This window comes from Pleurodeles waltl, chromosome 3_1 (genome assembly GCF_031143425.1).
Source record: "Pleurodeles waltl isolate 20211129_DDA chromosome 3_1, aPleWal1.hap1.20221129, whole genome shotgun sequence".
In the NCBI taxonomy this organism is placed as follows: domain Eukaryota; kingdom Metazoa; phylum Chordata; class Amphibia; order Caudata; family Salamandridae; genus Pleurodeles; species Pleurodeles waltl.
Genome location: NC_090440.1, coordinates 662574365 through 662718543, shown reverse-complemented (window position 1 = coordinate 662718543; position 144179 = coordinate 662574365). Strand labels below are relative to the sequence as shown.

Here is a 144179-nt window from a genome sequence, read left to right as displayed (position 1 = left end):
TGCTGCATTGGAACCACTGGCAAAGTTAGAGCTTCTTTCTCTAATATACTGTTGTATTATAGCCTAGGCTCCAGAGTGTTATACAGGCTTACTCCTTTAGTTCCACTGCGCTCAATAGCACCCAACAGGGTGTAGGGGCCTTCCCCCTGGTTCTTGCATAACCATAAAATCTTATTTTCAATAAGAAGCTGCTGCCTGCACTGCTTCCCAGGACATCTCTCTACATTGTACTTTTGCAGCACATAGAAGCACACACGCTTACCACCTTATAGCAGTAGCATGTCACAACCACTTACAGTCAGCTACACAGAAGAACAAATATCAATATTACTAGACAACCCCTTCCTCCTAAGTGACAGCAATGTATTGGTCACTAATACCAAAATAGACAAAATTGAAAAGCTTAAAAGATTCAAGAAGCAAGTTAGGACCCACCTGCATGCACAAGTCTTACTTGAACATTTAAAAAACCACCATTCCGTGGGGCCTACAAGTTGGGAATATGCCAGTAATTTTTATAGACAGTAAGAACTACTTTACACATAGCGGCATAGGAACTAAGGACCAGATGTATGTCCATTTCATTTTGCGAGTCTCTTCATCAATATTCATGAGGTAGGTCACGATTTGCGACCCCATTGGGAATGGCCACACTCACAGGGATGGTGGCTGGCTGGGGACAGCAGACCACCATGTCTGTGACTGCTGTTAAATAAAGCAGCTTTTATTTTTATTTTTAAATGCAATCTGTTTTTCTTAAAGGAAAACGGGATGCATTTCAAACAAAAAAATGAAACGTTTTCTTTTCATTTTTTCAGAGTAGGCAGTGGTCTGTCAGACCACTACCTGCTCTCGAAAAATATTTACACTTCCATTCACAAAGGTGAAGGAGTCCCTTGGGACTCCTTCCCGTTTGTGAATGGGTTACCGCCAACTTGAAGTTGGTGGTAACTGCAAATGTTTTGCAACTGCATTCATGGTTGCAAAACGTTCCTACATGCCAATGTGATCCGGTATTAGGAAAGGGATGCCCTAAACACGTCCCTTCCTAATATCACATCGCAAAAGCAAAATGTGATTCAGTAAACAAGTTACTGAGTTGCATTTTGCTTTGGTACATAGAAAAAAGCATTTTTCTGGTCGCGAATGGACTGATGGACTGTTGGCGACCGGAAAAATGCTTCATACATCTGGCCATTAGTGTTCCAGAGACTGACTAGCCCTATTGATAGAAACTGACCTTAAAAGAAGTGAGCAAGAGCTGAAAGAAATAGTGGAACTTGAAAAAGAGATCTTAAGGGACACAACAGTCAGTGACACTAAAAAACATCTAGACACAGTTAATAAACAGATTGTTGAGTTTAAGGTTTACACCATTAACCAAAAAACTAATAAAGTAGTGAAAGACATAAAAAATTATAGTATTGAAGTCATCTACCCATATCTTAAGAAAGACTTATTTAAAGACAACACCTTTAACAATCCAAATACCCCAAACTACGGAAGATCTCAAAAGCGTTATCACTTTTTCAATAACCTCTTCAGACTTTCTCTGAGTCGCAACAATCAACCCCCTCACACCAAGAACAGGGTCCCTTTTTAGCCAGAGGAAGCGACAACAGAGGCAGATTCAGAGGCAGAGGAAGTGCCAAACATCATGGGGAATGACAAACACGCAAAAAAACCTACAGATGGTAGCCCAAACTGAAATCCCTGTCTTCAGTCTTACATCTCTCACTCATAGAAGCTGAAAAATCTCTTCTCAAAAAAGGATTGTCGTTCGTTCCTGCTAGCACCGAAGACCCCATACATTCCAAAATAGAGGTCTTTCAATTCCTCAGACAAATACGCTTACAGGTGTACTTTGCAAATAAGGCATTTTCCAGTGAATAAAGCATTACTGGCTTGAAGAACAAATTAAGGTTTTGTCCCCCCACCACAGAGATGCCACCTCAAATAGCTTTTGAGTAAACCATCCTCCGTGAAATAGACTTACTACATCGAAAACATTCATTTGTACCTAGAAATCTTCCATATGAAGAGTTACAAGCATTAAAGTCCCTTTCACAAAATCCTAAAATCATAGTGAAACCTGCTGACAAAGGCAGAGGAATTGTAGTGCTTGATATTGAACAATACGACAAGGAGGTGTTATGTGGTTCCTACTGTGGTAATAGAACTGCATGTTTAGATCAGAAGCACCACTGAGTGTGGGAGGCGGAGTTTGACCCACACTTTTAGGAGATGTAGGCCTAACTCTTAGAAATATCACAGTGCCTCACCCAAACCTCTATAATTGTTGGGGTAAAATGAGACTACGGCAACCTGAATATGACATTCTGACTCCTCAGGAAAGTTGTCGAAACAGACTGAACCCCTTTCGCTCAGTCACTCACGCATGCTAACGCAAGACACAAAGACGTACGATGAGTTTTCAATATATTTATTAAAACAGTCACAATCTGCTATAAAAAGAATATGCTGCGATAATTAGGCAGATGAAACAAAGCAAGGTAACCAATATTACGATCAGGGTGAAGAACATAAACAACTCCACCATATTGTGTGTGGTTCTAGAGGTTCTATGGATTCTAAAGATTCCTACCTAAACCTATATCTTCAACTGAGAGCATAGTGGTTGTACCTTTCTGCCTGGTCCGATATAAGGGATCAGCCCCAACCCCATACCGGGATACAGTATCAGTAATCGGCCTATTGCGTAGATGGCAAATCTCTCTGGAAGCTGGAAGATCAGTTAAACTGAGTTGTGCAGTACTCGTCCCAAGACGGTCATGGCCAGAATGCCCTCTACCCTACTAGGGCAGGTGCACAGTTTACATACTAAACCATACTACACTAGAAGTGCATTTCTCATGTAATGCAGTGCCTTTGTGATAGAAGCTGGCTCCTAAAATGGACAATACCGGGTAGCATATTGTGTATTGTGTACCATGCATAACATCCTTGGACAAGTAATACAGATTATGTGTGGTACAAAGGGCTGATTAAGTGAACAGTGTATTCCTTGCCTTCCTAGAATAAAACTACTGATAAAATGTGTAGGTAAAGCCATCGCAAAAAGCAGCTTTGCCTGCCTAAATAAAATGTGAATATACATGAATAATAATTCTAGGATAAAAATAGAGGTGACTAGCGTGGGTCCTAAAAGGGTCTTCATAACTCCCTCCCCCTGGCTCAAGTGGAACACAGATTCTAAAACCCAACTAAAAAAGTAAAATTAAAATCTAAAAGTCCATAGAAATGTCTGCCTTGACAAAGGGAGATTGCCCAAAAAAAGTGCAGCTAATCAAAACTTCAGAATTTAAAAAAGGACCGAATTAAAAGTCACTGGTGTCCACCATCAGAGAATCAATAACATCAGTTGAGTTGGAATCCAAGAGACCCTCTCCTTCTGCAGACCATATTAGCAACCAAGCCTCAACCAAAAGGTCAAAGCAACGTACATTATTCGAGGCCTCAGCTGCATCTGAGGAGGCAGCATTCCATGCCACACCCGAAGGAAGGACTACTGGAGCCGAAGTATCCTTGTCTGTATAGGGGGGGCTCATAGAAGGTGCCACAAAGCAACCATATTGACATAGGACAACTCCAGGAAATAACCCTCAAATGAACATCAGCAGATTCATGTCTATAGAAAGTACAAGTCACTGGACCAAACACTTTCAGTGCACTCTTTAAAGGGGACGATAAGCAACAGAAAACAGTCTGCACACTTCAGAATACTGGTTGATAAGACAGTGACCAGTCTTTATTCAGTCCTTCCAACTGTGATATTCGAAAGAGCTACATCAAGTGATTATGGAACAGCCGGGTCGGTGGTAGCTCCATTACACTTTGGCTCTGAGATGGGCATCCACTGCGGAGCAGGAAGAAAAATAGCAAGATACTGCCAATTAATGCCAGCAAGAGTTATCCCTCAAAAAAAACTGGAAAGCAGAGAGTGAGTGATAAAACATGCATAACAACCGTTCGCATCCACTGGCCACAATAACCACCTGTCGGGACCTGAAAGTGTAAAATTAAATGTAACATTCTTAACCATACCATTTAGCTGTTCTTCTGTAAAATTCACAACATATTGCCAATTTTCTAACTTTGAAATTGAGGGAATAATGGGCACATTAATCGCTTTCATTTTTGCTATGTCAAGACAAGTTGCTTGCTTAACCATTCTGTTTAGAAAGATAATTTGCAACATTATTAAACATGCTCTGATTAAGGCATATATGCCTTGCACTTGCCAATCTTTCATTCCCCATACACATTTTAACTAAATTTTCTTCCACTATTCATAGCCTTGTATTGCCAATTATGAAACAAATGAATTTGAATACATCAATTTAGTATCTGTGAGTAAGATTTTTCTTGCTTTTACTACTGGCAATTTAAAATAATATGACTCCGGATTGGTAACATCATGCTCAGGGAAAAGTAAGTGAATTTTCTACATATATCTTGGAACTCCCTATAGGCGGAGTTGTACAATGAGCATGGGGTACTAGGTCTGTTGTGTAGGTAATGGTGTCCATAATAATGGCAATAGAACATTTCACCATAGTTTGCAGAATTTGCATACATCTTCAATTTCAAATACAGTATAATATTCATGCTCAAGGAGCACAGAAGAACAAGTTACTAACCTTTGGTAATGCCTTTTCTGGTAAAGACATTCTAGTTGTAGATTCCTCATCTTAGAATTTCCCCCAGGAGCCCGTCTGGATCCAGAGATTTTTCTCGAGCACTACCCTTGTGTGCTGTCAGGTAGCATTAGTGGACTCTGCATCCGTCAGCATCATGCAAGCCGGATATGATGTTGTGGGACCTATATAGGTGCCACACCCTGGCGCAATGACGTCAGTCTCTTTACACGACTTTTCACACCAGAAGCTCAGAGCCATGAAAAATATTGACCACTGGTGCACCAAAACTAGGGCTCTGAAAGTGAAGTCCTTGTCCCTAGAAATCAGGTTGCAGAGCAGAGAGGATGGGTGAGTCGGTAAGGAATCTTCAACTAGAATATGTCTCTACCGGATAAGATGTTACCGGAGGTAAGTCACTTGTTCATCTGATAGAGACTTCTAATTGCAGAAGCTTCACCTTAAAACAGATACCCAAGCAATCCATTCACGGAGGTGGGTCTGAGAACCAAGATCATACTAGGAAGTCCTGCAGGACCGAACCGGCAAAGTATCTGCCCCCTGGGTCTGGCTGTCAAAGCAGTAGTGTTTGATAAACGTGTGCAGTGATGCCCACGTTGCTGCCTGACAGATGTCCAGGACTGGAACTCCACGTGCTAACGCAGTGGGTGCAGCTGTCGCTCTGGTAGAGGGAGCATGCAACCCCTCCAGGAGGTGCTTTTTAGCCAATGCGTAGCACATTTTAATGCAGAGAACGACCTATCTAGAGATGGCTCTATTCTGCAATGTCTGACCTTTCTCTGCGCCCACATACCCAACAAAGAGTTGATCATGCACCAGTAAGTCTTTGGTACGATTAAGGTAAAACGCCAATGCTCTTTTTGGGTCCAGGTGGTGGAGTCTCTTCTCTTCCTTAGAAGGATAAGAAGGTGCATAAAAAGTAGTCAAGGTGATGGATTGGCCTGCATGAGAGGGCGTGACCACTTTTGGCAAAAAGGAAGTCCTGGTGCCAAGCACCACTTCAACAGGATAGATGGAAAGGTAGGTGGCTTAGATGACAATGCCTGCAGCTCACTCACCCTGCAGGCAGATGTTATGGCCACAAGAAAGGCTTTTTTAAATGTTAGAAGCCTGAGAGGACAGACAACTGTGAAGAGGTTCAAAGGACGCACACATGAGGAATGTCAGATCCAGATTCAAATCCCATTGGGGCACGATGAATGGGAATAGAGGAAACATATGGGTAAGACCTTTAAGGAACCTATTAACTGTAGGAGTCTTAAACAAAGAGGGCTAGTCAGGTAAGCTCTGGAAATGCAGAGATAGCAGACAAATAACCAAAGCAGAGCCCTGCTGGTCCAAAGAAAGTACAAACAAGAGGACTTCAGAAAGAGGGGCAGAGAGGGGGTCAACAGACTTGCCACAAATTTGTTCCATCGACAATCTTATACTGTTTTGGTAGAGGGACACCTGCCTTTCAAGATAACGTTACAGACTTTAGGCAGAAGGTAAAGAGCTGTCAACTGCTGCTGCTCAATCTCCACGCAAGAAGGCGGAGGGCTCGGGTGGAGAACCCTCCCCTGCTGCATCAACAGAAGATTTTCCCCCAAGCAGCAGTCTGATTGGAGGATCGATGGCCATGCTCAATAGCTCGGGATACCAGACTTTGTGCCCAGTTCAGAGCTACAAGGTTACTTGTGTCCAGTTGTTCTTAAACTTATTGAGAACTCTGGACAGAAGTGGTATGGGTGGAAAGGAAAAATGTACAGGAGGCCTGAGCATCACTTGTGACCAAAAGAGTCACCAAGTGAGTGCAGCCTTGGAAACTCCCAACGCGCTAAACTGCTGACACTGCACGTTCTCTGCAAAGGCAAACAGATCTAACCAAGGCTCTCCTCACTGCTGAGAGACCTTGCACCACCTCCAGATGGAGATGCCATTCATGATCAACCAGGCATGGTCAGCTGAGTTTGCCCGCTCTGGCGTTCAGAGAACTGCCATGTGTTGAACCACCAGGTAAATGCCCTAATGTTCCAGCCATGTCCAGAGGAAGCAAGACTCCTAACAAAGGGTCCATGACCCCCAACCCGCCCTGCTTGTTGCAGTGGTGTTGGTTTGGTCTGTGAACACCTGCACTACTTTCCCTTTGAGAGAGCGAAGGAACTAATCACCCTGAGCTCCAAAAGACTGATGTAGAGTCCGGACTCCGCAGGAGACCAGACGTCTCTGATCTCTGCCTCTCCCATGTTGCCGCCCTATCCCAGGAGTGACACTTCTGTCCCTACTGTCAGATCTGACTGGAAAAGGGAGAGGGATCTGCCTCTAACCCAACTGCAGTTCAGGAGCCACCACTGCAGATCTCATGCAGTTCCCTCTGAGACCTGGAGCATGTCAGAGAGATTACCCTGAATATTCACGCTCTGAAACTTCAGGTGCCACTGCAGAGCCCACGTATGTCATCGTGCATGTGTCACCAACAGGATGCAGGAGGCCATGGCCCAGCAGCCTCAGTCATTCTCACCGAAATCCAGGCTAGAGGCTGAAACATTGGTATCATAGCCTGAATATCCTAGACTCACCGCTCGGGAGGATAAGCGTAAAACTGCACCCTGTCCAGAACAGCTCAGATGAAAGGGAGCATCTGAGAGGGAGTTAGGTGTGACTTTGGCATGTTTATTGTGAGCCCCACCGAATGCAGAAGAGCCATCGTAGTCTAGAGTTGGGAGGCAACAGCTTGAGCAAGCCCGCCTTCAACAGCCAGTCGTTGAGGTAGGGGAAGACTGAAACCCCTGCACTGCGCAGATGAGCTGCGATCATGCTATCATCTTAGTGAACACTCGAGAGGAGCTGGTAAGGCCAAAGGGGAGCACAGTGAACTAAAAATGCTCGTGGCCACCATGAACCGCAAGTAACATCTGTGGCAGGCAGGATGGGAATATGGAAATAGGCGTCCTGCAAGTCCAACATTACCATCCAGTCTCCTGGGTCCAGGGCACACAGGAAATGAGCCAGAGTGAGCATTTTGAACATCTTCCTGAGGAATAGATTGAAGGACCAAAGGTCTTGGATAGGGCAGAGGCCTTTGTCCTTTTTGGGCAGTAGAAAGTAGCAGAAGTAACAACTATGACCTACTTCTGGCACAGGAACCCTCTCTATGGCTCCCCTGGCCAAGAAGTGCCAGGTGATCCCCCATCATCCGATCGTAGGATGGTTGCAAGGATGGAGGGATAGTCTCGAAGGGAAGGGAGTAGTCTTTTTGGACTATTTGCAAAACCCACCTGTCTGACGTGATGGACTGCCAGCAGGGCAGGTGATGGCGAACTCTGCCTCCGACTGGTCCACAGTGTGGAAGCATCATACTAGGAAGGACTAGGAAGGTTTGGAGGCTTCTGCAGAGGGGGAGCAGTGGACTGGCTATACCGATGGCTCCCTGAACCACAAGTATGTTGGATACCACGTCCCTGGCCACACAGAGGCTCGGCAGCTTGCACTGAAGTGGTTGGAGGGGACCGGACATGGTGGGCACCCCCTTCTGTAGTCATGAAAGGGGTGAAAAGCAGACTGAAGGGGCAAGGAGCATCTGAGAGGCCCAATGACCTGGCCGTAGCCAGGACCCCTTAAAAGTGCTTGAGCGCAGAGTATTCTTTGCCTCCATCAAAAGGCTCGTCCATAAGGGTGGATTGGACATCCCCTGAAAAGCCAGACATCCTCAACTAAGCAGGCGCCTTAAGGCCATCGCCGATGCAACTGATCTGCCAAGCGAGTCTGTCCTATGTAGCCCACGCTGTATTGTGAACTTCGCTGCATCTCTCCCGGTCAGCAACAGCTTGTGAGAGAATGGCTCGGGCTCCTCTGGGACCTGTGGCAACACCTGTGCTACTGTGTCCCATAGAGTATAGGCATAACAGCTCAAAAGGCATGCGGTGTTCACCGACTGCAATGCCAGGCTGAAGGAAGAAAGCACCTTTCCAAGCTGATCCAGCCTCTTGGATTCCCTATCTGAAGGTGCGGAAGGGAATGCACCCAGGGACATGGAGGCTCTTAGTAACAAGTTCACAGGGGTTGGGTGTTACATTAGGTCAGTGGGTCCCAACCTTTTGATTTATGTGGACCCCCATTTTAACATTAATGGAACCCAGGGACCCCCACTGAATCACCATTGGGATCTGGGGACCCCCGCCTGAGTCATTACTGGAAGCTGGGGAACTAATTTGTCAATATTTGTTACTATTTTTTAATTTTCTAAGCAGTCGCGGACCCCCTGAGAAGGTTTCGCAGACCCCCAGGGGTCCCCGGACCACAGGTTGGGAACCACTGCATTAGGTCATTTAGGTCAGGTCTATGGTGGTAGGCAATAGACTTGTTCACAGGAGACCCTGTGCTGGGTTTGGACCAGGTGCCCAGCAGGACATCAGTGAGGGCTTCATTAAAGGGAAAAAGAGGTACAGAAGTGAAAGCCCCAGGCTGTAGCACCTCTTTCAGGAGGTTAGTCCTGACTGCCACGTAAGGCAGTTCGATCCCCAGGACTCTCACCAGCACGGAGTAGGATGCTCCCCCCTCCATAGCCACAGTAGGGGGAGAAACATGCCAATGTCAGGAAAAGTGCCTAGACCACTGGTTTCATCCAGTTCTAGCCACCAGTCCAAGGGATCTTCGAGCTGGTATTCCAAAGGGTCCAGTGACCCCTCCCAATTATCATCATACCCCAACCCAAGCGAATAAGGGTCAGAATCCAACCTAGGGAGCAAGGTCCCTGTCGAAGTCATAATCTGTGTCGCACAGCATCGGTCCGACTCCGTGTCAGAGTCAGCAATCAAGATGGGGTTGATGCTGAACAGAGGCACAGACTGAGTCAGGAGCTTCGATGTCTGAACTGTCGTTGGGGGAAGGTTGGGATGGTATGACGGGTGTCGGTTTGGATCCAAGAACGGATCCATGGGTGCCCCACGGAGCCAAAGCTGTCGGTGCGGAACCCGAATTCCGCAGGGCCCGAAGGCACTCCAGTAGAGTTGGACTGCCCAAATATGAAGCACATGGTCTCATAACAGAGGTCACTCCGACTTCCAGGAACTCAATGAGGAGCGAAGTCGGCCTAAACACAGGCTCTGAGGATGGAGGCTTGAAACGACAATGCTCCTTTTTCCTCATTCCGTCAGTTACCGGACGGGATAAAGTCGATGAACGCTTGTTGTTCTTCGACTTTTTTGTGCCTCACCTACACCCAACCACCCTGAGGACCTGGAGTGGGATGATGAAGAATGGGGAATCGGCGAACGTTCGAGACCTTCCTCTCATCAGAGATCAGGAGCGATGCGGAGCCGAGCGCTCCGCTGCAATGAGCTTTAGGGACTACTCCTTCAAAGCTTTTGTGTTCATGTCCTAAGCACCTGGATCATGTCTTCTGGTCGTGGTCGCAGTTCAGACACTACAAGCACACGAGGTGCGGATCTGCCATGGACAACACCCGATGATAGGATCCGCAGGGCTTGAACCCAGTCTTGTGTGACAACATACTTGACGCACCAGGAGTGTCAACACTCAAAATCTTCAACAAAATGTTAAAAAAGATCAGTCAAAAACTGAGGAGTATCTATTCGTCAGATCTGCACTGGCTTGCAGCTAAAGAAAGGCGCCTACATAGGTCTTGCGAAATCATATCCGGTGTGCAGGATGCAGACAACAGACGCAGAGCTGACACACGCCACCTGAGAGTGCACAGGGGGCACTGCTTGAGAAAAATCTCCAGATCCAGAATTATGCCTGGGTTAAATTCTAAGGTGGCAATCTTCAACTAGAAGACTATCAGATCGAACTGTTTTTACATCCCAGTCATCAGACACAATACCGAGTATAATGATATCATTCATGGACATTTTTAAGTAAGTACAAATACATCAGATAGTACTTTATCCAAAACAATCAAATCAGGAACTGGAACAGCAGATATGTTTAAAAGGGACAAGTCTCTTAGCACTTTGTGGGAAGATAAATAGGGTTTTATAACCTCATCTACCAGTTCAACAGCAGAGAGTTCAAAGAGATAATGCCTATGTATAAGCAAAAATAAGACAGTAACAAATCCAATCCACAGGGTAGCAGTGCCAATGTAATCCACAGGTAGGACCATAGAAGGATCAAATAAGTGTGTTTAAGCCAATTGAAAAGCTTACGTATACCGTGTAGAGATGGTGCTGTTGAATTGGAAGAGAAGTTATCTGTGTCCACAAAGTATCCAGAAGCAGTATGTGCAAAAACTAGAGCCGGTGCAGGTGAAGGACTGGTAGATGCTTCTAAGGGTGATTCATCATAAACAACTCTGTTAATTTGGGATGTAGTAGATGGTTGCAGATTTATGTCCGGGCCATTTCTTGTAGCAGTCACTGGAATCAACAAAAGGTCATTCTCCACCTTCCCAATCCTAGGGGAAACAATGTCAGCATTTTTAAATTCTCAAAGAGGTACCTCTTGTATGGTAGCAAGAGGGGATAGTGGACTACCCAGGAATACTTTAGGTCTACTGTGTAGGATCAGCCACATGATGCAGCTTTACTTGAATAATGGAGAAAAAACCTTTGTCATTGGTAGAATCACTGTTCTGGCACCTTGTATCCCAAAAACCAGCACCGGTACTCGGTATGATGGGCTGAACTCCTATTTCACAGCAGTCTTTTCATGAACCAGATCCCCCAATTTTTGGAATCCAGCCTGTAGATGTCATTGAATCCCTCATTCCCAAAGTGTTGGGATGTTTAGTATAACATTAATTTCAGAACTGATGTAATTCCTGTAAGATAGTGAGATGTTCATTTATGCCAAAAGGGGTTTCTGCTGCTGCTGCGCCAGGACCATCAAGATCTGGGACGAACATTGGCAAGTCAAACAGGACTTCATATGGGTTACGGCCTCCCAAAAATCTTCTAGACAGATTTAATAATGCTCTCTGGACCCCATAGAGGTGATGGGTCCAACTACAACCTGAACCTAATTCTCCTGTGAAGGATTGCTTTAAGTCTTGGTTTTTCCTTTCCACTTTTGAATTTTCCTTTGGATGACAGAGGGAAGAATAATGCACAGCTACACCCAATGTTCCCATGGTCTGCATATAAGCCTTTGAGGCAAAAACTGGGCCTTGGTCCAAACGGAATGCAGCAACTGCATATGCCCTGATGAAGACTTACAAATCTTTAAAAACATTGGCAGTTCAGCTGATTGTTGTGGCTATAATGAAAGGAATCTGGAGCAAGAATGTATCTGTATTCACCATCAGCACTTAAGGTCCCAGTACACTCACTGCATAGGCTTGTTTGAAACTAAGAGGGGTGTCTGCGATGGGTGCTTGACGGTGGAATCTTTAATTTGTTGGCAGATGTCACAACTAAGGACATACTGCTTCGTCTGTTTATACAGGCCATGCCACCAGTAGCTTTTTTGTAATAGTGATATTGTAGTTGCCACAACAGCACGGGCAACACCGTCAAGAGCTGCTTTCATTAGTTCTAGCCTATGATCTTCATTTGAGATAATTCAATCACCTCCCCCTGGAATTGTTGCAAGGGTAATGTTTTGAGCACTTAACTGGTTGGAATATTTGGCTGGATATTCTTTTGGTAAGCGGGTGCCATCAGCCGAGGCTTCCATGTGAACCAGAATTTCATCATCATCATCATTAGAACGAGTTATCGCAGCCACAGTTGCTGTAACAAAAGCATATTTGGCAGCTAAATCGGCCAGTGAATTACATATAATGTGCATTCCAACACGTTGATAGCCCTGTGTATATATATAACACTAGTCCATGGCAGTTTGTCTTTACACTCTCCCACGTTCCCCCAGAGCATTTTATGCTTGATGGTGTTTCCTCTGGAATCTATGAATCCATTAAAGCACCAGTAGTGCAAGCTTTCATTGAAAGAATGAACACAGTAATATGAATCACACACAATCAGTGTGGGGAATTCAGGATTTGTATTTTTCATTGCCAAAATCAATGCTTTCAGTTCGGCAAGTTGTACAGTACAATCCCAAAGGGAACGTGTAAACGTTTGAGTGTGGAATACACCATCCCTCAAAGCTGCAAACAGTTGCACAAACTTGGGGATTACTGGTGTTTGGTACCTACAGCTGGTTGTGCTGAACCATCAGTATATATTTATACTGGTCTACAGGCATAATGTTTGTGGGCATGGGATACACCGGTTCACATTGGAGAAATTCTTGAGTCTGAAATTTGGGGTCAAACACATAATCAACACCTCTGACAGTTAAGAAAGTGGCCCATTGAATCCACCGTGGTCGTAGTGTTTTTTCGTTTGGAACGCTAGCTTTTGTAACAGTCTCTAGGGCTGGCACTGGGATGAAAACAATATTGGGTTTTCCCTGGGCTAGTAGTCTTTCCTTAATAACAGCCATCTGAACTGTAGTCAGTACTTTTTCAGTAAATGCAAAACGCATTCTGCATTGGAATATAAATGGGATTTATAAGCAATTGGTACTGTGTCACCTTTGTTGAATGTGACATTTGTAAAGCTAATAGCAGCCGGAATTATACAAATGACCAGATCTGTTTTGTTTTCACGTGTGTAAATGTTTTGCTTCTAGCATGTCAGTCTGTAATGAGCTGAGTGTTTGTGTATGTTGTGGTGTCCAGTGTTTGCTCGTAAAATATGGACATATCAAGTCATAAAGAGGTTTTAAGCATTGCACATAATTTGGTATGTATGTTCTGCCAAAGTTAAAGAACCCTTACAAGGATTGCAACTTTCTGATGGCATTTGGTGGTTGTAGTTGTACACACTTCTCAAGGACGTGTGATGCCAGGCTCTTCCCTTCGTTAGAAAGCTTGTATCCCACAACAGGCACGGAGGAATGCAATTTATGTTTTCTTAAAGTTGAATCTGTAGCCATGTTTGTGTGTGTTTAGGTCATCGCCCGTCAGATAGATGTCATATACATTGGACAATTGCTTAGAATTAATAATCGAGGAATATTGATTTTACCTGGGCAGAGAACAGTCCCTCACTCTTATTATAACCTTGGGGAAAGTCGACAAAATCGGAGCTGAGAACCGAGCATGGAAAAAGCAGTTAGATCCCTGCTTTCAGGTACTATGTTTTGGCAGAAAATAAAGTTGGAGATCCAAGGTTGTTTTGTATTTCTTATGGACAATGTTGTTCATTGGTGCTGTACTGTGTGAATTTTGAATTGCAAATGTGCCTGTATGATTGTTTAAGTGTCTGTAATCTAAAAGTGTTCTACAGGAATGATATGGCTTAGCTACGGGGACCAAAGGGTTGTTCAGTCGGGACACACAGGGTTCAATTACTCCCTGGTATTGAAATTGTGAGAGAATCTCCCTCACAGGGGCTTTTGCATCATATTTTAAAGGCTACTGTGGTTGCACTTGTGGGCTAGACCTTATAGATATATCATGTACAAGGATAATCCCTGTCCCATCCAACGTGGTTGCGGTACAGCACTGGTGCCCGTGCTACAGCCCAAGGGCTCCTTTTACTTGTTCTGGAATTAGGACTGAAAAGATGGTAAAATTACATCTCCTTGTGGTAGAGTTCTGACAAACTCTGGTAGCCACTCATTTTCTGCCAAGAGAATGTCAAAGCTGAGCATTAATCTGTCCCAGAAAATTACTTTAATAGTGTGCACTGCCCTTCAATTCGAATGTATAATTTATAAATGCGGTCAGGAGGGGTGACTCACATGTCTGGGGTTTCGACTTCTGAACAGTCATAAGTTGCTCTCACATCCAGAAACTCTTAAAATCCAGCGAACTATCTTGACCTCTGCTGCACGTCTAGAAGAGTCACTGCCCAGGTCCTGTTCCTAAGTAGCGTTCTCAATGTGCATGGCATATTTCGACAAAATTCCTGCAACCACCTACTTTTTGAATTAGGGTTTTTGCTGAGGAAGTTTCTCTTCCTTTTTAAGGTTGTGCGTAAGCGTTCAACTGCTTGTATACTTTTAGTATACTTCTTATGGTTCAAAGTGAATTCATTTGTTGGTTGCAGTATCCTTTAAAAGATCCTGGTTGCTAGTGGTCAGTTCTGCCTTTTTCTCCCTACTTTTTCAGTTTCAGAGCAGTGACCAACTATTGTATTTTTTCACTTTCGTTCCTTTATCTGTTGATGTGATGGACTACTTTTGTTATTTCCTTGTTGCTCCCTTTTCACTGTGGGTGTTTTAAGCTGGTAGCTGCCACGTTTTATTGCAGTATTCCATTCCCCCCCATGTCGCTGACATTTGTTTTGGCTTTAGTCCGGTGCTGTCCTCGTTTACCTCTGGCTCCTGGAACATTTGTTCCAACATTAAATCTTTAATGAAAGGTAGCTCCTAGGCTTAATTTTTTTAATGTTATTTTACCAGTGTCTGTTGATTAATGTTCTTTCAGTACAGCCCTTCCGGTACACGTTGATTTAATCTTGCAGTAAGCTTATTTTTTCAAGAGAAGTTCTTTGGTGCTTAAGCACATTAATTTCTCAGTAGGTGTTTTGTGAGTGTTTATGTAACATTAAAAAAGCTCTTTTTTTTTTTTTTTAAACAAAAGAAACACCCGGTGCTTAAATGTTTAGCTCACTGCTCATGAAAGCCACAATATGCCCTTTCTCATAGAATGTAGCTAAACCTAGAAGCAATGATGTGAAACTTGCTGAGCCACGCACCTGGAGTCTCTCTCCAAGGCCCCTCCCTGCCATCCCTCAGACATCTGCACACAGGGCATAGCTTATCTCCTTTAATGGGGCCATAAATCTTCTCAGGCTGCAACTTCATTAGAGCTTTGTTGAAATGTGAGGCAAAAACACTTGCAGGACTTTTCATTCTGTTGACATAGAAAGAAAATACTTTTCCTGCCTTATTTTCCAATTTCCGTTCAGACATTTACACAACTCGAGGTACTGCAGTCATCTTCTCGTCTCTCCTCTAGGACTTGTGACTTCTGTCTTCAGTAGCCGCCAGTGACCACCAAAACATGGCAGGAAAAGACAAAATTATGAGGCAGGGCTGACCAATTTATGTGGCAAGGAATGTCCAGTTTCCGAATTTACAATGTAAATAGCTGCAAGTTAAGAAAAATCAAGATCTTTTGCATTGCAAATGCTTGTTGTTGTTATGTCAGATGAGCCCTTCTTTGGTGCACATACTTTTCTGTTCTGCATTCTGAGCACCCACCTCTCAGTCCATTTGTTGGAAGAGTCCTGAAAGGAACGAGAAGGACGTGTACCAGTATACAGATACCTTTGTTTCAAATTATTACGGTTACGTAGATTGTAATATTTCTCAGAGGTCTCTAAATGCAGAGATTCTCACTGTCACTTAATTTTATCTTTATTCGATGTTTGTTTATCCCAGCATTTTTTAGAAGACTCCAGCACATGCTTGGTGTTATCCTTTTCGGAATTACCTTTAAGCTGTGGTGTATTTGGACTGGCCCCCAAGTTACCCCAACATATACTAGTAGAAGTATTGGAAATAATTTTTCGTAACTCGTGTTCCTGATCTATTGGAGGAACCTGCGTGAGCCATTGGCATAATGCCAATGCTGCTGCTTCCCCTTGAATATTTCCTATGATGATTGAGGATACTGTGGCAAATTTGTCTAATAATTTCATCCCCATGTCCAGGGTAGCAGTAGCCTGTTTCAACACCTCTGGGAGAACCGAAAGAGATGATATACCATGCGTCATGGTATAAATTGCAGCAAATACTGTGTCCCAAGTGGCATCATCATCTATGGAGGGAACAATCCCAAATGGCAAGCACGTTGTGAGAATTCTGTTTATCTTGAGGTCCCTATGGGGAAACAATGCTTCTAACTGGCTTTTTGAGAAATCCAGAATGGAAGTTCTTCTCGTTTGGTGGGCACCTCATCCATAATTGCATTATTTCTTCCTGGGTTTATTCCTGGTGTAGCCAATTGTTGTTGGACAGCTGGAGCACCCCTTGCTGGGGCAGTATTCAATGTTCACATTACAAATTGTATTCAGGATCTATATAATCTTACTAGGTTATAATATAATGGGCACAGATCTGCAGCCTGTAAAGTCTGTACATTAGGAAAAGGGGTATAGAGAGCGAAGACTGGCTATGAGGCCCCATCACTACTGAGGGGACCCAGTCTTATGTTTTCAACAACGTACGGAAGGGCATCTTGGAACCAATTTTGATGTTCCTGGTATGTTAATGGAATTTCTAAGTAATTATTTGCTCCTTATTGTTGTGGAATGTTTGCTACTGTGTATGTATGAAATGTATTTGTATTAGCATTGTCTGCAGGAAAATGAACCCATGAATAAAATGTCTCTGTTCTGTACGCTTTGTGTGCCTCAACCACAAACGTAACATTTTCACCCCAATTGGGTAGCCCATTTGCAAGTAAATGTTGTGTGACACATTTACAATTTAGTGGAATAAACTGGATTTGCCATTTTGTAAAACACAAATCAGAGATCTGAAACACTAAGTGGGGTATACTTTTCAGAGTTCGCGCTTGAACAGCCTACAGACCAATATATGGGTGCTACCTATATAGCTGAGGAGGATATTTCCGTTGGTGGCGCCTTGTTATGCAGCTATTACTTTGGTAATAGGCCTGCATGTTTAGGACGGAAGCACCACACAGGGTGGAAGACTGTGTTCGACCCACACCCTTAGGAGCTGTCAGCCTACCCTCTGCCTAGCTCACAGTGCCTGACCCAAACCTCCAAACCAGTCGGGTAAAATGTGACCATGGCAACCTGAACATGACACTCTGACTCTGCAGAGAAGTCGTGGAAACAGATCGTACCCCTTTAGCTCAGTCACTTGCACATGCTAAGGTGAGATACAAAGATGTGAGATCATTTTTCAATGCATTTATTGAAACAATCACAATCTGGTAGAAAAAGCATGTGCTGTGATAATTAGGCAGATGAAACAAAGCAAGGTAACTAACATTATGATCAGGGTGAAGAAGATAACCCTATCATGTTATGTGTGGTTCTAGAGGGTCTATGGATGCTATAGATCCCTATCTAAACCTATGTCTTAACTGAGAGCATAGTGGTTGTACCCCTGTGCCTGGTCTGATATAAGGGATCAGCCCCAACCCCACACCTTGATAGAGTATCAGTAATCGGCCTGTTGTGTAGATGGCAAATCTCTCTGGAAGATCAGCAAAACTACAAGTTGTGCAGTATGTGTCCCAGGATGGTCATGACCAGAATGCCCTCTACCCTACTTGGGCAGGTGCACAGTTTATATACTAAACCATATTACATTAGAAGTACAATTCTGATGTAATGTAATGTCTTGGTGATAGGAGCTGGCGCTTAAAAGGGACAACACCGTGTACCTTGTGTAACAGCCTGATTAAGTGTGGTACAATGGGCTGATTAAGCGGGCATCATGTTCCTTGCCTTCCTAGAACAGAACTACTGATAAAATGAGTAAGAAAAGCCATTGCTAAAAGCAGCCTCACCTGCCTGAATAAAATGTGAATATACATGAATAATATAACAGGGTTGACCAATGTGGGTCCTAAAAGGGTTTTCATGACAGGTGTACTCCGACAGCTCATCAATCAGGAACATTACCACCTTCTAACTCTGAATCCTACCGCAGTACTGAAACATCAAAATATGTCCATTACAGAGGAGGCCCATACTAAAAACTGGATAAGTAATAATGAATTTGACTTACCAATCAAAAAACATCCAGGAATGCCAGGAATATATGTATTACCCCAGGTCCACAAAAACCCACAAAACCCTCCAGGATCAGCAATCGTTTCAGGGTGTGGATCTTTACTTGAATCCATTGCTCAATACTATTTTCTCAAACTCACAGCATGTGAAACCAAATCATATATGTGTGACTCTATGGACTTCATCAAGGCATGTTGTTTGAAACCGACACAGACTGGTATCAATGGACATCGAGTAAACAATAGACCCCAACTTATCATAGTCCCTACAAAATTTCTAATAGATCTCACCACGTTATGTTTGAAGAAAAATATCTTCACCTTTAGGAATGACCTGTACCTCCAAGTGAAAGGAGTAGCGATGGGCTGCTCTTTTGCTCCAGAGAAAGCCAATATCTTTATGGTTTATTTTGAAGGGAAATGGATCTATGGCAATGATAATATATGCCCTGGCAATATTCAAACCCAACACCAATATGTAGATGACGTCTTCTTGGTGTGGGAAGGGCATGAAGATCATCACACACAGTTTCACAGCTCGTTGAACAATACGTCCCTGATCTCAAGTTTACAACGTCTAAAGGGAATGTGAGACTCAATTTTTTGATCTATGGGTGCCAACAGACAACGGCCAGATAAACATCCATCTGTATTCCAAAGCCACCAACCACAACATCCTTCTTCACTACACAAGAAGTCATCTGTAATCATTGAAAGACAACATCCCACACAGCCAATTTCTGCACATCCGCAGAAAATGCAGCTAGAAGGGAGATTGCGTCCATAAGGGTGAAATTATGAGCAACAAGCTTATCAGCAGAGGCTACCCTCAAAAAGTAGTCATTGAAAAGGGCCTGGTTCACACCTAGAGAGAGCCTCCTGGCACCGAAGACCAGCAATGATTCTATTCCCCTTACATGTGTCCTGACTTATTCAACCATTGGCAACAATATCTAAAAGGTCATTGAAAGAAACTGGAAATTTATGGCACCATTACAGGTCCCCAACACTCTATTCATGTTTAAGTGGGGCAAAAACCTACACCACGTGGTCAAGGCTGCACACAAAATAGAATCCAAAGGCCTGGCTGGACTTCTCAGACCTTCCACTGGTTACAGGCAACCACAAATACAGACAATGCACGGCCTGTAATTTTACTTCCGACTCAAATTAAGTTATCATCAATGCAGCCAAACATATACAACATGCATTTTCCAACTGTAACACCAAAAATGTTGTTTATTGCATATGGTGTCCTTGTGAAAAATACTACATAGGCCAAAACCCAAACAGTAAAAAGCAGAATTCTGCAAAACATATGTAGGATCTGTTGCAAAACAACTGGTGCCTCACTCATAGAACATTTTGAGGCAGCACAGCACTCCAAGATCGATATTAAATGGTCTGTACTTTATGCCGCAAGCCCTGATGGGAGAGGGTGATGGCTAGAATCTTTTACAGCAGGCTGAGGCCAAATACAGACATTAGACACCCACAATAAAGGTCTGAATGAACATGAGAAACTATGGCCATCAATTAAAACATAAGCACACACTATGTGATAATTACTTATATTTCCTGGACTACCATAACTTGTCATCTGTGACCATACCGTTTGAGTGTAACTGTGTGTCTCCATGAATATTGACATATGTGATCAATGTAATTGTTGTTCCTTTATACTGCATAGGTTCATGATCATATTCTGGCAAGCCACTTCATTCTATGACATTTTTATTGGTTGCACCAGAACGATGGTTTGAGCGTTCAACTAGTGCTACGGTATTAGTATACACGTGCCCATATACATATGGTATTTATCATCCACATTTGGGATGCAGTTTAATCATTCTCAATATACCTTTCTATATAGGCACACTGGGACACTTGAGCACCCTTTTAAATCAAGTATTTTCTTTTTCTTCACTAATAATCTAATTTACTAACTTTGAGGTCTAACACAGTAGCATACCCATGAGGCAGTCAATAGTCTGTTTTGTCATTTAGCTTCCCTGTTGAGATATCAATAGGCATTTATACTAGTTTTCTGCAATTTGTATTAGTTTGCATAGTCTTTAAATGACAGCATGCTGATGCTCTGAATAGGACAAGATGGCGATCGCCAGTACAGAGTTTTTCCACTTGCGAGCCTTGCTGTGCCCACCCCGTACGTTACAGTTAGTTGGTGTGGAGTCCCCCTTGCCCTTTAAAGATGACCGAATACTTATTTGAGGCCATGTCCATGTGGGTCACTGAGTTTCAACACCGTAGCCTACTCATGAGCCTAGGTTTAGCTCTTTTTTGTTATTCAGCTCTTTTGCTGTGATAATAAAAGGCACTGGTACTCTTTTTTTCAAACCCCAAATTACCTTTGCACAGTCCTTTAATGCCAAATTGTTGGTTCTTTTAACGTGGCAAGAGGGCTGCTGCCAACAAAGAACTTTTACACAGGGTGAACCTTGACACTCACACCATGTTTATTTCAGCCAGCCAATGCAGCTTCTGACTATATGCAAATCTTTCTTACCATGGTCTTTGTTACACTATATGTGTGGCCCTTACACAGAGGGACCACTAACCTGTTGTCTCTTTTTCTCTTCACCCGAAATGCAAGCAGGAAGAGGAGGATACAGATGAAGACAGGTGTAGTATATGTAAAGTAATATCATGTATTGTTTTGACTAACGTGACCTTTCTCCTTATCAGGTAAAAGGGATTGCTTGCACACGTTGTCAAGTTTGTTACCTGCAACTTACGATCAAAGAGGTCTTCGTGAAAGGTGACGACTGTCTGTATCTGAACCAAACATGAATTGCAGACAAAGAGGAGAAAAAAAAAAAATGTGTGGCCCTCTCCTCCTTGACTCATGACCCCCGACCAACGCTACTTCGCCCGGCAGGTTCATTAAAGGTTTGGGAGCGTGATCAGAGTTTCCCCCGAGCTGCATCAAGCGGCGAGGGGACTGCACAAGATCTTAACCAATTACAAGTAAGTCTTTCAGCGACCAGTGGGAAGCTGCTTCATTTCTGCTTCTCGTTTAAGTGCAACACGTTGATCGTCTTCTACTCAATTTGTTCCAGACAGTGTTTATTTTCTTGCATTTACCTTTTTGCCGTGTGGCATTGTTTGCAAGCTGCTTGTCAATATATTTTGCAGTTCCTGCTGCCAATGGTAAGTGTTAGTTTCAAACCTTCCATAGTGCATCACTCTGGCCTAGATGTGCTTTAAAACGCATGGGTAGTCACGCCCACAACATCTTTTTGCTACTTAGGGTTTATCATGCTATGCAGTGTCTATGAGAACTCTCATGTGGGGTCACTATTTAACTCTGCCAGTCATAAAGCATCCCCTATTTTTAACTCTTTGTACAGAACACAGCTTCTTTTAAACAACTCATTTGAAAACGCTACTGCATGACATTTTCATACATTTGCTTCGCTAATTCCCTTTTTAGACTACACACAGATTTATTTTCATGTAAATATGGGTCCACAAGACCCTTTGATTGTTGTCTCTCCTTCAATTTTTCCTTTAAAGCATTGCAACATGCCCTTGCCTACAGTCCTAAAGAGGCCTAGAGTCAATGGCCAAAACACATCGACCCTCTACCCCAGGAGCTCGACTCACATGATTTACAAATCAAAATTAAAAAATAATTCTCTAGAGATGACTGCTCAAACTTTATAGCAACTTTTGATCCATCAATCTATAAGCGGGTCAAACTTGTTTCTCTCATTGTAGGTGACATACCTGGAGACAGTACTCCTATTCCCAACAATGGATTCAACTGTCCACTCACATACACTGTACATCCAGCAAGGATTGTGCTTGACATACATACGTATTAAAAACATGCCACCATAAAATGTTTTTTGCACATGCTATATATGTATCCTTTTCTACTAAAATACAGTTAAAAACATGTTTCACCTGGTTGCCTATGTTACTTGTTTTGCTCTGGATACTAGTGGTGTCCTCATCAATATCATTAAAACATTCATATGTCTATATATGCAAAACCAATTTAAGTAACCAGTTAAAGTTTTATTTCACCAATAACAATTTTACATTTATTGTGTGACTATTTTGATGAATCCATCCTGCTAGAGCTTGTTTCTCTAACATACCGTTGTATTAAAGCCTAGGCTCTAGAGGGTTATATAGGCGTACCCCTTTAGTTATAGCACGCCTTCGAAACTCCATTGTGCACAAATCCTGACAATGTACGTTCTCGGCAGTAGCAAACAGATCTAACCAAGACTCTTGCCAATCTTGTAAAAGACCTTCCACCACCTTCGGGTGAAGACGCCATTCGTGATCTGCTAGGCATTGACAGCTGAGTTTGTCTGCTCTGGTGTTCACAGAGCCTTCCAGATGTTCAATCAATCAATCAATATATTTATAAAGCGCACTACGTACCAGTTAGGGTTTCAAGGCGCTAAGGGGGAGGAGGGAGCGCAGCTACTGGTCGAAGAGCCAGGTCTTGAGGAGTCTCCTGAAGGTGAGTAGGTCCTGGGTCAGTCGTAGGTTGGTAGGGAGGGTATTCCATGTCTTGGCGGCGAGGTAGGAGAAGGATCTGCATCCGGATGTCTTTCGGTGGATGCGGGGGACGGTGGCGAGTGGCGCCTCTTGCACCCCCAACGACTGGCTCCCCCCCTCTCCTGGGCCTTCCCCCTCCTCCCCAGCTGGTCCCCCCCCCTCCCCTCGGTGTGTGTCCGCCGGAGCCGCCTCAGCTCCTATTTCACTCTTTCTTCTCTATGTCTTCTCTATGTCTCTTGTTTCTTGAATAATATCACACATGTCGAATATACCTCGAGTGTGAGTGCGCAACTCGCAGGGCCCAATCCGGGTAATGGTGCACTCGCACGGGACTTGCGATATGTACATACGTAAAAATTATATGTATAATGTACGATGAAACATAATGTAACCTTTTGTATCTCGTTTAAAATGTTGCCACTTGGCTGATAAAACAATAAAAACATATTTAAAAAAAAAAAAGAAAGTGATCATCTTGTCAATGGGGAGCCAGTGGAGTTTTCTCAGGTGGGGAGTGATGTGGTTGCGGCGAGGTACGTTGAGAATCAGTCGGGCGGATGCGTTTTGGATGCGTTGGAGGCGTCGTAGGTGTTTTGTCAGGATGCCTGTGTACAGAGCGTTGCCGTGGTCTAGCCTGCTGCTGACGAGGGCCTGGGTTACTGTTTTTCTTGTGTCTGTTGGGATCCACTTGTAGATCCTGCGGAGCGTGCGGAGTGTTGTAGAAGGAGGAGGAGACTGCGTTGACCTGTTTTGACATGGAGAGGGAGGAGTCGAGTATGAAGCCCAGATTGCATGCGTGGTCGGTCGGTGTAGGTGGTGTTCCTAGATATGTTGGCCACCAGGAGTCGTCCCAGGCAGAGGGGTTGGGTCCGAGGATGAGGACCTACGTCTTGTCTGAGTTCAGTTTCAGGTGGCTGTTTCTCATCCATTCGTCAATGGCCCGCATTCCCTCGTGGAGGTTGGACTTTGCGGTGTGTGGGTCCTTGGTGAGGGAGAGGATGAGCTGGGGGTCGTCGGCGTAGGAGATGATGTTGAGGTTGTATCGGCGGGCTACTTGGGAGAGTGGTGCCATGCAGATGTTGAATAGTGTTGGGCTGAGAGATAAGCCCTGGGGTACGCCGCAGATGATTTTGGTGGCTCTGGAGCGGAAGGGTGGGGAGGCGGACTCTCTGGGTTCTGTCGGAGAGGAAGGATGTAGTCCATTTGAGGGCTTTCTCTTGTATTCCGGCTTCGAGGAGGCGGGTTCTCAGAGTGTGATGGCATACCGTGTCGAAGGCGGCTGATAGGTCCAGGAGGATGAGGGCTGATGTTTCACCGTTGTCCATTTGGCGTCTGATGTCGTCTGTTGCGGCGAGGAATGCGGCCTCGGTGCTGTGATTTTGTCGGAAGTCAGATTGGGAGGGATCCAGGATGATGTTCTCTTCGAGATGGCGAGTCAGTTGTGCATTGACGATTTTTTCTATGACCTTCGCAGGGAATGGGAGTAGGGAGATGGGTCTGAAGTTCTTTAGGTCTTGGGGGTCTGCTTTGGGTTTCTTAAGGAGGGGGTTGATTTTGGCGTGTTTCCCGCTTTCAGGGAATGTTGCTGTTTCGAAGGAGATGTTGATGATCTTCCGTAGTTGGGGAGCGATGGCTGCGTCTGCTTTGTTGTACACGTGGTGAGGGCATGGGTCTGATGGTGATCCGGAGTGTATGGAGTTCATGATTTTGCATGTCTCGGTGTCGCTGACGTCGGTCCAGGCGGTTAGGCGATTGCCGCGGGTGGTGTTAGCCGGGGTGGTGTCTGGCGTGGTGGGGGCGGCTGTGGTGTCAAAGCTGTTGTGGATGTCGGTAATCTTTTGGTGGAAGTAGGTGGCAAGAGAGTCGCAGAGTTCTTGTGAGGGTGGAATGTCGTTGATGGTGGCGCTGGGGTTGGCAAGTTCCTTCACGATGCTGAAGAGCTCTTTGCTTTCGTGTGCGTTGTTATCTAGGCGGTCTTTGAAGGAGGATCTTTTGGCTAGTCTGATTAGTTGGTGGTGTCTGCGGGTGGCGTCTTTGTGGGCCGTGAGGCTGTCAGGTGTGTGTTCGGCGAGCCATTTATTCTTGAGTTTCCGGCAGATATGCTTGGAGGTCTGGAGCTCTTCGGTGAACCAGGTGGCTTTCTTGGTGACTTGGTTGTGGGTGGACTTCTTGAGTGGTGCGAGGGAGTTGACGCAGTCGTTGATCCACTGTCTGAGGTTGTGGGCGGTGGTGTCTGGGTCGGCGGGGTCGTTAGGCGGCTTCTGGGCAAGGGCGTTGGTCAGCTGGTCTTGGGTGACTTTGCTCCAGTGGCGGCCGGGTGGCTGTAGGGTACGATGGTGTTTGACCTTTTTCTGGAAGGTGAAGTGGATGCAGTGGTGGTCAGTCCAGTGGAGTTTGGAGGTGTGGTCGAAGGTGATGTGGGTGCCTGTGGAGAAGATGGGGTCAAGCGTGTGGCCTGCTGCGTGGGTGGGGGTGGTGACGAGTTGTCTGAGGCCGAGGTTGGCGATCAGGGTGGTGGAGTTGACGTCGTTGTTGTTGTTCTCGAGGTGGAAGTTCAGGTCCCCGAGGAGGATGTAGTCTGTAGAGGCAAGTGCGTGGGTGCTGGCAAAGTCTGACATGGAGTCGCTGAAGGGTGCACGTGGTCCAGGGGGTCTGTAGACGAGTGTTCCTCTGAGGGTGGTGTTGGGGTCGGTCTTGAGGGTGTCGTCGGTGTGGGTGAGGACCTTGTGGTGGCTTTGTGGGCGATGGCTATTCCTCCTCCGATTCCATTTGTGTGATCCCTGCGGGTGATTTTGTAGCCCTCTGGGATGGCTATGGCGATGTCTGGTGCCGAGGAGTCGTCCCACCAGGTTTCGGTAAGGAAGGCCACGTCCGGGGCTGAGGTGTCGAGCAGGTCCCAGAGTTCGATGGCGTGCTTGCGTGCGGAGCGGGTGTTTAGGAGTATGCAGTGGAGGTGGTTGGTTCTGGTTGTTGGAGGTTTGGTGGTTCTGTTGCAGGTGAATCTGCAGTCGCGACAGGTTTAGGGGCCGTGGCTATTTCTTGGTGAGGACTGGAAGCATGCTTTGGAGCAGCCAGGGTTGAGTGCGTTGAGGTCGCTGGCAGTGTAGTGGTGTCTGGGGGTGCGGGTTTACGAGGACCAGGGGGGTGGCGCTGGGCGCGGTCCAGGCGCAGACGGGCTTGCCTCTGGTGCGCCAGCGGCGCAGTCGCGCAGTGACCACCATTAAGAAGGTAGGGGGGAGGGAGGAGCAGCTGGGAGGCGTGGACGAATGGGGGCTCGAGGGGGGTGGGGCTGCAGGGACGCAGCGGCAGGAAAAGGAGACAGCTCGGGGGAGCCGAGGCACTGGGGGGGGGCAGGGGGTCACACGGGGCAGCAGACAAAAGTAAAAAAACTTAACAGGCTAAGAGAAGGCAAAATACGGAGAAATAGACAGGCTTTGAAGGCTACAAAGAGCTAAGACAAGGCAAGGCACACGGGGAGACAGACAGGTTAAGACACGGCACAATACAAGGAGCTGATACGAGGCAAAGGCACACGGAGAGAAAGACTGGCTAAGGCCAGGCAAAACACGGAGGAAACAGACCGGTGAGACAAGGGAAACCACGGAGAGAGAAAACAGCTGAGACATGATAACTCTAACAAGGTAAACACACACAGTGGATACAGTATGGCACTTACCACTAGACACCAGGGATGGCCAGTAGGGAGTAGCAAGGGCAGGGGGGGAGGACACGGGGACAGCTGGGTGTCGCTGTTCGTGCGGGGAGTGATCCAGTGGCCACAGAGATGTTGAATCCCAGGAATATGTACTGACATTATAGCCATGTCCACAGATGCACAGCCTCTTGACAAAAGGCCAACGACCCCACACCGTCCTGTCTGTTGCAATACCACATGACTGTGGTGTTGTCTGTCAACATCTAAACTAGCCTTGTCTTGATGGAAGGAAGAAAAGGCTTTTAATGCCACTCAAACCGCTCTCCGTTCAAACAGCTTGATGTGGAGCTCAGACTCCGCCAGAGACCAGGGGCCTCTGATCTCCACCTTTCGCAGGTGGCCGTCCCAACCTAGAAGTGGCACATTTGTCACCACTGTGAGCCTTGGTTGAGAAAGAGAGAGAGAGGCCTACCTGCTAACTCACAGTTTGAGAGCCACCTCTGGATCAGGTTGGAGAGATTTCCCTGATGCTGTGCTCACTGGGTCTTCAAATCCCACTGCATACCCCACATATGCCAACGGGTATGTTTGTAGCAACAGGATAAAGCAGGTGATGAGACCCAGCAGCCTCAGAGTCATTCTCACTGAAATACAGGAAAGAGGTTGAAACATCGGTATCATAGCCTGAATATCCTGGACTCGCCTCTCAGGAGGATAAACTTGAAACTGCATTGTGTCCAGAACAGCTCTGATGAAAGGGAGCATCTGAAAAGGAGTCAGGTGTGACTTTGGCATGGTAATTAGTGAACTCCAGCAAATGCATGAGGTGTGCCCTAGTCTAAAAGTGGGAGACAACACCCTGAGTCGAGATTGCCTTCAACAGCCAATGGTCGAGGTTGGTGAACACTGGAACTTGACCTCTGCAATGTGATGCAACCACTACCATCATCTTGGTGAACACCTGAGGGCCACTGATAAGGCTGAAGGGAACTACAGTGAACTGATAATGCTCCTGCCCCACCATGAACGGCAGGTAGCATCTATGGGCAGGCAGAACGGGAATGTTGAAATACAACGTTCTACAAATCCAACGCTATCATCCAAGCTCCATGGTAGAGGGCAGATAATACCTGAGACAGGGTGAACTTAATGAATTTCTCCTTTTTTAAAAATTATTAATTAAGGTGTTGATCGAAGATAAGAGAGGTCTCCATCCTTTGGCACCAGAAAGTAGCAAAAACAGCAACCACAGCCTACTTCTGATGCTGGCATCCTCTTGATGGCTCATTTGGTCAGACGGGCCAGTACTTCCTGCCACAAGAGGGCAAGGTGATCCTCGTTAGCCAATCAGGGGACAGATGAAGCAGCAATGGGGTTTGTTGAAAGGGGAGGTCATGACCTTGTTGGACAATCTGGAGCATCCATTTGTCTGTTGTGATCTTTTGCCATGGGAGCAGATGATGCTGGATTCTGCCGCCAACCGGATGCTCACAGTGGATTATGGACATACTAAAGAGGCTTTGACTGTGCGACAGCAGAGGAGTGAGCAGGTCAAGCGGATCTCTAGCTTTGGGCCACACATGTCTTGTGAGAGCCACATCCACAGGCACAAAAGGACTGAGCCTGCTGGTCTTGGTGGCTAGGTGGAAATGGACATGGCTGAAAGCCTGTACCATAGCTAAGGAAGGGGTGTAAGGCAGAATGCAGCTGTTTGGTCACAGAGAGCGCCAACGACCTAGCGGTGGCTCTAATGTCCTTGAATGTCTCCAAGGCTGAATTGTCTTGTCTCCAAAGAGGTGAGTCCCATCAAAAGGTATGTCCATAAGCGAGGCTTCAACATCTCTTGAAAAAACAGTATTCCTCAACCAGGTGTGACGTCATAGTACCACCACAGAAGCTATAGTTGTGCCCAGTGAGTCGGTCAAATCCAAACCGCTTAGTGTGTAAACTTTACTGCATCACACCCACAGCAATGGCTTTGGAGAGTAATGTCTGGGCCTCATTTGGAACCATAGGAGGCGCTTGCGCAACCGTATCCCACAGAGTATGCAAATAATGGCCCAATAAGCAGACGGTGCTCACAGACCACAGTGCCAAGATGGCAGAAGAGAAAATTCTCTTACTGACTGTATCCAAGCCTATGTGGCCAGTGGTGTGCCAGGGAACATGCTGGGATTGATCCGGCAAGGTGAGGTCTGGTCCAACATGCTCCAAGGGGTGGGGTGCTGGGAGATGAAGGCTGGGATCCTGAGAGTGGGGTGATGGCGGTGGGCAATGGTTCTATGCACAGAAGTGCTTGTCCAGGCCCTAAGCAGACCTGTCCAGGCCCTGAGCAGGGCATCAGTAAGGGATTTGTTAAAGTGCAGTAAAGGTTCTGATAGAGATAGCACTGGCTGAAGCACCTCTGCCAAGACATTGGACTTGAATTGAACCGTGGGAGGCTTCTGGTCCAGGACCTCAGCTACTCTCCTGAACCATCAAAAAATAGATGCCTTCCTCCTTAGCCACTGTGGAGAGAGGAGTCCAGTGTCTGGTGATGTGTCCACAACACTGGCATCTGTCATTTCCTCATACGAGTTGTCATCATCCATGGACTCTGCTACAGGGTCACTGTAAGTATAGGGATCCTCTCCATTTGTGTTCCTCAGTGGGCCCTTCTGGAAACTAGGGCTCCATCTCCAATTCAGTCCTTGTGGACCTGGCCAGTGCTGAAACCAATGTCATATGGTCCAGCTGCATATCGGAGTCTGGTATCACGGCGGGGTCAGCGGTACCAGGAACAGCGCCTCACGAATGGTCCCCGGAGGAGGTCACAAAGCCTCAGTTGAGACTGGTCTGGATTCACCAATGGAACCTGAGGGGTCCACTGGTACACAGGGCAGACCCACCAGCGGAGCCCCTGTTGAAGACTCTCCCAATCCCATGGAACTCAAAGGGGTTCAGCCACCCAAAAATGAGGTTCCTGGCCTCATAAACCTCTTGGAGTTGGCCAGCGGTCACTATGGCTTCAGAAAACTCAAGGAAGCGCGGAGCGGACCAAGTTCCCAACGTCGGCTGCACAGGAACCACCTGGGAGTGAGGTCAGGATTTATGGTGTCGCTACCCCGTGTCGTCTGAGAAATAGGAGCGATGCAGAGAACACTCTGACTTCTTGGAGTTCATCTTGTGGTACTTACCTGAAGTAGTCCAGAAGTGCAGCGAGGCCCAATATAAGCGCCTCTGGGAGAGGTCCCAAGACCTCCCAGGCAGAATCTGAAGCAGCAAAGAATCTCATTGCGAGCAGCCAGGAGCTTCATGGCCCACTTGCAGATGGCCTTGAGGTTTATGGTCCTGTACTCTGTACACAAGGCAGAGTCATAGTCTCTCTCCAGCTACCACAGACATACCAAGAAGGCGTCCATCACTGAGATCTGTTGATGACAGGCTCTGAAGGGTTTCTTCAGGGACATCTAAACATTGAAAAAAGGCACACAAGCCATTTACAAAACGTTGAACTAATTCAGTCAAAAAGTGACTAAGGGAAGCGCATTCCATATCAGAGCTGATGGCGCAGAGAAATGAAGGTACTGAGGTCAGCTGGGCTGGTGCCTATATAGGCACCATGTGGATCAATTCCAGTGTGGATGATGCCAGAGGGAGCCGAATAACACTACGTACCAGCTCATAAAGCGATTGCTCATTAATTTCCATATCCAGTCTGACGCCTGGGGAATATTCTAAGGTAAGGAATCTGCAGCTAGAAGTCTCTATCAGATATTACATTTACATCTCTATAGAGTATTGCTTGATATAGCGCATTAAGACAGTGGGCGCAGATTACAAAGCGTTTAATAAAACAGAACAGTAATACAAGTGGAGATAATGCAATGAATAATATCAAAAAGATTTGCAGTAATATAGTAAAGGAGGCAAAGGCATTCAGGAAATACTTAGATAACAAGGTTCAGGCGGTGGATGCAGGTCCTTAAGAAATATAGCCAAGTGAAACATGTTTAAATAAAGTGTCGGGGAAGTGCTCATTATATACTATTTTTGCAACTTCGTGTAGGAAGGAAAGACGTACAGTACTTTTGTCCCAGCATTACCTAGTATCAAAGGGTTTTCCTATGTTCTAAGTGGTGTACAAAGAGACACGGAAGGCCTCACGTTTCAAAATGATGTTGCTGTGTAATAAAACAGGAGATCATCTCATCACTGGCTGTCTGAGGCTAAGTTGATGTGAACTCTTGACGGTCCATATGATAATATACAACTAAGGCTGTGAATATACTTTCAGGCACGGACTTCTTGTGTATGTTTACATGCTCTACGTTGCCTACAGTTACGTTTTAAAGATGGCTAAGGTATCATTATTGAAACCACAACTCTATTGTTGTAATCTCATGAAATAACACACTGTCCACACCAAACATGGGTATAATGCATTCTATTCCTTTTACATAACTGTTACCAGTTCAGGTCAAAACTCTGCTTGACCTGTTCAAAATATTAATTATTGCGGTTTGAGCAAGTAAGCTTGTAGAGCAAGACTATATTTCACTTTTATTTTGTCTCTCGACAGTCCAAAGCACTCAGTGCGTGTACAACTCCTACCCACTCATCTGTTAAATTCAATACGGAACCTGGAAAACGTGAGCAATGCATTACTAAACGGAATAAATACATCTATCTTATTTAGTTCAATATGAGAATCCTTCACAACAACATTATTTTCATTTAACCAAAGGACTTGAGCGTGCATATTCTGCGACTAAAAGACTTCCATGGCTGGGAGTATTCTTTCATTAATATACGGTAACTTTCTCTACTGGCTCCAGTAGATATTCTAAGTACCATTCGAACACTCAACAGACATCCTGTCCACTCTATTTACATCACACTTTCTCGCCTTCATACCAGCATGTCTTCATTTCCAGCTAGGAAACAGTCTCCGTCCTGCAGTGCTGCCAAAATACGGAAACCTGGTCGTTCTCAAGGGAACTGGTTACCACAGGGTCCATTTCTCAATTCACAACTCTAAAACGAGGAAGTTGGCCTCATCGAACACCTTTTATGGTTGTGGCGCTTTGGATCTCTCTCAGGATAAATCCGAGAGGGGCCAGGCTTAGCTCTCCAAAAGCTGTGAGCGATCGTATGGTCTTCTTCAGGGACACTGAAAAGTATTCATCACTGGGCCTTGACCACTGTGCTGGAAAAACAAATCTACATCTGCATTTTGGTCTCCCAGCACAAATCCAATCTGACTCACTTCCGAAATAACTAAACCAGTTGATAACAAAAGCAGTGGACTTGCACAAAGCCTGCTACACACACGTGTGCCTATATACTCACATGATTTATCAACATTATGGGTGCTACAAACATTTCATGGCAAAATGTTTCTCCTGGATAAAAAAGGACTCGAAAACTATTTTTGAAAGCAGCTAATTCACTCAATTTAAGGCATTCAGATTTTCCACATAGCTCTAATCTTAGGGAAAACAGACTCGTTATATATATATATATTTATTCATTCTCTCTCTCCTCTCTCCTCTCTCCTCTCTCTCTCTCTCTCTCTCCTCTCTCTCTCTCTCTCTCTCCTCTCTCTCTCTCTCTCCAGGACTCCGTCTTTGAGCTTCCCACAGACATCCGCAGCCCATCTTTTTATATACTAAAACAGGGGTGTGGAATTTATTAAAATATCTACTTGTCCAGGGGACAGGTTGCTTCTCAAATCTACTTGTCCTGTAAAATGATCTACTTGTCCCTTTGGTGCCATGTAGTGTGGCGACAAGTTATGGCAGCAATTAATAGCCTCTCTGATTATGCCAGGGCTACTACCATAGTAGGGCTTGAATATTTGGAGTTTCAATCCCTACTGTAGCAATTTCCTTATTTTGCCACCTTTCTGCAGATCTGCATACTGGGGCTGGAGGAAGCAGTAAGCAATAGTTCCAGGGCTGGAATGCCTTTGAGTCTGCAAACCTACTAACCTGCATGTTTTAAAGATTTTTACCAGCTTCTCTCTAATATTTTCCCATAATAAGAAAGGTTGGACATTTACTCCTGACAATGGCAGAATTAGAACTTCTTCCAGGGTTGGGAAGAAAGTGGCTGGAGGGAAAATGAACTTGCAAATGCTCAATAGATTTTCACATGAGCAAATCTACACATCGTATTTACCCATGCTAAAATACAGTTCACAAATATTTTATTGGGGTATGACATATACCATGGGTGCACTTTTGTGACTTTCTTTAAGAATTTGGGGCCACAAGTAGGTAGGTTCAGATTTGTGACTTGCAAATTGCGAGTCGCAAATCCGAATGTAGGATGGTGTCCTTGACACCATCTGTGATTCGCAAGGGCTTCGCAAATACCCACATCATGAATAATCATGAGGTGGGTCGCAATTTGCGACCCCCTCGCGAATGGTGGCCTGCTGGAGACAGCAGACCACCATGTCTGTGACTGCTTTTCAATAAAGCAGGTTTTTTTGTTTTTTTTTGTAATGCAGCCCGTTTTCATTAAAGGAAAACGAGATGCATAACAAAAATGAAACGTTTTCGTTTCATTTTTTCAGAGCAGGCAGTGGTCCACAGGACCACTGCCTGCTCTGAAAAAATGTTTACAGTGACATTCACAATGGGGGAAGGGGTCCCATTGGGATCCCTTCCCTTTTGCGAAAGTGTTAGCACCCATTTGAAATGGGTGCAAACTGCGATTAGTTTGCGCCCGCGTTCGCAGTCACAAAACAATCCTACATTGCACTGCGAGTTGCAATTAGGAAGGGAACACCCCTTACTAATTGCGAGTCGCAAACCCGTTTTGTGATTCGGTAACCAGGTTACTGAATCGCAAAACTGGGTTTGTGCATCGCAATGTGCTTTTTGCACGCCGCAAACAGCGAAAGTCGCTGTTTGCGACATGCAAAAAGCTACCTACATGTGGGTCTTGGTCCCTAATTAGGTCTGGTGTTAACAAAGACATTTTGTTTTTATTAAACTTCTATTTCTCTCTCTTTCGGCTGGCTTTACTGTGAGTGATCGCATTCTGCTCTTCCACAAGGAGCATATTTCCACACAAAGTAGTTTTGTTCAGTGTCAGGAACTACAGTGGCAATCAGTGACGTAACGAAACTGGGGGGTGCCCCTTTGCAAAGAACATGGAGGAGCCCCCTCTCCAGACTCACTCAGGGCAGGTGCTGTGCAGAAGGGCCCCCCTGGAGGGCGGCTGCAGGGCCTTTGTTATGCCGCTGGTGGCAACGTGTGCTTTAAGAGTTCAAAAACTTTTTGTGGGGGTTTTGCCAATGTTTGTTACAATGTTGAGGGCCTGGTAGCTCCCACAACAATAAAGTGTTACAAAAGCCATGTCAAAACATGACACGCATTGATGAAACTAAAAGACTTATAAAAATATGTCAGATCAATTGGCTTTGTCAGTGTTTGTTTATTTTCATGCTTCCCATAATCGTGTTGCAAATGGTTACACTGATTTTCCATTAGTAATATTTTTGGGAAATACTAGCATGCATCAACACATTTTACTAAATGACACTTCATTTGCATATAATCAGAGAGCATTCTGGGAGCATTATACTTAGCCTCTTAGCCTAAACTTTTCAAACATGTGTGTACACGTTTTTTTTTTTTGTACTGGAACCAACGTCAGTAGTGAAGTGTGACCTTAAAACATTTATTTACAGCACGCACCCTAATAATGAAGGCTTTCAAATAATGAACCATAAATACAAGTTCGAACAGCATTATCTTTTGGAAACACATTACCTCAGCTGCAGAGAGTTCCACTCTTTGTAAACAGGCAGCCAAAGGGTTTGTGCTGCAGGGGGTTGGGCCTACTTGTCCCAAGGACAAAGTAAACATAAAAACTTGTTGCCCTTGACCCCAAACAAAATGTCCCGGGCGTCCGGGCGATAGGAATTCCACATCCCTGACTAAAAGTTGGCTTACACAACATCATGGTACCTTCCTGCACCTGGGATTCTCATGACGTTATCAGTGTTTTTGCTACACCACAACACTTGCTGTCACTAGTACCCATCAATCATCCACCCATGGCCTTCAAACCAACTCCCAGGCTTGTTCAGGATCAGTACAACCTCACCCATAGGTCTCCGATAAGCCACATGACTCGGCCTGGTACAATGAACACAGGACCTTAGCAGAGAGTTGAGAAATATGTGCACTCTATTTGATATCACCGGTTTCAAGCAAATTGCAATCAGGACCAAGCTATACACACCTAAATATCAACAGCTAGTACCTGGATGAGACGGACTAACAATAAAAGTGTACTCTGCCAGGTTTTGCACCCCTAAATATCACCTGGTAATAGCTGGATGAAACTGTTTGGCAATAACATGGTGTGCTAATATGCCAATTACAAGGACAATGACAAACCATTATTCATTTGCATAGGGGAAAAATCACATAGAGGATGCTAAAGCTCCTAAATCCAATGATGTTTGATACCCTTCAATATGACTTTCATTGGATCTCAGATTCTAGGTTAATCTAACATATTATCTGCAGTTTGATCGATTGTAATAGACATAGGCCTGAAGAGGGAGCACTTGCATAAAAAATTATCAGACTTTATTTTCTGCTCTGTAAGTAAATCTTTGTAGTTTTTGAGGGTTAATGGATAGGAAGGAAAAAAGGTGTACATAAAGTATTTGAATGAGTTAATTCAAGAAGCTTCTCTCACGGAGTAAAACTGAAGCCAAAGACTTGGTATATGTTAAGCTTTCTCCTAGATTGAAGAGATCTCACTTGGGTGCTTCCGTCTGTACAAATTTGATGGGCCTTAAGAGGCAGAATGGAAGATCTAGTACAACCCTCCACATCTGTTGGGGAATATATGATCTGGGGACAATCTGTTTATAAATGATTTTGCCTCGACTGTTCAATGGAGGTAAAGTGAGGAGTAAATTCACATAATGTAGATTCCACATGTTAACGTCACAAAGCCACAGGTATGCATCCTACAGTGTCTTTGGGTAAGGGGATCTTCAAAGAGCATGCTCTTGATCAAACTTTAACAGCCCACTTTCTACTTCAGTACTCATTTTGCTTGTGTTGCAATTCAGACTTGACATTCTCTGGCAAGTAAATTAGGTGTATCACAAAAAAGTAGGAAGCCCAATGGCATTAAACCTAACAATGTTTTAAGATGACAAATCAGACAAAAGTGCTGGTTCGACAATCAAGATATTCAAGTTGAAAGAAACAGTATCTAGTTATTGACAGATCTCATCACTGGTTATTTGGTGGAGGCATCCAGAAAGTGAGGACAAATTACTCTAAACAGGCAACTGTGGATTACTTGAGGGTGGCAAGGGAAGTTGTGTGTGCACTGATATATAGTTGTTTAAGGAGGGAGGAGGTGAAAATAAATGTCTTTCTCTATAGGTAAACATTTAGTGAATACTCATGGATCTCATGTTAAGGTTAAAGCAAAAGACCAAAAATTAATTGGTAACATCCATACACGTTCCGTGACTGCAAATTTCTGTCTATCACGAACTGTAATGTGAAAAATAAGTATCCTGTAAATATATATCCGTTTTCAACGTTTCCTATTGAAAGTCTCTTCTGAAATATACATTTTCAGGATTCACTACCAATAAATCTAGATCGAACTTGAGAATTCATCTTTCCTTCCAACACGGGGGGGGGATTGAATGGGAAGATACTAAGTCAGGCTTGCTTTTATTAACGTCGGGTAGCCTTCTCCCATTTGCCCAGTTCTTGGGAGGGATCACTAACCTCTTTAATAAGCATGGGGCTTTGTAACTGAACTAGATTCAGGGCTGGCTTGTTTATACAGAGGCTAAACCTTTATTTTCATGTTAATCTTACGTTTGCATTAGTGAAACAAGGGAATGGATGTTTCATAATAATGACCTTGTCCTATCTATACCCACGTTTACAAACTGGTGTGCTTCATCAGTTTGACTACCAAATAGGTTTGTGCCCACTCCGGCCAAATCCCTTACTTTTTCATGGACTGCAAGTCTGAACGTGCAGGAGTTGGGCCTGTACCCTTATAACAGATCAATCAACATTTGCTTGAAGCCAGGGTCCACAACTTCTAGTGAAGATTTGACAACTTGGTTCGAATTAACTCATGAATGTGCCGAACTGCAACTCCCTAATAAATTGGTTGTCCTGTTTTTTCCCGGGTGTTTCTGTCACGTGACGGAAGTGCTGGTGAATTTGTAGTTAATAGACAAACGTATTCTTCATGGCATTCACAGCCCTGGTCGCCCGATTGATTCAGCTTCTCATGGCTGTCGGATAAATGGATCAGGCTTGGAGTGGGCTTATTGTACTGGGCTTGGAGGTCTGTCTACGGCAGCAAACCAGCAGTTCATTACTTATTGTATGGCACTGATGGCATTTGTGAATAACGTTATCTTAAAATTGAAGATGTGCCAACAGAAGCAAGTACCATCTTTCGAGTCTGGTCAAAAAGTAGTTTTACTTGATGCACTCCATCCACTGCTTTGGTTTCATCTGCCACCACTGAGAACATCCGGCCAAGTCTCTCTCACTGGACAGCTCATAGTTGGAGACAGGTAACATCAAGGTTCTATACTTAGCAGAAGTGGGCCCCACACACATCTTTTTAAATAACAAAACAAATGATAAAGAAATAACATTTAGAAATAAATACCAAGTAAATCACAATTGATTAAATAACTCAACGTGTAAGGAGGGAAGGTGAAAGAAGGCACAGCTAAGAAAAACATTTCTTAATTCATCAGAATACACATTATGAGACTTAATATTTTAAATATGTTGGTTTCCTCATTACCTGCTTTTCCCGAAATTTATGCTAAGTTGACTCTTCAGCAGTGTCGACCATCACTTTCTCCCGCACATCAAAAGACCATCAAACAAAGCAAATATACTAATATTTCATATTATCTTGCAACTTCACAGCATTATGAAACAATTTTACCACTAACATAGACCAGATACATTTTGACCACTTCTCTGTCCCTACTGGAGCATGTATCTTCATTAAATCTTCATACACCACACCATCACATACTCTTCCTTTGATCCTAACAAAGCTTCCTTCTCATCTTTAATTTTGACTCTCTACTTCTCCACACATCCCCAAACATATCACTCTATCCTTTTGTCCACTCAATACATCCTGGACCTAACCTACTGTTTGGTTTCCTTCCTCCGATGAACTCAAAAGGCATTTTACTGGTAGTTTGTTGAGGAGGTACTCTTTAAGCCAACAGAAGCTCGGGTAATGTTTTCTTCTAGGCTAGGACCTTTGCCAACTGAATATTCGCCTTTGTATGTCATACATACAAACTTAAATGAGCATATTGTGTAAATTCTTCTGAGTCCGTATGTAGCCTCATCTGGTGATACGCCAACTATAGGATAATAAAACATTTGGCTCCAGACAGCATCTATAACATCTCAGTGATGTTTGGAAGTGGAAAGCTATCTACTATGATTTCTTTATTGAGTGTTTTGGGATATTCAGACAACCTAACCTCTCCACTGGTCATCTTCTTTCCCACTATAGAGGCTAATCACTTTGTTGCTTTTACTGGAAAAATCACTCCCATACGACACTACCTTTGAAATTTTGTTTCCATAGGTGTGAACCTATGGAAACAAAATGTCAAAGGTGAACATAGCAATTGGTAGTTTTCCAACTTCAAATTAAGTTTAAGCTTTGTCTTATAACACACATCCAGAAGACAATCCAAATCCTTGCTAAAAAAAAAAACACACAAAGGGAAATGCTCTTATCAAATTCCATTTGCTCTTCATTCACCAAATGAACTTCTCTGTTACCTCTTTCTCTCAAGCAGATTACAGGCATAACATCAGGACCTAGGAAAACTTCAACTTCGTTTTGAAGGTCCAACTCAAGATTTCCTCTCCCTTTATAGCACAAACATTTTTCTAACAATCAGCCTTCTGCTAAACTCAATCATTCCTTGGAAGTACCCTGACATTTCTTTCTTTTGACCGTATATCCACCTGGAAAGACATCCATTTTTGACAACTTAAAATTTGGGAAGAAGAAGTGTATACATACCTTATTCAAGCTCATTGTAAATTTTGAATCAAACATCATGGTAATGTCCAACACCACTAAATCCCAAATGCAGTACAATTTCCCACACAAAAGTCTGATATTCCTTTGCTTATTAAAACAGCAATTCTAATAATACAGCACTCTCCCACCCTTCTAACAAAATGCTTTCAATGCTGTACATTCCTTGCTATTGGCCACATGACCAACCAAAGGTATAGCATCACCCTTTCAATTTCACAAACTCATCATTTTTACTGTCGTAGTTTGGACTCTTGCTCTAGGCAAGACTGCTGGTTTAAGGATGACAGTACTTATGTTTGTAAGCGACCCAACCATTTCGGCTCACTAGCAGCACCTCACCAAAAACCCAAATAGTAAGAGGTGATTTGTGGCAGCCTTTACGCATGGACTCAAGAGTATGACATCTCAGGGAGTGTCGTGGTTAAACGGAGACTACCCCTTTCTCACAGATATATCATGTCTCATCCAAACACAGGCAATAACAAAGTAAAAGTTTAAATGGTTTTTATTTAACACAACTGCAATTTGCGATAACTTGCATGGGCTGCAATGATTAGGATAATGATCAGTGCAAGAAACAGAATTGTAAAGACAAAAGTCATTATTACAAAGACCCCCACCATCTTGCAATAACATGAAAAGACAAAGTGTGTAATATGTCCTAATACCCTATCATGATAGGCCTAACCTCCTACCTAAAGGAGAGCTGGGTATGTTAAACCTAATCTGCCAATGCCATGTCCATGAGAGGAGCCCCCAAGCCTTGTTACCTTGGAATGAGGTCTCTATCTCAGACTCCGTAGGGACACGAATACTGGTCAGCGTCAAGACAACATGCAGCATCGATATCAGCGATGCCCTCTGGTCGGAATCCCTCTGATTTTCTGTCTAGAGTGTGATGTATTTATACAGATCTACTTGGACCCCTGATGTAGGTGTGTTTCCAAACAATAGATAACAGGCATGCTTGGTGCAGCAATTAATATAAACAATTCCCTTGAAAGCATAGAAAGGGAAAGTCCCTAAGTGTGTACACCTACTGTTTGTTTGTCTTTGTCACTTGATCTTGATGCCTTAACGCGGTGGCACTGATAATGCAAAGCATAACAAGTGGCCTAACTATAAACAAGGCAGCCATCTTAGAGGAATTCAATAATTAAATGGGCTAAGACAGAGCAAGCTACGTAGATTAAAAATCACTAGGTGACGGGGGAACGAGTCTGCAATCAGAAGGCTAAGCTAACTCCTGTTATCCCATTAAAACAAACTAGGATTCACTACATTACCCTGAGACTATGGCTTTCACATTACTAGTCACTGTTTCTCTTCATCACCTTCACACACACTTGCATTTGTTCAATTATTATAGACATTATTAATATCTCCCCTAGGCTTGGTTCATCTTTCAACCACAATTCTTCTCAGATTTTCTCTGAATGGCAATGAAGAAGAAATGTGACTCCTGGTTCTTTCCTCAATTTATAGTCTGAACTTCTGACTTGAGGCCAACTTCCTCAAGGCCATTACCTACTTCTCAATAGATCATTCCATCTTATTGAACTCCATGGTCAAAATATAATGTTCCATTATGGTGGAAACAGTAGGCAAGTAATGACTGTCCAGTTTCAATAAACATTCTTCTAGTTCATTTAATCATCTTATAGACTCTGTCTAAGTCAGGTTTTTCTCCTAAACTTTATTGACCTTCTGCACCCAAACAGTGTTACAGAAGAGCTATTTTTATTTCAGTTTTTGCACTAACCCCTCAAACATGAACATAGGTGATGAATAAGTTTTTCCTCTTACTTCATTTTATAACTCCATTTTATGAATTAAAAAATGAAGTTAATGTTCTGCATAACTTCTACTTCAATCATTATAATCTACAGATTAAACTATTGTGCACAGAATCAATTAGACTTGTATATCAAATGTAATATTTCACAAAATAATTTTCCCATGACAAAGGAAAGCTACAAAAACATTTCCGAACTTCCTTTAAATAGAAGATCTGCACAACTGTCTAGAAACAAGTATTTACCAAAGTGTGCTAAACCCCTGTTAATCCTTCAGTTTTAAGGCTGGCAAAATACAAATATATGGTGTGCGTATCACCAAATATTAGAATAATTTCAAAGAATGCACTTTTCTAATTTTGTTCCTATGATCGTTTCCTTTTTGTTCTGTGTTCCTTTAGTTCCAAACAAGTAGTGTGCTTTTTTTTCAAAAAACAAAATACACCAAAAGTTATGTTCACCTCTTACCTCTATTTCCCGTTCAATTCTGGCAACACTATATAAAGGTTTGTTGTTCTCATGTGCATGATAAACAGTTGAATGTGATGTGTCACAATGACTTCTGCTATAACCGTTGAGGTAATGCATTGAACTTTATATTCTGCTGTCTTTTTTGTAATGAGGTACATACATACTGTTCTGTAGTCTAATTTCAAATCCACTTCGACACAGCTTATAGTTAACATTACTGTGTACACATCATGCTGCATTACACTTCCGCTTGTTGCATCCTCACATGTTATAATGATGCACTCTCATACAACAAAGGAGCTGCAAATCCTTTGGATTGTTTATTTTTATATGTTGCACACTTTTTATTTTTTTATTGCGCTCTACCCCTACAACTTTACTGAGAAAGCAAATTGTTTCAATTGGTTTAAACTGTTCAGTAGCTTTTGAGATATTAGCACGTGAAGACAGGTTTGATTGGGCATCAAAGAGTTAACATTTTTAAATATCTTTGGCATTTAAACTTGTTAGTTAATAACTCATGAACTCTGTCAATCGCATTAGACTTTTTAAAGACTGACTTAAAATCTTAAATACATTTTTTTCACCATCTTGAAGTTTCTAAATTATACAACATTTGCAAATTCCACGCCACAGGTAAAAGAAAAATCAGAGACAAAAAGGGGTATGACAACTGGATCTATACACCAAAAAAGAATAGCTGTAATTACAGAAGAATGGAAAAATTGTAAGAAAAACTGTAAAAATGTGAACATGCAGCAACCATTTCGTATTTAGAAGTGGGCCCTATTTTAGCTAATTTGTGAGTTCCAAAGAATCTAAGGATTTCATAATTCATGAATTACATGAAATTCACATGTTTTTACCAGATGATCAAAGTCATTAACGCAATGGTAGACTTCCCTACCAGTGCGTTAATGACTTTGGCCATCTGTTAAAAACACATGAATTTCATGTAGTTCATGAATTCTGAAATCCATAGATTCTTTAGAACTCACAAAATAGCTTCACGTGCTAGTACCTCAAAACCTGCTGAATGGACACAAAGGTGGATGACTGTGGGACAGGCCTAGCAACCAACCAGCACTGTGCACAGCCAAAGGCCTTGACTATCACAGTAAGTGAAAGCAGTATAGCATAAGAAGTTCTGAAATTCACTTAAATACACAGTTTAAAGTTAGCTTACGGTTCAATAAATGAATAATTACATATTTTTAAAAACCCTGAAACTCATTAGTTACAACACAGACCATAACTCACCTCATGTTTACTAGATCCCTTTGCTGAAGGCATTATGGAAAAAAGGTGGTCTAGCAATAGCAACAACAAAAAAAAAAAAACGATATCAAGTTTGGGTGCTTTTATTGCACATGATTACACATTTCGTACGGACTTGTGAAACCTGTAAAACATTTCCATGGTTCTTTATGAATTATGGAAAATATTTCAAAGGTGCTTCTGAAATATAATTATCAATGATTTCAAAATGTGTTCAATGTTAGCTGGCTAATGCTGAGATCTACTCCAAGAATTTCTTACTTGCATGGAAAGAATATATATTTTTTTAGACAAAGTAAAGCTTTTTTTCTAAAACTCTGCAGTCTTCATAGCACAATTAAATTTTTCCTCTTTTATTCTACAGACAACCTAACCGTATATTCTACTATTTCAATTAAGCTTTCCAATAAACATTTCCCTGTTTGAAAAAAGAACACATCTTCCATACCAGCAGGAGAAATTATCAACTTATCCCTATCCACACATGAATTGCCATTCCACTCATGCCTCTTTTTGCATGTTCACCCCCACATTTTTAGGTCGAGTGCGCAAGCGCTTTGACCTGCTGTTAGTATTGTCTGCTTTTAACCACGCCTGCCACACGTCCATCACTTTCAATCGTTTGTGGGCTTGACTTTTAAAAAAACCTTTTTAATCATTGGTAAATGTTTACATTTGTCCCACCTTGGGGAGGTTTTGTTATACCTTGCAGACTGACCCTATTACATGGATAATTGCATGACTGCTGATATGTTTGACTGTGAGCAAACTTTTTTCCTTTTGTGTCTCTCCTTCGCTCTCATGGCAGACATGGCGCTTTGAATAGGCTTGCCCACATCAATTGTTTTACTTTTAATTTTTAATTTATGTAGCAAGTAAAGTCCAGTTAGGAATTTACAACGCCAATAGCTCTAACTCATTTTTAGATAGCAGCTGAAAAGGGAAAGACGCCATATGTTAAATAAATGCTGAGAGCTGGTGCAAATGAGGACATTCTTTGTGCACTTAAGCACACTGAGATGATTCCACCTGTCCTATTTTTTTAATTTTATGTGACATGTTTACATCTCACTTCCTCTCCTGGTTTTTAGGAACTGCTCTGACAGTTATGTCTGTTTGTACAATGTCAGTGTTCAAGAGTACAGTGTAAGATAACACCGCCTAAGCTTCCATATCTGAGGTTATCTTGAGTGGCCATTTGTTTAGCATCTAAAACAAAGTACAAAGAGCCGTGACCAATCAAAAGAAATCTATACAATCTATACATTTAAAACAGCTGTAAAGGGACATAAAACAGGCAAAATGCACTCAAATTCCTGTGCTATATTTAGCCTAATGCTATGTTTAGGATTTCACCTATAGCAACACAGACAACATCAAAAATTGCATCATCAACAACATAATGAAGGGGACAAGTCGTATTTACTCACATCTTTGCTGGTGGGGAAACACCATTTCTGTTCTATGCAATATCTGTGAAAACTACAGCTATGAACAGGAGAACCAGTACTAGATGTATGCAACTTGTCAGGCTTTAGTAAGGGGAGCCATTCACCAATTAATAGGAGTAAGAGGTAATGCCGCCCATCAGAAGGCAATTCTATTTCCCACCTCTAACCTGCAAAGCCCCCTTTATGTTACAATTTAATGGAGATCCGAACTTTACATAATGTGGTGGAGAAAAGGTTGGTTATGTGATGGGGTAGGTGAAATAAAGAGGTGAACCAAACTAGTGGAACAATGGTCAGCCATAACAGGGACGCAACAACCAGCCTCTTGCACATGGGCAGGAACACTCAGCCCAGAGAACTCCAAGTGGAATACCTAAGCAAAGTTCCATAAAGAGACTGAAGTACTATGTGAGCTACACATCTCCACCTTGAATACAAATAATGAAAACTTGTGACACAAAGGAAACAATAGCTATAAATCATATACAATATGTACAACATAAGAGCAAGCCATAAAAATGAACATTATAATATAAACCTCGTGGCATGAGCTATAATATGCTGAAATAACTCCAACCTAAATGTACTGAAGGGAATAAACTTCTTTCCATGTAGGTCTTATCCACACTCTTGCAGTGGAACTTCTCAAATCCCCGTTTAGATTTACTGCCTCTTTTGTTCCAACGCAACTCATGTGCTCTCTTTTGTTTAAACACTCTTGTACTTTCACAATTTGTTTCTGATTGCACACATTACTCAGAAACAGGCACACGTTACTCAGAAACAGCATAATCTTATTATCTCTGAATGTGGAGTAGGTCAAAGAAACACAACTACTTTTTCCCGACCTTCCAATCTTTCTTCACTCAAATTCAGACATCAACTTGAAAAGCCACACAAGAGGCAGCATATATCTCACTCCTGGATAAACCCTCTACACTCTTTCTTCCTGCAAAGGCCTCACTGTCTTTATTCATACATCTTGAACATAACTGGTTTGCTGGGTTCATACCCAGCATCATTTCTCCTCAACTTTTTTCCACATTCTTAACCAGAGTGGTGCTGTAAGCCCACAAGAGGGTTATAACAGAAATCCCCAAGTCAGTCCTTTTGCAGTGGGCTGATTGTAAACTTCCTTCTACACTTTGTTCCATCCCTTGACACTTCCTTTACTTTAGGGGAAATAAAGATAGGATCTAATATGTTCAGCACCCCTCTAAGATATTCCTTAACTTCTTTGGAAACTAGTTGTACCCCGGTGTCTGTTACTAAAATGTAAATGACTATCTTGGCAGTAACCGAGTAACACATTTTTACCGCTGCCCAATGAGAGTAATTCATCAGTTTAGATAAGCCATACAAATATAACACTCCCAGTGTGCTACTTTGTCTCCTCACACGTTATGTCACCAAATAAATCACTAATTACATCCCTGGCAACATAAAATGTCACATCACGAGTGACATTGTTTATCCAAAATTCATATTACATTCAACATCACACAACAAATTGATATACTGGTAATGTCATACTGTGTCACTGGTATTGGCTTCTTCGCTATCACTCTACATTAACACTTTAATGTGTTATATGCTTTCTTTCCTGGGCTTGCCTTTAAAAAATTACTTGATGTCATTGGTAAATGCTTTACGTTTGTCCCACCTTTAAGGCTGTTTTTGCCAAGCCGCTGTTACATGGATTATTGCACAACTGCCAATTTATTTCATCGTGGGCAAACTTTGTTCAACTTTTGTCTCTCCCCTGCGTGCTGCATGGCAGCGATGGCGCTCACAGAGCAAACAGGCAGAACAGCATAAACTCGATCAGCGGTAAAGGGGCCCTGGCCACATTGTTCACAGTTACCCAATCAGTCATTTCTTGTGTCTCTCTACTTAAAACACTTGAAACTGGTAAATGCTTACATAAAACAGAAATCCTCAAAGTGAAAGCAGCTTTTGCGGTATAGTGGGAGACGATACAATATTCACTGCACTCGGGAAACTCGCCCCAAAATGCTTTGCAGGGCATTACTTTTAGAAAATATTTTTGCTCATAACTCAGCCTGTGGTGGTCCTAGGACAATGGGGCCAGAACCGAAACGTTCAGCACAACACACTCTTTCTGTCTAGGTCATCGCTAGGTCCCCACAAAAGGTTAGTGGGGACCCCAAAATAGTAACCCCTTCCACCATTCAGTATCATTTTAAGCATTCTCATGCTTACAGCTGGGAATAGCTTGTGTTTTGAGGGCCTTGTTTGTAATATCATTGCTACAGGCCTATTACCCCTGAAAATATGTAATGCACTACGCCCTCTAGGGGATAAATATATGGTTACATTACATTATTTATTGGCATTGTTTCTTTGTGTGGTTATGCCCTACAGGGGCTAACTATATAGTTACATGACCATGTTTTTCACAAATGCTATGATTGTGGTGTCCTCTAGGGGTTGTTCTTAGTATTACAGTCATATCAACATACTAAAATATTTGTGGCACAGAAACTTGCCCTATAACGCTTTGCAGGGCATTTTTTTCCAAAACATTTCCACTCATATCTGAGCCTGTGGTGGTCCTAGGACAATGAGGCCACCTTCAAAACATTGACCACAATGTGCTCTTTCTATCTACATCATCTCTGGGTCTCCACACTATGTTAGTGGGGACTCCAAAATAATGACCCCTACCACAATTCATTATTTTGTTTAAGCTCTCTCATGGTTGAAACTTTTCTTTTATAGCTGAGAGAAGTTATGTTTTATGGGCCTTGTTTGTAATATCATTGCAATAGGTCTGCTAGCTCTTAAAATGTTTTATAGGTGTTAAGCATAGGGTTACACTGCATTACTATCTCTTCTTTTTTATTTCATAGGGTTACGGTCTCTAACCATGCTTCTTACATATGATATTTGTTACAGTGCTTTCTAGGGGCTGTTTTAAGCACTGCTCTAATGTCATACGTTTATTTCTGATAAAGGTTTATATGATGGTTTTATATGTTTTAATAATCTCTCCTTATTACAAGTATGACCATGATTCAGGCCAACTTAACATCCTTATTACACTATGACTGTTTGAACACTCTTGATATGTTTGAGTGACCCTTTAGTTCATTTCTCCTCTGTGGCTCTCTTGTGTCTTTTTTTGGGGCATTGTGTTAGCCAGCCAGCAACTCTGATGGTGGGGTGGTGAAAATGGTATTCTACTGGAATTCGCATGGCAGGTTTAAATTAGGATGCTAAATGGCAACATTTTCAGTTGTTGCTGCAGATAGAGGAACACGCTAAATGGAAGTGCTTTAGTTATATGCAGGGCAACTAGAATTATATGGCAGGAAAAGGGTAGGGTTGACCAATTTATGTGGCAAGAAAAGTTACATTATGAATTTACAATGCCAATATCTCTAACTCAAGCAAATGCAAGACCTATGGCATTGCAAATGTTTGTTGGACTTGATGCTGCTGGTTTTTCAACTTTAAAGACCGCTAACCAGACCTCAATGCTAGTGTTCTGACTCTATACACATAGTATTGAATTGGATATGCATAATTGACAAGGTCTGACTTACACAAATCCCCCATATATGGCACAAAGGGCAAGTAGGGCAGAGTGTCCACTCAGGGATGCAGCAGGGTTTGTGCCACTCTTGTGTGGAAAAGTATAGGATGGACCCCAGCCTGCCACTGAAGACTTGAAGGACAGTGTTTTCACTGCCAGTTCGACTTTGCCGTTCACATCAACAACAAAGCTACCCTATCCCTTATCATTATATGTAAGTCTCCCCTAATGAAGGCCTTTGGGGTCTTGTGGCAGGGGGCTGTATTTTGTTAAGTAAGACATATATTGTAGCCATGTTTTAACAGCAAAACTTCTAAATTGTTCTTTTGATGTGGATAAATTTAGTAGCCCCATTGGCTAACACATGATTGCCAGTTGGCATCCAACCCAGCTAACACCTGAATGGGACTACCTTATGAAAAAGTTACTTACCTTCGGGAACGCCTTTTCTGGTTGAGATATATTCTAGTTGTAGATTCCTTACGTGAATTTATTCAGTCCAAGGTGTCAGTCTGGATCTGGAGATTTATCTCGCGCAGTACTTCTGTGCGCCGTTAGGTGGTGTCGGTCAGCTCGGCATCCGTTTTTGGCGCCGTGTATGTCAGACATGACGTCACGTGTCCTATATAGGCGCCACCCTGGTGCGCTGTCAGTTTCTTTTTATGACATTCCATGCCAGAAGCGCAAAGCCATGAAGAACACTGGCCACTGGTGCAACAAAACTAGTACCCTTAATGGAAAGTCCATGTCCCTAGAAATCAGTTTGCATAGTGGATAGGATGGGTGGGTGGGTAAGGAATCTGCAATTAGAATATTTCTCTACCAGATACGGAGTTACCAAAGGTGAGTAACGTGTCCATCCGATAAGAGACTTCTAGTTGCAGATTCCTTACCTTAGAATAGATACCCAAACAATACCACCCTCAGAGGTGGATCTACGAACCAAGATCATACTAGGAAGCCCTGCAGGACCGAACAGGCAAAGTACCCATCCCTTCGGACCGGGCTGTCCAGGCAGTAGTTATTTGGTGAACGTGTGCAAGGATGCCCACGTTGCCACCTGAAAGATGTCCAGACTTAGAAATCCGCATGGTAGCGCAGTGGTTGCTGCTATCACTCTGTAGAATCAGCGCACAAACCCTCTGTGGGTTGCTTTATAGCAATGCATAGCACATTTTTATGTAGCGAACGACCCATCTGGAGATGGTTCTCTTCTGCACTGCCCGACAGTTCTTCACACCCACATAACCAATAAACAGTTGATCATACACCCGGAACTCTTCGGTACGATCAAGGAGGAACGCCAAAACTCTTTTTGGGGTTTGGAATCTGTTCTCTTCCTTAGAAGGATGTGGGTGTGTGTAAAATTTAGACAAGGTAATGGATTGGCCTACACGAAAGGGCGTGGCCACTATTGACAAAAAGGAAGCCCACCACTTTGTCAGGACACATAGAAAGGTAGGGCGGCTTAGATGGTAATGCCTGCAGCTCACTCACCCTGTGAACAGGGGTAATACAATAAAGGAAGGCTGTTTTTAATGTCAGAAGCCTGAGAGGATAATTAAGGAGAGGCTCAAAAGGAGCACTCATTAGGGAAGTCCGAACAAAATTCAAATCCCATTAGAGCATGATAAATGGGGATGGAGGAAACATGTGGGTAAGACCCTTAAGAAAATGCAGAGATAGCAGAAAAACAATTTTTTAGGGTGCCCAAAACAGAACCCTTCTGGACCAACGAGAGTATGAACAAGAAGACCTCTGAAAGAGGGGCAGAAAGGGTGTCAAAAGACTTGGTCTGTGCACCATACCACAAATTGAAACCTTGCACCATCTCACGGATGGAGACATCATTCCTGATTGACCAGGCATTGTGAGCGGAGTTTGCCCACTCTGGCGTACAGAGTGTCCCGCAGGTATTGAACCACCTGGGAAATGCCCTGAGGTTTCAGCCATGTCCAGAGGTGCAAAGCCTCATGACAAAGGGTCCGTGACCCCAACCCACCCTGCTCGTTGCAGTGCCACATAGTGGTGGTGTTGTCTGTGAACACCTGCACTACTTTTGAGAGAGGGAAGAAATGCTTTTAATACCAGTCTTATCACCTGGAGCTCCAGTGGGTTGATGTGGAGTCCGTACTCCTCCTGAGCCTTTGATCTCCGCCTCTCCCAGGTGGCCACCCCATCCCAGGAGTGACACATCTGTCACTACTATCAGATCTGGATGAGGAAGGGAGAGGGATCTGCCTCTAACCCAATTGTGGTTCAAGAGCCACCACCGCAGATCTTGTGCAGATCCCACCAAGATCTGCGTTATGTCGAAGAGATTTCCCTGATGCTGAATCCACTGGAACTTCAAATCCCACTGCAGAGCCCCCATATGCCTTCCAGCATGATTCACCAACAGGATGCAGGAGGTCATGAGGCCCAGCAGTCTCACTGTCATTCTTACCGAAATCCAGGATAGAGACTGAAATATAGGTGTTGTAACCTAAATATCCTGAACCCGCCGCTTGGGAGGATAAACCCAAAACTGCACTTTGTCCAGAACAGCTCCGATGAAAGGGGGTGTCTGAAAGGGAGTGAGGTGTGACTTTAGCACGGTTATAATGAACCCCAGTGAATGCAGGGAATCACCTTAATCTGAAGGAGGGAGACAACACCCTTGGCCGAGCCCAGCTTCAACAGCCAGCCGTCAAGGTAGGGGAAGACTGAAACCCCTAACCAGCGTAGATGAGCTGCAACCACGGCCATCGCCTTGGTGAACACCACAGGGGCACCGGTGAGGCCAAAGGGGCACATAGTGAACTGAAAGTGCTCGTGGCCTACCGTGAACCACAAGTAATATCTATGGGCAGGCGAGACAGGGATGTGAAAATAAGCATCCTGCTACTCCAACGCTACCATCCAGTCTCCTGGGTACAGGCCAGGTAAGACCTGAGCCAGAGTGATCATTTTGAGCTTCTTTGAGGAAGAAATTGAGGGACCGAAGGTGTAGGATTGGGCACAGGCCCTTGTCCTTTTTGGGTGCCAGAAAGTAGCGGGATTAACAACCACTACTTCTGGCACAGGGACCCTCTCTATGGCTCCCTTGGCCAAGAGAGCCTTAACCTCCTTGTGGAGAAGTGCCAAGTGATCCTCCGTCATCCGATCGTAGGATGGTGGCATGGATGGAGGGATAGTTTTGAATAGGAGGGAGTAGCCCCATTGGACTATTTGCAAAACCCACCTGTCTGACGTGATGGACCACCAGTGGACCCACCTGCCTGACGATGGCAGATCCTGCCTCCGACTGTCCCTGGTGGGGAATCGTCAGACTAGGAAGGTTTGGAGGCAGATGCAAGGGGGGGGGGGTGGGGCGGGGGGGTGGAGCTGGGTTGCCAGACCACTGGCTCCCTGATCCATAAGAACAGTGGATCCCATGTCCCAGACCATGCAGAGGCTGGACAGCATGCGCAGCACAGTGGCTGGAGGGAGAACGGATGTAGTGGGACACCAAAAAAGGGGCAAAAAGCAGACTGAAGGGGGCGAGAGGCAGCTGTGAGGCCCAAGGAGCTCGTCATAGCACGAGAATCCTTGAAGCGCTTGAGCACCAAGTCTGCTTTGTCTCCTAAGAGACCTACCATACTGTTAATGTGTTCACTTACTGAACAAAACCAGTACAGCCACCCTAGACAGATTTCTGACCTCATGAGGTGAGCTAGCACTCTTGGTGGCCAGGAACAAAAGCCTGCTCTGGGCAGAGGTGTTATCTCTTCCAGGCAGGGTGGACATTCCATGGTGGGAAGCTTCAAAGGCCAAGCCACCTTTATAATGCAACCCAGGTGTCTTATCCAGGTGGCTGGTTGACACCTGTTCAGTATAAGTCAATAAGGACGCTCAATGAAGGACCACACGCCAATTATGAATACAATTTAGCTTTACTATAATTTCAGGTAAATGCAGGCATTTAGCACATTAACAATAGTGGAATAAGAATAGAAATGAAAAGCATCTATTCATATATATGTACACTACAGAGAGTATCTATGTATACATATGAGCAAAGAGTTCATTGACAGAGTAAGAATAGCAATAAATAAAAAGAAAAGCATCTATGTGTGTGTATATATATATATATATATATATGTATATATATATATATACACACTACAAAGAGCATCTATGTATACATCTGAGCGAAGAGTTCATTTACAGATATAAACTTGGAATAACTGTATACCAAAATGTAATACACTACGATGTTCAGGGAGCAGAATATTAACCAGTTGAATACTTCAGATAAGCTTTGATTTACTGCACACTAAAATGCATATTTTAATTACTGTGGCAGACTCACACTACGATGTTCAGTAAGGCAGAAAAACTATAAACAAGCTGAATTTCTCAGATTATAAACACAGTGCAAGCATAGTAATCAATCATAATAATAGGGCAGAGAAACAAAAAACCTTTCATCCCTGGGTGGAACTTAACTTAGTCCACGAATGCTGGGAAGCCCTCTACCCCCCGCTTGGACCTCTCTCCCCCTCTAGCGTCACGTCTTGGAACAGCAAAACAGGGAGGCAGCTATGGGTCTGAAGATGACAGTTTCATAACTCCATCTGCGAGCTTCAAAATTCCCTCACCCACTTTTCAGTGTTTAAATAACCTGAAGCTTGGATTCTACCCCCTTCCAGTATTTTCTAGCTATGTTATCAGTATATGTCTCTTGGCTGCCTTGCCATTCCCTGGCCATTGTTTTCATTCCATCTTTTACTGTGGTCTCGTTCTCAAGGTTGAGACTGAATCTCCTTCACAGCCTGTTTCTCACACATGCAGCTGCGAATAAGTTTATTTACGGAATGTCAAAAGAAAACAAGCTTGAAAGCGAACATCGTAAATTTCTTCCACGTTGCTCTGGCTTCGGCAGGCATCACGCTCATCTACACTGTTCAAGCTAATTAACCCTTCGCGTCACAATGTCTTCCGCACCTTTCCCTATACTGATCACCAGGTCTCTTCAGATGGCGGAGATGACCAACCCCTGGTCCTAACCCCATTTTTTGGTGTGGCGGCAAGAGAGGTGGGAAAATTAGTAAGGTTAGGAGGTATGCCCAACTCATGCCAGTCCCACCCCAAGGTGGACCAGCTGATGTGGTAACCACTTTTTAAATCCCTCCATCTTGTTTTGGATGGAATTAGTATTCAAGGGTCAGAGTTATGCCCACTTCCCAGCGGAAGTGGTCATACAGAGGGTGTTAGCCACCCTACAGGTAGGCAACGGATTGGCTGCTGCCTGTCACAGTCTGTAACGCCCCTAAATTGAGTATTCAGGTGGAATCCAAGAACTCAGATTCAAAAGATAAAGAGAAGAAGTACAAAGAAGAGCTGCTGCCTGGTGAGAAAAGCAAAAGAGGTGTGGACATTTTAACGCCAAACCCTACCTGCCCACACCTCTCTCAACAATCGCAACAGAGTGATTCGTCCTGCCAGCTGGGAAACTACCAAAACCCCGAGTAGCCTGCCAGCACTTCAACCACAACCAGTCTCCCTTAGAGTAGAGGAGCTACCTCCCTGCAGCCACAGGCACCAAACAGCAGAGTCTGGTCAACCACCTTGAAGCTCCCCAGCTCCGACTGATGGTGCAGACAACCATGAGGACATCCCCGTGCTCCCCATGAAGTGTGAGGACAGCAGGACCCACCAGAGCCGTGCAGCACCAATCCCTGGGGTACCAGACGCCCTACACCACGCATCAATAGTGAGAATCCAGGTGGGATTCTCACTGCGCCAGGACCAAGCAGCTGTTGAGGGATGTCAGCAATACAGAGACACACCTTGTGAGTGGCCCAGCTGCCCAGATTTTGCTCCTGCCAGCTAGTTGACCCGGACCACGAGGAGCTTTTTTGCGCAGAGCCCAGCTGCCCTATCCACACTGCATCCGAGCTGATCGGCCCAACTCCTGAAGAACCAGCTGTGCTCCCTTGCTCTCAGAACCCTTGCAACCCAAGCCACAGTTTAGGAGCTCAAAAGACTTGACCCCAAGTCCCCCTGTGCAGCCTGTTTTAGGTGCCCCCGCCACCCTGTTTTCCCAGCTATAGCCACACCAGCACCCTGCTCCTGGTGGAATTCTGGGAGCTCTCAAAGAACGGATGGGTATACTTTAGACCTTAAGCCCCTACATCTCTAAACCCAGATGGTGAACCACTAACCAACTTGACTTTTATCTCCATAGCAATGCATTGTGCGTAAAGGCGCACAGGTTTGAACTCTTTAATTACCGGTTACTTTTAAACATGAAACCAGTACTTACTCTTTTACAAAGTTCTTGGTTTTAAAATATATATAAAGAGAAGTGTTATTTTTCTAAATTGGTCTCGGATTTATTCAATGTATGTGTGTCTCGTTTATTGTAATGTAATGTAATGTAATTCGAGATTTATAAAGCGCGTTCCTACTCACAGAGCATCGAAGGACTGGGAAGAAAGCACATAGTAAAAAATAGACTGAGGATAAGAAAAATAACTGAAATAATGAAGCTAGACATCCAATAGAGGAAACTGAAACAAACTGAATCAAAGACCCTGATCTTGATGTACCAAAAAATTAACGAGGAAAGAGCCAAGTTTTCACCATTTTCCTAAATTTCATATAACCTGATTCTTGCCTAATATTCTGTGGGAGAGAGTTCTATCCTCTGGCTGCAGCTACTGTAAAAGCTTTGTCTCCCCATTTGGCTTTATGTGTGCGAAGGACCTGAATCACGTGAGCTTGAGAAGACCTCAAGCTTCTTTTAGGTACATGCAGGAGGAGTCTGGAAGTCGGGTACCGTGGACCTATTCCATGAACTGCCTTAAAAGTAAGACAGGTCGACTTAAACTGGATATGCTGCGCCACTGGTAACCAATGTAATTTCCTGAGACTCTCTCTAACTGATATATCGTGGGAGATTAAAAACCGCTCTGACAGCGGAATTCTGAACTAATTGGAGTCTTTTTATCAGCCCCTTATCCAGATTAAGGAACAATGCATTACAGTAGTCTATTGTAAGGAAATGCCTCCTTGGCATGGTTGCCCCCTGACTTTTTGCCTTTGCTGATGCTATGTTTACAATTGAAAGTGTGCTGAGGCCTGCTAACCAGGCCCCAGCACCAGTGTTCTTTCCCTAACCTGTACTTTTGTATCCACAATTGGCAGACCCTGGCATCCAGATAAGTCCCTTGTAACTGGTACTTCTAGTACCAAGGGCCCTGATGCCAAGGAAGGTCTCTAAGGGCTGCAGCATGTCTTGTGCCACCCTGGAGACCTCTCACTCAGCACAGACACACTGCTTGCCAGCTTGTGTGTGCTAGTGAGGACAAAACGAGTAAGTCGACATGGCACTCCCCTCAGGGTGCCATGCCAGCCTCTCACTGCCTATGCAGTATAGGTAAGACACCCCTCTAGCAGGCCTTACAGCCCTAAGGCAGGGTGCACTATACCATAGGTGAGGGTACCAGTGCATGAGCATGGTACCCCTACAGTGTCTAAACAAAACCTTAGACATTGTAAGTGCAGGGTAGCCATAAGAGTATATGGTCTGGGAGTCTGTCAAACACGAACTCCACAGCACCATAATGGCTACACTGAAAACTGGGAAGTTTGGTATCAAACTTCTCAGCACAATAAATGCACACTGATGCCAGTGTACATTTTATTGTAAAATACACCACAGAGGGCACCTTAGAGGTGCCCCCTGAAACTTAACCGACTGTCTGTGTAGGCTGACTAGTTCCAGCAGCCTGCCACACCAGAGACATGTTGCTGGCCCCATGGGGAGAGTGCCTTTGTCACTCTGAGGCCAGTAACAAAGCCTGCACTGGGTGGAGATGCTAACACCTCCCCCAGGCAGGAGCTGTAACACCTGGCGGTGAGCCTCAAAGGCTCACCCCTTTGTCACAGCCCAGCAGGGCACTCCAGCTTAGTGGAGTTGCCCGCCCCCTCCGGCCACGGCCCCCACTTTTGGCGGCAAGGCTGGAGGGAACAAAGAAAGCAACAAGGAGGAGTCACTGGCCAGTCAGGACAGCCCCTAAGGTGTCCTGAGCTGAGGTGACTCTGACTTTTAGAAATCCTCCATCTTGCAGATGGAGGATTCCCCCAATAGGGTTAGGATTGTGACCCCCTCCCCTTGGGAGGAGGCACAAAGAGGGTGTACCCACCCTCAGGGCTAGTAGCCATTGGCTACTAACCCCCCAGACCTAAACACGCCCTTAAATTTAGTATTTAAGGGCTACCCTGAACCCTAGAAAATTAGATTCCTGCAACTACAAGAAGAAGGACTGCCTAGCTGAAAACCCCTGCAGAGGAAGACCAGAAGACGACAACTGCCTTGGCTCCAGAAACTCACCGGCCTGTCTCCTGCCTTCCAAAGATCCTGCTCCAGCGACGCCTTCCAAAGGGACCAGCGACCTCGACATCCTCTGAGGACTGCCCCTGCTTCGAAAAGACAAGAAACTCCTGAGGACAGCGGACCTGCTCCAAGAAAAGCTGCAACTTTGTTTCCAGCAGCTTTAAAGAACCCTGCAAGCTCCCCGCAAGAAGCGTGAGACTTGCAACACTGCACCCGGCGACCCCGACTCGGCTGGTGGCGATCCAACACCTCAGGAGGGACCCCAGGACTACTCTAAGACTGTGAGTACAAAAACCTGTCCCCCCTGAGCCCCCACAGCGCCGCCTGCAGAGGGAATCCCGAGGCTTCCCCTGACCGCGACTCTTTGAATCCTAAGTCCCGACACCTGGGAGAGACCCTGCACCCGCAGCCCCCAGGACCTGAAGGACCGGACTTTCACTGGAGGAGTGACCCCCAGGAGTCCCTCTCCCTTGACCAAGTGGAGGTTTCCCAGAGGAACCCCCCCCTTGCCTGCCTGCAGCGCTGAAGAGATCCCTAGATCTCCCATTGACTTCCATTACAAACCCGACGCTTGTTTCTACACTGCACCCGGCCGCCCCCGCGCTGCTGAGGGTGAAATTTCTGTGTGGGCTTGTGTCCCCCCCGGTGCCCTACAAAACCCCCCTGGTCTGCCCTCCGAAGACGCGGGTACTTACCTGCAAGCAGACCGGAACCGGGACAGCCCCTTCTCTCCATTCTAGCCTATGTGTTTTGGGCACCACTTTGAACTCTGCACCTGACCGGCCCTGAGCTGCTGGTGTGGTGACTTTGGGGTTGCTCTGAACCCCCAACGGTGGGCTACCTTGGACCAAGAACTAAGCCCTGTAAGTGTCTCACTTACCTGGTTAACCTAACAAATACTTACCTCCCCTAGGAACTGTGAAAATTGCACTAAGTGTCCACTTTTAAAACAGCTATTTGTGAATAACTTGAAAAGTATACATGCAATTTTGATGATTTGAAGTTCCTAAAGTACTTACCTGCAATACCTTTCGAATGAGATATTACATGTAGAATTTGAACCTGTGGTTCTTAAAATAAACTAAGAAAAGATATTTTTCAATATAAAAACCTATTGGCTGGATTTGTCTCTGAGTGTGTGTACCTCATTTATTGTCTATGTGTATGTACAACAAATGCTTAACACTACTCCTTGGATAAGCCTACTGCTCGACCACACTACCACAAAATAGAGCATTAGTATTATCTCTTTTTACCACTATTTTACCTCTAAGGGGAACCCTTGGACTCTGTGCATGCTATTCCTTACTTTGAAATAGCACATACAGAGCCAACTTCCTACATTGGTGGATCAGCGGTGGGGTACAAGACTTTGCATTTGCTGGACTACTCAGCCAATACCTGATCACACGACAAATTCCAAAATTGTCATTAGAAATTCATTTTTGCAATTTGAAATTTTTCTAAATTCTTAAAAGTCCTGCTAGGGCCTTGTGTGTTAAGTCCCTGTTTAGCATTGTCTTTTAGAGTTTAAAAGTTTGTTAAAAGTTTGAAATTAGATTCTAGAAACAGTTTTAGATTCTTTAAAAAGTATTCCAACTCTTAGCAGAATAATGTCTGATACAGAGATGCAGGTGGTGGAACTCGACACCACACCTTACCTCCATCTTAAGATGAGGGAGCTAAGGTCTCTCTGTAATATAAAGAAAATAACCATTGGCTCCAGACCTACCAAAATTCAGCTCCAGGAGCTGTTGGCAGAGTTTGAAAAAGCCAACCCCTCTGATGATGACATCACAGAGGAAGAAATTAGTGACTTGGAGGCCAATGTCCCTCCTCCAGTCCTAAATAGGGAGAACAGGACCCCTCAAGTCCTGTCTCCAACTGTGTTAGTCAGAAATAGTGAGTCCCTCACAGGAGGGTCCCACATTTCTGAAATCACTGAGGATGCTCTCAGTGAAGATGACCTCCTGTTAGCCAGGATGGCCAAAAGATTGGCTTTAGAGAGACAGCTCCTAGCCATAGAAAGGGAAAGACAAGAGATGGGCCTAGGACCCATCAATGGTGGCAGCAATATAAATAGGGTCAGAGATTCTCCTGACATGTTAAAAATCCCCAAAGGGATTGTGACAAAATATGAAGATGGTGATGACATCACCAAATGGTTCACAGCTTTTGAGAGGGCTTGTGTAACCAGAAAAGTGAACAGATCTCACTGGGGTGCTCTCCTTTGGGAAATGTTCACTGGAAAGTGTAGGGATAGACTCCTCACACTCTCTGGAAAAGATGCAGAATCTTATGACCTCATGAAGGGTACCCTGATTGAGGGCTTTGGATTCTCCACTGAGGAGTACAGGATTAGGTTCAGGGGGGCTCAAAAATCCTCGAGCCAGACCTGGGTTGACTTTGTTGACTACTCAGTGAAAACACTAGATGGTTGGATTCAAGGCAGTGGTGTAAGTAATTATGATGGGCTGTACAATTTATTTGTGAAAGAACACCTGTTAAGTAATTGTTTCAATGATAAACTGCATCAGCATCTGGTAGACCTAGGACCAATTTCTCCCCAAGAATTGGGAGAGAAGGCGGACCATTGGGTCAAGACAAGGGTGTCCAAGACTTCAACAGGGGGTGACCAAAAGAAAGGGGTCACAAAGACTCCCCAGGGGAAGGGTGATGAGACAACCAAAACTAAAAATAGTAAAGAGTCTTCTACAGGCCCCCAAAAACCTGCACAGGAGGGTGGGCCCAGAGCCTCTTCACAAAACAATGGGTACAAGGGTAAAAACTTTGATCCCAAAAAGGCCTGGTGTCATAGCTGTAAACAGCATGGACACCAAACTGGAGACAAGGCCTGTCCCAAGAAAGGTTCCACTCCAAACTCCCATCCAGGTAACACTGGTATGGCTAGTCTCCAAGTGGGATCAACAGTGTGCCCAGAGCAAATCAGGGTCCACACTGAAGCTACTCTAGTTTCTGAGGGTGGGGTGGATTTAGCCACACTAGCTGTCTGGCCGCCTAACATGCAAAAATACAGACAGCAACTCTTAATTAATGGGACTAGAATAGAGGGCCTGAGGGATACAGGTGCCAGTGTCACCATGGTGACAGAGAAACTGGTTTCCCCTGGCCAATACCTGACTGGAAAAACTTACACAGTCACCAACGCTGACAATCAGAGAAAAGTACATCCCATGGCAATGGTTACTTTAGAATGGGGAGGGGTCAATGGCCTGAAACAGGTGGTGGTCTCCTCAAACATCCCAGTAGACTGTCTGCTTGGAAATGACCTGGAGTCCTCAGCATGGGCTGAGGTAGAACTAAAAACCCATGCAGCAATGCTGGGTATCCCTGAACTGGTGTGTGTGAAAACCAGAGCACAATGCAAGGCACAGGGTGAACAAGTAGAGCTGGAGTCTGGAAGAATGGCCCAGCCTACCAAGAGGAAAGGAAAGTCAGTTGGGAAACCAACTGCAACACAGCAAAAGAAAGGGAACCTCTCTTCTCAGGAAGAAGTTCTGCCCTCTGAGGGAACTGAGCCTTTGGAGCTTGAACCTTATCAGGTTGAGCTCTTAGGCCCAGGGGGACCCTCAAGGGAGGAGCTGTGTAAGGGACAAGAAACCTGTCCCTCTCTTGAAGGCCTTAGGCAGCAAGCTGCTGAAGAGTCCAAAGGCAAGAAAAATGGAACGCATAGGGTCTATTGGGAAGATGGACTCCTGTACACTGAGGCCAGAGACCCCAAACCTGGTGCCACTAGGAGAGTGGTAGTGCCTCAGCTGTTCAGAGAGTTCATCCTAACATTGGCCCATGACATTCCCCTTGCTGGACATTTGGGACAAACCAAGACGTGGGAGAGGTTAGTCAACCACTTCTACTGGCCCAATATGTCCAACATGGTTAAGGAGTTTTGCCTCTCCTGCCCCACCTGTCAAGCCAGTGGTAAGACAGGTGGGCATCCAAAGGCCCCCCTCATTCCACTTCCAGTGGTGGGGGTTCCCTTTGAAACAGTGGATGTGGACATAGTTGGTCCACTAGAACCTCCCACAGCCTCAGGAAATATGTATATCCTGGTAGTAGTGGATCATGCTACCAGGTATCCTGAAGCTATTCCCCTTAGGTCGACAACTGCCCCTGCAGTAGCCAAGGCCCTCATTGGTATCTTTACCAGAGTGGGTTTCCCTAAGGAGGTGGTGTCTGACAGAGGTACCAACTTCATGTCAGCATACCTAAAGCACATGTGGAATGAGTGTGGAGTGACTTATAAATTCACTACACCATACCATCCACAAACTAATGGCTTGGTTGAGAGATTCAACAAGACATTAAAAGGCATGATCATGGGGCTCCCAGAAAAACTCAAAAGGAGATGGGATGTCCTCTTGCCATGTCTGCTTTTCGCTTACAGAGAGGTGCCACAGAAGGGAGTAGGATTCTCACCCTTTGAACTTCTGTTTGGTCATCCTGTAAGGGGACCACTTGCCCTTGTTAAAGAAGGCTGGGAGAGACCTCTCCATGAGCCTAAACAGGACATAGTGGACTATGTACTTGGCCTTCGCTCTAGGATGGCAGAGTACATGGAAAAGGCAACCAAAAACCTTGAGGCCAGCCAACAGCTCCAGAAGTTTTGGTATGACCAAAAGGCTGCACTGGTTGAGTTCCAACCAGGGCAGAAAGTCTGGGTTCTGGAGCCTGTGGCTCCCAGGGCACTCCAGGACAAATGGAGTGGCCCTTACCCAGTGCTAGAAAGGAAGAGTCAGGTCACCTACTTGGTGGACCTGGGCACAAGCAGGAGCCCCAAGAGGGTGATCCATGTGAACCGCCTTAAGCTCTTCCATGACAGGGCCGATGTGAATCTGTTGATGGTAACAGATGAGGATCAGGAGGCAGAGAGTGAACCTCTCCCTGATCTTCTGTCATCAGACCCAAAAGATGGCACAGTAGATGGAGTGATCTACTCAGACACCCTCTCTGGCCAACAGCAAGCTGATTGTAGGAGAGTCCTACAACAGTTTCCTGAACTCTTCTCCTTAACCCCTGGTCAGACACACCTGTGTACCCATGATGTGGACACAGGAGACAGCATGCCTGTCAAAAACAAAATCTTTAGACAGTCTGACCATGTTAAGGAAAGCATCAAGGTGGAAGTCCACAAGATGCTGGAATTGGGAGTAATTGAGCGCTCTGACAGCCCCTGGGCTAGCCCAGTGGTCTTAGTCCCCAAACCTCACACCAAAGATGGAAAGAAAGAGATGAGGTTTTGTGTGGACTACAGAGGGCTCAATTCTGTCACCAAGACAGATGCTCATCCAATTCCAAGAGCTGATGAGCTCATAGACAAATTAGGTGCTGCCAAATTCTTAAGTACCTTTGACTTGACAGCAGGGTACTGGCAAATAAAAATGGCACCTGGAGCAAAAGAGAAAACAGCATTCTCCACACCTGATGGGCATTATCAGTTTACTGTTATGCCCTTTGGTTTAAAGAATGCCCCTGCCACCTTCCAAAGGTTGGTGAATCAAGTCCTTGCTGGCTTGGAGTCCTTTAGCACAGCTTATCTTGATGATATTGCTGTCTTTAGCTCCACCTGGCAGGATCACCTGGTCCACCTGAAGAAGGTTTTGAAGGCTCTGCAATCTGCAGGCCTCTCTATCAAGGCATCCAAATGCCAGATAGGGCAGGGAACTGTGGTTTACTTGGGCCACCTTGTAGGTGGAGGCCAAGTTCAGCCACTCCAACCCAAGATCCAGACTATTCTGGACTGGGTAGCTCCAAAAACCCAGACTCAAGTCAGGGCATTCCTTGGCTTGACTGGGTATTACAGGAGGTTTGTGAAGGGATATGGATCCATTGTGACAGCCCTCACTGAACTCACCTCCAAGAAAATGCCCAAGAAAGTGAACTGGACTGTGGAATGCCAACAGGCCTTTGACACCCTGAAACAGGCAATGTGCTCAGCACCAGTTCTAAAAGCTCCAGATTATTCTAAGCAGTTCATTGTGCAGACTGATGCCTCTGAACATGGGATAGGGGCAGTTTTGTCCCAAACAAATGATGATGGCCTTGACCAGCCTGTTGCTTTCATTAGCAGGAGGTTACTCCCCAGGGAGCAGCGTTGGAGTGCCATTGAGAGGGAGGCCTTTGCTGTGGTTTGGTCCCTGAAGAAGCTGAGACCATACCTCTTTGGGACTCACTTCCTAGTTCAAACTGACCACAGACCTCTCAAATGGCTGATGCAAATGAAAGGTGAAAATCCTAAACTGTTGAGGTGGTCCATCTCCCTACAGGGAATGGACTTTATAGTGGAACACAGACCTGGGACTGCCCATGCCAATGCAGATGGCCTTTCCAGGTTCTTCCACTTAGAAAATGAAGACTCTCTTGGGAAAGGTTAGTCTCATCCTCTTTCGTTTGGGGGGGGGGGGTTGTGTAAGGAAATGCCTCCTTGGCATGGTTGCCCCCTGACTTTTTGCCTTTGCTGATGCTATGTTTACAATTGAAAGTGTGCTGAGGCCTGCTAACCAGGCCCCAGCACCAGTGTTCTTTCCCTAACCTGTACTTTTGTATCCACAATTGGCAGACCCTGGCATCCAGATAAGTCCCTTGTAACTGGTACTTCTAGTACCAAGGGCCCTGATGCCAAGGAAGGTCTCTAAGGGCTGCAGCATGTCTTGTGCCACCCTGGAGACCTCTCACTCAGCACAGACACACTGCTTGCCAGCTTGTGTGTGCTAGTGAGGACAAAACGAGTAAGTCGACATGGCACTCCCCTCAGGGTGCCATGCCAGCCTCTCACTGCCTATGCAGTATAGGTAAGACACCCCTCTAGCAGGCCTTACAGCCCTAAGGCAGGGTGCACTATACCATAGGTGAGGGTACCAGTGCATGAGCATGGTACCCCTACAGTGTCTAAACAAAACCTTAGACATTGTAAGTGCAGGGTAGCCATAAGAGTATATGGTCTGGGAGTCTGTCAAACACGAACTCCACAGCACCATAATGGCTACACTGAAAACTGGGAAGTTTGGTATCAAACTTCTCAGCACAATAAATGCACACTGATGCCAGTGTACATTTTATTGTAAAATACACCACAGAGGGCACCTTAGAGGTGCCCCCTGAAACTTAACCGACTGTCTGTGTAGGCTGACTAGTTCCAGCAGCCTGCCACACCAGAGACATGTTGCTGGCCCCATGGGGAGAGTGCCTTTGTCACTCTGAGGCCAGTAACAAAGCCTGCACTGGGTGGAGATGCTAACACCTCCCCCAGGCAGGAGCTGTAACACCTGGCGGTGAGCCTCAAAGGCTCACCCCTTTGTCACAGCCCAGCAGGGCACTCCAGCTTAGTGGAGTTGCCCGCCCCCTCCGGCCACGGCCCCCACTTTTGGCGGCAAGGCTGGAGGGAACAAAGAAAGCAACAAGGAGGAGTCACTGGCCAGTCAGGACAGCCCCTAAGGTGTCCTGAGCTGAGGTGACTCTGACTTTTAGAAATCCTCCATCTTGCAGATGGAGGATTCCCCCAATAGGGTTAGGATTGTGACCCCCTCCCCTTGGGAGGAGGCACAAAGAGGGTGTACCCACCCTCAGGGCTAGTAGCCATTGGCTACTAACCCCCCAGACCTAAACACGCCCTTAAATTTAGTATTTAAGGGCTACCCTGAACCCTAGAAAATTAGATTCCTGCAACTACAAGAAGAAGGACTGCCTAGCTGAAAACCCCTGCAGAGGAAGACCAGAAGACGACAACTGCCTTGGCTCCAGAAACTCACCGGCCTGTCTCCTGCCTTCCAAAGATCCTGCTCCAGCGACGCCTTCCAAAGGGACCAGCGACCTCGACATCCTCTGAGGACTGCCCCTGCTTCGAAAAGACAAGAAACTCCCGAGGACAGCGGACCTGCTCCAAGAAAAGCTGCAACTTTGTTTCCAGCAGCTTTAAAGAACCCTGCAAGCTCCCCGCAAGAAGCGTGAGACTTGCAACACTGCACCCGGCGACCCCGACTCGGCTGGTGGCGATCCAACACCTCAGGAGGGACCCCAGGACTACTCTAAGACTGTGAGTACAAAAACCTGTCCCCCCTGAGCCCCCACAGCGCCGCCTGCAGAGGGAATCCCGAGGCTTCCCCTGACCGCGACTCTTTGAATCCTAAGTCCCGACACCTGGGAGAGACCCTGCACCCGCAGCCCCCAGGACCTGAAGGACCGGACTTTCACTGGAGGAGTGACCCCCAGGAGTCCCTCTCCCTTCACCAAGTGGAGGTTTCCCCGAGGAACCCCCCCTTGCCTGCCTGCAGCGCTGAAGAGATCCCTAGATCTCCCATTGACTTCCATTACAAACCCGACGCTTGTTTCTACACTGCACCCGGCCGCCCCCGCGCTGCTGAGGGTGAAATTTCTGTGTGGGCTTGTGTCCCCCCCGGTGCCCTACAAAACCCCCCTGGTCTGCCCTCCGAAGACGCGGGTACTTACCTGCAAGCAGACCGGAACCGGGACACCCCTTCTCTCCATTCTAGCCTATGTGTTTTGGGCACCACTTTGAACTCTGCACCTGACCGGCCCTGAGCTGCTGGTGTGGTGACTTTGGGGTTGCTCTGAACCCCCAACGGTGGGCTACCTTGGACCAAGAACTAAGCCCTGTAAGTGTCTCACTTACCTGGTTAACCTAACAAATACTTACCTCCCCTAGGAACTGTGAAAATTGCACTAAGTGTCCACTTTTAAAACAGCTATTTGTGAATAACTTGAAAAGTATACATGCAATTTTGATGATTTGAAGTTCCTAAAGTACTTACCTGCAATACCTTTCGAATGAGATATTACATGTAGAATTTGAACCTGTGGTTCTTAAAATAAACTAAGAAAAGATATTTTTCTATATAAAAACCTATTGTCTGGATTTGTCTGAGTGTGTGTACCTCATTTATTGTCTATGTGTATGTACAACAAATGCTTAACACTACTCCTTGGATAAGCCTACTGCTCGACCACACTACCACAAAATAGAGCATTAGTATTATCTCTTTTTACCACTATTTTACCTCTAAGGGGAACCCTTGGACTCTGTGCATGCTATTCCTTACTTTGAAATAGCACATACAGAGCCAACTTCCTACATCTATTTTAGAGATTACCAATGCCAGGATAGCAGATACTCTCCATTCATGTAACAGATAGGGGAAGATTTTTCTGAGCCTTTTAATTGACCATAAACTCATGTTTACCACATGATTAATCTGTTTTTTAAAAGACAGATGTTCGTCGAACAAGATGCCTAGGTTTCTAGTAACAGTAGTGGGCACAGGGCAGTTACCACATTCAGAGGGCCACCACCGTGAGTTCCATAAATTCTTTCCAGGTCCAAAACATAAAACTTCAGTTTTGGTGGCATTCATTTTTAGCCAATTGGTCTTCATCCGTTTACTCACTTCCACCATACAATTACTAAACCGATCTGCAACCTCCTCCCATGGCTGATTAATAGGAATAATAAGCTGGGAGTCATCAGCATAGGATGATGGAATAATGAAATACTGTGAGTAGACCAAATGTTTAGCACGACCCTCTGATAAGCCTAATTGCTCGCCCACACTACCACAAAAGAGAGCGTTAGTGTTATCTACTTTTGCCTCTGTCAATCAATTAGGGATCCAATGGACTCTGCACAGTGTACTTCTTTTTAGTGCACTATAGTCAGCTTCCTACACTGCCCATACCGAGGACTTAGAGTGGGACGATGATGAATGGGGGCTCTAAAACCATTCTTGGGACCTCTCTCTGCCGAACCACACTGGGAGTGCAACAGTGCCGTGCGCCGGGTAGCAATGAGCACTCAAAATTTTCAAATTCATGGCCCGGCCCTAGGAGCACGACTTTGGGTTGTGGACCAGACACCACAAGCACACAAGGTGCGGATCAGTCATGGATATCGCCCAGTGACAGGATCCATAGGGTTTGTACCTGGTCTTATGTGAAGACTCAAAAATCTTCAACAAAAAGTTTAAAAAAAGATCAGTCAAAAACTGACTTGGTGAATGTATAACAACCTGAACTTAAGATGCTAAGAAATATTCTCAAAGTCAACTTCTCAAAAACTGAAATACTCACATTGGAATCCTGGAAAAACCTCACTCTGGGATAGCCTTCAACAATATATAGTGACAAACCGAGGTGAGATCATGGACTTCAACCTCTCATTCCAATCCCAAATCAACAAGAGACTCATTCTGTAATATGAGAATACTTTTACATACCTTCACGTACATGGGCTTCGAATGCAGGATTCAGAATTCCCAAGCCCTGTTGATATCCCATTTAGAATATGCAAATAGGCTCTACATTGGAAACTCTATTCAATCTACCAGCAAGCTACATAGAATTAAGAATGCAGCAGCCATACAGGTCGTTAATCTTAACAGGCAGGCCAACATCAACCCATCATTACCTGTGGCAAGAAGAATATCTTTAAAAGCTCCTTTCATTGCAGACTGTGTGATTCACGGAATGAGACCAACCATCCTACAACACAAACTGGGGTTATAAAACAAAAGTTAAAACTTCAGATCAAGGATGCTCCCCCCCCACCCACTGGGAATCCTACCTTATCAAAAATTCATAAATAGATAAATGAAAACACCTGGTTGGAAACTCCTTCTCAATACCGACATGCAAGGTTTGGAATAAGAGGATAAGAAGTTTCATAACCATGTAGAAGTCAGAAACAAAACAAAAAAAAACGGCTACGAGGCCACAACATGTGCCGCTTGTGATCTTATCCATGAACTCTTTTGCTTTCAAAGGAGCGTACATGCTGCCAAGCCAAGACTGGAACACATTTTACTGACTAGACACAAGACAACAAAATTCAACACTAATGAATATAAGTTTCACCAACACCTTTCTCCTATAAACAAACTAGTAGGAGCATCCCGACAATGCTTTGGAGTCTCAGCAAAAGGAAGAAAAGAGCTATAAAAATACCTACAATAAAGTCAAAAGGACAATACATAGAGTAAACACCTCTACTAAACAAAGAGTTGCTGGAGACCCTTTTGATTTTGGGGGATGGATGAGGAATACTAGAATGGGGCTTTTACGAGGGCAGGTGTACCTATGAAGGTACTATAGAAATAGTAGTTTACACATGTTTGTCAATGGCCTGCCTGATGAAGTACGTGTACAAAAAAGCTGCAATCCAAAGAGTCAGGGTAATCTGCATGCATGTTTAGTCTGTCATTAAAAAATAAACAAATTCAAGCAGACGTGGACTGCAAAATTAAGGTCTCAATCTATTAGGGACATCTGCTTCGCAACAGAGGGACATTCTAGCATATCTGTGATACTATAAAAGATCTCCGGCTATAGAAGCTGCTGCCACAAGTAGCCCCAAATCCTAGTCATACCGGAGTAGCTATCAGCATTTTATTCATTCACAGTCTCTTCTTTGTGCAAAAATGAAAGATAATGATTCAAATGAGTAGCCACTTAATTAGTACAGTTAATTTATTTTGTTTAATACCTTTCTTTTTCCTAAAACAAAATGAAAACATAACCAGGACGTACAGAGAAACAGTGACTCCAGCTAGGTTATTACCTTGACTATGACTTGTGTGCCATCCCCTGATTCCTTTCAATAACAGAACTTTAAACAGTTACTACTGTCTTGTGAAGTTTACCCTTTAAATGGAAGAATATGGGCCCTAGACTGGGAGCATCTCTGTGAAAAGACAGCAAGGACCACCCAAAAACACTTGGCTAGGGCCACCTGAACAGGCAAAGCACACACTACTATCCAGCATGCCAAAGTCATTTAGGGTGAGTCCTCTTCCTCCGTGGCAGATATCCTGGCTCGGATGTTCTTCTTTATCCTCTTTTTGTTGCAATGGAATCCAAGTTCCGGGCTAGACCTTTTCTCCAGGTCACTGTCAGCACCAGACACATTGAGGTCCTTCCCATCTTCCAGCTTCACTTTGAGGTTACCAGGGCTCACCTTTTCCAATTCCGCTTCTTCATCCTCCCCCCACTCAGCAGCTATTTTGGCCATCTCCAGCCCCAAGACAGGTTTGTACGTTTTCTGGTCTTTTTGCCCCTCGTCACTGCTTTTCTTATGGCTCTCGCTTTTAATAGGCTTGGCAAATACGATTCTTCCAGCTCCACTGCTGGAAGTATCCTGGTTGAAAGCTGGGGTGAAGCTGACTGGTGCAACTGGGCCCTTCTCTGTTACCTTTCTTCTTCGCATGTCCTCAATAAAGTTTTCAGCTACCAAGGAGTTAGTCTTGTCGCTGGACTCTGCTACCTCCTCAAGACTGTATTTGGTCCATCGCTCAGGGTGAGCCACGTAATCTGGAACACAGCTCCTTAGTCTGGCTTGCTGGGCAGTGACACTACCTGGGCTCTGGGGAGAAAGACCAGAAGCCAGCGGGCGCTTGAAGTTCCACTCAGGAACTGTGTCTTTAAATGACTGAGCCTTATTTGCTGTTCCTTCCAAGCTATCAAAGATGCTCTGGCTGCGCATGTTGAATGTTGAGGTCACACCCTTCAGGTGAAAGGGTTGGACAGGAGGAGTCTTCTGCCTGCTACTCAAAACACTGTGAGGCTTCACACCATCTAGTAAAAGTGGCTCAGCTGCTTCATCCTCTGTGGAGAGTGTGTTCACTTCAGCACAATCAGCTAAGCATGTATCTGGGTCAGGGTCTGAATCACTGAGGGAATCTGCATCTGCAGAAAGTGTGGTCACATAATCAGTGGCCCTCCCTGCCATGATATCCTGCATGGAATCACTATCACCCTTTTCATCCATCTTCACTTGTCGGTGGTATCAGCAACAGCACAGAACAGAGACTTCCAGATGTCTAGGGAGTTCAAGGCCTGAGGATAGAAAAAGGAAAGAAGGCCATTTGACAATGAATCAAAACCACACCGGCAAAAGCAGCCATGAAAGCAAAACACTGTTTAAATACAGAGATGAAATGCAAGACCAAACCAAGGCATTCACTGCCACCTCTTTCTAGAATTCTAGAACCTTCAACAAGATAACTTGTAGTTTTAGGGCTTGAACTGCAGAACATGTTAAATGCCATACAATGGTAAAGATCTGCATACTGCGTAACTCTCTGGAACGAAAACGGATCGAAATATGGTTATAAAGTACTGGTGATTAACCACAGACAGCACTTTTTATATGATGAGTATGTATGTACCACACAGGGTGCAATATAACATGTAAGCAAAGTTAACTTAACTAAAAGAAGCCCTAGTTCAGATGTCAAGCAATAAACGTTTTGGTGATTCCGTTTTCTTTTTTTTATCTAGGTAGAATGTTTACAGGTGGCAACTTACTTGTTTACTTGTCACAGTGTCATAGCTTGACTATGCCCTACACCTTGCTAACCTTATAATGATTCATAATTAAAATATAGAAAGTCTGTTGTGATGCCTAAGCCTGCATGATATGATAGAATCTATTACTGAACATTGTTCTGGATCTCTGTTTAAAACTGTAAGACAGGACGGATGCGGTCAAGGGAAGGAGCACAAGATGGCAGGCACGTTTTCAGAAAGCTCGGCCAAGCGGGTCTAATCCTCCACCATCTTTGCCAACCCAGCAGAGTAAATGGTGCTGGTGCCATCTGTCAGGTCTCTGGGGACTGCAGCACCAGGTTATGTGCCTCTGGGGGTCACAGGAAGGCAATGACAGCCCAGCCAGAGCGGTCCTGAGAAGACCTAGGCCTCGCTGCCTGAAGGACCCAGACTGAGTGGTCCTAAGAAGACTTAGGCCTTGCAGTCTGAAGAAGTAAGGAGGTTTACCGGTGCCCCTTGGACGGGGACCTGGGCCAGAGGTAGGGGCCCTGCAAGAGCAACTGAGCCCTCGATTGTGGCCAACTGGCCACTGGCAGAGGACTGCGTTTGGGGTCACTGATGTGCTGGCCTGGCTCCTAGAGCTGAGCCTAACCTGGGTGATGCCAGAACTGCGCTCACGCTGCAAGAGCATCAGGGGGAGCAGTTGGCCTACTGGTCCCCGGGCAATAGATGCAGAGGTTACAGGCGGAGCTGGCTTGAGTCCCCTAGCTTCATTGGACGTCTGAAACAAGAAATGAGATCTAGAGGAGTCACCAAAGGGCCCTGCCACAGGTGCTGAGGCCATTCAGTTATTTAGCAGTGCTGCCAGGTGTGAGAATACAAGGCTGTAGAGAATTTAAGGACACCTTACCACTCCACAATGAAGAGGCAGCCTCTCCTGCCCCCTTCACCTGGGAGGGCTCGGATTAGCCTCCGTTCTTAAGTGTGCGAGGTGAGACCTCCTCATCCTCTGGTACTCAGTGGATTACTAAGGGTATGAATAAGCTGTACCCCTGGCATTCGCCTGCCAACCCTGTTGACTAACATGAACTCACACTTTTGCTGATTGGGTCTGTCAAATCAGGGGTACACCACAGACACCCATCTTCCTTGTTGCCAGATGAACAGCTCCTCCTGGCCATTATGGGGAAAACCCAACAAGCAGTATTACTGCAGCAGAGCAAAATTGCCAAATACGCCAAGGTCGGGGTGGGGACATTGAGCTGCAAGATCTAGACCAGCACTACATAGCATAAAGGCACATTAATTACAGCCATAAGAATTTCTCCAGGTGTTTTGTGAACACAAACAGCCCTTGAAAATAGAATTGGAAGGGTTGGGTTTGAGGTCGGCTTCCTTGGAAATGACCCATAAAAGGTGGCTGAGCGGGTCATAGATGCAGAGGCTAGACACACTACAACTAAAGATCAAATGCAGACCCTGAGGACTGATATGGTATGTCTGAAAGAATTAACAAACTGTCTTGAAAAGAGAGCAGAGGATGCAGAGAGTAGCTCTTCCAGGAACTACGTCTTATTTGTGGGGTAGCAGAGGGTCTAAAGGGGGATGTGCCTAGAACAACTATCTGAATGGCTGAAATCCTGGATGCCATATGATACCTTGACCCCCGGTGTTGTGATTAAAAAGGTGCATCGCTCCCTTACGGCTACCCTGCCCCAGGTGCCCTCTGAAACTTATTATTGCCACCTCTTCAATATTGCAGACAGAAATGCTATTCACGCCATAAGCCAGATCTTAATACTGACCCATCAAGGGTCAGCATTTTTCAGGCCTACACAACACATATGCAACAACACAAAACGCTTCTAGCTGTAAAACAAAAGCTGAATTTGATGCAACTCAATCATATGCTTCGATATCCAGACAAACTGAGTGCAATTCATAATGATAAAGCTCTTTTTTTTTTTTAATGCCGTAGAAGTTCTAGGACTGGCTAGAGGTCGGGAGGGCGGAGAGGAGAGGCACCACTGATCCTTCGACCACAAGTCTTCCTAAACCATGCAGTAGAGCCATTCCCACCCCAGTGAACAGAAGTACCGAAGGAACTGGCGATGTGTACTCCGATCCGCTACTGGAGAGGCAGCCTGCCTACAAGAGTAAGCAATCACATCCAACAGCTAGGAAAAGAGCAAGAACAAGTTCCCATAGCCCAAACTTTGCATCAAACTCCCAGAAAATCTTGATCCTCGAATGGCAGTACAGAGTTTAGTGGTAGGGACAAATGTCTATAGTATGCTTGGAACCTCTCCTGAGTTTTGAATTAGCAGTGGGATCTGCCTCTAGTGTGCTTAAGGTATCTGTTGCGTTGGCAATATCATTCTTCTGTTGACCCAGGCTTGAAATGCTCTTTTCATGCAATTCCCTCTTTTGATAGTTGTGAGGTTGTATTGGGGTAAGCTGTTTCCATTCTGTTAGTGTAGGGGGGTGGGTAAGGAGGAAGTTGCAACAAGGGTTAACAGTAGATTATCAGATGTTTACAGTCATACCAGACCAAAGGCACAATATGATCCATCACATGACACTTAGACAATTGATCACTTGAAAAGATATTCCAGCAGGCCATACTCCTACAAGAAGTTCATCTGTAGGGTATTAACTGTAGTGTTCTGGCCGGTCAGGCCTATTCAAGTGCATACCATTTCAGATACACCAGGGGCTCTTGAGTATCCTTCATAAAGCCTTCTCTGATGGAATTCCATAAAGTGCTTAATGACTGCATGGGACGATTTGTGGTAGTTGAGTGACTACTGGAGTGGAGAAAGGCAGTGGACACTTGCCAGTGTTTATGCACCACCTACCCTAGTAGATAGTTTACTCCAGGTGCTGATTGGCCTGCTGCACACATCACCCCCCAGATGTGACTGTTTTGGGGGCAATTTTAACACGGTTATTGACCCGTCCAGAGATACTAAAAGTTCACCTGCACCACACAGATTCCTGGCCCTTGCATAAGATCACTAGGCTTATTTGACTAATGGAGAGTTCAAAATGCAGAGGATTTTCACATATTATTCTGGCCCCTACAATTCCAACTATAGGTATAAGTATTACTTTCTTCCTGCTGCAAGTATAGTGTGTGAGGCTGCTGTCAGTATCCTACCCTGCACCCTCTCTGATCATCACCGGCAGGAATCCACATCAAATGGCCAGCCGTGAAACAGAGTGGGACTTGGCGATTCAGTGCTTGGTAGCTCTGTGATGCAGCTTTTGCAAAGCACCTCTATCACAGAGTTCCTGATTACCCTGAACTGAAAGTGGGGTCTGTCTTCTCAGCAACCACAATCCTGACAGGTGAAGAGAGAAAATGACAGGGAAACCCAGGCAATATAAAGTAGCATCCAGACTATTCGAGAAAACAAGATGAATGAGGCCTTCAATGAAGAGGCCAACTGAAAGTGATGCAACTGGCTTTCAGACAGAAACTATTGGACTTGGCCAATCTTGCCTAGGCGACTACTGAAAATAAAAATAACAAACTGGGTGACAAATTTGGGAGACTGCTCTCATAGTGAGCCAATAGAGAAATGGTATTGAGGCTGTTGTCACACATTCTGCAAGACAAATAATAAGTGACCACACCCCCACATTGGAGATTAATCCACCTCCTATTATTGATCACTATATGCAGCATTGAATTTCCCATCTGCTGAGCGAAATAATCCCATCACTGATGACCAAATAATGCCCAGGCTTTCAAATGAGGACCACCAAGGACTGTACCTGCCTTTGACAGAGTACGAGATTTGAGCCCTTTAATACCATGACCACTGGAAAAATACTAGGATACAAGGCAGGGGAATTTCCCAAGATACACGAGAAAGTCCAGGGCTCGTGGTTGTATTTTTACCAAGAAATTAATCAAAGTGCCATGTAATGTATTATCTCGGAGCTTACATTGTACCAATGCATTCTACTGGCGGCCACTGGACATTTTGCATAAAGTAGATACCCGCTAAATGATGTTTTACCTTCTCTCACAAACCCAAGAGTTGTGGAAAAAGCCCTAGAATGCATAGAGAGCTTCGAAGAGTAAAGCAATACCAATGAAAACATTTTTGGCCATTAATCTGTGACAGTTAGAATCTACAGAATAACAGAGAATGTGAAGGATGTAGAACGTTTCACTTGTATGCAATGAACATTATGTTGTCTCTGGGCCTGTATGTTCTATTTCATAACAGGAGGACTTTTTTCTTGGAACTGCATTCTATGGTTCCCTTCCCTGAACAAGAGTTATTTGGAACGAATGCAAGAATCCCCTACATTAGGCCTCCTAAAAGTTAGGAAAGATAATTTTGTACTGCCCACTTGTCTCTTGTTCAGAATCTACAAAAGCAACCAGAGACTCTTGACTGTGCTAACAATGTGGGTAAAAGCACCCAAGTTTATACAAACAGCAAAAAGAGTGGCGAACATTATGAGTTATGTCCTTCTTAGGAAGAGCCTTTACTTTTTTTACTTTATTTTTGTCTCAAGAGATAACCAACTCTGCAGAGCTCATATATATGCTAGAAGGATGGCTTGATGGATCCTTCTCAACATTTCTGGATAGCAATTTTATGGCATATACCTACATAGTGGAGAGCTGCATTGACTGAGTGATTGATACATGTGTGTAGCTTTTCATAGTCCTGGTGAAGTTGTGATATAAATCCAAGGACGTTCAGATGACCCTCTAACTTCCTGTTGTTTTTCTGGCTTTTCCTAGGTAAAATTGACTTAAGCCAAGGGGTTAATTTTTCATACAACGGCAGTCGTGTATCCTAGGCCACTCCCACAGAGTATGTAACAGTATCCCCTGTAGCCCTCTAGGCATTTATCAGTGTAGATCTTCCCAAAGCTATACAATCTGTCCACGTGTAGTTAGTACACTCAATGTAATAATTTGAGCTGCACCTGTCTAAAGTCTGCCTTCATGGCAGCCCCTCGGGTAACCACAAGCAATCTCCCAGCCACCCCACCCTACTCCCAAGTCTTCAACTTCCCAAATCACATTCCCATTTGATGTGTAATTTATTGACTGGTGGCAGGCTGTGGCTCTGTAATGTTTTGCAAATCTAAGAGACTGTATTTATGAAGAGCAGCGATAGAGCATCCGATATTGAAGTATGGTTTCCTCAGTCACTTCCCGCAAATCCTCCCCATAGCTGGGCAAGGATCGTTTCATATGTGCATATCAAAAGTATTGACTCTGCCAAATTGTATTCTATCTGCAGCTCCTCAAAGGGGTGGAAGCCTTCCATGCGCTATCCGGGACCCACTTTGGTGATCCTATTAGATCCCATTGCATTTTACCCTTCAGATTCTTTTGTTCTGCCAGGGCGTCTCATTCGTACAAGCGGGTCTTGAGCGTCAGCTGTTCCGCCATCCCAGTCGTCCTGTAGCCTGTTTCCAGTAGTATACCACCAACTCAGTTGGTCACAAGGAGTGAGGGCCAGACCCCTTCAATATAGCCTGAAGCGATATCAACTCACTTTCACCCATCTGTCTACCATCAACAAAGGCTTCAATAGTGGTGAAAAGACCCAGCCGTTCACCACCTGAAGCTGTGCCACACACTAATAAAGTTGGAGGTCGGGAAGAGCCAGCCCTACCCATGCTGCAGTGTTTGCAGGACGATGTAGGGTATCCCCCTCCGCCCCCAGCCGAAACACAAAATCCCTTAAGAATGTACATGTGACTGCGTCAACCGCCCCAAAGGACCCCCTCTAGGACTTGGTATAGTGAGTTCTGTAACGTGTACAAGGATTTGGGAAGTGTTATCATTTTATATAGGGTTGCTCTACCTATGAGGAACAGTGGCAGACTACTATTACAGATTTATTTACATCCCATGGAAAATGCTGTTGCCTTTAACGATTAAGATTTCACATCCAATATCTTGATCATTGCTTCTGGTCACTTCAAGGTAAATACAGAAGTTCCCACCCTGGCAAAAGCAATAATGAACCTGAAAAAGGCTTATGAAATCCCAGAACTTAGAGCAGCTGATCTTACCGCTGAAGCTACAAAATAAATTTTTAATCGCAGCACTCCCTAGTTAATAAAAGACACACAAACACCAATGTTTTTCCGATACCCATCGATGAGGCCTATTGTAAGCATACACTGACCACATTAACAAAGCATACTTCTGAAAATGAGATAAGGGATGTCAAGATCTTTTTTTGAAGATTAAAAGTGGTCATGATCCTTAGATAACACCTCAACATGTTAAGTTTCCAACTACTGATAAATATGTAACAATTCCCACATGTAATGCATGCCAGGAATATACCATAACATGGCAAGATCAGGTGGTGCGGAGTTCTCTATTCAGGACATTAGCAGCATGGTGTAATTTACTAAACCTTTAACAGAGTTTGGAGCATTGTATGATGGAGAAAGTTGATCAGAGCCATAATTCGTAAGAGTCATTCATGGCTGTGTGTCATCGTCATATGTGTAGAAACTCAGTCCTGATGGACAAATGGTATGGGCAACAGACAGCAGATAGAGACTGAAAAACTCCATGTATTTTATGTACTCCTTGAGACTGCATAATTTATTAGAATCTGTCCAGGAACACTAATCAGTGAAAGAAGAAATCAGGTATATCTCATTATAACGTTAGGTGATTGGTTTGCAAATGAGCAGAGTGCTGCTGATAAAAAGAATTTAGTCTAGCATCTGAATTGTAGGTATTTGTTTGTGTGAAATCAAATGAAATCAACATTTCTTTCTTCTTTACTACTTATGATTCCTTCGCATAATCAACATCCTTTGTAGTTTGATTTAACCCTTGTGGTGCCATGTCCCTTCGGCACCAGCTTATGTGGCTGTTTCTTTGCTTCGCAACAAAGTGCTTCTACCCTAAATTTCAGCACTGTACCTGTAGTAGGTTTAGTGTATGCCTGCCTTGTCACTCTAATCAATCACTCCCTAAACTAGGGCACTATACCGGTTCAGTGGAAGAACCTCTCACTTCCAGAGCTATCACTTCCAGAGCTACTGTCCCATTTTTCATCAATCATCTTGTGGAAAAATCTCAGAAAAATTGGTTTTCACAAAACGACATTCTTTGAAGCTGGTTTTAGACCAGGTCGCCTCCCAGAGTTGATTAGATCTGTCTTTGAAGACTTTCAAAGACCCGTTTAGTGAAAGTGGCAAATGGAGGGGTTGGGGTGGTCTGGGAGGGGGTGTTCTCATCCTTCTGGAGGCAGCCGACACCAACAACTGTGCATGGTTGATGGACAGATTAAGGAACACTGAGCCTGGTGGTGATCTTGATGTGAAATGGATCATTTTCTTACTGTCCAGTTGTTCTCAGACCACTTTTCTCCCTTCGTTTAAGTCAGCATCTAGTCCAGATAACTGTGGTGTTAACGCTGATCAGTGCTTTTCCCACTTCTGCTTAATATCTACATGCTTCTTCAAGCCTCACTGCACAGATACAGGGATAACGATAGATACAAGAGAAAAATATAGACAGATGCAGATATACATAGATAGCTAGAGATAGATGTAGCTAGAGGTAGGCACAGAGTGGGAGAGAGGCAGGCAGACGGAAGTAGAGTACAGATAAATAGAAATATAGATAGGATACAGATAGACAGCTATAGATCGAGAGAGAAAGAGACAGAAGTAGAGATTGTAAGTAAGAGATAGCTAGAGACAAACATACAGATAGAGATAAAGAGATGGCTAACAACACATCGGTATAGAAAGACATTTACAAAGAGAGACAGACTAACGTATGAATATGTAGATATAGTTCTCTCCAAGAAAGCCTGCCCCAATCTGCACACTGTTCATCGAGCAATTCTGAGAGACGGCACAAATCCAGTTCTATTAGATGCTTTTCAAAAGGGATTTATGGTTTCATTCAATAAAGTGCAAAGTGAGAGGCGCCACAAAGAAAACCTACACACACACATCGAGAGAGAGAGAGAGAGTGACAGAGTTAGAAATTAAACACTTAGCTAGAGATTGAGAGATAGACAGCTGATTACAGATATAAAAAAAACGTAAAAACCTGCACGTTGCAACGTAAAATTACTCCTGATGAAGTAACTCTCCATGTACTTAACCATGATGTGATTACCAGCAACCATTGAGCTGTGATGGATTTACGTGAATCTCAATGTTCAAATATGCTTGACATGAAGGAAAACAGAAGAATATCTAAGCATGCCCATCCAATGTGGTTAACACAAATTACTTTAGTTCATCAAAAAACTAGACCTTATATGCATGAACCTAGAGTCTTATCTGGTCACGGAGATTGTGGATCTGGAAACTTCTCAAACCACAGTGTTATCAATCGCAAAATACTTTTCCAGGTGTGATACAAAAATGAACAGAGTTTCAAAAGTATTGCTTGTGGTGCAAAAGAGAAAGGCCTACAGAAGTGAAGGGAAAGCGCGTAAAGGAAAACAAAAGGAAGTTAGATTTTCAGCAAGGTAATGGAGAGGTGAAAGTAAGGTACAGCTTACTTACTTTCTCCTGGGCAAGATTCAGTGTTCCCTTTTCAGGGTCTGTTAAATGTACTAATGTTTGCAGCTCTTTCACTCTGAGAAAGAAAACAAATGAAAAAGCACTTAGCACAAGAGACTGTCGGTCACAACACATTTGGCGTCCCCAACCCGCTATTACATAGAAAAGAAGGCCGAAGCTACTATCAGAAAGAAGGGCGGTAACACCATAACCAAAAAAGGCAGTCTGCTAAGACATTCCTCAACACTGACTAAATAGGTTTAACAGAAGGCAAGAAATGAATACACTGCTTTAAATGAAGCTAAACGAGATTAATTACAAAAAGTAATAACTTGCACAAAGAAAAGAAAAATAGGATTTGCACTTCTGCACGTATTTGGACATGAGTATTGGTACACTGAATAAACCCAGCAGATCAACAGGGATAAAGAGACATCTGTTTAACAGGTAACACAAATATATATAACCACATCATACAAGGTAATCACAGGAAGCACAAATGCTTACAGCGCTACAATTTTGTGGGAAGAGTGCTGAAAAGGGAAACACTGGCCTACACAATACAGAGCGCACAAAGCTTTATCTAACCTCGCAGTTAGATGGAGGAAGTCTCTTCAAACTATGGCTTAACCACCAGGTCAAACGTAGAGCGAGTTTGATGGTATTCATTTTTTTTTTTAATAAACAAGAAGCACAGAAGTAGTTATTGTTAATCTCCAGATTGAGGACAGTAGGGGCAGTAGACTAGGTATGTAATAAAGTATTCTTTGAGATAAGCGTTATTCATGTTTTGCTATTGGAGTTAAATTGTAAACAAATTAAGTGTCAAATCCACACATTTTACAATATTCTTGTGAGCTCTGTAAGCTCAAGTGGCTGATTAAAGCTTTGCACAATCTTCATGTCAACTGCGGATTTAGTTTGATAGTTCAACCTCTACAATTTAGGAAGGGGTGACGAATGGTTTTATAAAAATATGCAATCTTGATGAAACCAAGAACTCAGTAAGGGGAATAATAGATAATTATTTAAATTATATAATTTTCCATTTTATAACCCCTTTTCAATTGGTCGAGTCCCATCCAGGAGGGCTTTGAAGATGCTTTTGATATGTTGATGGTGGTGTCCTGAACTCCTGAGGCTGAAATGATTACCTCTATGATTGATGGAGAATCTGGTATGGGGGATGATGGTACTGTCAGTAACCTTCCCTGTATGTTATTTGTCCTTGACCTCTGTAGACTCGAAAGAACTGCTGTTGTCTTTTTTTTTTTTGCAGTACACTCAGCAACCTAGCAACCTCAGTGGCTGGCTTCATGCTATGGATTGAACCATGAACATGCTTTATAAAGTTTAACTTCAAGTCGAATACCATGTCTAGAATCAATTATGGCAAAGGAGGTCTTTTCGCCTTCTCGCAGACTAGCTTTCAAGGAGTTTAGCAGACATTTTCTGCAGATCTTGCAGTCTTTATTCATATGAGCCAGGTATAGGCAACACATGGACTCCCTTCAATAATGATGTGTCTTAAAAATCCAAGGGATAGGGGCCTCTAGAAAGGGTGGCTTTCAATCTACACCCACCTCACTGGGAAGTCTCATTCTTTTTGAATGAGGCATGTGGGTTCCTTATGTGACAGTGTACACAATCTCCCTAAGCTATGTTTAACATAACACTGATATTGCAATGATACCATGGAACTTCCAGCTCGACAACGGGGATGATTCAAGCCTGAGAATCTATGAAAGATCCAAACCTGGAGAATTTTAAGCACACTGCAAGCGCACTTGGCTGCTGAGTGATGGATGCAATTACAATAGCATGCAAAAAAACGTGTGAAAGCTCTGAATATAAAGATAGAAAAAGCCAATAAAATACATATGTACTTTCAATAAAGAGATCTCGTTTACAGCTGCAGAGTTCATTTAATCATAGTGTAAAAACCAAAGGCAAATTAGGCCGTAATAAATGGGTTTACAAATACTTACATTTCCAAGTTGTCTATCAAAAGACAGAGGTTTCATGCACGAAGATGTGGAAGTTGGAATTTTATATTTAGTCTACCTTCTCTTGCCAAGACAAAGAAAATGACAGTGATTGCTATGTTTAAGAAGTGAAAACTGATACTACTAGCACCAGACAGCACTTGATGGTTACTTCAGACCCATTCATTCCGTCTGGATTGAAGTACGCAGGAAATGTATCGCAGTCAATGAGATGCTGCTTATTCATGTCAGCAGAGTCTAAAATGCAGGCACAATGAGAGCATAAGATGCATATATCCTCAATGCACTTTTATGCAGTAGAAAGCTGCATTAAAATGTGTGCACAGTGTGATGTCCTTCCATAAGGGAAGCCAACTTTCCGTCATCACTTAGCATGTGCGTGGATACTTAGCACGTGCAAAAACACCAGACGACTGTGGGAGAGTGAGGGAGTCGCAGGGCACATTTTTGGAACATCATCCCATAACTCCACCTCCTCTAAATCAGTCAATTTTTAAAGATATAACACAGCCGCATATTAAGTTTATCAAGTGTGATTAGTCTGCAGTAAAGCATTTTAGGTCCAATCCCTTAATCTCTTTGGCTAAGCTCTAACTACCTACTACTCCCTTCTTTAAAGAGACAAGTTTATACAATAAATAGGTTGTTAATGCAAAAAGAATGAGACCGTCTTCACTGGAACACAAATAGTACACAAAATTATCCACCATGGACCCTGCCTAGAAACCACTTACTTCCTTGGGCCCAAAGAAAAGGTCTTGCAATCTAATTCTGCCTTTCTCCCATTTATATGAAAATATTGAGGGAGCTTGGAACCAGGCTCAATACATGTAGATAGTTCTACAAAAACACAGTGATCAGACCACTAACATAAGGTGGGCAATTCTATTGGGGGCAACAGACCCCAGTACTACATGTGGTCTAGTGGGTACGTTTTAGCCGTATAAGCAGGAGGCCTGAGGTCTAGTCCCAGCTTCTTCACATTACTTAAGTATGCTGGATATGAGCACTACACTATAAATTAAGGTGTGGCCCAAACACAATGACCTTTCCCTGGGAAGGGTGGGCCGTGGCATTGGTCTCTGAATCAGTGCCACCCGTGTTGTGTTCTAGTGAGAGAGTTGGAAACTGTGGAGATACGATTTTTAATTCCATCCTCTACTTTTGGCCAAATTCTGTACTCTTGGGCACTCGTGTTTGAACTTATTCTCCTGCTCTCATTTTTTGCTAAACTTGAGTCTTTAGAATTAATCTAAAAGCTCATTTGAACAGTGTGCTTACAAAAAACACTGGACTGGATATTACCAGGATGTTGGGGGCTACACAGCACTAACTTCCAAGCTCTATTCACCAAAATGTGATATGGTAGTGAAGGTATATTGTTTCCAGCAAATCGTGCTGCGTTGTAGTCTCGGGTCTCCAACGTTACCAAAATGTCTGCTCTTGGGCAAATCATATTCTCTGTCTGCCCTAAACGGACAACGTGTGAGCACATGAATAAGGCTAAATGAAACAAATCAGAAACAAAGGCCATACTACCAGAACAAGCCCCAGCAAGGTTTTCAATCAGATATTAACAGCTGTTTAACTGTAGATGCCCACTTTCCTAATTAGTAACTCTGAAAGTGAACGTGCTCCTGAAAATTAATTCTGCAGGGCTCCTCTGGTGCTGCATTTTCTCCCTCCCAGTCTCGCGGTAAACAATTATTTGCTGCAGATGGGCGCCGAATAACAGCTCACATAGGGCTGAACAGGTTATTTGTGGCGCTCTACTATGTAGCTCTAGTCCTTTTGATAAGCTTTTGTTTTGCTTGTCCTGCAAGTGGAACAAGGTGGGGCAATTGGGGTCTTGCAACAGGCTCACTATTGGCAATGGGACAAACTACCCCACCTTTTGTTATATTGGTATGCATTGCGTTTTATTACCCCTTGCGAGGCTCAGAGAGCTATTGAACTTTGTTCCTCCTATTCGTATTAGCAATATAGCACAACATACTGAAAGAAGTACCAGAAGAAATGCTTCCTGTATTTCACAAAATTAACGGAAACCTATTGCTAGCTAACAAATCCTGCTGCAGACAATAACAGACAAACTAGAAGGCAGGTGGAAGAAACGGCCCACAAAATGTCCCCGACGAAGAAAATTACAGCGCCAAGCTATTCCACAGAGCATATTCATTAAGAGGAAACTCTAATTTAAACAAAAATAACGTGTTACATCCTTAGCCATACAAACTGGATCAACATACCGTCCTCAGGAGTGCAGCACGTTTACTGCTTAGGAAACAGCAGCAGTATTGACAATTTAATAAAAGCGCTCGTCTGCCTCCCCTAATCTTACACTGAGCTGCTGTTGGGTCCGCGTTGAATTGGTAGATGCACAGCATCCTACCCTTCCTTCTGCAACAATTTGCTTGCCATCTGTTCTGGTTTACAGTCGTTTTAGACAGTGTGTGAAGAACTACAACTGATCATCACAGGATTCGATCTGGGCTATATTCACACAGAGTTATTATGTTCAAAAAGAACCTTTTGAAATGTGTTCGAAATTACTGTGGACCTCTATGGTTGCAACTTATTAATCTCGATAGCCCTCTTCTTCTCCTCGAGTCACTCCCTTAGAAATGCCTCTTCAACAACAAGCATTAGCAAATGCCAATTGGTCTCAAATGCACTAGGTATGTGCTTAGTCTATATTTTTAGCCATGTGTGTAAGAAAGTACCATCTTGCCTGGCATGTTACCCCCATTTTCACTGTATGTATGTTTGTTTGTTTTTGCCAATGTGTCACTGGGATCCTGCCAGGCAGGACCCCAGTGCTCATAATGTATGTCCCGTATGTGTTCCCGGTGTGGTGCCTAACTGTATCACTGAGGCTCTGCTAACCAGAACCTCAGTGTTTATGCTCTCTCTGCTTTTAAAATTGTCACTGCAGGCTAGTGACTAATTGTACCAATTCTCATTGGCACACTGGAACACCCTAATAATTCCCTTGTATATGGTACTGATGTACCCAGGGTATTGGGGTTACAGGAGATCCCTATGGGCTGCAGCATTTTTTTTGCCACCCATAGGGAGCTCAGACAATTCTTACACAGGACTGCCACTGCAGCCTGAGTGAAATAACATCCACCTTATTTCACAGCCATTTTCACTGCACATAAGTAACTTTTAAGTCACCTATATGTCCAACCCTCACTTGGTGAAGGTTAGGTGCCATGTTACTTAGTGTGTGGGCACCCTGGCACTAGCCAAGGTTCCCCCACATCGTTCATGGCAAATTCCCCGGACTTTGTGAGTGCGGGGACACCATTACACACGTGCACTACATATAGGTCAATACCTATATGTAGCGTCACAATGGTGACTCCGAACATGGCCATGTAACATGTCTAGGATCATGGAATTGTCACCCCAATACCATTCTGGTATTGGGGTGACAATTCCATGCATCCCCAGGTCTCTAGCACAGAACCCGGGTACTGCCAAACTTGCTTTACGGGGTCTCCAAGGCAGCTGCTGCCAACCCCTCAAACAGGTTCCTGCTGCCCTGCCCCCCCGCCCCCCCCCCGGGGCCTGGGCAGCCTGGTCCCAGGAAGGCAGAACAAAGAATTCCCTCCCTTTGGAAATACGTGTGGAGGGCTGGGGAGGAGTAGCCTCCCCCAGCCTCTGGAAATGCTTTGATGGGCACAGATGGTGCCCATCTCTGCATAAGCCAGTCTACACTGGTTCAGGGATCCCCCAGCCCTGCTCGGGCGCGAAACTGGACAAATGAAAGGGGAGTGACCACTCCCCTGACCAGCACCTCCCAGGGGAGGTGCCCAGAGCTCCTCCAGTGTGTCCCAGACCTCTGCCATCTTGGATTCAGAGGTGTTGGGGCACAATGGACAGCTCTGAGTGGCCAGTGCCAGCAGGTGATGTCAGAGACCCCTCATGTAGGTGCTTACCTCTCTCAGTAGCCAAGTCTCCTGTCTCAGTAGCCAATCCTCCTTTTTGGGCTATTTAGGGTCTCTCCTCTGGGCTATTCCTCAGATAACATATGCAAGAGCTCACTAGAGTTCCTCTGCACTTCCCTCTTCGACATCTGCCAAGGATCGACTGCTGACTGCTCCAGGACGCCTGCAAAACCGCAACAAAGTATCAAGACGACTACCAGCAACATTGTAGTGCCTCATCCTGCCGGCTTTCTCAACTGTTTCCTGGTGGCGCATGCTCTGAGGGCTGTCTGCCTTCACCCTGCACTGGAAGCCAAGAAGAAATCTCCCGTGGGTCGACGTAATCTTCCCCCTGCCATCGCAGGTACCAAACTTCTGCATCACTGGTCCTCTGGGTCCCCTCTCATCCTGACGAACGTGGTCCCTGGAACACAGGGGCTGGGTCCAAGTGTCTCCCACAGTCCAGTGGCCCTTCTGTCCAAACTTGGTGGAGGTAAGTCCTTGCCTCACCAAGCCAGACAGCAAACCTGTGTACTGTGTGATCTGAAGCTGCTCGGGTTTCTGTGCACTTTTCCAAGGCTTCCTTTGTGCACAGCCTGGCCTGGGTCCCCAGCACTCCGTCCTGCATTGCCCAACTCGCTGAGTTGGACTCCGACGTCGTGGGACCCTCCTTTGTGACTCTGAGTCAACCGCTGTACTCAGGTCTTTTAAGTGCCTGTTCCGGTACTTCTGCGGGTGCTGCCTGCTTCTGTGGGGGCTCTCTGAGTTGCTGAGCGCCCCCTCTGTCTCCTCCTCCAAGGGGCGACTTCCTGGTCCTTCCTGGGCCCCAGAAGCACCCAAAATCCTCAACCGCGACTCTTGCAGCTAGCAAGGCTTGTTAGCGGTATTTCTGCGTGGAAACACTTCTGCATCCTCCAGCACGCCGTGGGACGTCTTCTGACCAAAGGAGAAGTTCCTGGCACCTTCCGTTGTTGCAGAATCTTCTGCTTCTTCCACCTGGTGGCAGCCCTTTTGCACCTTCATCCAGGGTTTAGTGGGCTCCTGCTCCCCCTGGACACTTGCGTGACTCTTGGACTTGGTCCCCTTCTTTTACAGGTCCTCAGGTTCTGGAATCCGTCTTCAGTGCTTTGGTAGCAGTTGTGGTTCTTGCAGAATCCCCTATCTCGACTATACTATCATTCTGGGGTATTAGGGTAACTTTACTCCTACTTTTCAGGGTCTTGGGTTGGGGTATTTTGGACACCCTTACTGTTTTCTCAGTCCCAGCAACCCTCTACAACCTACCATAGGCCTGGGGTCCATTCGTGATTCGCATTCCACTTTTGGAGTATATGGTTTGTGTTGCCCCTAGGCATATTTCTACCCATTGCATCCTATTGTGATTCTACATTGTTTGCACTACTTTTCTTACTGTTACTTACCTGATTTTGGTTTGTGTACATATAATTTGTGTATATTACTTACCTCCTAAGTGAGGGTATCCTCTGCAATACTTTTGGCATATTTTGTCACTAAAATAAATTACCTTTATTTTTAGTAACTCTGAGTATTGTGTTTTCTTATGATGTTGTGCTATATGATATAAGTGGTATAATAGGAGCTTTGCAGGTCTCCTAGTTCAGCCTAAGCTGCTTTGCCATAGCTACCTCTAACAGTTTAAGCTGCTAGAAACACCTCTATTCTACTAAAAAGGGATAATTGGACCTGGCACAACGTGTCAGTACCACAAGGTACCCACTATAAGCCAGGCCAGCCTCCTACAATGTTGTACAGCACAGCAGCACTGCCCGAAGTTAATATATATAAAAGAATATGGGGTCAGCATTGGTTGCGTTTCAGTGCTTTTAAGGTCAAGTATAGCAGAGTATAGCGCAAGCTCTGCTTTTTGACCTGCTGTAATCTATTCTGTGAGCTTTATCTACGCCCATCACTTTCATCCGTTCCTGGGCCTGCCTTTCAGAAATCCCTTGATGTAATTGGTAAATGCTTTACGTTTGTCACGCCTTGAGGCTGTTTTGTTACCGCCTTAAAGACTGACCCTGTAACATGTATTATTGCACAATCGGTCAGATAGCCTTGTGTCGGCACACTATTTTTCCTTTTGCCTCACCGCTTCACTCATGGCGGTATGTTGTTTCTTCATCTTCCTTGGTTTCGGGCATCTTGCGGTTTCTTTGTGATGTCTGTGGGATTTTGGAGCTCTTTGTTTGTTTATTTTATTTCCAGTTTTATATAGAGCAAACTCGATACAAAGGTATTACAGTGCTTTACATTGGCACTGGTTACATTACACAAGAACACATTTCATTTTTGGTAGCAAGGGGAGATTAAGTGATTTGCCCAGAATCACAGGATGTCGGGCCAGTGCCGAGCCTCGAACCGTGTTCCCCAGCTCCAAAGTCAGCAGCTCTGACCCTTACGCCACATCCTCTCCGCTCTGGTTCTTTGTCTGGTGCGTGTGGGGCAGTCTGGGAATAACTTTTTTTTTTGTTATATAGCACTTGGTAATACAGGCTCTGCCATTTCATAGCACTACAAAGCAAGTGCCATTCTTTAAAAAATCACTATAATTCATTTGGCGTGACCTTGCAGAGAGGAAGAGGTGAAAAAGATGTGTTAGCATTGTAATCTGTGACATTCCCGTTCTGTCAAGACCTCTGCAGTGGGTGCATTAACCAACTGAATTGACTAGAGCTTAACCCTAGGCGATAGCACATGCTCTTGACAACCTCCAGAGGGTCACTAACCAAGCACATAGGTTAGTTCTAGGCAAGAAGATGGCAAAAGATGTGGTTTCAAAATGGTAGAAAAGGAGTCGTGACTCCAGACCCAAGCACTTCACGGTCTCAAGCTTGATATAAAAAAAAACACCTAGCCTGAGGATGTAAATTGGGCCTCTTCAAATAGAATTCAGTTAGCCCGAACTTTTAAAAGCTAGGCTGGTGTTGCCAATGTAGAGGAATAATTCCTTTAAAAGTTTAACACAGAAATATATGTCTGCCCCCTTTTTGTTGCTCCTAACTCTTTATTCCCTCATTGTCCGGGTTAAGTGCCACAAAGGTGCCTCTTTGTTGCTTGTCTGGTATTATAAAAGTGTAGGTTAACAGACTAGAAAGGGTTGCTTCTCTAGGGTGCCACAGCTAGTCTGTAAGAATGAGGCAAAACACTCCCAAGATGGCGGCCTTGTGTTCTATCTCTTGCAGCAAAAGGTCTGGGAAGGTTGCTGTGGCACCTGGCATAAACCCATTACACTCCAAACCAAAACACATAGGTAAAATACATTGTCATTTACAAAACCAATAGCTTTAACTCTCACAAATGGGAGACCTATTGCACGGCAAATGCTAGTTTTAAATAACTGGCAGGAGGGAGGGCAGAACGGTTGACAAAATGGAGCAAGGCAACACAGAGGGAAATATGTAAGGGGAAAAAAGGAACCATGATGCGGCCAGATGTGTCTAACAGGGACAAATGGAGGGAGAGTGGGGGCAAGTCTGCACCAACAACAAACAGAGTGGGAAAGGGAGGCAGGGTGGGGGCAAGCCAAAACCCACAATGAACTTTGGGGCAAGCCAACAAAGACAACGAATGGAGGGAGGGAAGGTGGAGCAAACCAACAAGGAGAAGAAAAGGTGGGGGGGGCAAGCCAACACAGACAAGGGACGGAGTGCAGGTGGGGCAAACAGACAGGCAGGCGAGGAATATGGAGGAGGGAAGAAAACAGAGGGGAAAAGTACACGAGGGGGCAGCTGAAAAAAGGCACGCTTTCAATCCAAGGACAAAAAGTAGTGCCTAGAAAAATGAGCAGTGGAAGGACGCAAGTAATGCATCCATGCTCGAGGTGAGGGACAAACACAGGAAGAGGAACAGAGCCTATAACAGCTGACAAATAAGAAGCAAGCAAATGAGAGTGGCAATGAAGCCAACCCATGGTAAACAATGGGTGGTCTTTAAACCACTGACTTAAAAACGAAAGGTTTCGAAAAGGCAGCACATGAGCGGTCTAGGCGAGACCTAAAAAGCAGGGTCTTACTAGCACTCAAAGATTTTACAATCTGCCCTTGCATCCAATTTCGATAAAACCTACACACACAGACACCAAGTAGTGTGCTGAGTCCTTGAAAAATATAATCTTCATATCAACAGGCACTTGTAAAACTCATCCACACACTGAGATTTGATAGTGCTAACTTTACGAGGTAGAGTAGAGCAAGACTTCAAAGACAAAAGAAGAAAGATTGCAAGCTGCCCAGAAGAAAGGCCTCATCCTAGGCTCAGTTGGATACTCAATGGTAGAAATGGTATCAAATGTTCAAATAATATCAGAGTGCTACTCCAGTGACTTCCACCTCTGTTCTCAAGGCATCCACTGGGAGCAGAAGAGGAGATCCTGTACCATGACAGGGTCTTAAACCTTCTTAAAGTGAATGGGATCTCTCATAAACTACACAGAAATGATAACAATTAGGCATCTGCAGGTAGAAGGAAAATGGGATGCAGTTAGAAAACAGTGCAGAGTTTCTTTGGATCATTCTACAAAGCTCAAATTCCATCGGACAATCATTTAAGATGTGTTTACCCATCATTAAATATAACCTAACCCATGAAAGCTGGTGACTCCCCACCCCCTTCTGTCCAAACTACATCTCATTCGCCCATAACCTACAGTCAAGAGACAAAACCTAAATTCAAATGAAAATGTCATTATCAATAACAATGATGCGCCATAACAAAACACAACAAAGCAATCCCTCATACCTTTTGATCCTTGATAACACAGGTGACAGAATCGACAAAATATCTAGATTATTAAAGTATAAAATACAAAACAGTAGATTAAAATGTGCTCCGTAGTTTTATGGTCTTTACTATGAAATACGTAGGATGTGCAGATATCAAGCTATGCTTCTGTCACCTACAGTTTTTAATGTGTTGAATATAAAGTGCATGAACGTCTTCCTGCCACCTGAGTTTGTGACCAGCTTCAAATAGCTGGGAGGACACGTCGCCTGTACACAATAAAGTAAAGTATATAAGTTGGTTTACTGTCCAGGGAAAGTAGATCACCTACCTCTTGAGATCCCCCAAGTAATGCACCCTAAGAGATGCAGAGTGAAAGTGAATGGTCCACCAACAGTCCCTTCAGAGCCATAGTCTGTAACCACAATGCATAATACTGTCCTGGTACACACAGCTAGCTTCTGATTCGCTTGGTATCATTTCTTAAATGAACAAGTGAAGTGAACCTGGGGTGCCCCGAGATGCTATGTTAAAGCCACTAATAAGACTTTGGTCCAAGCTGAAGTACAACAGTTTATCTGGGGTGTATTTTGTCCCCCGAGATCTTCCTCCATAAAGCCACCTTAACGCTCTCAATGATGTACCGGCATTAGTGGGAGATCTACAGGGGCAGTCTACATTATGAGTCTGGCAACTCAATCAAGAAAGCGCTAGCATCACAAATATGCCAGAGAATGAACAGAAATAACACAGAAGTCATTTATGCAAAAGAGGGAGATTGAATCAAAGTGTGGAGCGACATAACGCAAGGTTTTCACAGTTTTTAAACAAACCCTTTATAGCAACGAGCTACAGGCTTTAAATATGGAGTATCTAAGGGATCTAAAATTGCCTTGTTTAGTAACTGAAGACAAAGTAAGGCTCAAGGCCAAAATAACTTTACAACAACTTAAAGATGCAATTAGCATCCATCCCCACGTAAGACTGGTGGGTCCAGATGGTACACCTCCACATTTTTATCTTGTGATCATGCCAATTATAGGTCATATAATGCTCTCTCTGATGAGAGAAGTCCAGAAAAGGCAGCATGTACGATCTTTAAGGAGTGAAACATCTACTGTACTTTTTGTTTAAAAAGGATGAAGATCCTACACATCTTGGATCATTTCAACAGATTTCACTGATTAATAGTGACTTTAAAATAATGACCGCGAGCCTTAGCAGGATCATTTCCAAGGTTATGAAAACACTGGCAGCATGGCTTCCTTCCTGGCAAAAGCTCAACTGAACATATCAATAGGGCCATTACATTAATTGACATTGCAGAATACCAAAGCTTACCCTGGCAATAAACCTGCTAGAAGCTGCAAAAGCATTTGAGCGGGTTGTCTGGGTAGATCTATGGGAGATTATGGCAGTTATGGGATTTGGACAACAATTTATTAAACCAATTAAAGCACTATACAAAAACCCAGCCTCTAATCTACAAAATATGGGGGGACATCAGATAATGTCACAGCAACTCGTGGGACAAGGCAAGATGTCCCCATTTGCTGCTTTTGAGATATATATGTATCCCTTTCAAGGAAACTAAACGTATGGGAAAATCTATCACAACAAAATCTCCAAGAACTGCAACTGATTCCATAATAGAGGAGGCTAAAGTTTTTGCATTAATATCAGAGTATCTAATAAATAAAAATAAAGCTCAAATTCGAATAAATCGTTATGCCAACTTGCAATATCCTAGGATTACTAAACACACAGTTTACTTGGGGATCAACTGGACTATGGACAATGAGAGTATTACCACAATTAATTATGAACCACAAAAAGTTAGAAATAACTTGAATGTCAGAATAAGTTCCATTTGACTTTAATTGGACAATGTTAAATGACTTAAGTGATTAGTCTCTTTGATCAAGTTTTATTTAGGAATACAGATGGCCTTGTAGAATCCTAAAATATCTCAGACTCCCAGTCCTGAGAAGTGGACTCCCACTGATAAACTTTAGGTATTATACATTTTCTGTGATGCTAAATCACATTCAGTTTTTAAAAAATGGGAACGATTTGGGATCACAGCCAAAAATTAAACTACCATCAATCTAGGAACTAAGCCTGGGGCATACATCTAAAACATCTCTACATAACTATTCTGGACCAAGTTTTTCTAAGAAAGAACACTATCAAGCTTTAGAAGACTTGAAGTAAAATGTTTAGTATCGCATTGTCTCATCACTGCATTCCTTTATGACACTCCTTGGCCTTGCCCCCAATCTTTGAGGATAGACCTTCTAGAATCTGGCGAAATGTTGGAATCAGCTGGCTCAGAGACATAGGTGAAGAACAAATCATACTCCCCTTCTCTTATTTACAAAACAACTATGGTTTACCTAAACACTCATTTTTCAAATCCCTGCAATTCAGACTGTTTATACAAAACATCAAGCATGGTCAGTTCAATATTTCTCCCTGTCCTTTGTTGACATATATGACCACTTCTAGAAGTATCAAGGGTAAAACTTACTATAAAATATTTATACAATGTGAAACTGATGATTTAGATAACGCATCGAAATGGAGGAATGTATTGGGTACAAATATTGCGCCAACTAATTTAAGCAAGACTTTAAACGTAGGAACTATTTTATCTGCCAAGCTAAGGAAATAGTTTGTTATCTTCCAAGTAAAAACATTATTTAATTTAGACTATAAACTAGTTAATCTTACAAATGGGTACATTGGTTCAACTATCACTATCCACTGTATCGAAGTGCTGGTATGGGCATTGTACATACGTTTGCAGGTTGCTCAAGACTGCAGTGTTACTGGGCTCAAATGTTTGGATTTGTGAGCCTCCTAATTGACAGACAGCTCCCTGGATCTCCAAAACTGATCATGCTGACTTGAACTTACTAAACACATTTAGGCCTGCACCTTATAACAACACCATTACTGAACTAAGAGGTAAGTCAGTTGTAATGTATACTTTATTTGTATATGACCTGGAATTCTATAGATGAAATCAGACTTTCAAATATGATTTTTTTTTTTTTTTTAACAGTTCACATCCTGAACATATTTGATGGTGCTTTCATACGTGATAATGAAACAAAATGATGGCCAGTGAAATAAAATATTTGCCTACGATCACACAATTTTGGCCACTCACATAACCCAAGATTAACTTCTAGTTTTATGTTTACATGTTGTGCAAGACAGTCACTATATGAAGATATCTGAGTTTTACTAACCATATGCAACGCAGAGACAACTGTGTGCAGGTTAGCTAATGAAAAGCCTTCCTTGTTGTACTATACAATTTCCACACTACAGTAACTCTTGAAACATACTTAATGTAGGAAGATATGGTACAGTCTTTATTGTGTTTGAATATTTCAAGACTACATGTCCAAAACTTCTTCACAAACCTTGCATTCTCACAAAAGTCTTTATTAAAATTAGCTTTAAAATGCTCCATTCGTCCCTCGTTTTCAAAACTTTTTCTCAGAAGAGAACCCCCTCCCAACGAGCTCATGTCAGTCAGGTTAGCTGGCAACGCAAAACTCAACCCCAACTTTTACACCACCCCACTTTGAAAGGTCCCCTGCCACCTGTAGTAATATGACCTCTATATAAACATGATGTGCAATACTCACAGGCTTGTTGCTGTATTATGGATGTCGAGCAGCTCAGATAAAATGGCGTCTCTCTGCAGAGACAGATCACTTTCTGGATCCTCCATGTGGATACATTGCCCAGTACCTGTTGAAAAAGCAAAGCAGACATCTCAGACCTGCATTTACTTCATCTCAGCCGAGAATCTATCAGAATTCTGTGAGAGTTGCCCCACTACTTTTTTATTACTTTGGATCCTGTTGTAAATCAAGGGTCCTCTCAAAAAGGACATCATTTAATGGACTCAGTGACGACAACTGACCTCCCTTTTTCAAGAGGTTTTAGCAAACATTCAAAGAAGAATATTACAGAGTCACTGACAGAACCCTGTTCAGGAGGGCTGCAGGCCATGCAGGGCCTACTGGACCCAACCAAGGAGGTTGAGGCCTTTCACTCCAGATGTCCCAGGGTCCACTCTACTATGGATCCCACTCAACTGGGTCAAGCACCCTTCCTCACCCTTCTGCAACTGACTCTCAGTTAATAGCGTGACTTGAGCAGTCACGGTTCCCTGAGAGGGGAAGTGTAAACAAGACTCATAACACAACATGCAAGCAAAACACACACACTAAATCAATGCCCGGCCAAATACTTGTTTTTGGATAAAAAGAAGCATTTTAATTCCAATTCTACATATGCAAAAGGTAAACAACATTCAGAAAGCATTAACACATTCCCCCCCTGTGAGGTAGGCACTCTAGTAGTGGTCAGGCTACCTGATGGCCATGTAATGAGTGCTGTTATTCCCCATCTGCACATGGTGACACCCAAGGAGCATAAACTACTAGGCTCTGTCACTGGGTATCCCCCTCTCGGACTCAATCAATAAGTTGTAGTCACTTAGTCAAGCAGGGTTGCAAAAACCAGAGGCGTTAAATCTTCCGGGTCAGTAGGCCCTTTTCTTAGCTTATTCGCTCCAGTGGCAGGAAAGCTGGCAACAGTGCAGTGCAGTGCAGTGCATTCCTAGCCCAGACCGGCAAAGCTCCTGGCAGGCGCCAGCACTCTCTCCTGAGCTGCTCTGTCCTCAGGCCTTATCAGACACAAAATTCCCAACGTCTTGGTCGTAGCAGCACTTTCAGGTCCTGGGCAACAAACCAGACCTCGGGCCTCAGTGCTCCAAGTGTCCCCTCCTGGCATACAGGGTCGCTCGGACAAGGTGTCTCTCTCGCTGTTCCACCAACCATACAAGGTTAGGGCAACTTTCCCACACGCAGGCTACAGCCCGATCAATTTAGTACAGTTCCTTGGCACATGGTGGCCTCTCCTGGAACACATGGTCGCCAAACTCATAACGCTGCCCATGGGCAACAGCCCAATCAGTGTAACACTGCTCCTCACACCTCGCTCAGTGGCCCCACACATCTGGGTTCCACCTCTGGATCTCACTTCCTGAAACACGCTCCTCTCCTCACGGGCACACTGGTCTTGGTGAGCAGGCAGAAACTGGTGCTCCAGATTCCAGGACCGATCTCTTGGTTTCCCTGGGTGATGTTACCTCACTCAGCAGGGAGACTAGCAGTCTGTGCCCGTTATCCTGGTCACAGACAGAAGTCTTGCAAAGCTTCCTCCCCACCTTGCAGCAAGGCAGGCTGCTCAGCAGATGACAAGTTGAGGATTTCAAACTCCCCCACTTATAGTTCCTTTCCAGACACTAAATGTGATATGGGATCTGGAATTTGAAGTTTTATGTTGAGGCTCTCCTTCTTTGAAATGGACATTTCTCCCCATCATCTTCCTTCTGAAAGGATGTCTGTCACAGCAGGCAGGACTCCAAGGTTGATTAACCCACAAAAAGATTCATGGGAGTGACCAGATCTCATACCTGGAAGTCAGCCATAGTGATATGTGCATCAAAGGTTAATCCTGGGCCCTCAGCCCTACCCTTTATGACTCTCTCATCAGCCCCATGTCCCTCTTCCTGAGATGTGCCCACGCTCTTTCCTTGAGATCAATCACTGAATCAAAGAGCCCTTTAAAATGCAAAGGAGAGCCGGGCTCCCCCTCATCCAGAGCTTGTCCCACACGCTTACAGGAATGCACAAATATAAAAACTCTGTCTGGGGGGATTTCTTTACCACTCACTTCCCAAAATGGAGCCCAAGGTCCTACATGTAATGTACCACTGCAGGCACTTCTGTACTCAGTGTACAATGACAGCACACTCTACTGTATAGTACTGTTGTGCCATGTACCACGCTACCACCAACATTCCCACATGCAGCAAACACAAAGTCTGCGCACACGGTTCAGTACTACGGTCTTTCTGTACTGTACCAAAGTGTGTCACTTCAAACACACATTGCCAGCATGCACACATTTAAAAATGTAAACAATGTTCCACATTGCACCCTCTCTGTAGGGTATGTCTTGCGCACTAAGCTGCATTCAGTACACGTTTTCATCAGGCACGCACTTTCACATCAACCTGATGTAGACCAAGGGTGAGTTAAAAACACAGCAGAGGAGCTTTTAAAAAGGTTAGTGAGCCTGTAGGCCTCGCTCTAGAGACACAGAATAAAAAGGACCTGTTCACTACTACTTATTGGTACATGGTATGCTGTCACCACCATGCTTGTGCAGTTCAACTCCTGATGAATGCAGTAGATTTTCACTACTATGAGGGCAGTGCTAATTCATGAAACAGGCCTTTGCATGGCGCATACACATGATCCATATTCGCCTAGGACAAAATAAATCAGTAGTAGGGATCGAGACAACAGGGGTACAGATCTTTTCACCATGCCGGGGACTTTTCTATCCCAGCAGTCACTGTAAAATAATCTGGACATATTCCCGATACTAGAGGATGTTCATAGATGGGACAGTCAAAGTACTGACCTAACTCAGTATGTTAATTTGGATTCACAAAAGAGCTGCCTTTAATATGTCATGAGTAATAGACTAGACTTTCTTGAAATGGCCCACCATACTAGAGTTTTCTTCATTATTCATTAAACACACCCAAATCTTTTATAATCAGTGCTTAGATTGTCAGGCCTAGTCATGTCTCATTAAGCATAAAACGTTGCTATGAGTATGCCACAGTAGGCACAGCTATGGCCATTTCAGTGCAGCACATTAATGCTAAAATTGTATTCAACAGTGAGCCGCAGGTGGTGCCAGTGTGCTTGAAAGAGTTCATTGTCTGAAGAACATAGGCAGGACCTGGTTAAGGTAAGGAGAGAATCGTTTGGAGGGCATGTGCCAGAGGTCGTTTGGCCGAGGTGCAGAATTACACCCACTTGGGTAGCCATGAAAGCACAGCTCCAGCCTGGGACATGAGTGTAACAGAGCAGAGGATCTTTATTAAGTGCTAAGAGGTCTTGACAGAAATATCTTTAAGGTGCTTGCTAGTTTTCACAGCAACAACACTTGAACCAAGACCTCCTCGCTCCAAAACTTTAAACCTTGCTACACCTAACCAGGCTCGGAGTGGAGAAAAGAGAAGGAGAAAACCCTTGTTTCACAAATAATCGGTGATAAAGAGAAGGGGCTATTAGGTACAAAAGGAAGATTCACTACCAACATTCTGCTACCCTTCTAATCCCACCGATCAATGAAGAATAATACCATTAAAATTTAGAACACAACACCCAAGGGAGACAAACAGCATATTGTCTGTTCTGACACCAGAACTATCAATGTTACTTACGTCTGTAAAAGGCAGTTTATGGCTCCTGACAATTTCACCAATGTGATCTCTTCCCTGCCAATAGCTAACATCTGTAGAACCTACATGCTGTGCCAGAAAGGGCCATTAGGGTACCTGGAAAATCACCAATCCACTATCAAAAAAGTTGCTGTAAGGGCCAGCAGAGGACCAATTGCTACTTAAGGAACAAACCGGAGCTGACTGGACATTAATACAAAAAGCATATAAATCCACAAAGAATACACAAGATATGAACTTAGACAACTTGAAGTCATGCAGGCTCAAGTAAATTCCACTGGTCACAACCCATCAACTATCTAAGTTTCAAGACCAGGAAGACTCCTCTTTATTCTTTACAAAATTCGAGAGGGAAGCACATCCATCTATCTGTCCCCTAATACCAGATAACCTATCATTTTGCGTCCCTTTAATCTGGAAACTACAAACATCCTATCAGGCTTAAAATTAAACTTCAACCTGTCCCTACTCAAAGGTGAAAAATGGAACAACCAGGATCTTATTCACAACATAAATTCTTAAAAGGAGAAGGCTGGGTATCAGTCACATTTCTTAAGCTTTGTATTGCCACAATAATGCTTGTAGCAACCACCTGCAACTAGAATCCCATACAATGTAGGGAATTATCTAATTGGAAAAGTATTTTGAATTCCTTGCAACAAGATTGACTGTCAGCGCATTAAAACCTTTGAGCCACAAACATTGCGGAGCTGGACATGGCAACCATGTAACAAAGATCTACCCAGTTCTTGTTTTCTTCTTTAAACCCATAAGACTTAACTTCTACTTTGGCTCGATCGATGCCTAGGCCCACGGAAGAACGAAGGACTACTCACTTTGGAGAGAACTGGGGGAGACCCGGTGAGTCCTCCCCACTCTTTCACGACCCTAACTGCGGCTCCAAAAGGAGAAGACCAGACTTTTGCAATCAAAGTCCAAATGCTTTCATTCTGTAATTAAGTTCAGTTCCAAGCTGGTCTTGGAGGGTTGCTCAATCTCACCTACTGAGCTAGCACTAACCAGGTTATGCCCATGTTTCTATATGTGGCATTCACAAACCCCCATAAGGCATATTATGAAAGGGAGGTTTCTGGGCAAAGGATGTAGGGGGTCATTCTGACCCAGGCGGTCATGGACAGGCAGGGCCAACGACCGCGGAAGCACCGCCAACAGGCTGGCGGTGCTTCCGGGGGCATTCTGACCGTGGCGGTAAAGCCGCGGTCAGAAAAGGGAAGCCGGTGGTTTCCCGCCGGCTTCCCGCCGCCCCAGGGAATCCTCCACGGCGGCGCTGCAAGCAGCGCCGCCATGGGGATTCCGACCCCCTTCCCGCCAGCCTGGTTCTGGCAGTTTTAACCGCCAGAACCTGGCTGGCGGGAACGGGTGTCGCGGGGCCCCCTAACGGGGCCCCATTAGGATTTTCAGTGTCTGCGTGGCAGACACTGAAAATAGCGACGGGTGCAACTGCACCCGTCGCACCCCTTCCACTCCGCCGGCTCCATTCGGAGCCGGCATCCTCGTGGAAGGGGGTTTCCCGCTGGGCGGGCGGGAGGGCGGCCTTCTGGCGGTCATCCGCCAGCCCAGTGGGAAACTCAGAATGAAAGCCGCGGTCTTTTGACCGCGGTACGGTCTTCTGGCGGCTCCCGCCGGGCGTGCGGTTACCGCCGCCGGCGGGAGTCGGAATGACCCCGTAGTCTCTTTGTGGCTTAGATTTCTTGTTTACCATGTGTCTGGTTAAAGAAAAGGACTGTACTCCCCAACCTGACCTATCAACTTGAGCTAAGCGATGGACCACCACTCTAGTTTGTGCCAAAGAAATCCTCTTGCTCCTTTAGGCTTCATATTGCAACCAGTTAAGCATTGTTGCACTGGTCTAGCTTATCCACCATTAAATGCAACTATTAGTAATAAGACAGACAAAACCCTCCAGGCAGGCTCTACGAAAACAGTTTAAATGTTTCTCTTTTCACAAAGACCTCAAAAAGATCACTGGTCTGTCACCTGACGTCATCCTTTACAATCTACATTCTCTCTACACCCCAGGACAAACCCACTTTTGCAATTGTACACATTCAAACCCATACTTGCCCTGTCCTGGTGTTCTATATTAAACTGTATTTCTATCTGCTCATCAATACAGGCAGTGCTTTATGTAAGACACCTACTATATCCATCACATTGTACCATTTGGGACTCCAAATAAAATACATTTCTGGGTTCTCTGTTAAGTACTTCATAGTAAATCACTCTAGTTTTTGGGGGCAAGGCCTCAATCACATCAGGCATAAATAAACATCAATAGCCCCAGACACTTTGAAACTTAAATGTCAGCATGCATCATAATTATAAATTGATTTTAAACTATGAAAATGCTGATCCTATGCTTGGATTTGATGAACCATGTTTTAGAGAAATGTTTTTTTTTTCTCTTTCTTGGGGACACAGTTTTTATTCATAAAAATCTTACTCACCCCGGTAAGATGATTATCTGACATGCTGAGTGAAACATGTACTGGCAAAAGCAGCAGCAGCAGTAATCTCTCAGATGATTCGCAGGTATTCCAATGTTGCTTAAGCCCAGATTTAGAGCACTAACATGTATATTCATGACAGATGTGAGGCATACCAGAAAGCCATTTTGTTGAAATAGGACAAGTACAATTGAAATTATTTCTGGTGGAAAAGACTTCAGTTAATGACAACATGAGAGGTTTCATTTTGTCATATAATTTATTGGTCATGCTCTAAAAAGCAAAATCAGGACACATTCTTGATAAATTCTCAAATACCTTCCTCAACTATGAAAGCAAGTCTGGCATGCCAGCAGCTGTTGACTCTCACATGGTCTACCGTAGCTTCACCACAAAGTTCAAGTGAACAACTAGAACGCTGGACTTTCTATACTCGAGAAAAAAGTGAGATACTCCTGGATACCTTTTTGCTGGAATAGGAGCCGTTAAATTGAAGTCTTTTCTATAGAGCAGGCAAAGGGATACATGCATTGGGGTTTAAAAGCAGATATGAAACCAGCATGCTTAAAAACTGTGAGTGAAAGTATGGGTGGCTACACATGTATGGCATAATCTATTTTAAATAAATGGGTTAAAAACAGTTAATGAAAGAGAGGCCTAAATACATTAGTGGAGGGTTCCCTCTCAATTCCCACAACTGTTTACTCAGGCTGCCCATCCTCTCTGTCGCGTAATATTGGCTCGATTTTCAAGTAGTAACAGACAGACATCAAATATTTTTATAAACCTTCCATTTAAATGTATGGTATTTTTTGTTAGAGGGGAAGCAAGCTACTTAAAATTATGGGTAGTGAGGCTCTCTGAATGAACAGCTGTTTGGACATTTTCTTTTCTTTCTTTTTTCCCCCCAGTTTTTCCACACTTCCTCTTGCCAGTAGCTGGAACTACCTATATGAAAAGAGCACTGGCTCCAAAATAGAAGTTATTCTAAGGCGGGAAAGCACAACTAAAAATATGAATTGTAACTCAGACTGAAAAATTAGACCTCTTTTAAAACATACTGAAAACTATCATGGACTATTCAATTTTCACAGAATGGGAACAATTTAGAAACATAATACAAACAAATATAAAGGAATGTTTTCAATGACTCCGGTAGTCCACAGACTTGTAGAAACAGAGATAGGAACCAATTTCATACCCACATTCAAGCTCCTGCACAGGAAATTTAATGACCGAAAAGCAGTCTTTTTCTGCAGCATTTTTTCAAGTGAACGTACATCCTGTGAGCTTGGTGAACATTTTCCGGTCAGATGTATGAAGTACTGAGGGGCTTGCCGTGGCCGGGCATGGAGAAAGACATACCGTTAAGAGCTCCCGTAGACCGGGGGCCTTAAGGGCAAGAATCCTGAATGAAATGGGCACGACATCACGAACTGTGGGGCGGGTGACCTCCGACTCGTTGGGGGTCACCCTGGAAGCAGAGCTTGTCCCAAAATTACACTGTGACCTGACTTCGAGCTGAAGGAATTGTGGCCACACGGAGACAAAATGACGGGCTGCAGCGTTTCCCTACTTCCTGAGAGTGAGTGAAGGAGGCCAGGGAAGATGCCTGGCCAGATACAAGCTCTCCTGCAACACGGGAAGCAGCAGTGCCTGAGCAACGGTGAGCATCTGCACTGGGACTCCACTTGGTGATAGGCAGGAGCTGCTCTACCATGAAGGGGGCCGGCCCGAACCATCGGTTGGCTGAGGCCACGATCGTGCTACAGTGCAGACGGGACCGACGTGAACACTTCCCAAGTTGGCAACATCGAGAGACCGGCGGTTTGCACACCCATACTGCCACAGTGAGTCAGGTGGTAGCAAAAAGGCCTGCAAACCAATCATCAATAGGAAAAGCAACAAACAGCAAAGGTGGTGGGGTCCTGGGCACAGACCGAGAACTGAGCCTCGCTGTATTGGGCCTCAAAATTGACTGAGTAGGCGGTGAACCCACAGAGGGAAGCAAGGGAACTGTAGTGCTAAGAGGGCTCATACTACAACGGGGGAGACCTGAATGTGAATAATTAATTAAAAGCCCTTAATAACTAGCGAGACAGGGCTGAGATGGGACCAGAGAAGAGGCAACACTACAAACAAGTGGTCTATTGGTAAAATATCCCCCCCCCCAACACCTCCTGCATTTGGAGGGATAGGGCCCCTTGAGGACATCTCTCCCTACACAGTCGACCCCGATAGCTGTCCAATTAAGTGTTCTGCATAATCAGAAAATATGTCGGGGGGGGGGACCCGGAGAGGCAACGGACGTAGGGGAAGGAACTCCTCGATACACTGGGGACCATGTTGGGCCCATAATAACTGCTTGAGACCAGTGATTGGGATGCGGCCACATGGCTGAGGACAACTAAGGCTACCCTGTTTTTGACAGAAGCAGCATAGAAGGCCAACGTACTCGCAGACTGGAACCCCCATTGGGGAGGACGTGTGCATCACATGGTGGACCACAGGAAGAAATGGCAGGTCCAGTGAATGCTACACAGAATCAAACTGAGCGCTCAGGAGACTCCTTGGCCAAAGATACAGCAATAATATCGGGGGCCATTAAAGATACGAAACAGGCATTAGAGGGCTAGATTGCCACAGTGGGCACAGAGGTGGGAATTTTGATGGAGGATCATAAAACACTGACTGAACAAGTGCAAGAGAGGAAATCACAACTGACCACACTCCACCAGAATGTCAAGGACCTCATGATAAGATGTGTGTGCATAGAAAGAGAGATGAAGATATGCTAACAGCCCTCTTGGAAGACTGGGAAAGAGAGTATCAACGACAATGTTTGGCTAGTAGGCATGCCGAGAGGACAGAGAGACCTAGAGTGGAACTGTTGGTTGAAAATTGCCTGGTAGGGAGTGTACTAAAAGAGTAGCCATCAAAGTTCTTCCTGGTTGAGAGGGCACGTCGCGTGCCAGCGAAGTCACTGGTGCCGGGGGCAGGCCAGCGCCCTATTATAATATGCCTTATGAACTTCCGAGATAGGGGTGTAATTCTGCAGAATGCTAGGATGCACAGCCCCTGGGTGCTCGGAGGGCGAGAAGTCAATCTCTAACTGGATTACACTGGTCCAGCGACAGAGAGAAGCATTTGTGACGTTCAAAGAGTCCTCCAACAATTTAATTTGAAATACACGCTAATACTCCCTTGAAAGTGGGGAGTTGCCCATGGGGACAAGACTTTTTTTTTTTAATTGGTTCAGGAGGCATGGACATAGTTGGAACCGATGAGGTTATGGTTGGGCCTGCCACCAAGCACTGCAAAAACAACCCTCGGTGGCAACCAGTGCCCTTGAGGTAACGGAAGAAACAAAAGGCAAAGTCACTTCCAACCAAAAAACAAGCGAAAGAAGAACAGGAGAAAACTGTGTAGGAGCTCATGGAAAGTAACTCTGCCTTTGGTAATAACAAGTGGAGAGCACTGGCTTCGGGTAAGGAGAGTAGCGGCTCTGAGACCTTGATACAGTGGAAAAATGGCTACCAGAGCTCACTCTGATGTCTGCTGCGGATCTTGGATAGCAAATGCGGACAAGACTGAAAGCTGGAACACAGAGGGGAGCGCAGTCCCAGCCAGAGTGCCGGAGACCAAACCAGCAGAAGGACAGATGTTCGTGCATTATGGTGAGATCATAGGTAGACCCTGGAGCCACCCGTATGGCAGGTTCTTTGTGCAAGTAAGTGGGTTTTGACAAAACACATGTTGGCTGAAAATCAACTACAACTTATGATTGACTGCAAAGGCTGAAAATTTAGCACAACTTATGATTAATTGGAAATTTAATGTAAAAAGATACTGAAGTACTTGATGATCCTGTAAAGGAAAGAAATTGGCTGGAAATGAAATTTCCTTATGAAGATATAAACAGTTTAAAGGCTTTCTGTGGAAGGAATTGGCTGAAAGTAATTTCCTTATGAAGATATTAAGTATTCAAGGACTTTCTGAGGAAGTGGCGCGTGCCCTAAAAAGTTTATCTGTCAAATTCCAATCTTCGGATTGTAGTAGGGAAAGGGGGGTGTATCTTCCCATGTAGGTGCAACACTTTGAAATATCTATTATATGTAAAATTGGTGTATTATCTGTGAGCACTGTTTACCTACAAAAACACCATACAAAAAATCATGGCTGGGCGATGACATGGCCCCAGTGTTACATGAAGCCGTTCCTCCAGGCTATGAAACCATCATACAAAACCGTATGGGCAAAAAAGGAGGTGGACTAGCTGTTATAGTCAAACAAGTAGCACATTTCAGCAAAGCAGACAACATCTCTATACAAGGTTGTGACGACCTCCTCACCAGATGCAACCCTGCACCAATTTCCTCCTGTAACATCCTCCTCCTTTACAGACCACCAACTAGCAATTCTACATTCCCAGACATTTCTAGACGCAATTTAAAACCTTGTAACACTATACTCCAACCTGTGCATTCTTGGGGACCTAAACATTTGGTTTGACAAACCCAAAATGCCCCATCCAAAAGCTATAATCACTGGCCTAGTTACACTGAACCTACATCAGATTGTACACAATCCCACTGAATACATGCTACAAGTCGTTTTTGAAAACCCAGAACTAGTTACCGTTCAAAACATCATACCAGTCACATGGCTAGACCACCATTTGGTTACTTTCCAACATAAAACACCACACATCAACACATCCAAGACCACCTTACATATACCCCACCTATCGACCATGGAACAAACTAAATTCTGAACACTTGGAAACACAACTAACAGTCAACACAGATCTAGGAACAATAAACTCTGTTAAAAAACTTTACAAGTGGCTACAGGAAGCTTTCGCTATCCTAATACCACTAAGAAAAACTAAACAGGATAAAAGAAAAAAGCACCATGGAGAAATACAGAACTTAAAAAATAAAACAACAAATCACAAGGCTGCAACAAACCTGGCTCAAATCAAACACATTCAAGACAAACTTCTGCTACGCAATCTTAACAGAATATATAAATCAACAATGAAAAAAAGCCAAAGAAAAAGGTACTACTCACAATTCAAAATGCTATATCTGCAAATAAAGAATTTTATAAAATTCTCAATGAATTTTGCAAATCTAAATGCATGGAAAGAACTCATCCCATTACTCAAGATTTTGCAGACAAACTGGCAAATCATTATACAACCAAGGCAGACACATTAGACTCCTATTTAAAACAAAGGAAAACCACCAGCACAACCCGTTTCCAAAAATTCCCTCCAAGACAAAACCAACCCAGCCTCTGCACTCCTTTAAAGAAATATCACAAAATGAATTTATGGATCTGGTCAAAGCAAGCAGGCCTTCCAGCGGCCCTTCTGACTCTTGTCCACCGTATATCTTCAAGTATATTCTTTTATCTACCTTTGCTGCCCTACCAGTAAGAAGAATAATCAATACTTCTTTACCTATAGGAATCTTTACTGGAGATCTTAAAAAGGCATACATAGCCCTGTTATGAAAGAAAAAAAACCTGGACCCGCAGGACCCCAACAACTACAGACCGATTACAAATGGTCCTTTCCTGGGCAAGCTGATATAAAGAGCAGCTTTCACCCAGATGTCACCATTCAGTGAAGATAACTCCATTCTTTCAGCACTGAATCTGCTCTCATCACCATTTGGGATGATCTTAAAAACACAATAGACCGCAATGGAGTTGCTGCACTACTTCTGGACATCTGAGCTGTCTTTGACACAGATGACCATGACACTCTAATACAAAGACTCTGCAAAGCCAGTAAAGAGGGGACTGCTCTCGGCGGGATCACAGCCTACCTTCAAAACAGATCTAATATCATCCATACTCCCCTTTGTCATCCAAACCCTACTTCACAAAAGCAGGGGTCCCTCAAGGCTCAATCATCTCACCAATGCTTTTCAACATCTACATGATATAATTACCAACAATGATCAATTAATTTCAACTCACATGCTACAACTATGCAGATGACACAAATATTCCTTAAACACAAAGGCCCCAAAGACATCTCAAACTCACAGATCTTGAGTTGCCTCAGAGCCGTTGATCAGTGGATGACATGGAGTCATCTCAAACTGAATGCTTCCAAAACAGAAATACTCACATGTGGCGATTGGAAAAATTATGACCCACTCTGTGCCTGGCCTGATGATCTGGGGCCACATCCTAAACTATTTAAGGAGGTAAAAAAACCTTGGAATTACCATGGATTCAAAGTTAGCAATGAATGCCCAAGTGGACAAATTAGCAAGATCAAGCTTCATTACCATGAAAACTCCTCCGCCTATGATTTCCACACAAGGTGCAGGCTACTATCTCTCTTGCACTATACAAACTGGATTAAGCCAATGGCCTTTACCATTGATCATCTCTATCTACTATGAAAAAACTACAACACATTCAGAAATCGGCTGCCAGACTACTCCTACATGAAAAACTACTGGCCCACCTCTCCCCTACCTTGAGGGCCTTACAATGGTTACCGGTTGCCAGAAGAGGCACCTTCTAGCCGCTCTGTATCACTCACAAAGTAATACGGGGATCAGGAATAAAATCACGAAATACATTCAAAGAAACCTCGGCTCAAGATTGGCACCCCGCCTCAAAACATCACCATACAATAAAAAGACAATATAGAGGTACATCTTTTTCTGTTCAAGCAGCTAAACTATGGAATTCTTTACCACCAAATATAAGATCCAAGGATAACTATCTTATCTTCAGAAGACTACTCAAGAGTTGGCTTTTTCCTACATAACCACCATAATAAAACAGAAATGGACTGCATATGCCCATGTACCTAATCACATTATAATTTGATTATGTGTATCTATATCTAGATATGTGTATTTCTTTGTACAAATAGGTATAATAACTATTTTATCTTAAAATATATACATACTCTTTATGCCAGTTTAACAAATGTATATTTGACTTTAAATGTATATATGTATGTATTAGTATGTGTATGGATATGTATGTGTATATACATTATTATTATTATTATTATGGATATGTGTATGTTTCTATATATATATATATATATATATATATATATATATATATATATATATATATGCATATTATTCTACCCTTGACATGTTCATAGGTCACTGCATAGTTTCTATATCAGTTGCTTGATCAGATGCCTTTGAGTCTGTTTTTATCTGATCTATCATAATAAATACATATTATCTTAGCTATTTATCTACAAGCATTTCACTATTGAAATATTGAGGAAAGAAAATATTGCTATAAAATGACAAATACATTAGCTTCAAATACTGTAACTCTTGAAAGCCTGCTTTTATACAGTACAGCTTTAAATCTCAAAATTATATTCCTTACACAATTATTCCCTTGATTATGTAGTCATGTATCTATATGGCTACGACTCTAATCATACTGTACAAGAGGAAAAAAAATAATTTTACTCTCTTTACAGTGACTGATCATCACCCTACACCGCTATCAGTCTATCCACTCTGGCTCATCCCAAACCCATTATACTACTATGATCTCCAAAATAACCCTTCCCAGACTCTTCTCTCCTCTACCCCTTCTGGCTCACCCCAAACCTCAGTTTACGACTATGAACTCCCAAAAAACCCTACTAAATTCTCCATCATTTTGTTCTCCTTTGACTCATCCCAAACCCCACTGAACTTCTATGATCTCCGTAATACCCTTCTACAGACTCTTACACCCTCCACCTCTCCTTTACTCATCCCAAACCTCATCTTACTGTTATGATCTCCCAATTAACACTTCTGCTTTCTTCCCTCCTCTCTTCCTTCATTATTCTGTTCAAATCAACTAACAGAACAGGGGTGTGGAATTTATTAAAATATCTACTTGTCCAGGGGACAGGTTGCTTCTCAAATCTACTTGTCCTGTAAAATGATCTACTTGTCCCTTTGGTGCCATGTAGTGTGGCGACAAGTTATGGCAGCAATTAATAGCCTCTCTGATTATGCCAGGGCTACTACCATAGTAGGGCTTGAATATTTGGAGTTTCAATCCCTACTGTAGCAATTTCCTTATTTTGCCACCTTTCTGCAGATCTGCATACTGGGGCTGGAGGAAGCAGTAAGCAATAGTTCCAGGGCTGGAATGCCTTTGAGTCTGCAAACCTACTAACCTGCATGTTTTAAAGATTTTTACCAGCTTCTCTCTAATATTTTCCCATAATAAGAAAGGTTGGACATTTACTCCTGACAATGGCAGAATTAGAACTTCTTCCAGGGTTGGGAAGAAAGTGGCTGGAGGGAAAATGAACTTGCAAATGCTCAATAGATTTTCACATGAGCAAATCTACACATCGTATTTACCCATGCTAAAATACAGTTCACAAATATTTTATAGGGGTATGACATATACCATGGGTGCACTTTTGTGACTTTCTTTAAGAATTTGGGGCCACTAGTAGGTAGGTTCAGATTTGTGACCTGCAAATTGCGAGTCGCAAATCCGAATGTAGGATGGTGTCCTTGACACCATCTGTGATTCGCAAGGGCTTCGCAAATACCCACATCATGAATAATCATGAGGTGGGTCGCAATTTGCGACCCCCTCGCGAATGGTGGCCTGCTGGAGACAGCAGACCACCATGTCTGTGACTGCTTTTCAATAAAGCAGGTTTTTTTTTTTTTTTTTTGTAATGCAGCACGTTTTCATTAAAGGAAAACGAGATGCATAACAAAAATGAAACGTTTTCGTTTCATTTTTTCAGAGCAGGCAGTGGTCCACAGGACCACTGCCTGCTCTGAAAAAATGTTTACAGTGACATTCACAATGGGGGAAGGGGTCCCATTGGGATCCCTTCCCTTTTGCGAAAGTGTTAGCACCCATTTGAAATGGGTGCAAACTGCGATTAGTTTGCGCCCGCGTTCGCGGTCACAAAACAATCCTACATTGCACTGCGAGTTGCAATTAGGAAGGGAACACCCCTTACTAATTGCGAGTCGCAAACCCGTTTTGTGATTCGGTAACCAGGTTACTGAATCGCAAAACTGGGTTTGTGCATCGCAATGTGCTTTTTGCACGTCGCAAACAGCGAAAGTCGCTGTTTGCGACATGCAAAAAGCTACCTACATGTGGGTCTTGGTCCCTAATTAGGTCTGGTGTTAACAAAGACATTTTGTTTTTATTAAACTTCTATTTCTCTCTCTTTCGGCTGGCTTTACTGTGAGTGATCGCATTCTGCTCTTCCACAAGGAGCATATTTCCACACAAAGTAGTTTTGTTCAGTGTCAGGAACTACAGTGGCAATCAGTGACGTAACGAAACTGGGGGGTGCCCCTTTGCAAAGAACATGGAGGAGCCCCCTCTCCAGACTCACTCAGGGCAGGTGCTGTGCAGAAGGGCCCCCCTGGAGGGCGGCTGCAGGGCCTTTGTTATGCCGCTGGTGGCAACGTGTGCTTTAAGAGTTCAAAAACTTTTTGTGGGGGTTTTGCCAATGTTTGTTACAATGTTGAGGGCCTGGTAGCTCCCACAACAATAAAGTGTTACAAAAGCCATGTCAAAACATGACACGCATTGATGAAACTAAAAGACTTATAAAAATATGTCAGATCAATTGGCTTTGTCAGTGTTTGTTTATTTTCATGCTTCCCATAATCGTGTTGAAAATGGTTACACTGATTTTCCATTAGTAATATTTTTGGGAAATACTAGCATGCATCAACACATTTTACTAAATGACACTTCATTTGCATATAATCAGAGAGCATTCTGGGAGCATTATACTTAGCCTCTTAGCCTAAACTTTTCAAACATGTGTGTACACGTTTTTTTTTTTTGTACTGGAACCAACGTCAGTAGTGAAGTGTGACCTTAAAACATTTATTTACAGCACGCACCCTAATAATGAAGGCTTTCAAATAATGAACCATAAATACAAGTTCGAACAGCATTATCTTTTGGAAACACATTACCTCAGCTGCAGAGAGTTCCACTCTTTGTAAACAGGCAGCCAAAGGGTTTGTGCTGCAGGGGGTTGGGCCTACTTGTCCCAAGGACAAAGTAAACATAAAAACTTGTTGCCCTTGACCCCAAACAAAATGTCCCGGGCGATAGGAATTCCACATCCCTGCAGAATTACACGTCCCTTGCTCAAATTAACTCATACCTCCCTATAGTAATACCATACTTATATTTCCCTATACTACTCCACCACTAATCCTTTTTTGGGGTCCGGAGTACCATGCTACTCGCTGAAAAGCACTTTGATGCCTCGTCAGGGGTAGTAAGCGCTATATAAATACAGTTCCAACTACATTTGGCCCCCAGTCCTTTATTAGGACTCTGTGATGTTCACAGATAGCTGTTAAGGAGAGAAGACAAAATTATATGTTGGTTGAAATTGTAATGAGGCTTTTTCTGGGTACTAGAAATTAATCTCCTTGTTAGGTACTGATCAGCTAGGGGCTAATCAAAAAGCAGCTTTTTTGTAAGTGTACAGCTGTCTAATTTACAATGGACAATGGCACCTGGACAGTCAACCAGAATTCTTCCTTGACCGCTGGAACAATGATTATAGAATTGCTTAGGGAGTACACTGTGGCTCTGCCAACTTGCTGGCTCTCTGGTGCGGCCAGTCCCTGTAACATTCGTCCTAGGCCCGTCCCCCTCCTCCTTTTTAAACCCTTTTTGTCTGCAAAGGCAACAATGGGTCTTTTACCAAGTTGCAATGCAAAGGTGTTTGAGAGGCAAGCTGAGACCCCGCTTCTCTCCTTGTCCTGCTGATTAAGTAAAAGCTGCTCTTCCTCTGAAGTTGAAGAATGGCAGCTACGTCCAGTGTAACCCTGAGGGTACAACGCCAAACGTTACAGGGCTAGAAAAAAACAAGCATTGGCAAAGTTAACAAACTTTAAAGAAATATCAAGAAAATGAAAACGGACTGTGGTGGAGGGACATGAACGAAAGCGAGAGGGGTAAAATAATCAGAACAGAAGGGTAGGTGGGTGAAAAAGCAGGGAAGGCTGGTAGGGGAGAAGTGGAGTTGGCAAATAAAAACACAGAAAACAGAGGAAAACAGTGCAGAGAAAAGCACACAACAGAGAACAGGTAGAAACACATGAACTCGTGTCTCATGAAGTGGTTAAAAAAATGAAATAATAATAATAATAATAATAATAATAATAATAATAATAATGATAATATCTGGAAGGCAAACACTACTGAAACCATAGAAGCAACCAATCAGAAGCGTGTAATAAAGCTACACTCTATGGAAGGGACAAACAGAGGATAGCCAGGCTAATACAAAAAGCCAGCAAAAAGAAAGCAAGGAAGTGAATGACAAAACAACAAGCCAATGTTTGGCAATGGGCAGAGTGCATTCCTAGGTCACTTTTCAGCATGCCTGGTACGCTTCGACCTAAAAAAGAAAGTTTTTTTATATTTATCCTGCTATGTGGCATTCACACTTATTTTCATCCTCTGCGTAGGCAATAGGTGGGAAAGCAGCTTTTACTTAATGAGACAGACAAGAAAACAAGCAAGAGCGACTCTGGCTCTCAGAGATGATCTTTCTCTTTTTTACCAAACTGCATAGTGGAGTTAGGATCAAGGCTATTGCCTTCAGCACATATCAACATGCATTAAGATGTATCCGATATACAAGTTGAAAGTATAGGTATATTTACTAGGATTAGTGAACAAGGGTTTGTGTTTGCCATGACTTATTTCTGCTTTTGAGGCCACTCACAGTTGATATTTGTGTGCTTATTATCATTTGAATATATTGTACAAGGCATAATGTTGCTTGCAATTTCGTATATATGTATGCATAGTATAACAATGTTTTGATTGTATGTTGATAGTATATCTATAGCTCATACACCATATTAATGTAATTTGGCATTTAGAGGCAAGCAAAGTAGCTTTAGACAATTTTGTAAGTGAATTCTATGTAAGGACCACTGATACTGATTATCTGGGTCCAGCATGCCCGCAGGCTCTCTGGCCCCTGAAGCATCATCTAAGGGATCTCCGTCCTTACTGGGCTGTTTGGGACCGCCTTCCGGTATCCAAGGTCTACTAGGGCTAGGTTTAGTGCCAGATCTTGGTTCTCCAAATCCTTCCTTCCATCAAGTTCTCCCCCACTGGAGGGGGTCATGCTCTGCAGGGGTATGCCTGGGGTAAAATTTGTCCCTGGTTTCCCCTATGTGCCTTTGGAGAAAAAACAGCCTCATTTTTTCAAAGGCATCAGAGAGAGGAGACTTGGCAATCGCTTTGGTCTTGGCTTTTTCTCTGGCCTCCTGGAGCACCCCAAGGTTCAACGGACCAAACGGGCCACAAACATTCCTCCAGCAGGGGGGTTTCATTGAGGATTTTGCTGCCAACACTGGTAGTTGCCTTCTCAAGGGCTCCAAAGCAGCAAAGACTGTTTTCTGTAATGATGCAATTATAGCATCAACAAATTCCACTCAAAGGAAGAACCAACCAGTCACTCAGCATGTTCCCGGACTCATCCTCCCCTACTAGCACCTAACCCTAACATGCAACCTCTGGGAGGTGCGAGGGGTGGAGTGAGAGTACAGTTTTCGCAAAAGTGGGGAGTTAGCTTGTGAGGCTAACCGAGGTAGGAGCACTCTTGCGTGGAATGCCGTGCATGCAGGTGCAGTCCAGCAGAATTTCACCTATGGAACCAGGTGTCAGTCCAGGGAAGCGTGCTTCAGTGTGGTGTCACTAACAGTATGATGCGGCCGGGTGATGGGGGGAGGCTTTATGTTTGCAGCCATGCAATCAGGGTGGGTATGTATTGAGTACTGAAAGGCCACAAGTAATGAATCCCACCCTTGTGCAGGGGGGCGCTTTCTCAGACCCTTGGACTCTTTCCGCCACAGCACATTATATTCCACCCTAGTTAGCAAGGATTGGTGCCAGGCAACCACCGTGGGTGGGGAAGTTGACTTCAAGTGCTTGGTCGCCAGAAGCTTTGCTAATATCAAAGCATGGTCTAAGACACCGGCTTTGAGCCTAGCCTGTTTTTCTGGAAGCTGTGGAAGAGCCCCAGTTCGATATCCATATGTTTACTCTATTTCACATGCAATTCATGATGCTAATGTTTTTTTTTAATTGTTTTTGGAACTGAACAGAAGCATAAAAATGTTTAGGATATGCGCAGAGCACCTGTTACCCCCCCCCCCCCCCCCCCCCAAGGACAGAGGGACATCCCCGGTGTCAAAGTTAAAACAAAAACAAAAAAAAGTTTTGTCACGATCCTGTTGGCCTCTGAGCAGCATTTGTGTTGTACTGCAGAACACAAGAAAAAAAGACACCAAAAGCTACCACATACAGTCTGCACCCTGTATGGAGGTCTTAGGAGGACCACCACAGAGATGATTAAATGGATAGACTGTTACCCAAAATCAGAACCTATGTTTTATCACAATTTCAGGAGTTTCTTTTTTATCCATTTAGCTAACTGAGATTAGATAAACAGATTATTTTCTTGAACTAAGAGGTTACACTGATTTTAATGTTGTTAGCGTATGACATGATCTCTAATCCAAATGAGCGCACCAAGGTAGGGGAGGGGTATAATGAAAAACTTAAATAATGTCAAACTAAGGGGTTAGCTCTTGGGAACTTTACAGTCAATTATTAAAGCTGAAGAATGAAAAAGAGGGATGGAAACTGAATGAGATCTTGCGGACAGTGTTGAGAATTTGTGTGTGTGGTTATATATTTTGGGCATCATTAATGTGCAGAACACATTTTCAAACTTGCTTACACAGTGATATGGTACTGTTGCTTTTGAAACAAAGTCTTATAATGTGAACAACCGCTTTTTCAGATCCTGGTTAATCAGGCCACAATTTAGTTATGACCGCCATCTTATACAAAAGTCATCCTTGTCACTTATGTCTTTGCTCTGCCCATGTGTCTCCTGGCACATTTCTGCAGCACACAGTCAAGCTGAGATGTACTTATTTATTTCCACTGTCGTCATTTATGCTTCTTTCAATACACTTTGCCCAGCTTGGTTACAAATTGCAAATTTAGCCTTCAGGCCCGTCCGCTGGTTCACTGTGCTCTATTCGTTCAGGTAACACAAGATTATTCATGCATATAATTTGTTCCACCATTTTCAGATGGCATTTGCAAAAAGGAAAAAAAAAGGGGGGGGGCTATTATTCACGTAGTGGGATGGTGTTAAGATAATATGAAGTTTATTATGAATTGCGCTCTGATTTGCTCATGAAATTATACATTCATTTGCTCACAACACAGCAGTTCTGCACTTCTGTTAATTTCATATATGAAAATTATGTATAAAAACCCATGATTTTGGGGGTGAGCCAGAAGACTCTTGTTCTACTAGGGATGCTGCCCGTTATTCTCCCGGTTTTGCTGCCACTTGAGATTTAGACTCATTTCTGATTTTGCCTTCTTCTGTATTACTCTTTCTACTGAAAGCCTTCAAGGCACCGACTCCATATTGCTTTACTTCTGAATTTTGCAATAAAACATTTTAACTCTTCTATTGATATAGCACTCACATATTGAATGGACCCATTTAATCAATTGATTGTATCCTGATATTGTAACGCAATAGGAGGCGCCCAGATGGAGGATGGTCCCTTTGACCAAAGACTACTGCCTTGGTCACTCCCACCCTTGGGGTAGGCAAAAAGGAATTCTGGCTTTGAGGGCTGCACTGAAGCTGGCAGGAGGTGCACTGTGAAGTTGGCATTACAAGTTAAAGACAATGAGGGCAAAGGACTTTAAGCCAGCATCAAATGCTTACCTACAAGGCCTTAGCATTCACGTCTCCCTTTGCAAAATGAATGCTATCCCTCTATATCTTCGACACACCCAGGGCACATCACCACTCAGAGCAACAGGATCCACTCCCCCATTCGAGGCTCTGAAGAGGATGGTTATATAAAAAGGATGTTAAGATGGCCCCAATCATGGTCATAATTGTAATAAGGAGAGATTATTAAAATATATACAATGATCATATAAACCTTTATCTGGTGTAAACTTTTGGCATTAGACTGTAATGCTCAAAACAGCCCCTAGAGCGAACCATAATAAAAATATCATTTGTAAGAAATATGGTCATGTAACCATATTGTGAGCCCCTACAGAGCATAACCCCATGAAAAAAAACAGGAGAAGGTAATAAAGTGTAACCATATACTTAGCCCCTAGAGGGCGTTTTATGGCTTGCAGGTCAACTGCAATGATATTACAAACACAGCCTTTAAAAGAAAACTTCTTCGAGCTGTAAAACAAAAGTTCTAGCCATGAGAAAGCTTAAAATACACTGAATGGTGGGAGGGGTTATTATTTTACTAACCTAGTGTGGGGACCCAAGTTTTGTAGTCGGTCCCATTCTCCTAGGACCACCGCAGGCTGAGTTATAAGCAAAAATGTTCTGTAAATATGCCCTGCAAAGCATTATGGGGCGAGTTTCCCCAAGTGCAGTGAATATTGTAGTATCGGCTAGAGAGCAGCTTTCGCTTTGAGGATTTCTGTTTATTTAAAGCATTTACCAAATTCAAGTGTTAAGGGGAAAGCCACAAGAAATTACTCTGCTTAGGTAACTGTGAACAATGTCACCAAAACTCCAATACCACTGATCAAGTTCACGCTATTGTGCCTGTTCACGCTGTGAGTGCCATGGCCACCATAAAGCACAAAGGGGAGAGACAAAGGGAAAAAAAAAAGAGTTTGTCTAGGCTGAAGTATATCGGCAATTGTGCAATAATCCATGTAACAGGGGCAGTCTGCAAGGCGTGATAAAAACAGCCTCACGTGGGGGGTGGGTGGGGGAACAAATGTAAAGCATTTAGCAATGACATCAAGCGATTTTTGAAAGGCAAGCCCAGGAACGAATGAAAGTTATGGGCGTGGTTAAAAGCCCATAATACATACAACAGGTCAAAGTGCTTGTGCACTCGACCTAATGATGCCCTCGCCCCACACACACTGGTATGAATGACTGAGGATGAGACTCTGGATACCCACGAAGGACTAAACACTGATCAATGACCTGATATTGTTTACAGATAATGATGACCCAAATGACATTGATATGCCATCTATCCTACTGTACATATTAATGTATGCTTGAAATTATTCACCTAGTAAGCTGTACTAACCCTCAAATAGTTAAATAAAGTTGTTAAAAAATCTTGTCCCTTAAGGAAGATTTTACAGCCATAGGTATTAAAATAGCAAGGTATGCCTCTGCAACGTTTCTGGGGATATCAGTTCAATTACATTTGATTACCTTGTTATCCAGATAACACAATATCCTTCACTTCAGAGCTCAGGCATTGCTTATTGAAAGAGCACTTATCTTGCTGCAACACTGTACGTCTCTTGCTGCTATACACTGTGGAGCCATTGGGAGGAAGCCATGGAATTTATTGTTTCAGTCCAGCATGAAGTATGGAGAAAAAGAAGTGTAAATTTTAGGGACTTTGGACTTTGGCATGAGGTCTGCAAGTATACAAATATGCTTTGAAGACACCAAATATAAGCTCTGTGTTAGATTTGGAGCTGCCCATGATTTTTGAGAGCGCCCACTACTTGAATTGAGCCCTTGTAGAAGTGCTAAAAATGTGTAAGGCCTTTTAAATGACCAGTCAAGGTTAATTAAGCAGGCGGTATAAAGAGTGAACTCGGATACGGTAGAATTAGTAATGACAGCGAATAAAAGAAATGTCTAATTACAGGTAGATCTTTTAAAGAGAAAAAGTCCGAAGTGGAGTAGGGTTGAAAGACTACAAAAATACAATCAGCGTCTCTTGACTACTCCCAAATAAACACCGGATAGCTCGGCATGCAGAATGTACACATATGTTCACTTTTTCCTGTAAAGTGATAATGGAAAGTAGCCTACCCTGTTTAAATCTAAACAAGCAGTAGCAGTATGATGGCAACTGAACCACATACACAAACTCTCTTTTCACCGGACAGTAACTCCCCGCCAAAAAAAAAAAAAAATGTTTTGATCCGCCTTTGGAGCCTGGAGCGTAGCGGCTTAAACTATTACACAAAGCTCCAAAGGTAACACCAGTCTGCAAAAAAGACCACCGACTTCTCTCGGTAGATCACACTGAGTCAACTGATGTTTCTCTCAGTTACTTTACTGGTGGTTTAACAACAATCGCACAAAACAATCTGAAAAGGAGTCTAGTTTCGGCATCTCATGTTATGCACATAGATGCTTGGGCACCATTAGCACCTCATAGGCAGAAGGCAAACTAACAGGGTCATTTGGGAACAGAGATCACGTTTTTTTTTTTCTTCATTATACCAAACCAGCCCCCAAACGTTTCCTTAAAAAGCAAAACTGTTCCTGAACGGCTAATGTCGACCTTGAATTAAAATGGAAGAGGATAAGTGGAACTGTGCCCTGCAACTTCCTCCGTTCCTCCTGTACTGTCAAGGCAGTGAAAGGGCAGAGAACTAAAAAAAAAACAAGTCGTCTTTCGTGGGTGCCTACTACTTAAATATGTGAATTTCGTTAATCATCAAATCGAAGGGCAGCGCTGCAGCCAGTATAGGCTTTAAATGGTTATGTAATCTGAAGATTCATGGTGGCGAAGCATTACTCTTTTTGAGACTTGCACAGAGATACCATCTTCTGGCAACCTGTTCTATACTGTGTGCAATACTCTTAAAACAGCAACAACCTTTCTTATACTAGGCACTTTTTTTTTCTTCAAACTAATGATTTCTATAGGTCACAGTTAGGATGACCACCTGGCACTGAGGCTAATTCTCGGCAGGACTGTAAACAATTCTGTACAAAGGGTCAAAATTCAGGACAAAAATCCAAGAAATTCCATACCCATTATGTTATCAGGGCATTTATTCACTCTTTTTTAACATAGCACTACTTATTTATTTTGGTCTTTTCGTGATTGCCTCCTAGTATGCTACATTCAGGTGTCACATTAAGTTCTTGTTCAGTAGTAAATTAATGCTCTTTATCACTGTGTCAAGGCCATCACATCTACCCAATCTTTCTTAACAACATTTTGATTATGTTTCTGAACATTTTAAAGCCTCGGGCAAACAGTTTGGGAAACATTCAGGTAATTAACCTTATGTTAGTTTAAACAAATTGAACAAAAACATCTGGCTCACCTCAACCGCCCATGGACTTTCAACATAAAAAATTTAGTGAGGCAGAGCATATCGTGTGGGGGAGTCTCACCCCTAATGTCAGGATTTGAGGTATCCACAACTTTTCTGTAGTCTCACAGCACTAGAGTGTATGTCTGGGACTCTACATTTATCTCCGAACTGGGAGCCCGTACTACCAATCAAAGATAATAAAAGAGGAGGGTGAAATTGAGCTCAAATAGGAGGTTGTTGCTAAGAACCAGATAAATAAGGAAGAGAAGAACAAAGTGGGACAATTCAAAAAAATCAGACAAGATGGGTCTATTAGGACTATCGGAAGGTATTGGGTACATGAGGAGTTGTCTCTGCAGACAGGAGACAAACAGAAGAGGCACCATCAAGTGGTTGAACAAGCAGCACCCACCCACCTTGGCAAACTCTTCTGGTGCAATGGTCCACTGCTTGTGCTTGTGAAGGGTGAGCAGTGGCCAGACTCCTTGCAAGGTTGTGCAAGGCAATTGCCCGCTTTATGGTTTTGAAAATGAGCAAAAGACAAACTAGTGATGTGGGTTATCCATAAGTATCAAGTACACAGAGAATCTTCAAAATATTTGGGATGTAAATTGCACAAACAAAATGTAACAATTTTTAAATGTAATTAGTGTTTCTTTAACATATGGCACTGTTTCCCCCTTTTATACAATTAGACCTCAGATTGAACTGGGTGCCAGTTAATTTTCGATACCTAGTGATCAATATCTACCATTCTCCCGCTGATTTGCAGGATTGAAATCTCGGCAGAGCGTCACGACCCTTTGAGCCCAGTTTGCTTTTTGGTCTTCTCTTCTGCTCTCTGTAGTGGGCCACATGGCACTAGTGAAGATGGTGTGCTATCCCAATGACAGTATTATTCTGCAAACCTTCCCTTGCTCGTCCTTCTTTCCTTCTTCAGACATGCCACACATCTGATTTTGTCGCTGGGGTGCCATCGGGTAGCTCTTTCTACTCTAAATCTACCTGTGACTGCGGGAGGATTAGGCCTTCTGGACTTATAATGCTAGTATTCAGCTGCACAGGACCAATGGGTAGCTTTCTAGCTTTCTGGCTTTCTGACCACCCTTCCTGCATGAGATGGGGTTTATCCGTAAAGACTTTCAAGGGCGGCTTACTGCACTACTCATTGATTCCTACTGACCTTTCAACAGATCACCATCCGGGGTTATGATGCATAACTTTCTCTTGCCTTGCTAGAACCTGTAAACTCACTGACATGAAGAAACCCTGTGCTCCTGCACTACCTTTGCTAAGCTTTCCCACTTGCACAGACGGCTGTGCTCAGAGCAGCTCCATCAATGGCATGCTGCAGGTGTCTTAAAATTGGGGGATTTGCTTCTGGACGGTAAGCTTCTAAATTTCCAAACCGTTATGGCAGATTACCATCTTCAACCAGGTCAACTTCTTACAAACACCTTAAACAATCATTAAATGCCCTATTTCATGTCTGCCTTCTAGCACTAACCCTACATGAGGTGTGCCAGAAGCTCTACACCATAGGGACCGGTGTCAAATTGATAGAATAGGTTTACAGACCTTTCCTGTAACAATGAGACCAATCAAGGTCTTCTCCTCATACTACCTGGGTGACAGATGTGGCCAAACCTCTGCAAGATACAGACTGGACTAAAATACTGGACTTTTTCCATGAAGTATCCCATGGCTGTCACTTTAAGTACATTCATAGAGCTTCCTTGGGAATGCATTTCACCCGTTGCTTGCCATTGGTTTTGTGGTTTGTAACTCACATTTCGTTGCTTTCAATTTGCTGGCTTTGTGTGTTTCGGGCTATGCAGTTTGAGTTTGTCCCTTCCCTTGCCCAAACATTATTTACAGTATCTTTATGAGTGCTCCCTTTCTGTAAACAGGCCTGTAAATATTGTTCTTATCTCATCACACTTGCTGTGCATTCAATGAAGAAGGTCAAATGCCAGGCTCTGTCTTCCACGGGAACTTGGGGCCAGATGTACCAAGCCTCTTTCTCGTTGCAAACGGACGATTTGCAGAATGCAAATGGATGTGAAACTATTTCTTCAGAGCAGGCAGTGGTCCCATGGAAAACTATTCATTATTTTTTTTTATGTATTCTGTTTTCCTTTAAGGAAAAAGGGATGTGTTTAAAAAATATATATAACACTGCCTTATTTAAAAGCAGTCACAGACATGGTGGTCTGCTGCCCACAGCAGGCCACCATCCCTGTGAGTGCAGCCATTCCCAATGGGGTTGCAAATTGCGACCTACCTCATGAATATTTATGAGGTAGGTAATTTGCGACCCTTGGGAATAGACACTGCCGTACATCAGTAGGATGCCTATGGAGCCTACTCTGCACTGTATGCCACTGTACCACTCTACACTACTGCACTCTGCCACTCTATTGTATGCCACTCTACTCCACTGCACTTTGTGCCACTTTACACTGTCCCATGCCACTCTACACCAATGCACTCTAAACAACTGCACTGTACGTCACTGCCCTTTACACTGCACCACTGTACTCTGTACCACTATATGGCACTCTACACCACTGCACTGACACTCTCCACAGAAAAAATGCACTCTCCCACTGTACTCTACACCACACTGTACTACTGCACTCTATGCCACTGCACTCCTCCACACTAATCCACTCCTCACCACTATATGCCACTGCACTCTATGCCGCTGCACCACTCTGCACTACTGCGCTCTGCCACTATTATATACAATTCTACTCGACTTCACTCTATGCCACTCTACTCTGCCCCATGTCACTCTGTGCCAATGCACTCTACGCCAATGCACTCTAAACTGCACTGTACGCCACTGCCCTCTATTCTGCACTACTGTACTCCACGCTACTGCTCTGTGCCACTCTACACCAATACACTGACACTCTACACTGCACTCTCCACCACTGTACTCTGCACCACTTTACTCTGTAGTACTACATTCTACGCCACTGCACACTATGCCACTCTCCTCTGTATCACTCCACTGCACTGTACAGCACTATACTGTACAGTGCACCACTCTACACCACTGCACTCTATGCCAAAGCACCACTCAACACTATTGCACTCTGCCACTCTAGTGTATGTCACTATACTCCACTGGACTCTATGCCACTCTACTCTGCCCCACGGCACTCCATGCCACTGCACTCTACGCCAATGCACTCTAAACAACTGCACTGTACCCCACTGCACTCTACTCTGCACCACTGTGCACTATGCCACTCTACCAATAACTTTTAGCCGTGTTGAACAGCAGCCACTCCGGTGTATAACGTGGCTAAAACACATTGGCAAGGCCAATAACTCTTGCGTGTATGAGACTTATTGGCTTTGCCAATGTTTTTAGTACTATGAGGTACCGAGGTCCCTGACAGAACTGTGAAGGTGTAAGTCCTTATTTTAAACATGCATTACATACATCATGCGATAGGCTGCTACAAAATGCGCACATACATTTTGGTTAAATAAATAAAAAGTCCTTCTAAAATACAGATTTGAATAATATATAGTTTATACCTAGTAGTAATTTTCTTTATAACAGTCCAATAATCCCACACACTCTACAGCTCACCTTGGAACACCCTTACAGTACCTTTCTAAAAGAAAATATCTTTGTCATCAGAAAGCTTCAAGTGACTCCTTTGATTAAAGTCAATGCAGATTTCCAGGCCCCTTTAAATTTGCAGATTTACTAGTTGCACACATTTGTGTTTATTTAGGGAAGGAGACACCCTGGCAAGAAGGCCTTTTCTTATATGTCTGCCTCTCCCTCCTTCAGCGCACAGGATACTCCCTGCCTTTCAATCCAGCTGGGAACACTGATTTGCCCTGATTAGATTTTGTCCTTTAAGTGAAGGCCTTAAATTATGGACAAATGCTGTCCGTTAAGCCTTTCATCACGGACAATGGATGGCAGGGAGAAATTACGGGCAGTCCGTGAAATTTACGGACGGGTGGTCACCCTAGTTTCGGGACGGTCACCCTAGTCACAGTGCTTTCTGTCAGTCCCGAACGTCACACCAACTAGAACTCCGATCAGCGATCCTGGAGGTAGACACCTGAAGTGGCCACAGTCCACATTTAATTAACTGAGCTTTACTACCAGATCAATGCATTTCCCACATATTAGTTTACCTTTAATTCAATATGTGTTTAAGGTTTGCATTTGGTCAAATGCCAAAAACAGTTGCATTAAGTCTCTCCTCAACCATTTCTCTCTCCCCGCTCTAACACACACCAGCCCAAGCTCCCCGTCCCTTCTGCACTTGTGCTCAGGATCACAGCTGCCATACATTTTATTGTACTTCGCCCGCTAGTTACAGAAGGGGCCCCTTACCAGATGACACTAAAAACGCCATTTGTGAATCCGACTTAACAGCCAAGTTCATTTTGTTAACTGTAGCGCTAGCTCACTTGAGGTGAAGGGGAAGAAAATCCAACTACTAGAAGTCGGTGTCCGCGGAGACACAGAACGTCTTCTAATCAAATTAGCTTTTCAGTAGATCCCAATAACGACACAGACGGGAACGTCAAAATAAGGTAACAGGACTCCCTCTTCCGGTGTGGTCAACCAAATGTTAAGATACAGACGCAGGTCGTATTTCCCAAAATAGAAAGTGCATGATACATTTCTATCACCGCGGCCTCTTACCTCAGCATCAAACTGCCTCCATCTTGAACCCCGTTTCTTTTCCCGGGCGTTGACGTCACAGAACACGGAACTATGGGAGCTGTAGTCTAAGTAAAACAAACAAACCTCTGGCGCCCGCCAGCACACCATATCCGGACTCTGAAGCAAAAGATACAGAAAGCGGACTGAAGGTGCGCTTTCCACCATCCCTGGAGAATAAAGTGCGGGTTCAGGGAGTCTTTCGTTCTACGCAGCACCCACGGTTGAGCAGAGAAGCATTGTTGTGTGGTCTTACAGTTCACATACTGTTTTGTATGTCTTTGTAGTGTATCCTTAAGTTTAATGATGACAAGTGGAGGTGAAATTCATGGACTCTGCAGTCCATACGGCTGCGCTCAGCCCGAGGAGGACATGGGAATCACCGTTTAGAGTAAGCATTGGCAAAGCCAATAAGTCTCGCCGTCTTGACAGCCATTGAATTTGTCAATGACCCTTAGCCATGTTTTCCAGCAGAGTAGCTAAAACATAATGGCAGGGAATACAGCAGGGTGACAAGAGTATACTGTTGGGTGGCATAGTGTGGAGTTGAATAGAGCGGGGAAAGATAGAGCGGGGAAAGATAGAACGGCGTAAAGTGGAGAGGCATAGAGTGGAGTAGCTTAGAATAGATTAATATAAATTGGGGTGGAGCGGTGTTTAGTGAAGTAGCATAGTGTAGAGTGGAGTGGTGTAGAGTGGTCTGGAGTTGAGCAGAGTGGGAGTGGCGTAGAGTTGCATACAGTGGGGTGGAGTGGCATAGAATGGCACTGTGTGAAGTGGAGTGGCAAGCCAGAGTATAGTTGTCGTGTAAGTAACTAAAACGTCAATAGAGATGGCAGATAATAGGGTGACAGCAACATAAGCCGTGTGCCTGTGCTAAAAGTAGGAAAGCACATTGTATGTCCAGGAATAATACTGAAGTGCTTATAGAATTAAAAAAAAAGTGTGTTGTAAAAAAACAAGGAAGAACACACTACTTTGTCCGTGCTCCAGAGAGGAGCTAATACAAGAAAGGAAGGGAAGACTGTGGAATCTAAGCAATCATAAAATTGTAAATGAGAGTGACAACGAAAACTAATGGGATCTTGTGGGTGGGCTGTAAACCCACTGAACTGTAAACAATGCATCTTGCAGCACAGCACAGCATTGTATAGGCGAGGGCTAAAAAGCACTTCACATCCAACTTCTGTGCTACGTTACGTCCACCCTAGACGCCAATGATTATAAATACTGTCACCCATACATGCTAATATTTCTTAGCTAAGCAGATAGAAGGACAATTAAAAAAATAATAGTGGATACTGTAATTGTATTTATTGAGCACTTACTGCCCCTTACAAGGCATTGAAATGCTTTTTGGGGAATAGCACGCTACTCCAGAACCCAAAAAGGATTACTGGTGGATTTGTACGGGGATATATAAATCGTTAATTTGAGCAGTGTGCATGTGAATCTGTTAGTTTCATTGACTAGGATAATGGCAGAGGGAGGAGTCTTGAAAGTGTTATTTGGGAGATCATAATAATAAGATGAGGTTTGGGATGAGTTCAAGGAGGAATAGAGGACGAAAGAGTCTAGAAAGTTATTAGGGAGATCATAGTAGTAAAATGAGGTTTGGGTGAGCCAAGGAGGGCTAGAGAAGGGAAGAGTCTAGAAAGAGTTATTTGGGAGATCATAGTTGTGGAATGAGTTTTGGGATAAGTCAGAGAGTGGAGGTAGAGGTTACATTGAGAGAAGTATAGGATGAGACATAGAGTAGTGCATTGGAGAGAGTTGAAGATTTTTTTTCTTCTACAATAGGAGTAAAATAATAAATATATAGATACATAACTACATAGGAACGGTATACATGTATAAGGAAGATAATCGATATAGAGATCTAAAGTTGTATTGTATAACATTCCGCATGTGTGGATAGATAATTATAAACTCAAACTTTCAAGTCTTGCTATACATGAAGCTAATTTATTTGAGTATTTTTATAAACTTTTTTTGTTTTTATTTAATTTTTATATTTTCCTCAATATTGAAGCATACCTGTTATGATCATAGTTACATATTGTGATAGATAAAATAAAACAGAGACCCATAAGCATCTAATCAAATAACTTATATGAAAACTAGGCTGTGACCTATATACAAGTTAACCCCTTAGGTGCATGTTTCGGCCAATTGTAGACATGCACACCCTTCATGGTGTGGGCCACGTTCATTGAGCGACATACGGGTGGGCTTTAAATGTTTTATTTTAAAAATGCCCTCAGGAGATGCGGAAGAGCTTCTGCCTTTCCCCCTGCCTCCCCCTTCCCGTCCATCTGTGACATCAGCGAAGCGTGATGAGGTCACAGGTTTTCCCCACCGGAGGATCCAGGAACAGGTAAGCATCCTCTCCTCACTGTGATGGGGGAAAAAGGCCCAAACGGCCTCCCCAAAAGCCAGGAGGCATCAATGAAAAGGGGAGACTCTCCCCTTTCCGTCAATGCCTTCCTGGCTGTAGTTTGCAGCGCCACTGCGATCTACAACCAGGAAAGGGCACCAGGCATTTTGTTTGGGGGGTGGGGCGGCCCCTGTATAAGTGGGCCATCCTTCCCCCCTGCCACCCAAAGGGGGCATTATTTTTTATATAAAGTATAGTTTTCCCTTGGAGGGGCAATCGTTCCCCCTCCCCCCCCTGGGATTAACAAACAAAATTACAAAAAAGCTTATTGAAAATGTTGGGATCAGAGCTCCTGATACGGGCCAACCCCCTATGGGGGCATTATTTGTTTTTATACATGTGTGGTTTGCCTTGTGGTCGCGATAAGCCCCCTAGGAAAGCACACGTGTAAAAAAAAGTGATATATAACTCTCTCTCTATTTATATGTATATATATAGAGTGAAAAATAAATATATATATATATATATATATATATATATATATATATAGTGACTTTGTTTTATACGTGTTATGTTTTCCGGGAGCTGCAATCTGCCCCCAGGGAAACCTACCCATATATAAGAAAAAGTGATAAATAGAGATAGACTCTCTCTCTCTGTAAATAGAGAGAGAGAGGGAGAGAGGGGTATCCTATAAGAGGTATATATATAGATATATATCTTTCAGACAGCAATAAAAATGTCAAGATAATTCTTGTGATTATGTTCCTGCTAGAGAAAGTGATCGGACTTTTGTCTAGTGGTAGCTTTGACGCTGTAAAGTAGTGCAGAACGTTTATATGCCTGCTGCAAAGAACAGGTCTATGTTTTATGTGACTAGCTGAGTGGATTAGTAAAGCCAGCCGTTACTTGCACTTTAAAACAAATGAAATGTATGTGCGAGGGGAGCTATGGAGAGATGAAGGGCACTTTTTCTGGGTGGTAGTGAGGAAATACAGGGAGGAGGTCATGGGGGGGGGGAGCACCAAAAATTATTGTCGCACTGAGTGCCACCAGGGCCAAAGGCTGTGATGATGGGTATATGGCCAGGTGAGATAATAGTGTGTAGTAATAGTGTGTCTTTTTTATTTTGTCAGTGTCTTCAGAGAATCTACTGATTGAGGGAAGAAGCAAAGGTAAGGTGACTGATGTTTACTGTTGCACACATCACACACACACCAGCAATTTTGTGACCACTTCTACCTTCTACTTAGGCCAGTCCGTTAGAGGGACAGTTTAGCCAGTAGCAGAGATGGTGTCTCGTTGGATGACTGCTGCTCATGCCCTAACTAAGGTTTTAGAGGACAGCTCTGAGGCAGGATCAGAGACTGAGACAGCAGATATTGAGACAGCATCTGAGGAAGAGGACAATGGAGCAGAATCTGGGAGTGATTTTCCAGTTGGCGGAGTCCCATCCGATGACTCCTCTCCCAGTGATTCTGATGGAGACAATGAGGACAGTCTTGCTGTCCCTTTGCAAGCATAGTCTGTGCAGCGGGACAACAGCAGGTTAGCCCAACCCAGAGAGCAGGTGTGTGCACCGGCAAGCACAGACTGAGTGCTCTCTTGGCAGCCACCCTATTTTGTTTAGCCCCCAAATTCCACCTTTTACTGGTTACGCTGGATGTAAAGTCGATACGGCCAGCTTTTTGCCAATTGACTACGTCGATCTCTTTTTGGATGTTGACTTCCTTCAGCGAATTGTGCAGCAAACAAATTTGCATGCCAAATAATTTCTGAGGGAGCATCGAGGCACTCTGGGGCCCCATTCTACGGCACACCAGTTGACTCCCACTTTGCTGGCGAAGTTGAAGATATTTTTGGGCCTTACGCTCAAAATGGAGTTAGTGCAGAAACCCACCATGTAGTCCTATTGGACGACTTGCCTGGTTTCGGTAACCCCAATCTTCACAACATATATTAGCAGAGATTGGTTTTTGCTATTGCAGGGCATGCTGCATTTCAATTACAATTCTGCTGCATCGCCCCAGGACCGTCCGTGATGTGTACGTTGTAGTAAGCTGGCTCTGTATATACTTTAGCAAAATGAGGTATAGTGTGCACAGAGTCTAGGGGTTCCCCAGAGGCTTAACAAAAGCTAAAGTAGACAATATTAATGCTCTTTTATGGTAGTGTGGTCAAGCAGTAAGGCACACACTTAATAACTAACTCCAGGCCATTTGTTTTTATATTAAAATATATATTTTGTTACTTTATTACTAGAACCAGAAGGACTTTGTTGCAGGTAGGTGCAGTTATAAGTAGATATCAAGCATATGTATCAAATATACTTTGTTTGGTTTTAGCAGATAAAGCAGTAAATAGCAATTTTCTAGTTCAAAAGTTGACACAGTGCAATTTTCCATAGTAGTCCATAGAGTTCTGGGGGGAAAAGTATTAGTATAGTTAACAGGTAGGTACCGATTTACAACTTCAGGCTTCGGAGATTAGGATGTCCATAGGTTGAAGTTTAGGTTGACCCAAAACGTGCATCACCAGCAACACGGGGCCGGCTTGGTGCAGAGGTCAAAGTTGGTGTTGGGTTTGCAATGGAATCCTATGAGGACTGGGGGTGCTTGGAAAGGATCTGCTTGCAGGTAAGTACCCACATCTTCGGAGAGCAGACCTGGGGGTGTAGGTGGACACATGGGGGGCAACAGGTAGGCACCAGTCACACACCCTTAGAGGCACAGGGGTGGCCGGGTGCAGGGTGAAAACACAAGGCTGGGCACCCAATGCCTTTCAATAGGAGGACCCCAGGGGTCACAAAAGATGATGCTGGCTGGGTCCAGTAGTTCGGTTCTGGAAAACCACAAGCTGGGTGAGGAGGAGGGTCGCCTGCTGAATGTTGCTGGACCATCTGTCGAATTCCCCCGGGCCTGGGGGTGCAGGGGTATGTCAGGAATCTTCGTCGGATCCGGTCGTGTTCATGGGGGTTTTCTGGTTTCAGGCTGTAGGCGTAGTGTTGGCCTGGAGGGGTCAACCCAGGGTAGACACAAGGCGTGATAGACTGGGAACCTACTCTGGGCCACCTGGACACGGACCGGGGGCATCGGGTGCAGAGCTGACAGGGCTCGCAGATCCGGGTTGGTTCTGGAGTCCTTTTTGGAGCTTCTTGTGGACAGGACCACTGTCCTCTGGAGTTCTTGGTCCTCTGCTGGGCAGGCAGTTCTCTGGGAGTTTGTAGAGGTTTCCGGTCCTGCAGGATTCGTCACCATTTTGGTGCAGGAGTCTCTGAAGCTGCAGACAGGCTGGTAGTGCTTGGGCCAAGTCAGTTGGTGTCTGGAGTCTTCTCTGCTGGGATCGGCTTAGCAGCTCTTCTTCTTGCTTCTTTCTTCTTTTCTTCTTGAGGTCACCAGGAATTTGGTGAGCTAGGTTCAGGGGTGCCCTTAAATCCTAGATTTAGGGATGTTACAGGCATCAGAGGGCAGTAGTCAATGATTACTTTCCCTGAGGGTGGCTACACCCTTCTTGTGCCCACTCCCTTCGTGGAGGGGAGCACATTACTAACCCTATTGGTCTCTGTCCTCCAAACTAAGATGGAGGATTCTGCAGGGAGGGGGTCACTTCAGCTCTGGACACCTTAGAGGTAGTCCAAGCAGAAGTGGTCACTCCTCCTTGTTTTTCCTAATTTTCCCGCCAGACTTGCAAAGTGGGGCGTTGTCCGTGGGGCGGGCATCCCCACTAGCTGGAGTGCCCCGAGACATTGTAACAGGAGGCCTGAGCCTTTGAGGGTCACCACCAAGTTTTGCAGTTCCTGCAGTGTGGAGGTGTGAATCACCTCCACCCAGTGCAGGCTTTGTTCCTGACCTCAAAGAGCACAAAGGCTCTCACCCCATGGGGTCAGAAACTTGTCTTTTAGTGACAGTCTGGCACAGACTGGTCAGCCTTACACTAAAGGGTTGGGTAAAAGACAAGGGGCATCTCTAAGATTCCCCCTGTGTGCATTGTACAATAAAGCCAACACTGGCATCAGTATGGGTTTATTGTGCTGAGACGTTTGATACCAGGCTTCCCAGCCTTCAGTGAAGCTATCATGGAGCTGTGGAGTTCGTAATGACAGACTCCCAGCTCATGTACTTAATATGGCCACACTGCACTTACAATGTCTAAGAATGGGCTTAGTTACTGAAGGGGCAAATTGCTCATGCATTTATGCCCTCATCTGTGGTATGGTGCACCCTGCCTTAGGGCTGTAAGGCCTGCTAGAGGGGTGGCTTACCTATGCCACAGGCAGTGGTTTGTGGGCATGGCACCCTGGAAGGGTTGCCATGTCGACTTTGCCTTTTCTCCCCACCAGCACGCACAATCTGGAATGGCAGTGTGCATATGCTAGGTGAGGGGTCCCGTAGGGTGGCATAATACATGCTGCAGCAATTAGGGACCCTCCTGGTCACAGAGCCCTTGGCACCACTAGTATGTTTTACAACGGACTTAGCTGTGTGCCTGGGTGTGTCAATTGTGGAAACAATGGTACGGTTTAGGGAAAGAACACTGGTGCTGGGGCCTGGTTAGCAGGATCACAACACACTCAGTCAAGTTAGCATCAATATCAGACAAAAAGTGGGGGGTAACCTTGCCAAAAGGGGCACTTTCCGCACAACTCCCTCCCATACGAAAGAGGATGAGACTAACCTTTGCCAACAGAGTCTTCATTATCTAAGTAGAAAAACCTGGAAAGACCATCTGCATTGGCATGGGCAGTCCCAGATCTATGTCCCACTATAAATCAATTCCCTGTCGGGAGATGGACAACCTCGAAAGTTTAGGGTTTTCGCCTTTCATTTGCATTAGCCATCTGAGAGGTCTGTGGTCAGTTTTACACAATAAAGTGAGTACAAAACAAGTATGGTCTCAACATTTTCAGGGACCAAAGCACAGCAGAGACCTCCTTCTCAATGGGACCCCATTGTTGTTCCATGGGGAGTAACCTCCTGCTAAGGAAAGCAACAGGCTGGTCAAGGCCATTGTTGGAAATGGCCCTTTTTGCAGGGTCATTCCCAGTCTTTTTGCCTCCTTCCTCCTAATTTTTCTGACCTGTTTTTTTTGGCTTTAGGACTCTGGGCACTTTATCACTGCTAACCAGTGCATATGCTCTCTGTGTAAAGTGTACTGTTGAGTGGTTTATCCATGATTGGCATATTTGATTTACTGGTAAGTCCCTAGTAAAGTGCACTAGAGGTGCCCAGGGCCTGTAAATGAAATGCTACTAGTGGGCCTGCAGCACTGGTTGTGCCACCCACATTAGTAGTCCTGTAAACATGGCTCAGACCTGCCACTGCAGTGTCTATGTGTGCAGTTGTAAACTGCCAATTCGACCTGGCAAGTGTACCCACTTGCCAGGCCTAAACTTTCCCTTTTACTATATGTAAGGCACCCCTAAGGTAGGCCCTAGGTAGCCCCATGTGCAGGGTGCAGTGTATGTTTAAGGTAGGACATATACTAGTGTGTTTTATATGTCCTAACAGTGAAATACTGCCAAATTCAGTTTTCACTGTGTAAGGCCTATCTCTCTCATAGGCTAACATGGGGGCTGTTTTTAAATATCCTTAAAGCGCAGATTCCCTTTGAGAGCAGATAAAAATGTGGAGTTTAGGGTCTCTGAACTCACAATTTAAAACTACATCTTTTAGTGAAGTTGGTTTTTAAATTGTCTGTTTGAAAATGCCTACTTTTAGAAAGTAGGCATTTTCTTGCTTATACCATTCTGTGACTCTGCCTGTTTGTGGATTGTCTGTCTGGGTCAGTTTGACAGTTCGGCTATTTGCACCTCTCTAGACAGTGACACAAAAGGGGGCGGGGTGTAGCCTTCATATCTTGATGAGCCATTTGAGCTAGAGAGGAGGGAGGAGTGGTTGTTCACACCTGAGAGGACTGTGCCTGCCCTCACACAATGCAGTCTCCGACCCCCTGATGTGCGTCTGGGGCCTGGCTTGGACAAGGAAGGATCTTGCAAACACTTGAGACTTTGCTTTGAAGTTTGCCAGCAGAACTGGGTATAAGAAGAAGACCCAAAACCTCAGACTTTTAGAATCTTTCTGGAATCAAGAGGAACCTCTGCAAGGAGAAGAGCTGAAGGAGGACTACTGTCCCTTTGCTGTGCTGCTTTGCTGGACTGGCCTGCATTTGCTGCTTCTGCCTCAAAAGAGTGCAAAGGGTGAACTTTGCTGTGTGCCCTGCTTGAGAAAATTCTCCAAGGGCTTGGAGTAGAGCTTGCCTCCTGTTGGAAGTCTCAGGGACACCAAAGACTTCAGTTTCCTCGACCTGCAGCACTGGAAACTGTGTGTTTTTTGCTGTTCAAGAGGAGAAACCACCGCGACTCCACCAGCGACGCCACTGGCCTGTACCGTGACCTGCCGACGCCTCACAGAGTCGCATTGCCCCGCTTCGTACCGTGACCTTGGTCTCTCCGATGCCGTCTTCGGACGACTTCACCGAGCCGCTGCTCGCACCATGACCTGTGGGCCCCACCTGCTCACACCACAGCCTAGACATCCCCGACGACGCTGCTCCTTCTGACACCGGTGCCGCTGCCTGTACCGTGGCCTGTGGACACCGCTTGTGAGGTACACAAAGCACCGTCCCTCACCGCAGCCCCGGTCCACCGACGCCAGCACCATCGACTCCTGTGTCGTTACCAGGCATCCTGCCTGCATCGTGGCCTGTGAACACTGCTCGTGAGGGTCACAAAGCACCGTCCCGTCCCGTCCTGCAACGCTGGCTGGGCCTACCGTCGACAGCACTTTAACAACAACGACGCCGCTGCCTGCACCATGAGCTGTGGACACCGCACGACACACCGCCCGCTTCACACCACTGCCCTGGTCTCGCCGTCACCGAGCTGCTGCCTCCACAGTGACCTGTGGGCACCGTGCGTCGCATCGTCCCGCTTTGCACCGCAGCCCAGACGCTATCCATGCCGGCACACCTGACTTCATCAGCCTGGAGTTCGATTAGCAACGCATGTGACCTCAAGGGCCCGAGGACTCCGGAACAAACTCCGGAACCGACACCGCAACTTCAGCGACGCTGCTCTCCGGAGCTCACCGCGAGGATCATGACGTCCTGCAAATCCAAGGTACTGTTTGCGGGTCTTCACAACACCGTAGCTGGCCTGCAACGCCGCGGCCGGCCTGAACTGTTTGTTTTGCTGATCACAACGACGTGGAGCTATCGACTTCAAGGAACTGCATTTTTCATGTAGATAAATATTGGCTATTTTTAAAAAATTGGTGTGGTGTCCTTTTGTAGTGTTTTCGCTTATTACTGTGTGCTATGTGCAAATGCTTTACACATTGCTTCTGAGATAAGCCTGAGTGCTCGTGCCAAGCTACCAAGGGGTTGAGCAGGGGTTATCTGAGCGGGTATCTCCCTTATCCTGACTACAATGAGGGTCCCTACTTGGACAGGGTGCAAACCGACTGCCAACTAGAGCCCCCATTTATAACAGCCATCATTGTTGGTTTGGGACAGGACTGCTCCTATCCCATGTTCAGAGGTATCTGCTTGCACAACAAACTGCTTAGACTAGTCTGGAGCTTTAAGAACTGGTGCTGAGCACATTGCCTCCTTCAGGGTGTCAAAGGCCTTTTGACAGTCAAGATTTCAGTTTACCTTTTTGGGCATCTCTTTAGAGGTCAGTTCCGTGAGGGTGGTCACAATGGACCCATACCCCTTCACAAACGTCCTGTAATAACCAGTTAAGCCAAGGAATGCCTTGACTTGAGTCTGGGTTGTAGGAGCTTCCCAGTCCAGAATGGTCTGGATCTTCGGCTGTAAAGGATGCACTTGGCCTCCACGCACAAGGTGGCCCAAGTATACAATAGAGCCCTGCCACATCTGGCATTTTGATGCCTTGATAGTGAGGCCTGCTGATTGTAGGGCCTGCAAAACCTTCCCCAAGTGGATCAGGTGATCCGGCCAGGAGGACTAAAGACAGCAATATCATCTAGATATGCTGCACTAAAGGACTCCAAGCCAGCAAGGACTTGATTCACCAACCTTTGGAAGGTGTCAGGGGCATTCTTTAAACTAAAGGGCATAACAGTGAACTGATAATGCCCATCAGGCGTAGAGCATGCAGTCTTTTCCTTTGCTTCTGGTGCCATGCAAATTTGCCAATACCCTGCAGTTAAGTCAAAGGTACTGAAGAACTTTGCTGCACCCAACGTATTTATCAGCTCATCCACCCTTGGAATACGGTGAGCACAGTAGAGTTTGAGGCAGTTCACAGGGATCACCCTTTTGGGTGTCCTGCTGGTGCCCAGGTCTACCAAGTAAGTGACCTCACTCTTCTTTTCCAGGATAGGGTAAGGGCCACTCCATTTGACCTTCTGCCCTGGTTGGAAACCCACCAGTGCAGCCTTTTGGTCATACCAGTGCTTCTGGATCTGTTGGCTGGCCTCAAGGTTTATGGATGTACTCAGCCATCCTAGAGCGGAGGCCAAGCACATAGTCCACCACATCTTGCTTAGGCTTGTGGAGAGGTCCCCCCAACCCTCCTTCACAAGTGCAAGTGGTCCCCTAACAGGGTGCCCAAACAAGTTCAAATGGGTAAAACCCTACTCCCTTCTGAGACACTTCTCTGTAGGCGAAAAGCAAGCATGGCAAGAGGACATCCCATCTCCTTTTGAGTTTTTCAGGGAGCCCCGTGATCATGCCATTCAATGTCTTTTTGAATCTCTCAACAAGTTCATTGGTTTGTGGATGATGTGGTGTGGTGAACTTGTAAGTCACCCCACACTCATTCCACAAGTGTTGTAGGTAAGCTGACATGAAGTTGGCACCTCTGCCAGAATTCACTTCCTTTGGAAACTCTATCCTGGTAAAGATGCTGTAAGGGCTTTGGCTACTGCAGGAGCTATAGTAGACCTAAGGGGAATGGTTTCAGGATACCTGGTAGCATGATCCACTACTACCAGTATATATTGGTTTCCTGAGGCTGTGGGTGGTCCAAGTGGACCCACTATGTCCACACCAACCCTTTCAAAGGAAACCCCAACCACTGGTAGTGGACTTAGGGGGGACTTTAGGTGGCCACCTGCCTTACTACTGCCTTGGCAGGTGACACAGGAGCTGCAAAACACCTTCACAGTTTGGGACATGTTGGGCAAGTAGAAATGGCTGACAAGCCTGTTCCATGTTTTAGTTTGGCCCAGATGCCCAGCTAATGGTATGTCATGGGCTAAAGTGAGGATGAATTCCCTAAACTGCTGAGGCACTACCACTCTCCTGGTTGTACTAGGCTTGGGGTCTCTGATCTCAGTGTAAAGAATTCCCTCTACCAAATAGACCCTGTGGGAGCCACTGACATCTCCCTTTTCCTGTGCAGCAGCTTGTTGCCTCAGGCCTTCAATAGTGGGAAAAGTTTCCTTCCCTGGCACAGCTGGTCCCTAGAGGGTCCCCCTGGGCCCAAGAGCTCTACCTGATAAGGGTCAAGCTCCATGGGCACAGTTCCCCCAAAGGATGTCAAGCCCTCTTCCTGAGAAGAGGAATCTTGTGTTTTTTGTTACTCAGAAGCTGGTACCCCAGTCTTTCTGCCTTTTCGTTTGGAAGGTGGCCCATTATTCCAGGCCCCAACACTTCTTGTTCACCCTGTGTTCAGCTTTGTGCTCTAGTTTTTGCACACACCATCTCAGAGATTCCCAGTATGGCTGCATGGGTTTGGAGTTCTACCTCAGCCCAAGCTGAGGACTCTAGATCATTCCCTAGCAGATAATCCACTGGGATTGCATAAGAGACCACTACCTGTTTCAGGCCAGTAACCACCCCCCATTCTATGGTCACCATAGCCATGGGATGGACCTTAGTCACTTTATCAGCATTGGTAACAGGAAATGATTGTCCAGCCAAGTACTGTCCTGGGGGAACCAGTTTTTTTATCACCATAGTGACATTAGCATGTGTATCCCTCAGCCTTCTACCTTAGTCTCATTAATCAAGGGATGCTGACTGTATTTGTTCATGTTAAGGGACCAGACAGAAAGAGTGGCAACATCTACCCCACCCTCAGAAACTAAAGTAGCTTCAGTGTTAACCCTGATTTCCTCTGGGCACACTGTTGATCCCACCTGGAGACTGGGTATACCAGTGATAACTGGTGTAGTACTAGGGGGATTCTTTTAGGGACAGGCCATGTCTCCAGTTTGGTGTCCATGCTGTTTACAGTTGAAAGACCAGGCTTTTTTGGGATCAACGTTTTTACCTTTGTACCCATGCGAAGTTTGTGAAGAGTTTCGGGGCCCACCCTCCTAAGCAGGGTTTTGGGGCCCTTGGGAAGACTCTTTACTTTTATCTTAAGGTGTCTCACCACCCTTCCCTTGGGGAGGCTTTGTAACCCCTTTCTTTCGGTCACCCCCAGTGGAAGTCTTGGTCACCCTAGTCTTGACCCAATGGTCTTCCTTCTTTCCCAATTCTTGGGGAGAAATTGGACCTATGTGTACCAGATATTTATGCAACTTGTCATTGAAGCAGTTACTTAAAAGATGTCCTTTCACAGACAAATTATAAAGCCCATCACAGTCATGCACTCCACTGCCAGTTATCCAGTCATCTTGTGTTTTCACTGAGTAGTCTGCAAAATCAACCCAATACAGGATCGAGGTTTTGAGAGCCCCACTGAACCTAATTCTATACTCCTCAGTGGCAAATCCAAAGCCTTCAATCAGGGTAGCCTTCATAAGATTCATCATCTGCACCAGTGACTGTGAGGATACTATCCCTACACTTACCAGTGACCACTTCCCAAAGGAAAGTTCCCTAATTAGACTTATTCAATTTTCTGGTTCCACAAGCCCTCTCAAAGGCTGTGAATCACTTGGTGATGTCATCCCCTTCCTCATGCTTGGAGACAATCCCTTTGGGATTTTAGTGACATCAGAATGCTCTCTGTCCCTAGCTGTTGTATTGCTGCCATTATTAATGGGTGCTAAGCCCATTTCTGCTCTCTCCCTTTCTACAGCCAGGAGCTGTCTCTCCAAGGCTACCCTTTTGCCCGTCCTAAAATGAGGTCCTCTTCATTGAGGCTGTCCTCAATGTTCCCAGAGAAGCTGGACTCCTCTTTGAAAGATCCAGAGCCTGTGAGCAATATCCTTGGAGACGGGGACCTTGGGGTCCTGTCCTCTCTAGTTAGGTTAGGAGGGGGGAGTTCATCCTCCTGATCCCTAACTTCTTCCCCTTCTGACAGGAGGTCTTCCTCCTCAGTAGAGTGTTCCTCTGCATACTCTGCCAAGAGCTCTTGGAGCTTAATCTTGGTAGGGTTGGAACCAGTTTTAATTTGTTTCAGTCTGCAGAGGGGCCTTAACTCTCTCATCCCAAGATGGAGGTAGGAGGTGAGGTTGAGTTCTGCAACTATGTCCTTTGATTTGCTCATTTTGTTACTAAAGTTGGGGATTACTTTTGGAACTAAAAAAAAACTTCTAGCTACTTACCCCTAACTATGGTAACTTTTAAAGCTAAAAAAGAAATGCTAAACGGGGCTTAACCAAGGTCCTACCAGGACTTTTACAAATGTAAAATAAAATGTCAATTCAAAAAATCTATTGAATCTACAGGCAATTTTGGAACTTAGTGGTGTGATCAGATATTGGCTGAGTAGTCCAGCAAATGCAAAGTTGTAGACCCCACCGCTGATACACCAATGTAGGAAGCTGGCTGTGTATATACTATACCAAAAGGATGTATAGTGTGCAGAGAGTCCAGGAGTTCCCCAGAGGCTAAAGCAAGTAAGAGTAATGCTCTGTTTTGTGGTAGTGTGGTCAAGCAGTTAGGCTTGTCAGACTGTAGTGCAAAGCATTTGTTGTACACACACGGTCAAGCAATGAGGCACACACTCAATGACTAACTCCAGGCCATTTGTTTTTATATAGCAAACATGTATTTTGTTACTTTATTACTAGAACCAGAAGGACTTTGTTGCAGGTAAGTACAGTTATAAGTAGGAATCAAGCATATGTATCAAATGTACTTTGTTTGGTTTTAGCAGATAAAGCAGTTTACAAGTGAGTAACAACTTTCTATTTCAAAAGTTGACACTGCAATTTTCCAGAGGAGACCATAGAGTCCTGGAGAAGAAAGTATTAGTATAGTAAACAGGTAAGTACAAGACTAATGACTTCAGTCTTCGGAGATTAGGATGTCCATAGGTCGAAGTTTAGGTTGACCCAAAAAGCGCACCTCCAGCAACACGGGCCAGCTGAGTGCACAGATCAAAGTTGGCGTCGGGTTTGTAGTGGAATCCTATAAGGACTGGGGGTGCTTGGAAAAGATCTGCTTGCTGGTAAGCACCCACATCTTCAGAGAGCAGACCTGGGGGTTTTAGAAGAGCACCGGGGGACCACAAGTAGGCATCAATCACACATCCTCCACCTCGACACAGGGGCTGCCGGCTGCAGGGGGCAAACACAAGGCTGGGCACCCAATGCTTTTCAGTAGGGAGACCCCGGGGTCACAAAAGATGCTGCTGGCTGGGTCCAGGAGGTCGGTTCTGGAAAACCACAGGCTGGACAAGGAGGACGGCTGCCTCCTGAACGTCGCTGGACTGACGGTCGGTTTGCCCAAGGCCTGGGGACTGTGGGTGCAGGGGTACCTTTAGACGCGAGGAGTCTTTGTTGCATCCGGTTGCAGCCAATGGGGTCTTCTGGTTTCAGGCTGCAGGCGTCATTGTGTTGGCCAGGAGGGGTCAACCCTGGGTGGACACAAGGTTAGAATTGCCTGGAGACCCGCCCTGGGCCACCTGGACAGGGGCCGTGGGCTTCAGGTACAGAATGGACAAGGCTCGCGGATCCTGGGCAGTTGTGGAGTACTTTTTAGAGTTTCCTATCGACAGGGCCACTGTCCTCAGGAGTTCTCAATCCTCTGCTGGGCAGGAAGTCCTCTGGGGGTTTGTAGAGGTTGCTGGTCCTGCAGGATGCATCGTCTTTTTGGTGCAGGGGTCTCTGAAGCTGCAGACAGGCCGGAAGGGCTGGGGACAAGTCAGTTGGTGTCTGGAGTCTTCTCTGCTGGGGTCGGCTTAGCAGTCCTTCTTCTTGCTTCTTTTCTTCTTGAGGGCGCCAGGAATCTGGTTAGATTCTAGATGTACGGGTGTTATAGGGGTCAGAGGGCAGTAACCAATGCCTACTGTGTCTGAGGGTGGCTACACCCTTCCTGTGTTCACTCCCTTTTGGGAGTGGGGCACATTCCTAACCTTATTGGTCCCTGTCCTCCAAACTAAGATGGAGGATTCTGCAGGGAGGGGGTCGCTTCACCTTATGGGTGGTCCTAGCTGAAGTGGTCACTCCCCATTGTTTTTCCTAATTTTCCGGTTAGACTTGCCACCCAAAGTGGGGCTTCATCCGGGGAGCGGGCAGCTCCACTAGTTGGAGTGCTCTGGGACACTGTAACAGGAGGCCTGAGCCTTTGAGGCTCATCGCCAAGTGGTGCAGTTCCTGCAGGGTGGAGGTGTGAAGCACCTCCACCCAGAGCAAGTTTTTTTCCTGACCTCAGAGAGCACAAAGGCTCTCACCCCATGGGGTCAGAAACCTGTCTTTTAGTGGCAGGATGGCTCAGACTGGTCATCCTTACACTAAAGTGTTGGGTAAAATACAAGGGGCATCTCTGAGATGCCCCCTGTGTGCATTGTACAATAAATCCAATACTGGCATCAGTGTGGGTTTATTGTGCTTAGAAGTTTGATACCAAACTTCCCAGCCTTGAGTGAAGCCATCATGGAGAGGTGAAGTTCGTAATGACAAACTCTTAGCCCATGTACTTAATATGGCCACGCTGCACTTACAATGTCTAAGAATGGACTTAGACACTGTATGGGCGTATTGCTCATGCATCTATGCCCTCACCTGTGGTATAGTGTACCCTGCCTTAGGCTGTAAGGCCTGCTAGAGGGGTTTAAGGCCTGCTAGAGGGGTGACTTACCTATTCCACAGAATACAGATTTATGAAGGCTACGTAGAGGCTACTCTTCCTTAACACTGCAACCTTCCAATACAGAAGCAGAAACCTGAACACCTGATCTATGTTACTTGTTTTGGACCTGAAGCCAGCCTGGAATGGTGATAGGATGTTGTTCTCGGAAATCCAATCATGAATTTTCGATAGTGGGGCACAACAGAAAATGTTTTGCACTGCATCGATAAGGCTGAACAAGTTTGCAAAGGATTCTGGGTGACAGAACCTGGTGAGAGCCCCACAAGTCACTCCATTCTGAATTCCCCTAGGTGTCTAGTTTCCAAAAATGTATAGGTTTGCTAGGTTTCCTTAGGTGCTGGCTGAGCTAGAGCCCAAAATCCACAGCTAGGCACTTTGTCAAAAACAAGTCATTTTTCAGTGGAAGAATGTAATGTGTCCACGTTGTGTTTTGGGGCATTTCCTGTCGTGGACTATAGGCCTACCCACACAAGTGAGGTACCATTTTAATTGGTAGACCTGGAGGAACACAGAATAGAAGAACAAGTGTTATTGCCTATTGTCTTTCTCTACATTTGTGCCTCCCAAATATAAGGCAGTGTGTAAGAAAGAAGTCATTTTGAGAAATGCCCTGTAATTCACATGCTAGCATGAGTACCCCTGAATTCAGAAATGTGCAAATAACCAGTGCTTCTAAATTCCATATCTTGTGCTCATTTCAGAAATACATAGGTAGCCTTGATACCTATTTTTCACTCTTTATTTTTTACCAAATTAATTGCTGTATATCTGGTATACAATGAAAGCCCATTGCAAGGTGCAGCTTATTTACTGGCTCTGGATATCTTGGGTTTATGATGAAATCACAAGTCCTATATATCCCCACAATCAGAAGTGCCCAGCAGACGTAACTGTATATTGCTTTCAAAAATCTCCCACAGCTGGAAAAAGTTACAGAAGAAAACATAGACAGAAATGGCTGTTTTTCACAACTCAATTGCAATATTTTTTTATTTCAACTGTTACTTTCTATAAGAAAACCTTGACCTCATTCTGAATTCAAAATGTTTCAGGAATGATTAGTTGTCCAGGATCCAACATTGGTTTCACACCCATTTCTAACTGGAAGGAGGCTGAAAGCACTAAATATAGTAAAAATGGGGTATGTCCCAGTAAAATGCCAAAACTGTGTTGAAAAATGTGGTTTTCTGAATGAAGTCTGCCTGTTCCTGAAAGCTGGGAAGATGGTGATTTTAGCACCGCAAACCCTTTGTTGATCCCAGTTGTAGGGTGAAAACCATGTGCTTTCTTCTGCAGCACTTTTTACCATTTTTCCCTATAAACCAAAATGTAACCTGTATTTTGGCTAATTTCTCGTACTCCTCCAGTGGAAGCCACAAACTTTGGCTACCTTTAGAATCCCCAGGATGTTGGGAAAAAAAGAACACAAATTTGGCATTCAGCACTGGGGGTGAAAGGCCCAGCAGCTAAGGGGTTTAAGAGTAAAATAACATATATATATATATATATATATATATATATATATATATATATATATATATATATATATATATATATATATATATATATATTTTTTTTTTTTTTTTGTTTTAAACAAAACCAAAGGTTACAGTTTAAGTTCATATTTTGCATGTACAAAACCAGTGAAATTCAGCAGTTATAGTTATCTCAGCTAACTATAACTTGTACCCCCGTAATGCACTGCTTATGACCTCACATATTACATCACTCATGACATGGTCAGTGACATCACTGATGACACCTCAAATGACATCGCTCATGACCTCATCCAGTGAGTGTAACGGGTTGAATGGATGTGGGAGTAACTGTACAGGTGAGTGGGTGCTTGTATGGGTGAGTAACAGAGTGTGTTTGTGACTGTATCAGTGAGTGAGTCTGTGAGTGTACGGGTAAGTGAATGGATGTATGTAAGAAAATGCCTCCTTGGCATGGTTACCCCCTAATGTTTTGCATTTGCTGATGCTAAGTTTTGATTGAAAGTGTGCTGGGACCCTGCTAACCAGGCCCCAGCACCAGTGTTCTTTCCCTAAACTGTACCTTTGCTTCCACAATTGGCACAGTTGGCACTCAGATAAGTCCCTTGTAATTGGTACCTCTGGTACCAAGGGCCCTGATGCCAGGGAAGGTCTCTAAGGGCTGCAGAATGTCATATGCCACCCTGGGGACCCCTCACTCAGCACATGCACACTGCCTCACAGCTTGTGTGTGCTAGTGGGGAGAAAAAGACTAAGTCAACATGGCACTCCCCTCAGAGTGCCATGCCAACCTCATACTGCCTGTGGCATAGGTAAGTCACCCCTCTATCAGGCCTTACAGCCCTAAGGCAGGGTGCACTATACCACAGGTGAGGGCATATGTGCATGAGCACTATGTCCATACAGTGTCTAAGCAGACCCTTAGACATTGTAAGTGCAGGGTAGCCATAAGAGTATATGGTCTGGGAGTTTGTCAAACACGAGCTCCACAGTTCCATAATGGCTACACTGAAAACTGGGAAGTTTCGTATCATACTTCTCAGCACAATAAATGCACACTGATGCCAGTGTGCAATTTATTGTAATACCAATTTGACTTCTAGTGTAGGCTGACCAGTTTCTGCCAGCCTGCCACACACCAGACATGTTGCTGGCCACATGGGGAGAGTGCCTTGGCCACTCTGTGGCCAGGAACAAAGTACTGGGTGGAGGTGCTTCTCACTTCCCCCTGCTGGAACTGTAACACCTGGCGGTGAGCCTCAAAGGCTCACCCCTTTTGTTACAGCGCCCCAGGGTATTCCAGCTAGTGGAGATGCCCGCTCCTCCGGCCACTGCCCTCACTTTTGGCGGCAAGGCTGGAGGAGATAATGAGAAAAACAAGGAGGAGTCACCCACCAGTCAGGGCAGCCCCTAAGGTGTCCTGAGCTGAGGTAACCCCTGCCTTTAGAAACCCTCCATCTTAGTTTTGGAGGATTCCCCCAATAGGATTAGGGATGTGCCCCTCTCCCCACAGGGAGGAGGCACAAAGAGGGTGTAGCCACCCTCAAGGACAGTAGCCATTGGCTACTGCCCTCCAGACCTAAACACACCCCTAAATTCAGTATTTAGGGGCACCCCTGAGCCTAGGAAACTAGGGCGGTCATTCTGACCCTGGCGGTTGACTACCGCCAGGGCCGGGGACCGCGGATGCACCGCCAACAGGCTGGCGGTGCATCCATGGGCATGTACCGCCGCGGTCAGAAACGGGAAACCGGCGGTGTCCCGCCGGTTTCCCGCTGCCCTAGGGAATCCTCCATGGCGGCGCTGCAGGCAGCGCCGCCATGGGGATTCCGACCCCCTTACCGCCAGCCTGGTTCTGGCGGTTTTGACCGCCAGAACCTGGCTGGCGGTAACGGGTGTCGTGGGGCCCCTGGGGGCCCCTGCAGTGCCCATGCCAATGGCATGGGCACTGCAGGGGCCCCCTAACAGGGCCCCACCAAGATTTTTTGTGTCTGCCAAGCAGACACTGAAAATCGCGACGGGTGCAACTGCACCCGTCGCACCCCTTCCACTCCGCCGGCTCCATTCGGAGCCGGCATCCTCATGGAAGGGGGTTTCCCGCTGGGCTGGCGGGCGGCCTTCTGGCGGTCGCCTGCCAGCCCAGCGGGAAACTCAGAATTACGGCGGCGGTCTTTTGACCGCGCAGCGGTATTCTGACGGCGGGACTTTGGCGGGCGGCCTCTGCCGCCCGCCAAAGTCAGAATGACCCCCTAGATTCCTCCAACCTGAAGAAACAAGAAGGACTGCTGACCTACAAGCCTGCAGAGAAGACGGACGACAACAACTGCTTTGGCCCCAGCCCTACTGGCCTGTCTCCAACCTTGAAAACCTGCAACCAGTGACGCATCCCACAGGGACCAGCGATCTCTGAACCCTCAGAGGACTGCCCTGGACTAAAAGACCAAGAAACTCTGCTCAAAACCAGCAACTTCTTTGCAACAATGAAGCAACTTCCAAAGACTTCATGTTTCCCGCCGAAAGCGTGAGACTTCACTTTCTGCACCCGATGCCCCCAGCTCGAGATCCAGAGAACAAACACCACAGGGAGGACTCCCTGGCAACTGCGAGCCCATGAGTAGCCAGAGACGACCCCCCTGAACTCCCACAGCGACGCCTGCAGAGAGAATCCAGAGGCTCCCCCTGACCGCAACTGCCTGTAACAAGGGACCAGGAAAAGCACTGCACCTGCAGTCCCCAGGACCTGAAGGAACCGAACCTCAGTGCAGGAGTGACCCCAGACGACCCTCTGCCTAGCCCAGGTGGTGGCTGTGCCGAGAAGCCCCCCCTGTGCTTGCCTGCACCGCTAGAGTGACCCCCGGTCCCTCCATTGATCCCTATCTGAAACCCGACACCTGCTTTGCACACTGCACCCGGCCGCCCAAGTGCTCTACAAACCCCCCTGGTCTGTCCCCCAAGGATGCGGGTACTTACTTGCTGGCAGACTGGAACCGGAGCACCCCTGTTCTCCATAGGCGCCTATGTGTTTGGGCACCTCTTTGACCTCTGCACCTGACCGGCCCTGAGCTGCTGGTGTGGTAACTTTGTGGTTGCCTTGAACCCCCAACGGTGGGCTGCCTATGCCCAGGAACTGAGACTTGTAAGTGTTTTACTTACCTCACAATCTAACCAATACTTACCTCCCCCAGGAACTGTTGATTTTTGCACTGTATCCACTTTGAAAATAGCTTATTGCCATTTTAACAAAGACTGTATATGATATTGCTTTTATTCAAAGTTCCTAGGTTACCTGTGTGAAGTACCTTGCATTTTATGTGTTTACTTCAAATCTTGAACCTGTGGTTCTTAAAATAAACTAAGAAAATATATTTTTCTACATAAAAACCTATTGGCCTGGAGTAAGTCTTTGAGTGTGTGTTCCTCATTTATTGCCTGCGTGTGTACATCAAATGCTTAACACTACCCTCTGATAAGCTTACTGCGCGACCACACTACCACAAAATAGAGCATTAGAATTATCTAATTTTGCCACTATCTTACCTCTAAGGGGAACCCTTGGACTCGGTGCACACTGTCTCTTACTTTGAGATAGTATATAGAGAGCCAACTTCCTAAAATGTATCAGTGGGTTTATGCATAAGTGTTTGGATGTGTCAGTGACTTTATGGGAGAGTGAGTGGGTGTGTGAGTAGCTGTATCGGTTAGTCACTGGGTGTGTCAGTGTCTGCATTGGTGAGTGAGTGTGTGTGTGAGTTGCTGCATGGGTGAGTGAGTGGGTGTGTGAGTGTTTGTATGGATGAGAGAGTGGGTGTGTTAGGAAACTATTTTTCAACCCTCCCCAGAGTGGCGCAAAGAAAACACAAACACCAGGCAAGGCTCCGGAACAGATGAAATGTGTCTTGAGGTACCAAGGTTTATTGGCATGCCAAGGCAGAAGGCAGACGTACATCCCAGTGTTACGTCTTACAAGCTGGCATCTTCTGCCCTGAAGCATATAAGTCAGGCACTTATATATGTGAATAAGTGCTGTCAGAGCACAACCCCAAAAGGGGACACAGTCCAAACATGGGCACGCACATACAAAAGAAATGCTGCATACACAAAACTTAAAGTTCATAGTGTAAAAATATACATAATGCAGTGTGAGCATGAACACGTGAACAGACAACAGGTGGTCCCTAAAGAAAAGGGGGCTGGGTTGCTGACTAGCTGAACTAAAAGTGCGAGACCGAGCTAAACTTAACAACGTGGCTTGGAGAGGTTTGTTTGTACAACTGGCATAGGTGTCAGAAAGGTCAGTAGGGAAGTCTTACTGGGGTTCAGATAATGGAGGAGAGAATTGGAACTAAAGTATCATATCTATAGGTACATACATGTGAATATATATTTTTCCCGACAATCTCTCCTTTTTGATAGTAATATCATACTTGATTGCAAAAATATATATATATATATACATTGCGGAAGCATAGTAATAACGTATCAATAAAATACATATCTTGGGATGGCATTACACATTTTGTTTAGATGAAACACATATTTTGTCATCTAGGTATACACCTATGAGGTATTCATTATTTAAACATAGACAAAATGATATGCTAGCATTCAATGCATTCATGTGTTATGGGTCTATAGCCATTAAATCAAACATTTCTTTATGTGCTTCCTCTACATCTTGTTGTATACTAAGATATCTGTGGGCTAGCTCCTGCTCTGTAGGAGGGAGAACTTTAACTGCAAAAATCGAATAGCTGCTTTTACTACAGAATTGCTGGAGCACGGCAAAAGTTATTGCTATATATATATGAAGTCTTTCTGTTACTCAGTTCTAAGCTACTTTCTCTAATTGTCAGTGAAGCAATGGCACGCAGTGTGCTGTCCTCTGTTTCTCCTACTGGTCTGCAGTCGTTTTGTTCAGGGGCAGCTTTATGGACCTGCCCTGCGGTGTCCTCTTCAGTCTATTTTTCAGCAAGTGTGACTATCACCTTTCTTCAAGACTACTTTGTGTGCTTCCCTCAACTGCATCAGTTGGTGTCACCTGACACTTGATGACGGACCCTCAGCGTGGCTCTTGGGAATGGTCTGGTCTGTCTCCCCTTTTTCTGGTATGCTGCGCTGCTCCACTGGTTGCATGTGCTCATCCGTTGTAGGCACGTCGGTCTTTGTTGTTGATGGTGCGTATCTGCACCTAGTGCCGTGAATCCACTCAGGACGTCCCTGTACCTTCACCGCCGTCCGCGTCACCAGGAGCACAAGGTGTGGTCCAGTCCACCTAGAACTAAGAGAAACATCTTTTATTTTTCTCACCATGACTATGTCTCCAGCTTTAAAAGGATGTGTGTGCTCTGAGGACGGATGGGGCAAGGCTTGATGACAATTTTATAGCATAGTCAGAAATGTTTTCATCTGTCCACAGCAGTGCTGCTTGAGATGCTGGGAGAGGCAACCTCAACCCCACAGACATAGGCCGCCCCATCAGTACCTCATGGGGGGACAAAAGGGTTGTCCTAGATGGAGTTGCCCTTATGGCATGCAGCACTAAAGGCAGAGCATCAGGCCATTTCAGGCCTGTTGCATCAATTGTTTTTGCTAATCTA

The 144179-nt window shown here is 44.5% G+C and overlaps 1 protein-coding gene across 3 annotated transcripts; it reads right to left on the bottom strand.

Annotated features, from left to right (window-relative positions):
• Positions 1–67039: 67039 nt before the first annotated feature.
• On the bottom strand, positions 67040–120834 carry TSSC4 (tumor suppressing subtransferable candidate 4). 3 transcript variants are annotated; one of them, XM_069223189.1, is made up of 5 exons: positions 120733–120832; positions 114184–114288; positions 91733–91838; positions 77393–77465; positions 67040–68422 (listed from the first exon to the last, which is right to left on the bottom strand). In XM_069223189.1, the coding sequence occupies exon 5, from the start codon at positions 68352–68354 to the stop codon at positions 67365–67367; it is 990 nt and encodes a 329-aa protein (XP_069079290.1). In that variant the 5' UTR covers positions 68355–68422; positions 77393–77465; positions 91733–91838; positions 114184–114288; positions 120733–120832; the 3' UTR covers positions 67040–67364. The 3 variants fall into 3 exon arrangements, with proteins under 3 accessions (XP_069079290.1, XP_069079288.1, XP_069079291.1); XM_069223187.1 differs by lacking the exon at positions 114184–114288 and having other exon boundaries at positions 120733–120834; XM_069223190.1 differs by lacking the exons at positions 114184–114288; positions 120733–120832 and adding an exon at positions 112690–112809.
• Between the last annotated feature and the right edge of the window lie 23345 nt (positions 120835–144179).

Coding starts and splice junctions, on each gene's coding strand:
- TSSC4 (XM_069223187.1), bottom strand. CDS start 68,354: ATGGATGAAAAGGGTGATAGTGATTCCATGCAGGATATCATGGCAGGG.